Source organism: Carya illinoinensis, chromosome 1, assembly GCF_018687715.1.
Source record: "Carya illinoinensis cultivar Pawnee chromosome 1, C.illinoinensisPawnee_v1, whole genome shotgun sequence".
In the NCBI taxonomy this organism is placed as follows: Eukaryota; Viridiplantae; Streptophyta; class Magnoliopsida; order Fagales; family Juglandaceae; genus Carya; species Carya illinoinensis.
In genome coordinates, this window is record NC_056752.1 from 43,828,457 (window position 1) to 43,956,611 (window position 128,155).

The 128,155-nt window shown below is 36.8% G+C and overlaps 9 protein-coding genes, 1 long non-coding RNA gene and 1 pseudogene across 16 annotated transcripts; 6 read left to right on the forward strand and 5 right to left on the reverse strand.

Moving 5' to 3' along the window:
• Positions 1-27,358: 27,358 nt before the first annotated feature.
• On the reverse strand, positions 27,359-30,864 carry LOC122276404 (28 kDa ribonucleoprotein, chloroplastic-like). Its single transcript, XM_043086096.1, has 4 exons — positions 30,264-30,864; positions 28,144-28,245; positions 27,723-27,995; positions 27,359-27,615 (listed from the first exon to the last, which is right to left on the reverse strand). The coding sequence occupies exons 1-4, from the start codon at positions 30,696-30,698 to the stop codon at positions 27,562-27,564; spliced, it is 864 nt and encodes a 287-aa protein (XP_042942030.1). The 5' UTR covers positions 30,699-30,864; the 3' UTR covers positions 27,359-27,561.
• A 1,816-nt stretch (positions 30,865-32,680) lies between these two features.
• Positions 32,681-36,175, forward strand: LOC122276412 (pentatricopeptide repeat-containing protein At4g02750-like). The gene has a single exon (XM_043086103.1). The coding sequence runs from the start codon at positions 32,947-32,949 to the stop codon at positions 34,972-34,974; it is 2,028 nt and encodes a 675-aa protein (XP_042942037.1). The 5' UTR covers positions 32,681-32,946; the 3' UTR covers positions 34,975-36,175.
• Positions 36,176-41,301: 5,126 nt separating this feature from the next.
• On the forward strand, positions 41,302-42,045 carry LOC122276448 (mitochondrial import receptor subunit TOM9-2-like). Its single transcript, XM_043086175.1, has one exon. The coding sequence runs from the start codon at positions 41,423-41,425 to the stop codon at positions 41,714-41,716; it is 294 nt and encodes a 97-aa protein (XP_042942109.1). The 5' UTR covers positions 41,302-41,422; the 3' UTR covers positions 41,717-42,045.
• On the reverse strand, positions 41,805-49,487 carry LOC122276426 (plasmodesmata-located protein 2-like). 5 transcript variants are annotated; one of them, XM_043086145.1, is made up of 4 exons: positions 48,470-49,485; positions 48,151-48,258; positions 48,000-48,045; positions 41,805-42,954 (listed from the first exon to the last, which is right to left on the reverse strand). In XM_043086145.1, the coding sequence occupies exons 1-3, from the start codon at positions 49,251-49,253 to the stop codon at positions 48,038-48,040; spliced, it is 900 nt and encodes a 299-aa protein (XP_042942079.1). In that variant the 5' UTR covers positions 49,254-49,485; the 3' UTR covers positions 41,805-42,954; positions 48,000-48,037. The 5 variants fall into 5 exon arrangements, with proteins under 5 accessions (XP_042942079.1, XP_042942088.1, XP_042942070.1 ...); XM_043086154.1 differs by lacking the exon at positions 41,805-42,954 and adding an exon at positions 43,362-43,569; XM_043086136.1 differs by lacking the exon at positions 41,805-42,954 and adding an exon at positions 47,253-47,713.
• On the reverse strand, positions 43,790-46,424 carry LOC122276421 (putative pentatricopeptide repeat-containing protein At5g52630). The gene has a single exon (XM_043086115.1). It carries the CDS (start codon positions 46,358-46,360, stop codon positions 44,522-44,524), a length of 1,839 nt encoding a protein of 612 aa, XP_042942049.1. The 5' UTR covers positions 46,361-46,424; the 3' UTR covers positions 43,790-44,521.
• Positions 49,488-49,632: 145 nt separating the features above from the next.
• On the forward strand, positions 49,633-58,740 carry LOC122300178 (annotated as a pseudogene).
• A 21,018-nt stretch (positions 58,741-79,758) lies between these two features.
• On the forward strand, positions 79,759-83,740 carry LOC122276462 (oxidation resistance protein 1-like). The gene is made up of 8 exons (XM_043086209.1): positions 79,759-80,096; positions 81,079-81,506; positions 81,608-81,680; positions 81,809-81,889; positions 82,048-82,111; positions 82,531-82,618; positions 82,728-82,812; positions 83,542-83,740. The coding sequence occupies exons 1-8, from the start codon at positions 80,013-80,015 to the stop codon at positions 83,578-83,580; spliced, it is 942 nt and encodes a 313-aa protein (XP_042942143.1). The 5' UTR covers positions 79,759-80,012; the 3' UTR covers positions 83,581-83,740.
• Positions 81,191-84,245, reverse strand: LOC122276469. The gene is made up of 3 exons (XR_006228858.1): positions 84,089-84,245; positions 83,846-83,981; positions 81,191-81,866 (listed from the first exon to the last, which is right to left on the reverse strand). It is a non-coding gene; the product is annotated as an uncharacterized LOC122276469 (long non-coding RNA).
• A 240-nt stretch (positions 84,246-84,485) lies between these two features.
• On the reverse strand, positions 84,486-105,733 carry LOC122276455 (pre-mRNA-processing factor 19-like). 2 transcript variants are annotated; one of them, XM_043086196.1, is made up of 18 exons: positions 105,572-105,733; positions 105,379-105,464; positions 104,377-104,448; positions 103,959-104,021; positions 93,132-93,218; positions 92,615-92,753; positions 92,393-92,514; positions 91,743-91,859; positions 90,451-90,546; positions 90,311-90,370; positions 89,391-89,465; positions 88,634-88,738; positions 88,224-88,340; positions 88,063-88,140; positions 87,887-87,983; positions 87,713-87,764; positions 85,046-85,116; positions 84,486-84,953 (listed from the first exon to the last, which is right to left on the reverse strand). In XM_043086196.1, the coding sequence occupies exons 1-18, from the start codon at positions 105,717-105,719 to the stop codon at positions 84,838-84,840; spliced, it is 1,701 nt and encodes a 566-aa protein (XP_042942130.1). In that variant the 5' UTR covers positions 105,720-105,733; the 3' UTR covers positions 84,486-84,837. The 2 variants fall into 2 exon arrangements, with proteins under 2 accessions (XP_042942130.1, XP_042942120.1); XM_043086186.1 differs by having other exon boundaries at positions 92,606-92,753.
• Positions 105,734-112,691: 6,958 nt separating this feature from the next.
• LOC122276473 lies at positions 112,692-117,526 on the forward strand. 2 transcript variants are annotated; one of them, XM_043086230.1, is made up of 5 exons: positions 112,692-112,994; positions 115,021-115,800; positions 116,494-116,679; positions 116,804-116,929; positions 117,046-117,526. In XM_043086230.1, exons 1-5 carry the CDS (start codon positions 112,875-112,877, stop codon positions 117,151-117,153), a joined length of 1,320 nt encoding a protein of 439 aa, XP_042942164.1. In that variant the 5' UTR covers positions 112,692-112,874; the 3' UTR covers positions 117,154-117,526. The 2 variants fall into 2 exon arrangements, with proteins under 2 accessions (XP_042942164.1, XP_042942173.1); XM_043086239.1 differs by lacking the exon at positions 112,692-112,994 and adding an exon at positions 113,024-114,927.
• Positions 117,527-122,067: 4,541 nt separating this feature from the next.
• On the forward strand, positions 122,068-127,444 carry LOC122276483. The gene is made up of 3 exons (XM_043086250.1): positions 122,068-122,930; positions 123,766-125,634; positions 126,182-127,444. Exons 2-3 carry the CDS (start codon positions 123,877-123,879, stop codon positions 126,341-126,343), a joined length of 1,920 nt encoding a protein of 639 aa, XP_042942184.1. The 5' UTR covers positions 122,068-122,930; positions 123,766-123,876; the 3' UTR covers positions 126,344-127,444.
• Positions 127,445-128,155: the final 711 nt, after the last annotated feature.

Sequence of the window (128,155 nt, forward strand, 5' to 3'; positions counted from 1 at the left end):
AGACAACTTGAGTTTGAAACTCCTTTATTCTTTGAATTCATTTGTTATCATCAAAATCCATGTATAGATTTATAATTATATGAAACTTGAAACCTTGGGTTCAACAATCTCCCCCTTTTTGATGATGACAAATACTTGATAGAACTTGAAACCTGTATTAATACTTAAACTCCCCTTGAAAATATGCGTTAGTTTTTCAAGCAAATGTATAAATATAATTCCAAACATATATAACAAGTTTAGCAATTTAAACATGTTAATGTTCTAGTCTAAAACTTCTCCCCCTTTTGGCATCATTAAAAAGGATCGGCAGCAAGTAAATGGACTGAAGAAAACGATGCGTTTAATAGTCACTGTAGATAGTTGAAAAAGGACCCGTCCGTGACCCGACAAATGCTGCAAAGTCTCAAGGCCTAACTCTATGAATTTAGTGCGGCTGGAGATTTAAACAATCGTCTGATGTTGTTGACAAACGTGATTGAAAGATCTGAATTTCTATAAAAAAAATGAGCATTTTCATCTATCGGATGCCAAAAAAAATATATCGCTTCTTGACCTGAGTTCTGTTTTTCCATAACGATAGAATGACTGAGCAATTCTCTTCCACTAATATTCCAGACTTGAATCAGGAACTCTTGACGCATCAATTATCAATCTTCTCTCCTGAGGCCGTCAATACCATGATAGGAGCAGAGAACCGTTTTTCTAGTAAGGCTGATTCTGAGATTATTGCAGAATCAAGAATGCTCAGTAGTCAATATGTTGCCTCTGTTACGATTATGTCTCGGAGGTTAATGGCGAGGGTGAGTGAGATTGATCATCTTAACATGCAAATATCTGAGTTACGACAGAAGCTTGCTAATAAGGATAGTGACAATAAAAGGCTAAAGCAAGAAAACCAAGAGTTGAAAAAATTTACAGATTGGTATGCTCATGATCTGCAACCACGAATAGAAGAGCTGGAACGAGAAATGGTTCAGATACAAGGTCAACATCGGCAGATAACAGCAAATGTTCATCGTTTACTAGAAAAATAGGGACAATCTACTGTTAATCTCGCTGGCTTAGTAAGAAAACTTTTGACAATATGTGTCCAGCATATCTTGTATTTTTTTGACTAAATAAGATTTGAAGAGACAATAGTTTGTCTTATTCTTTATGCTATTTCTATAAAATCAGTCCTGAAGTTCATCCAATCCGCATCAAGTTTTCTTCTCATCTCTATAACTCATCTGCATTCTTTCAACATTCTCGTTTTAAGCCTTCTATTCTTTTCTCAATGGCTCATTTTTCTAATATTTCTCTAGATCCATCCATGAGGCATTCTGCATCTCAACCTCCTGTCCTTTCTGCAGCTGCCATTGGTGTCATGTTGCAGCAGGAAAATAATAATCTGACTAATAAGTTAGATTCTGATGCTATTTATGACTTGGTGAGTCTTGGGACTTGCTACTCTTCCTCTATTGTTACTTTTTTTCAGCGGCTACAAGCCAAAAATCATGAAGTTGAAAAGCTCAAAGAACAAATTGTTGTACTTCAACTAATTGTTCAAGAGTCTCACACAAGGGAAGGAATCATTCGGCAGAAGAATAAACAGTTGAAATCTTTATTAGATTCTTCATTCCGCTTGCCGGTTCCCATGAATAAGAATGACATGATATTGTATGAAGAGAATGAGCGTCTCAAACATGAGGCTAAGAATCTCAAGTTTATGTAAAAGTATTTAAAAAATCTATCTCTATTTTTATTGACTCTAGTCTATCTTTTAAGAGATATTCATAGCATGCATCATACCTATTTCTCTTCTGATCATACATAATCTATCTTCTGGTAAAGGCTTTGTGAAAATATCTGCTAACTGATTGTGTGTGTTTGTGAATTCTAGTACTATATCACCTTTCTGCACATGATCTCGAAGAAAATGATATCTTATTTCAATATGCTTAGTTCTAGAATGTTGTATTGGGTTCTTTGAAAGATTTATAGTACTTGTATTATCACATTTGATTGGAATGTGATTATACATGAGTTTAAAATCTTCAAGTTGTTGCTTCATGTAGAGAATTTGAGCACAACAACTACCCGCAGCAACATATTCTGCCTCAGCAGTAGATAGTGCAACAGAATTTTGTTTTTTACTAAACCAAGAAACTAGTGCATGACCTAAGAAATGTCATGCTCCACTAGTGCTTTTTCGATCTATTTTATAGCCAGCATAATCTGCATCTGTGTAGCTGATTAGATCGAAAGATGTGTGCTTAGGGTACCATAACCCTAGGTTAATTGTACCACTAAGATATCTAAGAATGCGCTTAACTGCAATTAAATATGATTCTTTTGGAGATGATTGAAAGCGTGCACATAAGCACATACTAAACATAATATCTGGTCTACTGGCTGTTAAATATAATAAGCTACCAATCATACCTCGATATATCTTCGAGTCAACTGGCTTACCGGATTCATCTTTATCAAGTTTAGTTGATGGGCTCATTGGTGTTCCAATTTCCTTAGCATTTTTCATCTCAAACTTTTTCAGTAATTCCTTAATATATTTTGATTGATTGATGAATGTCCCACTTTTTACTTGCTTAATTTGCAATCCGAGAAAGAATGTAAGTTCTCTCATCATGCTCATCTCAAATTTTTCCTGCATAGTCTTAGCAAAAACTTGACACATATTTTCATTAGTAGCACCGAATATTATATCATCAACATAAATCTGAATCAAAAGAATATCATCATTTTCATATTTAATGAAAAAAGTTGTGTCGATTTTTCCTCTTGAAAAACCTTTTTCAATCAAGAAACCACTGAGTCTCTCGTACCAACCTCTAAGAGCTTGTTTAAGTCCATATAATGCTTTTGTGAGTTTGAAATATGATTTTCAAAACCTGGAAGTTGTTCAACATATACCTCTTCATTTATAAAACCATTTAAGAAAACACTTTTAACATCCATTTGAAAAAGTTTGCAATCTTTATAACAAACATATGCAAGTAGCATTCGAATAGCTTCTAATCTTGGGACAGGTGCATATGTCTCATCATAATCGATTCCTTTTTCTTGATTAAAACCTTGGGCTACAAGTCAAGCTTTATTTCTAGTAATAACTCTGGACTCATTTTTCTTGTTTCTAAAAACTCATTTTGTTCCAATAATAGTATGATTTTTGGGTCTAGCAACAAGTGTCCGAACATCATTTTTTTCAAATTGATTCAACTCTTATTGCATAGCTAGAATCCAAGATTCATCAAGAAGTGCATCATCAATATTTTTAGGTTCAATTTGAGATAGAAAAACAGTATGATTGCAAATATTTCTAAGAGATGATCGAGTACTTACACCTTGTGAAGGTTCTCCCAAAATTTGTTCCACTGGATGATATTTCACAAATTTTCACTATTTGGTTGCATCTTGTATTAAATTTTGATGATCTTTCCTGATGGTTCCATGTTGAACTTCCTCTATTATTTTCTCTTTGTTGAGATTGAGACTTTCCGTGTTATTTATACATCTTGTTTCTTCATCAATAGATTTCTTGAAGACTGGATAATTAGATTCATCAAATACTACATGCATAGATTCTTGTACAGTCAAAGTCTTTTTATTGAATACTCTATAAGCTTTACTATTAGTATAATACCCGAGAAAGATACTTTCATCAGATTTTACATCAAACTTGTCTAAATTATCTAGGCCTGGGCTCCGACTCCGACGGAGTCGGAATTGCCATTTCCGACCTCCGACTCCGACTGGAGTCGGAACCGGAAGTTCACTCCGACTCCGACTCCGACGAGGAGTCGGAGTTCGACTCCGATCGGAGTTCGGAGTTAGGAACTCCGATCGGAATTCCGATGGCTTCCGAAGATCACCGTCCCAAAAATCCCTTGAAGATCACCGTCCCAAAAATCCCTTGAAGATCACCGGTCGTATCCTTCGATTCCGTCGACCTCTCCTTCTTGACGACCGCTACCTTCACTTCCTCTTCCTCACGACGTCGTTTTCTCTCCTTCCGTCGACCTCTCCTTCCGTCGTTTTCTCTCCTTCCGTCGACCTCTCCTTCTTGCATCCGGCTGGTGTTTGGCGTTGCTTTTGCTCGGAAGCGAGATCTCCAGCGAGGGTTGATTGGGAATTTGGGAGGACGAGATCGAAGTAGGGGTGACGTTCTCCTATTAAAAACGGCGTCGTTTAAACTTTAAGGTTTTCCTAAAAAAAATAGTTGCAAAATGTGTAATGGTGCATGAGGGGATTCGAACACAGGATCCGGAGAAACAAAACCGAGCCTCAACCATTGAGCTACCTGACTACATAATATTCATAATACAATATATAATATATAAATAGTCGGAGTTCGGAGTCGGAGTTCGGAGTCAACAAGGCCTCCGGACTCCGATTCCGACTCCGACTATGAGAGTCGGAGTAACTCCGACTCCGACTCCGAATTCTGAGAACTCCGACTCCGTCGGAGTCGAATTCGGAGCGGAGTCGGAAATCTCAGAAATTTGCACAGCCCTAAAATTATCCCTGTCATTTAAAATAAAACATTTGCATCCAAATACATGAAAGTAACCAATGTTGGGCTTTTTCTTATTCTAAAGCTCATAGGGGGTTTTATCTAACTTAGACCTTAGCATAACTCTATTTATAACATAACATGCAGTACTTACATCTTCGGCCCAAAAATAACTAGGCAAATTGTTCTCATTGAGCATTGTTCTTGCCATCTCTTGAAGAGATCTATTTTTTCTCTCTACTACCCCATTTTATTGAGGAATTCGAGGAGCAGAAAAATTATGCACAAAACCATTTTCATCACAAAATATTTCAATATTTTTATTAACAAACTCTTTTCCCCTATCATTTCAAATACTTGAAATAGTATAGTCATTTTCATTTTGAATTCTCTTGCATAACTTGGTAAAAGCATTATGTGCCTCATCTTTATGAGCAAGAAAGATGACCCAAGTATATCTAGAGAAATTATCAACAATAACAAATGAATAATATTTTCCTCCTAGACTTGCAACTCTATTTGGTCCAAAAAGATCCATGTGTATCAGTTGCAATGGTCTAGTAGTGGAAATATGTTTCTTAGTTTTAAAAGAAGTTTTTGTTTGTTTACCAAATTGACATGCATCACAAATTTTGTCTTTAAGAAAATTTGTTTTTGGTAAACCTCTCACAAGATCATTTTTTGAAAGTTTGGAAATAAGTTCCATGTTGGCATGTCCTAATCTTCTATGCCATAACCAACTAGTTTCATTTTGAGCTGAAAAGCAAATAGCATCTTGTGAGGTAATTTCTTTAAAATCAATTGTATAAACATTATTGTTTTTAAAAGCAATAAAACAAATATTACAATCATGATCATTCAAAATAATGCATTTATTTATTTTGAAAGTAACTGTAAATCATTTATTACATAATTGACTTATACTCAAAAGGTTATGTTTTAAACCTTCAACAAGTAGAACATCTTCAATTATGAGAGAAGATTCATTACCAATTTTACCTGTTCTCACTATTTTCCCTTTCGAGTTGTCTCCAAATGTCACGTGTCCTTCTTCTTTAGATCTAAGATCAAAGAACTTAGTATTGTCTCCCGTCATGTGTCTTGAACATCTACTATCTAAAAACCACTTGTTTTTGCTTGTGGATGACTTCATGCATACCTATAAAAATAATTAAAATGATTTTTTTTGGTACCCAAGTTCTTTGGGTCCTTTATTTATTAGTATTAGAATAAACAATATTTTTAGGTATCCATATGGTCCTAACAGTCATTGTATGATTTCTTCTAATAGGACAAGTATGATAATTATGACCATTTCTATTACAGAAATTGCAAATAGCATGTGACATATATGAAGAACTTGAATGATTATAATAATATCTTTTTTTGATAAAATTATTTTTATAAAAAGAATTTTGATTATTGGTCTTTGATATAGAAGGATTATCAAAAATTTTTTTATAAGATTTGTATTTTTATTTTGGCATATATCCCAAGCCTGCCTTGTCAAAAACACATATTTGACTACCAAGAAGTTTTTCAAAATTTCTTTTTCCATTCGTAAAGTTTTCAACAATATTTTCTAAATCGGTTTTCTTCTTATTCAATTCAAGATTTTCATCTTTCAAAATGATATTTTATTTTCTTAAAATATCAATTTCATTTGTTAAAGAAAAATTTTTCTTTTTCAAAGCAATATATTTGATACCTAATTTTTCAAATTCCTCATAAACCTCTTCTAAAACATTTTGCAATTCTTCATATGAAGGATTTTCAATATTATCAAGATTTGTTATCTCAATGTCATCTTTAGCATAAGACAAAGATTTGTTGATTCTCCATTGCTTGCTTCACTATCTGAGCTATTTAAATCATCATCACATGTAGCTTTCATTACTTTTTTACCATTGTTTCGATCTTTCTTTAGCAGAGGACAATCTATCTTGATATGACCAGACTTATTACATTTATAACAAATTAAAGTGTCATTTTTACTTGAATCTTTCTTGGAAAACTTTTTGAAGGATTTCCTCGGAGGAATTTTATTTTTCTTTAAGAACCTTTGAATTCTTCTTGTTATCATCGCAACTTCTTAATCTTTATCTTCATTTTCCTCATCTTTATCACTTTCACTTTCATTTTCATAAGGAACAGCTTTAAGTGTCAAGCTCTTATTTGGCTTTCCTTCTTCTTCTCCTCTTTTTAATGTGTACTCATGGGTGATAAGTGACCCGATGAGTTCATTCACTTCGAACTTCTTGAGGTCTCTAGTTTCAAGAATTGCTGTCACTTTTGATTCCCAACGTTTTGGTAGAGAGTTGAGAATTTTTCTTACTATCTCTACTTATGAATAAACTTTGCCAAGAGCTGTCAAGCTGTTTATGATGTTAGTAAAATGAGTGTGCATACTAGAAATAGATTCATCATCATTCATCTTAAACATTTCATATTCATGAGTAAGAATATAAATTTTTGATTCCTTGACTTGCGAAATTCCTTCATAAGTAACTTCCAAGTTATCCCAAATTTCTTTTGCCGTAGCACAAGTCATTATTCTATTAAACTTATTTCCATTGAGAGCATTAAATAATAAATTCATAGCAGTTAAATTCAAAGTATAAAGTCTATCGTCTTCACAATCAAACTCTTCTTCTTCCTTTTTGACCTTTACTCCATCAACCACTTTTGTTGGAATATAAGGTCCATTTACAATACATTTCCAGATTTCTCGACCTTGAGCCTGAATGAATATTCTCATTCTAACTTTCCAGAATGAGTAATTATCTCCACAAAAGAGTGGAGGCCGACTGCTAGATTGACCTTCACCAAATGAAGCTGAAATGTTAGCCATAAGATCTTAACTCAAAAGATAGTTAATCTTATAATAGAGTTCTTAACTCTGATACCAATTATTGCCCAGATGACTAACACAAGAGGGAGGGTGAATTGAGTTGTATTAAAAAAAAATAACAATTATAAATCAAATATATAATATAAAATATAAACAAAATATGAAATAACAATAAATATAAAGAGTAAGGGTAAGAGAGAAGCAAACTCGGTATGTTAACGAGGTTCGGCCCCACTGCCTACGTCCTCACCTCAAGCTACCCCTTGAAAATTCCCAAATTCATTATTCAACCTCCTTTAGGTAGAGATAGAAACCTATTATACCTTTGAACAACACCGCTACAAGGGATCTGTGTAGAACACCCTCTACACTTGCAATCACCTTACACGTAGTGATTCAACTATTCCCTGTGTAGAATATTTTCTACACGCACAAGGGTTATACACACTATTTTTCTGATACAAAAGCTGATAGTAGGTAGGTTATCAGAAAACACTCCTCAATGAGTGAAATAAGAACAATACAGCGCAAACTATATCTCTCAAAATGAACAATGATTAAGGTTCAATGCTTAGAGAAGAGAGAATGAAAGCTTTGAATGAATGTTGTATGCTCTTAGTGTTGTAAATGTGAAGCTCTCAAATAATCTATTTATAGGCATATGAGACTTCATATTCAAATTTAAAAAGATTCATATGTCAAAGACAACATCATTCACTTTTTCAAAAAAATTAAACCTAATCTTTTACTTTTGACATATGACAAAAGGAGCACACTTTCCTTTTCAAAAAATTCAAACTTAATCTTTTACTTTTTGCATATGACAAAAGGAGCACACTTTCTTTTTCAAAAAATTCAAACCTAATTTTTTACTTTTTGTATATGACAAAAGGAGCACACTTTACTTTTCAAAAAATTCAAACAAAATCATCTACCTTTTGTATAAGTCTAAAAAAGCATCAATCACTTTTGAAAATATTCAAATAAAACATACACATGTGAAAGATGACAATCAATTATCTTTAATATTTTCAAAGTTCAACCCTTTAATCAAGGCATGCACATGTAAAAGATGACAATCAATCATCTTTAATATTTTCAAAGTTCAACCCTTTAATCAAGGCATGCACATGTAAAAGATGACAATCAATCATCTTTTAAAATTTTAAAATTTAATTTTCAAAAATATTCATGCATATGTGGAAAATGTATTTTAATGTTTTATAATAAAATATTAATTTTGAGCATTAATCATAATTTCAAATTTTAAGAGATTTACAACATTACTCTATGACTTTAATGTGAACTTGTTTCCTTCTTGCTCATACTTGGTTCTTTGATGTGCTTGACTCCATTGTGTAGATAACTTGAGTTTGAAACTTCTTTATTCTTTGAATTCATTTGTTATCATCAAAATCCATGTGTAGATTTATAATCACATGAAACTTGAAACCTTGGATTCAACAATAATTATTTTATATTTAAAAAAATAATACAGTTAATCATATTAATATAATACGAAAAAAAATATAAAAATAATTATATATAAAATTTTTAATTTTAAATATCTCATGCTTTTATTTTATTTTATTTTTATATCTACGATTAAAAGTTAATTATTATTACATCATATGATTAGACATTGTGTGTCTGGAATGTGTATGGGTATCAAAACAGCCAAAATAATAGTTTGAATGATAGATTAATTAGGATTAAAAAAATACAATATTTTTTATAATTATATTTTAAATAAGAGAATTTTATAAAATAATTTATTTTAGAACAGTAGTAAAAATAATTATGCGAGAATCATTCCTCTTTCTTCTCTGTTAATGGGATTAGGCATTGACCTTGACAGTGCAGCGGTGAAATGCATGAAGTGGTTGATGTCCATGACGCCATGATTAGGCCTGTAATCTGTGTAGGTCTAATGTCAATGCCAACAACACCAACGGTAAGAGAGACGTGTTGTCTCTCAAATTTTTGATAAAATTCAAAGCAGTATCATTATTTTCATGAAAGATTCAATCAGTCGAGCACCAATTTTCCAAGCAATATTGCAATTGTAGCCCACTTCATATTGGCATATGACTCTTGCACGACATCCATAAAACTTTTCAAACATCATTCAGTATTTATTATTGTATTGTGTCTGCTTCATGCACAACAACATTAAACATCCACAATAGTCACTGAGACATTGTTGTTTTCTTCCCCTCTTCCGACTTGGTTGAAGAGGATTAAGCTTTATTTAAAGTTGAACATGCTCTTGCTGCTAAATAGTATATACTCCAGTAGTTCATAAAGCATATCTATACTAATATATAAAGTGCGAATCGCTTAAGAACAGTATTTTCGTCTAACATTTTTATTTCCAATTTTGCCCTTAGTTTTATTTGTCAATTACGGTTATTTGCATTCTACTTTTATTCTACCGATAGTTCTTTTGATCTTTCTCCATTCCCACAAACTTATTTAGTTTTTCCTTTTTTATTTCCTATTTTACCCCTTAATTTTATTGTCCAGTTTGTTGTCTTTGGTGTCGTTTTGATTCGCCGACTTGATTTTAATGTCTTTTTACAGTTAAAACTTATCACTTTGTCTGATAAAATGCAATCAGATTGAAATTTAAATGTCAATATTTCTTTCATTCCGTATCTTCAGCTATCTTTTCTCCGTATTCTAACCTTTTAAAAAAAATATCCTGGACAAAGTTAATCGTGAATCTCAGCAATTCTAGGTATGTTCTTGTTGTTTCTCTCAGTATTGCAAAGATGAATTGTATTGTATGAATGTTGTTACAGTGTGTAATTAGATGATTTGTATATGCATATGTCGTGATTTCTTCGTATGTTATGAGAACACAAAAAAAAAAACATAGTTAAGAGTGAAAAAAGAAAGCCCAGTTGTTCCTCACCTTGAGAGCCAATAAACAATAGATCCAACCGAAAAACCGAAAAATAACCATAAGAAATAAAAGTTCCTCCACCAAATAACAGATCCAACCGAGAAACCCAATAATATGCCATAAAAAAAAAAAAAAAAACACCCAGAGTTCCTTAATACACACGAGATGGTGAAATAAACCCACCCAAACAACAAATGCAACCAAGTAAAAAAAAAAAAAACTCCTTTGAAAATAAAATTTCAAAAATAATCCTATGCCCATCTGGTCTTATCTGGTCTCTTCCACCACCAAGTGCTTCCTCCTCCCCAAGCCCGAGGCCTGTAGTCTCTTTCTCTTCCCTCGCACGGATGGTCTCTCTCTTTACATCTCTTTCTTCTCATTTGTCCCTCAGATCTGCCATCGACGGCAGCTCGCAGTCATGCACGGGCACACCCACTACGTTACTATTTTAGATAAAATATTATATAATATATATTATCATCATCTCACCCACTCCGTTACTATTTTAGATAAAATGTTATATAATATATATTATTATCATCTCACTCACTCCGTTACTATTTTAAATAAAATGTTATATAATATATATTATTATCATCTCACAAACTCCGTTACTATTTTAGATAAAATATTATATAATATATATTATCATCTCACCCACTCCAACTCTCACCCACCAACTTCCACTCCTGTCGGGAAAGAATCCAAAATTAATTGCCTTGCACACCCACTCAGTTACTATTTTAGATAAAATGTTATATAATATATATTATTATCATCTCACCCACCCACTCCATTACTATTTTAGATAAAATATTATATAATATATATTATCATCATCTCACCCACTCCTATCTATAATAAATAAATATATAGATAGTGAATACACAAACTCCAGCGACTCTCACCCACCAACTCCCACTCATGTCGGGAAAGAATCCAAAATTGATTACCGTGCTGTCTAACCACGATGCACCCAACCATACGGTGATGCCGTGTGACCTTGACATGGTGGCAGCAAGGGGGCCACTGGGTCACTACCCAACAAAAGAAACAGAACCTAAAGGCAAACAACAGAGAAAAAAAACACATACCCAACAAACAACAGAAACCCCAACTGCGATGCATCCCAACTAGACGCTTACATTGTTTAGTGTCGGCGTCCTCGCTGCATGTGGGCGTCAATAGCCCTAGGTGGTCCAATCACGATGCAATCCAAGCACATGGCAACACCGTTTGGCCTTGATGTGCTTGCAGCATAGCAGATCCCAACGATCAGTTGCTGCAACAACTACAAAAAAAAAATTAGAAATCCACTTTAATCCCATTGAGAGAAAGAGGGAGAGGGACGATTGTCCGCTAGAACCCACGGTGTGGCCGTGGGTTAGGGGAGAACCCATGGTGAGTAAACCGATGATGATTTTGTTGTGGGTGTGGCCATGGTGAGAAAGAATCCACGGTGACTAAAAGAGAAGAGGGGAAGAAGAAAAATGGAGAAGGGTTGTGGACGGTGGCTCCACAGAAGCACGAAGGTGGTGGAAAAGTCGTGAGGGAGAGAGCATGTGAGGGTGAGGTACATGGAACAAAGACTGCTCTAGGCTGAAGATCAGAAGGAAAAAAAATTTTGCTATGCAGATCTGAAAAAGACAACTAATATACATCAAACACCGAACAAGAAAAAAAAATAGTAGGAATGAAAGGCAAGAAAAAAAAAAACTTGAATTGAAAACAGATGAACCCTAGGAACATAGATCGAAAGAAAAAAAAATTGTTGTGCAGATCTGAAGAATACGAATCTAATTTACATCAAACGCCAAACAACAAGAAATAAAAATAGAAGAAATCAAACGGAAGGAAAAAAGAAAAAAAAAACTTGAATAAAAAATACAAAAACTCTAGGAACACAAATCGCAAGAAATTTTTTTTTTTTTTCTACATATGTGAAGAATACAAAGCCAATATACATCAAACGCAACAAAAACGAATTTCCTTCTACATATGTGAACATATCAAAAGTGAGTATACATGAAACGCAAGGAAAAAAATTCATTCTCCAGATATGAAACTATATCAACTCAGACAAGGAAAAAAAACTTCTACACAAATGAGACGTGTAGAAGCGAATATAAATGTAACGCAAAAAGAAAAAAAATATTCTACAGATCTGGAAAGAAGATCAATTGATACGGCAGGAAAAAAAATATCCAGCATACGAAAAGTAGACCAACTCAAGCCGCAAGAAAAAACAAAAAATTCTACAGATCTGAAAACTAGATCAAATCAGAGGCAAGGAAAAAAAAATTTGTACGAACAAAAAACACAAAGCCAATATAGATGAAAGGGAACAATTATTATTATTTTTTTTTGTGCAGATCTTAAAACCACAACCTCAAATTTGTATGTTTAAAAAAAAATTGCGGCAAACTTATAAGGATTAAAAGACTAAAACAGAGAGAGAGAGAGAGAGAGAGAGAGAGAGAGAGAGAGAGAGAGAGAGAGAGAGATAAAAGAAGCGGGAGGTAGAATGAGGAGAGGAGCTGAAGGCTGAACCGTAGGATGAGAGAGAGAGAGGCAAAGCTGAAAAATCTGGAAGAAGACCAAGTGGGGCGCGGACTGTATAAGGATGGTTTTATAGTGTACCACTAGGGTTTTTCTTTTTTTTTTTTTTTTTTGGTTAAAAGGGTGTCGTTTTGCGTTTGGGAGGGGGCGGGCTGGCTTGGGGCCGACTGTGTGATAGGGGAAATGGGGAAAAAAATTATAAATGGGCTAAATTGAAAAGTAGAAAAAAATTAAAAAAAAAAATTAAACATTAGATATTGTTGCAAATAATTAAAAGATACAAAAATGTTTGATGAAAATATTGTTCCTCTAATATTCGTATTTATATATATAGTAGAAGTTTTTTTATATTTTTTTATATAATAAAAATATAAAAAAGATAAAATTAAATAAAATTTTGAACATTAGTTTATACCAATTAGTAAGATGACATCATTATTGTATTTTTTTTTATAAATATTGTATTTTCTTTTATGTTAGTGTCATTTGGACTAGCTTGGTTATTAACACTACAGTTTTCATCATTTCTAAACAGAGTGGGAGGTTTTTAGAAATTAGCTACAAATTAAAAACAATATTTGGTGTTTATTTCATAGGAATGTTTTTTACTGATATGAATATCATTTTTTTTTTTTTTGGTGTCATTATCATTTCCTTTTCGTTGGTTATTAACACTACGGTCTCCATTATTTTTAAACAAAATGGAAAGTTTCTACAATTGACTACAAACTAAAAATAATAAGCATCTTTCTAAAAATAAAACAATCGCAAATACTGTATTTACACTTGTTCGACTAAATATTCTCAAATAGGATAGTAAATTCAAGTTTGTTGCAGAGTGGTGAATTAACTATGAATAAATTCTTTTTCCCATTGTAGGTTTTTCTCCTGCAAATTTATGATTTACTGCATCCTATCAATTACTTCTCTATTCAATTAAAAAAACCAATTGATCATATTCATTTGCATTAAAGAAACTAATTAACAAGATGATGGTTGGTAGAAATACGGCAAACAATTGGGGATCAACATATATTTTTAATTGGTAGAAATCAATGGGGGCAAATCAACAATAGCTACAAAAATTTAGAAAACTAATCAGCATGGGGCTGCTTGAAATAATTAGGATTTAGTTTGTGATTCAGGAATGAGTACAGAGATTAAAACTAATATTAGAGACTGTTCTATGCGGCCAACCAAATATTGCTGGTAGGAGTTACACATCTAGCTAAAATTGGTCAAAAGATGTAGTATTTAAAATAATTATATACTTGCTGATCACTTCAAACTTATGGTTATTGAGTTTTTATACATAAATATAGTATTTAGTCTTGTTATTTTCAAAATTTGTTTGATAACTTTTAAAAATTTGATAAACATTAACTTATTAACACAAACATTATAATAAAAAAATAAAAAAAATAGCATTTCCATTTATTTGTGGTTTTTTATAGCCTTTTATTTGTTTTTATTTTTTTTGTTTTATATATTTTATTAAAAATATGTTTGATAATAAATTCCATTCAATATATTAATTCTTTGCTTGTAAGTTTTTTTTTTCCAGTAAATAGTGAAATTATTTATATCATCTTTTTTATTTATCATAAGAATAATTTTTTTTTATGTATGTTTTCTTTGTCAGATTTGTTGCTTTTGCTTTTGTTTGGCTCTTCATCAATCTGGTTGGTATTAATTTGCTGTGTCCACTTTATTTCTCTGTTTGTGCTCCACTTCCTGGTACGTTCTTTTCTATCTCATTTGAAAAAATATTATTCAATTTTTTTATGTTTATATAAGTGCGCTTATAATTAGGATAAATTGATGATATTATATTATTGTTATGTTAATATTTACTTTTTTCATTTTTTTATGTTCAATTTTTTTTTAGATTACGCACCAAAATCGATACAGAATTTACAATTTTTCATAACTTTATGCCGATCGGTAAGGCAATATTATTAAATGCAAAAATATACTTAAACATTATTAACACCGTTTTTTTTTTTTTTATCTAACTTCTTTTATGAATAAATCCAGAAAAGAGTGAAAACAATCCACGAAGAAAAAATTGGTATAGTATCCAATCAAACCAAAAAAAAGAAGAAATCCGTCAAAAAAGAAGAGAGAGATGCTGAGTTGAAAAATCTTCGACATAATGAAATGCAAAGGCAAAGACAGTATCAGAATGTCCTATCTCTTTCTTCAAACAACAATGAAAGAATTTGTATAAGAGAAATTGGATCGTCTTCGAATATCAACTTTTCTGGAATTAACATCGATAACAATACGTCAACTTCAGTATTGACCAATCAGGTTTATTCATAACAATTTCTTACTAAAAGAAATATTTCCTTCAATTCCTTTCTCATTCTATTCAATAAATATTAAAAAATGCTTTTATAGGTTAATTATCTAAATGAAGATGAATTCAATTTTTAAAGAACGTCAAATTCCAATTTAGGTAATGTACAAGCTAACACATTTTTTCGTTAATTTTTACATTAATATTTAATATCTTATCTTTAATAATATTATTTTTTATTTTTTTAATATAGGAAAACGACAAAGAAGATCTCCTTGTTTTAGACAAATATTACACACTATAATTCTTGAACCAAGTTATTTACCATTAGTACCGTCATGTAAATATTGTGGAGCAAAAAATTTTTATCATGAACCAAACAGTTTTTGTTGTGCAGATGGAACAATATCGTTAGCGTTTAGTCAAATTCCTAATGAACTATATCAGTTATTTACTTCTAATTCAAACAAATCTGAAAATTTTCGTACATACGTGCGTACATATGTGACGCCCCCAAATCCCCACGCCCGAACACGGGAAAATTGAGACGTCCGGATGGTGACAACCCGGGTCACCATCCCATCGACGGGTGCCGAGTGTGTGCAAGGCAACAGATGTGTACAGAGAAACACGCAGCGGATAACGGAAGTCATAACTAAGTACCAGAATTTTCTTAACGTAATACAAGCTGTTTAAGACGTACATAGATAAAATATTACAAAACACAAATACAGTTTTAAACAAATATAAAAGATAGCATCAGCAACCCGGCGGAGCCGCATCCTCGGGCTCAGCCTCCTCCTCTTCGTCCTCTAACTCTGCACCAAAAGCTACGAAACTACGAATGGTACTGCAGGTAAGTAAAACCCAAACACTACCAGATAAAAACACATAAAACTCAAACAAGATGCATGAACCATGCCCAATGCACAAAGCCCATAAAACACCAGTTTTCCACACACGCCAAAAACCCATTTGGCCCATAAACACATCCTATCCGAAAAACACGCCAAAAGTCACATTTGGCCGCCAAGAGTCCATTTGGCCCAATATCTCGCCAGAAGTCCATCTGGCCCAATATCTCGCCAGAAGTCCATCTGGCCCACGCCAAAAGTCCCATTTGGCCTCATAAACCATTATCCAATTTTAACCGTATGCACCATGACCTCCCCTAGGGGTCATCCGCACACCCTGGCTCCAGTGTCACACCGTAGAGTACCACCACGCATGTGACACCTAACAAGCGATGCCCAGTTCCGCGCCCCGCGCGTGCGTAGCCAAGCATCCTCTAGCCCTCGCCAGCGAAGGGCCATGGAGTCGGTGAGTAGGGCGATGCCCGGTTCCGGGCCCGGAGCGTTCGTAGCCAAGCATCCCCTAACCCCGCTCCCGTCATCGCTCTCGACAACTCAAGGGACATCACTCAGTTTATTCCGCTCCCGAGTGACCAGAGGAGCTCCACCGAGATAATAACCCATCCCGGCTTGGGCTCGTGATACACACGCACCCGCAATACACTTACGCCAATACACAGGCTTTTCACATAAATCCACAAACACACGTGCATGCACCATGTAATGCCATAACAATGCATAATAAAATAATCCAACAATCATAAATCAAATAAACAGGCAACTCCGTCCTCCATCCATCCGACCCCCGAAACTCCTCGGACTCAGTCCGGAATCAACAACCAACAACAGTAAATAATTGAATGAGCAATATATATTAAAATCTGAAAATAGCGTTTGGAAAATACTTACAGCGCTATATGGCAATTTTAGAAAACAAGTGGCGTTGCAAACGGCAGAAAAACAGCAACGTCACAGTGAAAATTCACTGTGGCCGTGGGTTTGAAAAACCCACTTTTGAACGGGGAAAAATTAGGACACGAAATTGATAGAGAATGGTCTAGGGATGGTTGTGAAGCTATTGGAAGTGGTGGTTGGCCGTGGGTGGCGGCGGAATCGCCGGAAAATGGCCGGATTATCCAAAACGGAAACTAAGCTCGTAGGAGCTGTTCCGGTGGTCGTTGGAGGCCGGAAATGGGTGGGTTAGGACGGCAAGGGACCGGTGATGAATTGGTGAAGAAATGGTAGCCGGAGGTGGAGCGACGGCGGCGGATCGGAGGAAAAACCGTGGAGGCTTTGGAGGACTTTTCCGGCCAAACGGCCGGCCGGATGGGGGTGGTTTTCGGTGGGGAGGTGCGCCGGAGGTGGACGAACCGAACGCCGGTGGCTGTGTCGGCCACGCTGGTCGGCGGCGGCGGTCTGGGCTGAAAACAGCTCCGGCCGTGGGTGAGGAGAGAGAAGAGAGAGAAACCGGGGGGGCTCGAGCGGGAAGAGGGAAGAAAAAAAAAAAGAAAAAAAAAAAGAAAAAGGAAGGAAAAGAAAAGAAGGGAAAAAGAAAAAAAGGAAAAAGATGTGAAAAGAAATGAGGTTCAATCCTCACTCCGGGAAAACAAAACAAACCGCCGAAAAAGATTAAAAACCACAAAACAACTAAAAGAAATAAAACACAACATCAAATAAATTAAATTAAATTAAAAACCAATTTAAAATACATTAATTTAAAATAAATAAACCAATATATTAATTAAATTAAAAACCACCCTTCAGTGAAAATACACATAAAAACAGGTCATCACAACATATAATAATAAATTTGCCTTCACATCATTTGGAGTTAAGTTTGATACAAATTTATGTAAAAGAAACAGAGGAATTTACACATTTAGAGTTCAAGGACAAATCTATCATTACATTAATGATTTAATTCCCGAAGATGGATATCCTTCGTACTTGCAACTATACTTCTATGATACTGAATATGAATTAGAAAATCGTGTTAATGATGCAGAAAGATTAGATCCTTCCATTATTAGTCAATTGATGGATATACTCAGAATTAATCTATATAGTCATTTCTTTTGAAACTTGAGTAACATTCCAAATCTCGAAAATCATGTAATTCACATAAGATCAGACGTTGGATTAGATCAACGTGTTTATAATACCCCATCAGTATCGCAAGTTGCAGCTATTTGGACTGAATCTGACAATTATGCAAAAGAAACAAATCGAAATATTATCGTTTTTAGTCATACAGGTCAAAATCATATTGTTCAATATTATTTTGGTTGTTACGATCCACTTCAATATCCATTATTATTTCCTCTTGGTGATTCTGGTTGGCATGAAGGAATCGAAAAAATAAAAAAATGAACAATATTGCTAAACAATCAAACATCAACATTAAATGATTTACACAAATCAAGTAATGCAGAGGAATTATTTCAAACTGAAGAAGAAGGTAATAATAATTTTAAGGGTTAGACTTTATCCCCTCCAACTATTACTTAATTTACAAGGTACCCCTAAAATTATTGATTGCATCAAAATATCACCTCTTATTTTCAAAACGTCCCAATCGCCCTCTTCCATCTACAACAAGCATTAAATCGAACGAAAATGTCATTTGTGTGCTTTTCACGTGTATTTCCTTTAATGCAAAGACAAAATTACCCTTCACTTCATCAACAACATTGTCGTTTGCATTTCCCTCGAAAACAAAAGGGGTTGGTTGATCTGCTTTCCTATTTTTTTATCCCCACAAAAATTTCTTTTTTCACATCGTTTTCAAATTTTTTCCATACATCTCGCAAGTCCAATGAAAGCAGGTCCGGTGTACATGATTGTGAATTAAATGATAGTCGGAGGGGGCAAAATATATTTAACTCTAATTTTAATTCTTCTAATTTTCTTATCTTAAACTTTTATATATTTATATTTCTAAATTTTCTTCCATAATTTTTGTAGTTTTAAAGAAGAAGAAGAAACAACCAACAATTTCATGCCGTGAATATTATTGTTTCAAATTACAAATAAGACAACATAACAAATCAATTTTATTATTATCTGGTCGTTTATTACAACAATTTGTTGTTGACATGTATATTAAAATTGAAACATCAAAATTAAATTATTTTCGTTCGAAACAACAAGAAATTAGATCAGATATATATCAAGGTATTGTTGATAGTATTTCAATTGGAGAAACTAATGCCTCCAAAATTGGAAGACGAATTATCTTACCTTCATCTTTTATTGGAGGTCCAAGAGATATGCGCAAGAGATATATGGAAGCAATGACATTAGTTCAACGTTTTGGCAAACCTGATATTTTCTTAACTATGACATGTAATCCAAGTTGGAAAGAAATTTTAGATGAATTAAAACCACATGAAGAAGTTCAAAATCGTCCTGATTTAATTGCACGAATATTTAAAGCAAAATTAGAAGATTTAAAAAATGAATTATTTAAACGAGAAATTTTTGGTAAAGTTGCAGCATATGTTTACACAATTGAACATAAAAAAAAAGGTTTACCACATATTCATTTTTTAATAATACTACAAAAAGATTGGCGAATTTATGCACCTGAATCTTTCGATGAAATTGTTTCAGCAGAAATACCTGATAAAACAAAAAATGTACACTTATATAAAAGTGTTGTTAAACATATGATGCATGGTCCTTGCGGAATATTGAATCTAATTAATATATGTATGAAAAAAAATAGAATTTGCAAAAATCAATATCCCAAAAAATTTACATCTAAAACAACTGTTGGAATTGATTGTTTTCCGTTATACAAACGTTCTAATGACTGAACAATTGTGAAAGTTAGAGGACAAAATTTAGATAATCGTTGGGTTGTACCATATAATCCATATCTTCTTTCAAAATTTAATTGTCATATAAATGTTGAAATTTGTTCTACAGTTAAAGCTGTCAAGTATTTGTATAAATATATTTACAAAGGACATGATTGTATCGCTTTCAATTTAATCAACGACGAAAATAATCAACAAATTGATGAAATTGAACAATTTCAATCAGGTAGATGGATTACACCACCCGAAGCTACATGGAGAATATATGGTTTTGCACTTAACGAAATGTATCCATCAGTTTATAGTTTACATCTGCACCTTGAAAATCAACATTTAGTAGCTTTTCGTGCACATGAAAATTTAAACAGCATTTTAAATTCAGATTTGTCAACAAAATCAATGTTAACTTAATTCTTTTTAACAAATCAAATTGATCATAATGCACACAATTTATTGTACAAAGAATTTCCTGAAAAATTCGTTTGGAATCAACAATATAAAATTTGGACTCCAAGAAAGAAAGGAAATGTTATAGGGCGAATTGTTAGTGCAAATCCAATTGAAAGTGAAAGATATTACTTGCGAATATTACTGAACCACATTAGAGGGCCAAAATCATTTGAAGATTTAAAAACAATTAATGGTATTGTTGTGCCCACATTTCGTGAAGCAGCTAATTTACATGGTCTATTGAACAAAGATAGTAGTTTAGAAGAATGTTTAGAAGAAGCTTGTTTATACCGAATGCCAAATAGTTTAAGACGTCTTTTTGCAACAATTTTAGTATATTGTAATCCTACAAATCCAAAAGAACTTTGGGAACGATTTGAAAAAGAAATGTCTGCAGATTTTTATTCAACAAATACAACAGCAAAAAATATTAAAAAAATGGTACTACAAAACATCTCTTTTACGCTTGAATCAATGGGAAAGAATATAAATATGTATCATCTTGCTCCAATTGATATATTCTCTGACGATGAAGAATTTAGACATCAAGAAATTGATGATGAATTAACTGTTACAATTCCACAAGAAGATCTGCTTGCATCAAATCATTTAAATTCTGAACAAAAACACGCATATGAATTAATTCTTGAAACTTTACTTCTCAACAAACCTGCTGCATTTTTCATTGATGGTCCTGCTGGCACTGGAAAAACATTTCTATACAAAACACTTCTTGCTGAAGTTAGATCAAAACATATGATAGCACTTGTAACTGCATCATCTGGTGTTGCTGCATCAATTTTACCTGGAGGTCGAACAGCACATTCACGCTTTAAAATTCCATTAAATTTAGAAAAAAATAGTACATGCAATGTTAGCAAACAAGGAAATCTTGCTAAATTATTGCGTCTTGCAAAATTAATTATATGGGACGAAGCACCTATGTGTGGAAAATATTCTATAGAGGCAGTGGATAAGATGTTACAAGATATAAATGATACAAATCTTCCTTTCGATGGAAAAGTCATTGTTTTTGGCGGAGATTTTCGTCAAGTATTACCTGTAATTCAAAAAAGTACAAAAGAACAACAAATTGATGCAAGCTTAGCCCGCTCTCATTTATGGTCTTCTTTAACCAAAATTAAATTAATAGAAAATATGAGATCTAGATTGGATCCTGATTTTTGTCGTTATTTAATTGAAGTTGGTAATGGTAATGAACCAATTACTGTTAAAGATATGATCAAAATTCCAACAGAAATGCTTATTCAATATAACAATGATGCTGAATCTTTAAATTGTTTATTAGAAGCTATTTTTGAAGACATATCAAATTATTCAAACAATTTAATTGAAATGACAAATCGAGCTATATTAACACCAAAAAATCACTCAGTTGATGAAATAAATGCTATAATCATTGAAAAATTTCCAGGTGATATGGTGCGATATTATAGTTTCGATGAAACAATTGATACATCTGAACAAGGTGTAATCGAAGATTTTTTAAACACTTTAACACCAAGTGGATTGTCACCACATGAATTATTGCTTAAAAAGAATTGTCCCATCATGTTGCTTAGAAATATAAATCTTTCAGAAGGTTTATGCAATGGCACACAATTGATTTGTTGTAATTTTAATCGTAATATTATTGATGCAAAAATTTCAGTTGGTCATCACAAAGGGAAAAGAGTTTTTATACCCAGAATTCCATTCTTACCAGATATAAATGAAAATAATGGTTTTCCATTTAAACGCACACAATTTCCCATCAAATTAAGTTTTGCAATGACAATAAATAAATCACAAGGACAAACATTAAATTCTGTCGGAATATATTTACCCGAACCAGTATTTTCTCATGGACAATTATATGTAGCATTATCAAGAGCCAAAACTGTCAATTCAGTAAAAATTCTTATAAAACCAACTACAATTGATAACTATGAAAAAAATTGTACAAAAAATATTGTGTATAAAGATTTTTTGAAAATAAAAAACTCATTATAATGCTATATAAATAGTCATATTTAATATATTCTTTAGTCTGCTCAGTTAATGTTTTTCAAATATTGTTATCATTTATACATTCTATTGTTTTTTTTAATTATATTATACAATTTATAATATATATATAGTAATACTTCTCTATCTTCTAATTTGTAAAAACAGCAAATATGCGAACTGTTTATGCATCAATCAAAGACATTATTCCAGTTACCAAAAACTGGAAAGTAAAAATGCTCGTTGCAGAAAAATCTCCAAAAAGGATTGCACGAAAATCAATAACAAAATATCAGAACCTCACATTGATAGATCCTCAGGTATGAACCATTTTGTATTTATTATATTTTATACATTTCAATTTATAAACATATTTTCTTATTGTATTTATTATATTGTATTTACTATTCATATATAAATATTTATTTCTTTAAATCCAATTGATTAATTCTTCAATTTTTTTATAGGGAAATCGTTTACAAGCAGTCATATTTGGTAAAGATATCGATTTGCGCGATGATACATTGCAGGTTTTTCAATCTTATTATATAGGCAATGCATATGTCAAAACAATAGACCCAAGACACAAAATCGAATCGCATGAATATCAATGGATCATCAATTCGAGGACAATTATTGAAAATGTTGAAGATGACGAACCAGTGCTAAAGGCTCCAGAGTACAATATCATCCCTTTTAATGAGCTTGATGCTTATAAGGATACAGATTTTGAAATAGGTAATAACTATATAAATAATTATTAGATATATTTATATGCTTTTGTTTCATTATGAACTAACAAAAAATATTTTGGTGTAATAGAGATTCTAGCTATTGCAATCTAAATGATGCCACCCAGAGAAGTCAACACTGTTAATGGAAAGGCAACAGTTCAAGATATACAACTTATTGATGAGAGGTTTAAATACATCTCTAATTACATTTATAGCATTTTTTATTTAACGCATTATAATATTTTTATTATTACAAACTTAATTCTATTTCTAATTTGTATAGCCTGAAGCCTTTAACTTTAACAATGTGGGCTCAATTTGTTCATGACGAATGCCAACAAATTTCAAACATCATTGCAACAAAACCAAAAATTCTTGGAATGCGAATTAAAGTTGGTTCTTATGATGGTACTTTTCATTCAAAATAATACTTTTGTTAATTATTTATCATGTATTTATATATTTGCTAACACATATTTATAATACAGGTCTATCTTTATCATCACAAGTGACAAGCGTGTTTATCATCGATCCTCTTTTAGCAGCTGCGGTTTCATTACGTACATGGTAAATTGTCTTTTTTAAAAAATTATTTCAATAATTAATTTTATAAAATCTAAATTATTTATTGTTTCATTCATTATAAAATAATATCGTATAATTTTAACACATATTATTGTTTTTTTTATTACAACCATCGTTTTAATTATTAATGTAACTTTTTTTTACTACATACATTGTTTTAATTATTAATATAATTTTTTAGGGCAACCCAAAATGATGCATTACTAGAAGAAATCATTGCCAAGGGTTTCAATACATCAACAGGATCGAGTTCAAGCGATGCCATGCAGACAATAACAAAAATTTCTGAAATTGTTGAAATTTTAGATTTTACAGAGGCAATGACGGTATAACTTTCTTTTTTAAAACTAAATTATTTCTTTCTATTTAAATTCACTTTATTGCTACATTCATATTAGAAATTTATTTTTTCATTTTTAATGCAGAAATCAACATTCACAGTTAAAGCAAAATTTTTATTACTCGATTTGCATCAGCCGTTCTACTATATGTCCTGTGTCAACTGCAATAAAGCGACTGGATATGATTATAATGAAAAGTTCTCGTGTTACAATTGCAAAAATATGAGCATCGGACAGCCACGGTAAAAAATTTATTCCAATACTTTAAGTTATCATTTTTTACATAATAAATATAAAATAATAATTATAAAAATTATGCAATAATGATATTCTCATTAATTATAGTTCTCGAGTATATTTGGAAATAGAAGATGACACAGGATGCATAGCAGTTGTTGCCTTTGGATTGGTGGCAGAAGAAATTCTGAATTTTACAGCAGTTCATCTATTAGAGCACACAGGCAAGGTAATAAATCTCTTTATAAATTTATTCAAAAAAACATATTACATTATGTTCTATATTTTTTCAATATTACAGGAACACCTACCATATTTAGCAAACATTGCAAGTGCAATTTTAGAAAAAGAATGGATTATACACTTGCGTGCAGAGATGAATCAGTATGGACAATTATGACAGAACAAGCTCAATGTTCTCTCTGTCAAATCTATAAATTAAGCTACGCTATAGATACTCTAAATATCTTTTTGTTAAACTTATCACTTTTATTATTATACCTTTAAATAGAACAGTGACATGTATGTATAGTTCATATATGTATAATTATATACTTAAATGGGACACTGTCTTGTATATAAACTTTAAGTTTGCTTCTTTACTTATAAACTCTGTTATAATTATATACATAAATAGGATACTAACTTGTATGTAAAGGAATTTGTGGAATTGGACATGTAATGACCCATGAATTTGTTGGATTTTATTGTTGGGTTATTAATTTCAATATGGTAGTTACGTTTGGTTTTGGTATTATATTGTTCTGGATATTTAGAAGTTTAGAATTGTTTACTCACAATGTGCTTTGTGTGGTTATTTTCTAACCTATATTTTACTTTTCCAATGATCTAACCGAGAGTTTGGATATGCATGATTAAATGCATATTTATATAAGTCATTGGATCATGTCATATATATGAAAATCCCTGAAAGAAAAAAAATTAAGCACATAAAATATCTACCAGAAGATAAAAACACAAATATGAATATTTGTTAAATATTATTTTATTATCTCAAAGCAAAATTACAGAAATTTGAGGCTTTTTGCCTCAATCTTTAAACGCTCTTGCTCTTCAAAAATCTGCATGCCTTTCCTATCTAAAGGAGTAGCCACTCGAAAAGAAGATTTAAGCAAAGATTTTAAATCTCTATTATCTCGCTTTAGTGCTTCTATCTTCATGTTGGACTCCAGAAGAAGCCGTTGAAGGATAGAAATATTCTCGTGGAGTTTGTCAACCCCACCAGTCTTAGATTGTAGTCGCTGAGAATATGCGACAATGGTTGATGAGTATCGGGTGCCGAGACTCACAAGCTCGTAGATAATTTCATTATCTGACTTATTAATCATATCATTATTGGATTGCATTATAGCACCTACGGAAGAAGCAGAAACAACTGGTGAATGAGGTGCAGAATCCCTCATATATTGGTAATGAGAAGATTGCTGAGCCATTGCAAAATAAGAAAGCAGAAAGAGATTGCAGAATAAGAATGTAGACTGATTTCAGAAAAGTGGAGAAGATGAGATGTAAAAGAAAATGAACTGAATAATTCTTTTATAGAGAAAATTATGACGAATCATCTCTCGTGAAGCATTTCTCTACAAGAGACAAGAGTGATGTAGTATCATAGCTGCGGCGCCTGACAGCTACAGAAGAACAATGTAGTATCGTAGCGTAGCTGCGGCGCCTGACAACTACAGAAGAGCAATGTAGTGTCATAGCTATGCGGCGCCTGATAGCTACAGAAGACCTGTAAAAATCCTACGTATCAAAGTTGTTTGGTCTAAAACAGAGAGTCACCGCTTTTGTTAAGAGAGAGAGAGAGAGAGAGAGAGAGAGAGAGAGAGAGAGAGAGAGAGAGAGAGAGAGAGAGAGAGAGAGAGAGAGAGAGAGAGAGAGGTTAACGGCTTAATTTTGATAAATTCTCTACTAACTATGATATTTACAATAACACTTAAAGAATACTGCCTATGTTTTTCTAAGAAAGAGTTTTGGAAGATTATTTACTTGAAGTTTAGGTTTGGAAAGTATGTTGATACAACTTGGCCAACCTTGTGGAAAGAAGTATAATATAATTGTTGGTTAAAGTAAGAGAGTTAAAAAAATGACATAATCTCAAAGGTAGATATATACGGAATAGACAACAGGTTGGTAAGCAACACCTATTCCTTAATTTGTTATTTCTTACTTACTTCGATTTCGAGGATGAAATCTTTTTTTTAGGAGGAGAGATTGTAACAGTCCGCTAGAAATTCAATTGTGAAATTTCTATTACCTTTAGGAACCTCGTAAAAACTCCATAAGTTTTCACGAATCCATTAATCGTATAGGCTTTAGTCTAACTACATAGTTAGTGTTATTATTTACTATAGTATCAGAAGTGTATTTTTGATTATTGGAAATAGTTAGAAGTGTCAAAATGTATTATGGTTTGTGCCATTATATATATTTCCAGTGTTGAGTTTTTTAAAATTTTTTTTACGTGTTAAAAAAAAAACTCAAATGGATATCTATAAAAATTTATATACCAATATTATAGTAGTACTTGTCATACTCTGCAAAACGATATAGCAGGTTGTCTAACCAAAATACTTTAAACTTCTATTGCATATCTCCACAGCATTTAACACTTATGATTTTTTGGTCCAACAAAAATTCTTAGATTTTTTTTATTAATATTTATTTTATTAACATAATGTCAAAGGTTATATAATTTTTTATTTTCATCATTTTCTTTGATTAACACCCAAATTTATATTCCCCACTAGGCAAACGTCCAAAGGACGTTGTGTTTCCTAGTATATATATATATATCGATTTCCTTTTTGAATGAGACCCAGTTCTCCCTCATAATAGTTATCGGGAAAGGCCTTATAGGAGTGTTCTTTTTAGTTAGTTTCAACCACTTGGAACTTGGTTCCAAAGACACGTAAGAGGGTTTTGACCTGTGTTCAGAGCTCAAGATGATGATGGATTGTTTCTTGCTGTGCCAAATTGGCCGCTAATGAAAGATTGGGGCAGATAAAGGAAAAATAAGTGAAGATAGGTACAACCTACCCAGTACTAGGACTACGACAAGTTCTCCAATTTCCTGGAAACCATATTTTTTCGGCCAGGATAAGGAACTTTTATGCCTGTCTTAGGTACTGATTGCTTATAGCAGATGTTAATATACAGCATCAGGCATGTATGATTCGTTCATAATGAGATTTCTTAGTGTTTGTTATTAGCTACAGAAAACAAAATCACGATTAGCATTAGCAAAGACAATCATTCAATTTTCACAATGACAGTTTCTGATAGCCAAATGGCATATCCTTTTTGTTGCTTAAGAGCCACTGACTTGGGGAAGTTTGATCGTTAACCCCGCCTTATATTTATCCCCTGCTGTTCATGTTATGATCGTTTTCCTTGAGCCAGGCTTACACGCATTGCGCGCCCTTCTAGTTCCTGTAATGCCAATAAATAATAAGATGCAATTAGTAAGACCTAAATATTCATCTGTGATGTGTTAAGAGATTCAGGAATGAGGGAAGAGGGAGGGAAGGACAAGTTACCACTCCGTTAAGAGATTCAAGGGCAGTTTCCATCTCTGCTTTTGTGGAGTAGCACACAAAACCATAACCACGTGACCTGCCTGTCTCCCCATCGTACAGAACCCTAGCACCAACCACATTTCCATACTCCTGAAATGCTTGTGTCAAACTCTCAGACGTGACTGACCAGGATAAATTCCCAACGAAAAGCTTGTGTTCAGTTTCTGGATATAGAGGATCTTTAGGTTTAGGTTTGTCTGAGAAGTTCACCCTCAAGGTCCGGCCCATATATTCCTGCCATAACCAAATTTTTCTAGAGTTGAGGAAATGGAAAGAGGAAAGAAGCAAAGAACTGAAACTACCAAATTACTTGTGCCTGTTATGCAGTCATCATTGAGTTAATGATATTGATATGTGCATGCATAAAGAATTAGTTTCTTACCTTTCCATCCAGATTTTGAATAACTAAGTTACAGTCTTCAATACTGCTCATTGTCACAAATGCAAAACCTCTGCTTCTCCCAGAGTCCCTATCATAGAGCACCTATCACAATTTGATCAATTAAGGACATAGTGAAACTCATAGATAAGTATCCCGGTGATGGTGTGTGTTATCAAATATAATTGTATGCCAAAGAAAAAACAGGGGAAACAGAACTTCAAATATGAGTTGAGAACCCCCAAAAGGCATTCGATTTTGATGAAGACTTGCAACATTAAATTTCCATTTTGATAAGGTTGAACCCCGAAAGAGAAATGCTTTGGCCACAGAGGAATTGCACATAAGTAAACCCACAAACAGACGTGAATTGATGTGATACGTCAGATTGTAAAGTTATTTTTATTGTGAAGTAGATCTAAAGTATCACATAAAGTCATGTCAATTTGTGAGTTTGTTCTTGTAAAATCTCTTTGTGGGTGTAGCACTCATCACTTCGAAAATATCGTAAAACGAATTGATTAATAGAGAGAGCTATCCTTCTCCTATCCTCGTTGAATATTCATAAGAACTTCACTCATTTCACTTCACAACCAAAAGTATTGTAAATGTTAGCGGGACATTTGAATTGCAACAAGACAAAATTATCACGCTTTATTCAACACATTATGGTGTTTATCATACAACCACCCTTCCTTGAGTTTTTTGGGATCTCGTACCGAACTTATTAATTAGCAAGATCCAAATTCACCTAACTCAGAGTATCTCACTCGCACATTACTGATCAAGATCGGGGGACCCATTACATTTACAAACTAGTTGTTGGCCTCCCAAACACGATCACACACATGCCACTAGAGTAATAGCACTTGTTCGAGACTACAGTCCTTAAGAAATTACCACAGCAACACAGCATCTATTTCGCGTTTTCAAATCTCATTAAGATTGCTCCAGCATGGCTAATCAAGCAATCAAACTAGATGTTCACACTGGGGAATTATCTGATTAGGTTAGTGAATGGGAAAAGCTCGTTACCAAATCCAAATCCAATTCCAATACATTAATTAATGGATAGAGCTTGTTGATTCATCAGCCCGGCAAAAACCAATGATTTTGCAAGTGAAATGATGCTCCCAGCAGAGTTTTTTCACTCTATAAAGAATGCATCATTCTCAAATTAAATATTGATGACATTTCTAAAGGCAACCTAGGCCCCTCTGACTGCGGGGATATATTTAGGTCATCTAATTGCTCCATTATTGCTGGATTTCATTATTTTTTGGGCGTTGATACAAATACTCTTGCAGAATCATCAGCTCTGAAGTTTGTCTTAGTATGTGATATCGGTTAAGCATTTCTGAGCTCATTGTTGAATCAGATTCTCTTGTTGCGGTTAACTGGTTTAATACTGAAACCCAAACCCCTTGGCAATATTTTGATATTTAGGATGATATTTTTATAGTTCAAGCATCATTTTCCTTTTACTCTCAAACATGTCTACAGGGAAGATAAGGCTTTAGCGGATATCCTCACCTCTTTTGGAGCCTTGAAAACATGGTAAATTTCTCCTCTAGTTCAACTTCCTAAACATATGTTTGGTCTATTTTCTCTGGATCACGTAGGTGCTCCTAACCTTTGTCATTAACTTTAATCTCTTTATTTTTTTTATGGACTACTTGTAAATCTTTTATTATAAATTAATTTCCGCTCTTAATTTTCTTTAGGAGCTTGGTTTTGAAATTTTGATTGTAATCTCTTGCTCCCTTTATATAAGATATTTCTCAGTCATAAGTGAAAGTTATCAATAAGACTGGTTACCATCCTTATCTTAAAAAAAAAAAAATCTCAAGTGCTTTACCAGTTTTAAGAAACACAGAAACACTCCTTCCTATGTTGTCTTAAAAATGAGAAGAACAAAAAATAAATAAAAAAAGAACAGAATAAATAACTGCCAATTATGCCTACTATGAAGATCTGCTCCTGATCTTCCCATGTAGTCCAGGTAGAACCTCATCAACTTACCCAGCCATCATTACTAACAACATAAACTGTACAAACAAATAAGAAAGACGAGAAAAGAAAAAAGGAACAGCTTGCCGAAGAAAACAGTGCATGCTAGTTACCTCAATCAGCTCTGGGCTTCGAAAGTCCTGAATTATGCCAGCAAGCTGAGCACTGTCCACGCTGTAAGGTAGATTCCCGAAGTAAAGCTTAGTGTTCACGACACTCTCGGCCTCTTCATCCAACAGTACTTCCTCTCCTCCCTTATCTTCTTGATGATCCTCAACCAATGTCGCCGCGTCCAACTCAGCCGTTACTGCCACCTCTTCCTGGGCAACAGCAGCGGATATCCTCAGGAGCCGCCACTTGCTGGAGATGGCATTAAGTGAAAGCTGTTCGATCCTGGAAGAAAGAGATGTCGATGCTAACATGCGGGTTGATGAAATCCTAAGGAGAGGGACGTCGGATGGGCAGTGCTTAGAGCGGATACAATATTTGAGGGTGTGGATGGATGAAGAGAAAGATGAGCCAACAGCCGCGGCTGCAGTGGCTGCCATGGCTCAGGAACTCGATTCTATTGGTAGTGGTGGCGGTGGTTTTCTTATATTATGGTGGTTGGAGGAGCGGAAAGTTTGGTTATGTGCGAGAAAAAGAGTGAGGAATGGTGAGTGTGTAAAGCTCCGCAAGCTATCTAAGCTGACGTGGGAAGATTGTGTCCAGTGACAATTGGAAGGGATACTGTGGGGGATGGATAAGGTGAGTCCAAAATAGATCAGACTTTTGTACATCATGGATGAGCTTTTTCTGTCAAGGTCTGGCTCAGTTCTACTGTCTAGCCATTTAATTTCTTTCAATTTAGGTAGAAAAGAATAACGACTAGTTAAGATAAACTACACCAAACAAAAATTATGGTGATAAACATTTTCATTATTATTTTTTAACGTGGTATTAATAATTGACAGATATAAAATGATATCTATAGTGGTGAGGTATACAAATATTATATAATTCTTTTTAAAAAATAAATAAATATAAAATTTATATAAAAAAATTAACTTTTTAATAATAAATTACACTCTTTTTAAAAAAAAAAACATATAAAGGACTTTTGTACACTTTAAGATTATAAAATTACCTTATCTTAAATTACATTACTTTAGAGCACGAAAAGAATAACATTATTTAAAAAAAATTTAAACCACACGTCATCCATTATGGTAGAGTATTGATAGTAGTTTATGTATCTTTATATATAAAATCACATCTTTTAAAAATTGATTTTGCATGTAAAAAAAAAATTCTCACATTAGTTTATGTATTTTTTAACTAAATAATAATAAAATATTAATTATTTTATAAATTGTTTTCACTATAAATCTGAATGGTCTATTTTATACATATGGATGGTCTAATAAATTCAAGTCAAATTCCACTACCAACTCAAATAAATTCAATAGACCATCCAACTCAAATAAATTCAACCCCAAGTCCAATAAATTTCATACACATTCATAATTTAATACAATATAATCCTATACAAATTCAACTGCCGACCAAAATAAATTCCATACAAGGCTACCGTTTCAGGCTTTAAGCCAAGTTGTGTGTAGCGTTTTTGAAATGTTGGTATTGAAGAGAGCAGAGAGTGCAATGAGATAAAACTTTCGAGAGAGCTCCATCGGATAGAGAGAAAAAATATATTAAAAATAATATTTAGAAAGTGAAAAATAATTGTTTAAACTTAAAGAATCACTATTCATAACTCTTCAAAAATTTTGAAATGCATAAATTAATATAGATGAATTTAAAGATATATTATTTAAATTTTTATGTGTTTCTGGGTTAAGATTTCAATAATTTTACAGAAATGAGAAATTTATTAGAAGAGATTCGTTGTTGTCATCATCTCGAATTTTATCACATAGAGATTGAGTCTGATTCTCAACTTCTTGTCAACTGGATCACTAAAGAGAATTTTAATATTTGGTATTCAGAAGATTTCTAGGATGAACTTTATGGCTATCTTTCTTGTATAAAGTATACGATGAAACATGTTTTTCGAGAAGACAATGTTGTGACTGATTTTCTTGCCAAGCAGGAAGCGGGGGGTCCTAACTCGGAGTGGTCTGATGCTCATAATCTTTTGCCCAGCAAGCTTCGAGGCCTTCTTCGCATAGATAGACTTGATCTTCCTTATTTGTGAACTATGTAGGGTTATCAGATATGTCTTATTTAGCTCTAATTGATTAATCATTTAGTTTTTTGTGCTCTTTCTTGCAGGTGCTTTTTCTTGACTCTCTTCGGATAGTGTTTTGGTCTGTCCTGTATTGTTTATTTATTGTTTGGTTATTTTAGTTTTTTGATGCCTGAGTTTTGGTCTTATTGTGTATTTGTAACTTCTAAGTGTCGAATTGTAACCACGATTTTCTTCCATAAAAAATAATAGCTATTAATAAAATTGAGCTACCGTCATTTTTAAAAAATAAAAAAATCAATATTAGTGCTCTTAGTTACTAAGGTATGTATTGAGATTTTCCTTCGAAATGTGAGGGAAACGATCGATCCAATTACAAAGAAAAGAAAACTAACGTTGCAGTTCACAGGCGGTGATCCTATCGACCTTTCTCTCACACTGACGGGACTTTGACCTGAAAGAGGTCGAAGACAAGATAAAAGTAAACTTATTGCCTCCCTAATAAAAAAACCATGAAACCACCAACGGTGGTGGATCCATGCATTTACGCTTAACAATTGTTTCTGCTTCGGTTTACTTCCCTCCCATTAGGTCGTTGAAACTGATGGGGTATGTTCCTCTTCTTCTTCTCTCGCGCCGCACAAGCCCTCAAAGTCACCCAAAATCCCTCTCTGAACCTCGCCAAAACACTCTCTCTCGCAAACCCAGAATTATTTACACAAAACCGTACCAAAGCAACGCTCCCCAACCTAAAGCCTCTCAACTCCAAGATCTCGAGCTACGTAAAAAATGGCCTTGTCGAGGAAGCTCGGAAACTGTTCGATAAAATGCCTCAGAAAAACACGGTCACATGGAACGCGATGATTCGTGGGCACTTTTTAGATGGGAATTCTTGTGAAGCTCTCCAATTATTCTATAGAATGCCTGATAGGGATATTGTTTCGTATAATACAGTGATTGCTGGGTTGATGCAGTGTGGGGACGTGGATGGTGCGAGGTGCGTTTTTTATGGGATGCCATCCAGAGATATTGTGACTTGGAATTCAATGGTTGCAGGGTATATTCGTAACGGAATGATAGACACGGCGCTACATTTATTTGATGGGATGCCGTTGAAAGATGTGATTTCATGGAACTTGATCGTCGGTGGGCTGGTGAATTGTGGGGATTTGGATTTAGCAGAAGAGTATTTTGGACGATCATGTGCTCAGGATGTTGTGTCTTGGACTATAATGATTTCGGGGCTTTCTAAGTCAGGACGGATTGTTGAAGCTTGTAAGCTCTTTGAAAACATGCCCTCTAGGGATGTTCGAGCTTGTAATGCAATGATGGTTGGATATATAGAAAATGGCCATATTGAAACTGCGAAAGATTTGTTTCGGAAAATGCCTGAACGGGATTTTGAGTCTTGGAATGAATTGGTAAGCGGGTTGGTCAGGAGCAAAAAAGCTAATGATGCTATAAGGCTTTTCATGGAGATGCCACAAAAATGTCAGAAAACGTGGAACTCAATCCTGTTGGAACTGATAAGAAATGGGCTCATCAAAGAAGCTCATGCATTTCTTGAGAAATCCCCATACAGTGACGTTGTGTCATGGACGAATTTGCTTGTTGGATATTTTGGATTAGGTGAGGTTGGGGGTGCAATTAAGATTTTTGATCTGATGCCAAGCCGAGATACAACTGCATGGAATGCCACAATTTTTGGATTAGGAGAAAATGATCAAGGAGAGGAAGGTTTAAAGCTTTTCATTAGAATGAAAGAATCAGGTCCATCCCTAGACAAGGCTACATTCACTAGTGTTTTGACAATATGTTCAGACTTGCCGACCTTACACTTCGGAAAGCAAACTCATGCAGATGTTATAAAAGCTGGTTTTAATAGTTACATTGAAGTTTCCAATGCAATGGTTACCATGTACGCGAGATGTGGAAACATGCATTCTGCTCTGCTACAATTTTCTTCCATGCCAAGCCATGATGTTATTTCTTGGAATTCTCTAATCTGTGGTTTTGCTCATCATGGCGATGGCACAAAGGCCCTAGAGATGTTTGAAAGAATGATATTAACTGATGTTATGCCCAATCATATAACCTTTGTTGGTGTTCTAGCTGCGTGTAGCCATGCAGGGTTGGTAGACCAAGGTAAGTACTACTTCGATTTCATGAAATCCAAGTGTTCTCTTCGGCCAGCAAGTGAGCATTACACATGTATCATGGATTTGTTGGGTAGGTTTGGACTAATAGATGAGGCGATGACTTTTTTAGATCAAATGAGAGCAGATGGAGTTGAAGTTCCTGTAAGTGTTTGGGGAGCACTGCTAGGAGCCTGTAGAATTTACAAAAACATTGAGGTGGGCAAGATTGCTGGCGAGAGAATTTTGGAAGTAGACCCTTGCAATTCTGGTGTTTATTTGATTTTGGTTGAATTATTATTGAGCGGTGGAAGGAGAGAAGATGCAAGTACAATTATGGCCCGGATGAAAGAGAAGGGAGTCAAGAAGCAACCGGGGTGTAGTTGGATTGAGGTAAACAACAGCGCACGTATATTTCTTTCAGGAGATAGTTCGCACCCTGATTTTTGTAGAATCTGTTGTATTCTAGACTTGATATACATGGAGATGGAGATTAAATCATAAAATCAGATGCTGCTTAATTTCCGCAAATACACGTTGCATTCAATGGACATTACTGGCGACATTTTCTTTTTCACTCACGATTTATGTACCAAATTGTTCAAATCCATGACTTAGAAACAAGGAACATGTGGATACGAGTAAAAGGGATAATGAGGATTTGATAATTATGGATCGGGGCCTTTAGTTGCTGCCTTTGCGGATTGGAGTTGCCAATCAGAGGATATATCAAATAGTCCTTCCCTGCAGCAGAAGTGGGAAATATTGGGTTGATGTACTCATATTGAAATACAGATGGGAATCACGACTGTGCTATTTTTTTTTAACCAGTCAACAGATCGATAGAAAGCATGCAAAGGTGTAGGTAGAGGCGTACCAACAGAGATAGAAATATGCCTACTAATGTATTGGAATATAATATTGAGGATGTGTAACAAGAGCAGCGGTATGAGGCATGGTTACCCATAATTTAACAAAAGAGACCGGTGACAAAAGATTTGCATTTACCCAGATATTAATTTAGTCCATCTACTGTGTGCTTGCATTTACCCAAGGTTTGAATTGCTAGACCCAGTAAATTAAACAAGAGCAATCCCACATGGATAGAAGATCCCATTTTTGACACGTCTATGAAAGCTCTAATGTACATTTCGTAGGATTATCTAGAAAATTACAATCTTATGCCAACCCGGAAGACACGCCTTCTATATTATTATGTCAGATTGAAAATTTTATGCCATACAAATTGTGTGGAGTATGCATGCTTTACACTAATTTGAATTCTTGATCGGCTATGTCTATTTTGAGGGGATTTTTGTCACAAGGCTCAAATGAGTTCTCAAAGCCCAGCCCATCAAAGGGGCCTTCAGAATAGGACAAAAGAGAAGGGAGAGGATACTTAGAAGTGAGGGATATAAGGTGTGGTAGGAATAAGGTAGAAAACATAAAGGAGGGTGATGTAACATAAAGCAAGGCAATGGAAGAGAGGAGACTTATGGCTTGAAAGGAGTCTCGGGCAGACTTTTGGCTAGGCTGGCTTCAAAAGCAAGGCTTCTCGAAAAGACTTCTTCAACCCCCATACTCGGATTCCAGCTATGGAGTCGAGATCAGGAAGAGAGATCTATAAAATTTATTGTACAATGAGGATAAGAGATCATGAGAGACTGTAAATTCAGTTTATTATAGTGGATTCTTCCCTTCCCAAGTTCCTGTGGACGTAGGCCTAGTGTCGAATCACGTAAATTTGCGTGTCTATCTGTCTCTATTTTCCTGAATTTATCTATTGTTTACCACCATGAGCAAACACACATACTCCGTACAATTGCACTGGATTAGCAGAGGGCCCACATAGCACCGATTCAAGCCTAGCATACCAAGGACCCACACAACATCCTTCCCCCAATGCCACCTCAGTAAGCCAGGGAGGGATCTTTCTCTCCTTTTGTATCTATGATAAAAACCGACGTCAACAATATAAATAGTTAGAACCATCACTTGGCACAAATTGGTTGACCTGCAGTTTAAATCCATGCAAACCAGTTAATTTATCTATGAAGGTAAGAGTAATACTATATATAAGTTTTAAAAAAGTGAGCTCTATTAAGAAAAAATTAATTTTTTACACAATTTTTTATGGTGTGATTCACTAAATTTATATATTTAATACTCGTATATATTATTATTATTCACGAATGTAAATATATATGTATATATCTTTCTATAATAATAAGTATCTATCTTATTGCAATAGAAATAAACAGTAAATTTCTTATTCCATTTATTTTATCCGTGTATTGTGTAATCTCTGTTTTAACCTTCGTATTGTACTTTTGTGTCCGTGTAACTTTTGTGTCCGTGTAAAAATAGATATTTTAATCTTTTATTACAGCTATGTCAAATAGTAGGCTTCTTTACCCTTTTTTTTTTTCTTTTATCTTTTTACTTTCCTGATTTCGTATCTTTTCAAGACGTCCTTTCGTATTGCTTTTTGCTTTTTTCCAAGACGTTGGCATGGGGTTTTGGTTCAAGAGGGCATAGGTTTTGATCCTAGTTAGCTGTCTACCACCCCCTGTCATACGAAAACAAGACACGTAAGAAATTTTATCCTAGATGCAGTACATTTGATCTCATCTGATTAAATCTACGGAAGTGCCATCTGAGAAGAACATGGAGAATAGATTTGCACGGCGTAACTTCAACTTGTGAATAACCATACAACTGTCATACAAAACCAGACCACCACCGCACCAAAACAGGTCCGTCATCGCCACAATCAGACAACGTTGTCGCTCCACCAAGCTTCATCGCCCCCCACTAACATTTTTCCTCCGTTCCACACCCCCCCCCCCCCCCCCCCCCCCCCCGCGGACCCTCAAGCAACACCCTGATTTTGAAAGCTCTGCTATTTCCAGCATGATCAATCCATCTCTTTCCCAATATTTTTCGCCCTTTATATTCTGACTACATGACAAATTAAAACTTAGTGAATAAGTAAAACTAAGAGTAATTAGAAATAGAGAAGTGAGAAAGAAAGAGTGGTGGCATAAAAGAATATTAATTGTATTTGGGCTGAATCACCACTGCAATCAATTTCAAAAGTGAAATAGTAAGCTTCCTCTTTTTATGAAAAGTTTCAAGAATCAAGACACCTCTGATCTCAAGTCTCGTGTGCTAAGAGGCTTTTTCAAGGGCAATTGCATGCATGTTCTGTCTTTTGTAATACCTAGAAGAGAAAATCTTCCCACCAGTTTATCCTACCAACCTTTATTATCGGAAACCAATAGAAGAGTGACACGTAAGGACTACATCACTGAATTTCCAAACCGCAATGCAGGGGAACTCTCTCGCTCTCTCACGCAGCACGAAACCAGAACACTTATCTCTCTCTACTTCCTCTCTCTCTCTCTCTCTCTCTCTCTCTCTCTCTCTCTCTCTATGTTGAACCCAACCGAAGACCTCTCTCTCTGCTTCACTTCTCTCTCTCTGCCTCGAACCCACTTGTGGATGCAAAAAATCTCATTTCTCGCCCAACATGTCAGCGACGATGTTATGCCAATGACCACAGCGAGCAGTAGGCTGAAGGTACATTCACTGTAACTCTTAGGCGTAGCTCGAAAATCTTCTTGGCGTAATCAATATTCCAGACACAGATCTTTTTTTTTTTCCACTTAAATTATGGGATCTGTTATTTTTCAAAAAAATATAGGAAAATGGCCACAATTCACACTTTGAGAAGAAGCACCGCCAAATAGGTGATGTAAATCTGGATGATTACCACCCGATTGATCTAGTACCAAGTTCAAAGGCTTCCTTTAAACCTAGACCTATCGAACACAGGACTCCTCTCATGCCACATATTCCAAGACCTTCGCCTCCTACCCATCTTGAAAATGGAGGATTTGCATAGCCTACTCATGATGTAAATTTGTTCTTCGTTTTTGCAGTTTTTCTTGAATTTGATGATCTGTGTTTGCTTTGAAGTCTGACGAATTTCTACACATTTGGAAGTTGTTTCTTGAAAATTTTGAGGCCGCCTAACTCAGTCTTAGTGCTATTTGGTTGCTAAGAAAATCTGGGAAATGGAAAAAAAAAAAATCGTGATTTTTTCTCCCACATGTTTTTGGCTAACATTCGAGATATGGATATGAAAAAAATTAATGGGAATAAAATTTCAACTTTGTAACATAACCAAATCGTCGTGATTGTGAGTTCGTGGTTGCAGTAGATAGTTAGAGCGCTACAATTAGAGTTATGGCTTAAATTCTTTTTTCTTTGGAGTAACGTCTATGGCGTCATTCACTGATTACCAGCGCCCTACAACCTCAGTGGGTGCTTGCGTATGAGTCAACACCCATAGTTGTTCCTATATCAACATACACGGACCAGAATAAGATTGAAAACAATGGTTGACCTGGATAAACTTAGCGTCCCAGGAATTCGGTCCTCTTACATATTGCTTGCTCGCAGTACTCTATGGCCCAGAAGATTCGGATTTGTGAGGTCACGTTAGGATTCATGAAGGAGAGGTTTTCGGTTCGACAGAGAGAGGTTTTCGGTGGGTGAGAGAGAGAGAGAGAGAGAGAGAGAGAGAGAGAGAGAGAGAGAGAGTGGGGGTTGGGGTGAGGGGCTCAACAGAAATAGAGAAACATTCATCTTCAACGCGGCACACCAGGCTAGTTGAGGAGCACTTACGTGTCACTATTTCATTCATCTCCGTTGTTCTCCACTTATAGGATTATCCGGTCTGAAGCATTTCTCTACCTAGAAACACATCAGTTTTGCAGGCAAGTTAATTGGTGAGAGTAAGCATTGGAGAAGGTGGCCGGACAAACCTTGAACTAGGTGCGCAGATCGGCAGTGGACGTGTGAGGCTTCCTCACCGATGAGCAAATCGGCAGTATTGGATGTGTGAGACTTCATTTCTGGAGAGAAGGAATCTTCAGTATAAGAGGAGGGAGGAAGGTTTTTGGGGGATTCTTTCACAACTATCAGCTGTAAACATGTACATTGAATGTAAAATGGAAGAGGTATGTGGCAAGATTCTATTGGAGGGCTGTTATTTAAGTGACAGCAGATCGACCGGTGGAAAGATTTCCTCATTACGTATTTTCTTTTCTTTTTGTTTTTCTAAGGAGGGAAACAATAAAGTCTACCATGAATTTGGATAGTAAAATAGTCTATTTTTATTTTATTTTATTTTAATATTTATATATTATCAATATAAATAATTTTTAATTTTTAATTTTGTTATCTAATCATTATAATTTTTTTCAAACTTTTTAAGTAAAATTAATATTAAAAAATTATATTTTAACATTATGATTTTGTTTTCAAATTTTTCTCTCATATTTTTTAAAATATCATAAATATCTTAACTCAAATTATTTTACTATTATTTATAAATTATTTAATTTTACCTTATTTCACTATCCAAACTAAGTCTAAAATAACTCTTGAGATGTGACAATGGCAAAGCTCTATCATGGATAATTCTTTTCTTGATATCTTTTTTTGATATTTGATTAAGCATCAGTATCAAATCAAATGCCAAGCTATTTGCTCCATTTGGAATTGTGTACCGTGATTTTTGGCTTTTGAAGTGTTTTACCTCTCCGATTGATGCGAAATTAGACTTGACTCTGAGTTACCCTATATTTAATGCTATGGACTAAGTTCAAGAGTCGAGTGTGACAAAGGTAATGCTATATCATGGATAAAGAGAGTTTTAAAATTCTAAAATTATATAAATATAAATTTTTTTTCTTTTATATTTACTTTTTACAATAGCGCTTCTATTTTTATAAATGGTAATACTAACGTTATTCTCGCTTACATTTGAGGAGTATAAACTTGGATGTTTTAGAAATAATTTTTACCTTATTTCATTTTATTTTTTTTATAAAATATAATTTAAATATAAACATAAATATTTTTAAATTAATCATTATAATTTTTTTAAACTTTTAAATAAAAAATAATTCATTTTTTAAATTTTAAAATAAAATTCATATTAAAGGAAAAATACACTAAAGTAATACAAACGTTACTCTTGCCTACGTTTGAGGAGTATAGACTGGGATGTTTTAGAAATAATTTTTAACTTATCTCATTTTATTTTTTTATCAAATATAATTTAAATATAAACATAAATATTTTTAAATTAATCATTATAATTTTCTTAACTTTTAAATAAAAAATAAAAATAATTCATTTTTTAAATTTTAAAATAAAATTCATATTAAAAGAAAAATACACTAAAGCAAAGCCTACCAGAAAATAAAAGTCTAACAAGGTAAAAAAGTATAATAAAAACTAAATAAAAACACTACAGCTCAATTTATTAAAATAAAATAATTAAACCTAATAATAAAATAATTTAAAGTAAAGAGTAATTTAAATGTAAAATAATAATTAATATCAATAAAGAATATTAAAATAAATTTCATAACTTATAAATTATAAAATAATACAATGAAAAAACGTTCAACTTAAAACAACAGAGCTACTAATTATATTAAATAAAATAATTATTTAATTAAAATACACGAAAATATAACTAAATGAAAATAATTTTATTTTGGCATGTATGTTAGTATGATGTGTATGTTATTTTATTTTGACATGTATATTATTTTATTATTAAGTTATTTTCTTACAACTAGAGCAAGGGACGTTTGCTCCACTACTAGTATATATATATATATATATATATTTTAAGAATGAAGTAAATATTACTCATAAATAAAGTAAAAGAAAATGATCCTTTTTTTTTTTTCTTTTTTTTCTTTTTTATTCCTCGGCCAAGGAAGAAACTCGTGTTAAATATTGGAGCCGAGACCCGAGAGAGCGAAGGAAGCTTCAAAACCCTTGAGCCTGCTTGGGAGTGCCCTATATAGCGACTTCACAACGATCCCCAAAACCGTTCCCTTCAGTACACCATCAGACCCTGAAAATGGCGTCGTCCCAGGGAAAAAAGCGAGTCTCTGCCACGAGCAACGACCAGTCCCTTATCTCGAGGGTTTCACGCAGCGTGTCCCAGTCCCCCATCCTCAACCAGACGAAGCGCGCCGCTTCCGACGCCGCCACCGTGTCCAAGAAGCTGATGCGCAGCACGGGCAGGGCCGCCTGGATTGCCGGCACCACCTTCTTGATCCTGGTGGTTCCACTCATCATCGAAATGGACCGCGAGCAGCAGCTCAACGACCTTGAACTCCAGCAGGCCAGTCTCCTCGGCACCCCCAAGTGACTCAGCTCCTCTCCTTTCCTCTCCTCTCGCCTCAGGTCATCTCAGCTCAGCTCGGAGAGAGGTTTTTACTTGGGGTTTAAGGTTTTTCCATCACAGATTGGTACATTAGAGCAATTTTAATTGGGTTTTTCTTAATAGCTTGGGATCTGTTTTGCAAATGGATACCGTCATTAGGGTTCTTCATTATCTCCTATTTTCTTCTGCTTTCTTTTGGGCTTGTTTGATATGTTTTTGAGATTATCTATGATATGCCGTTTGGTTGGTGAGAAAACAGAAAAAACAAAGTCTTTCCAAGAAGTTAGCTTAATAAAGCAAATCTGCTTCTGATACCAAGTCCCAAATGAGGGACGAACTCAAGTCTCCCCAAGTTTCTTGATTTTGCGTTAAGAATTGTTTCGAAATAATGCCTCCGTCGTTCACGTATGGTGTCAACTCGATAAACGTGTTCATTGCAGTATGATGGAGACCATAAGAGTGCCCCCCCTTTTGAGGTCTTTTAATAACCATTGACTGTAGATTGGATTCATCGAAGTATTTGATTTGCAATTCAGGAGTTGTACTTGAAATTCTGTAAACGATTTCTTCTTTGTGGTGCTTTGTGATTGGAAGACATTGAAATTCTCTCTAGGCTTTGGCTCATCCGCCAATTCCATAAAGAGTTCCATCTTAGTCAGTCCCCGTCTTGTGCACCTTAGCTAGAAAAACATGCCAACAATTTGTTTAAATCTATTAAGAATTTTGCTTGATTGCTTAGAGATACAGAAGTCGCAACTCTGAAAGGACTTGAGTAGTGCCTCTATGTTTTGCCGTATAGACTATAGAGAGTTATCGTTCTTTCAGATTCCATTCATATTATTAAGGGCTATATTTCATTTTGTTTAGGCATTCAAATTCATGGCTTAAGACGCTTTAGAAATATTTCGCAGTTTAGCCGAGACAATAGTCTGAAGCTTAGAGAAGATTGTAGATGGAGTTGGAATGAAAAGATTGGTCTTGACTTTGAGTACTTCCATTTTATGTTTATGGAAGATAAATACCGTAACCTGGTCCATTTCTTTTTTTTATTCATGATCGTCTCTTGAAAAGCCTGTTTGCTGATTATCTGGGATCCAGTTCTCTCTTTAACACAACTTCCACTGCCAAATTGTCTCTGAGCTGAAATGCGAAGAGTTCTTTCAGGTAGATCGATTTAGCACTGATCTTTCGCCCAGGTTTTCTTAGCTTTTTGGCACCTCCCCCTGCATATCAAGAAAAGCTTTTCTGCTTAACCCATGAACGAGGGAGGGGATTTATCATCCACCATTCGAGCAGAAAAAAATCGCGGATCATAAAAAATGCTCCTTAATGACTTCCTGAAGGGATACTTATGTTTTAGAGCATTGGTCATTGCCAAGTCTGAAGTTTAGCTAGAATGGTAACTTTTGGCTATAGCATCAAGTTTTAGTTAGATAAGTCCACGTTAGATTAGCCATCTTAAATGTAAAATAATAATATAAAATATTTTAATAATATTGAATTTTTTTTAATATTTTATAAATACACTTCATATATTAATTAATAATTTTATTATTATTATTTAACTATGTTTTCTCTCAACCTAATTATTTAACAAACATATTTTGCCAACCATCCACCCAAAACATAGTTGATACAAACTAAACTTACTTTCAAAATAAGAAGTCATGGAAGCCATTAAATTCCAAGAAACAAAAGAAAATCTCCAATCAAACATTTATCAGAAAGCCACAGCAATGCGATGTCAATAAACCAGTCTGAAGTCTAAAACCAAAAATTTGAGCCGAAGATCCACAGCAACAAAAGCAACGGTCATACGTAGATCTAATCAAACTAACCTGGGAAAAAGATATTCGAAGACTTGTGAAGCAATAAAATATATATATATATATAAGTGCAAGAGTCAAGACAAAGGAAGAAACAGATATATACGAGAAAACTCAAGAAAAAAATAGGGAGATCCGAATGCCCTTTTTGGGTTTATAACAAAAACGAAATAAGGATTCTTTACGACAACATATAACAACCCAAAACTCCAACCTCCTAACAAACAAAGAGTTGCAAGAACAAAGAAAACTACAAATTTTCCATTACACAAACACGAGTTCAAACTGATAGATCCAGTCTGTACAAAAACGAGCTAAAATCAGAGAGAGAGAGAGAGAGAGAGAGTACCAGTTTGCGTTCCTTGGATCTCATGGTGTGAAAGGAAAAGCTTCAATGAAAGATGGTTTGAATGGTTGGACGTGTTTTTTATTAGGCTGAACGAAAATGTGTGAGAGAATGAGGCTTGCGGGTTGAAGAAGAAAAGAACGACAGAGAGAAGAGGGGATTGCCTGAGTCGAAGAAGAGAAGGGAGTTTCGAGAGAAAGAAAGAAAAGAAATATCAAATGAGGGGTTTCGGGATGAAGACAGAGAAAAACCCAAGGAAAGAGTTAGCGAGCGGGGAGGTAGATAAATGATAAGATATCAGTTTGGTCCGTGAATAGTACCTCGCCAGACATAGAGATGAGCTAAGAAATACCATAGGACAAATGTCAAAGTTTGGAAGTTTAGCTAGGCCAATGTAGATATTTTTTCTTGCATTTAGTTAAAATTTGGACTTATATTGGCAAGCTCTTAAAATTTGAAAAAACATTTTAACAAGAAAAGGAACTCATCAGACGCTACATAAAAACAATCTTTATAAGCGAACGTCGAATGTTGACAAAAGGTGCAACACCCCTAACATTTGAAGGGTGTGCAAGTCTCTCTCCCTTGGGTAGCATTAGATGCCTCATCTCCTACAAGTTACCAGATATCTCCGCATGAGCAACTACCATATGAAAATCTATGATACCTGTTTACATCCCTCACAATAATCTCCTTCTCCAAAATTCTACTAAAATACTTGAATGCCTCGTGACAATCCCTACAAATCCTCAAATTCTTCACAATCCTTAGTGCCTTACCGGGTGGGGCAGCTCCACTCACCACTCCAAAAGCCACTGCCAATTTCTCACTGTGATACCAAAGAGCTTCCCTTTTCTCCCCTTCTCCTACCTCACGAAGCATCTCTTTCCAAACCGGCACATACCCTAATTTCTCAATCTCTTCCATTAACTCTGCCAACTTCTCGTATATTTCCTCCGTCCTCTCATGCCTTCTATCCCCGGCCAAAAACACGTGTACTTTCCCTTGCACTTCTACCCAGCTCCTCCCACCTTCCTTCTTCACCCCCCTATCTTTCATCATCTTCCGCACTTCTGCCACCTCGTCCCACCTACCTGCAACTGATAACACATTGGTAGCAATCACATAAGCCGAGTCATCATGAGGGTTAAGTTCCAATAACTTTCTAGCCATGGTCCAAGCCATATCTGCTGCACCGTGATATGCACAACTGGATAGCAATGACCGCCACACTGCAGCATCCGGCACAAAAGGTATAGTCATTGCAAGCCTCTCAGCTTCTTTTAATCGACCAGCTCGTCCCAATGCACCCACCAAACACGTATAATGCTCTAGTCCCGGTTCCAAACCGTAATCCACTTTCATCCTATTCATCCACTGCTCACTCTCAACAGCCAAACCTGCATTGCAAAACGATGTTAGGACTGCTAGAAAGCTATATTCATCCGGCACAAGCCCTCGAGCTTCCATTGAGTTGAAAAGCCGGAGGGTCATGTTGTTATCTCCGTGCTGTGCATAGCCAGCCATCAATGCATTCCAACCCACGATATTCATCACCGGAAAATTCTCATCAAAAACCTCCCGAGCATCTGAAATAAAACCTGCTCTTCCATACCCATCAATTAGAGCACTACCCACAATCACGTTGGAATCTAGCCCCGTAACAACCGCATGGGCATGGATTATCCTACACTGCTCCCATGCAGCAATCTCTGCGACCGCACGAAGCGAGCCGGAGACACTATAGATCGTGGACGCCACATCGCAAGCTCTCATTTCAGCAAACATCGATAACGCATCGATGGGCCGTGAATTCTGCGCAAGTCCCACGATAATGGCGGAATAACAAACCTCATCTCTGTGAGTGATATCGTCGAGCGCCTTACGAGCTTCATTGGGTAAACGATATTTAGAGTAGAAATTAACGAGTGCGGACCCAGAAAAGGGCTCGCTAGAGACCGAGAGTTTTAGCGCGAGAGAGTGGAGGCCAAGGCCGAAAGAGAAGGAAGGGAGCGCAGTGCAGGTTTTGAAGAGAGAGGCAAAGGTGCGCTGGTTGGGGAAGGTGGGGTGGCGGAGCATAGAAACGAAGTGGTGGAGGGAGAGGATGGAGTTGGCGTGGGCGGAGATGAGGGCGGTCCATGAGACGACGTTGGGAGAAGGGATTTGGTGGAAGAGGCGGAGGGAGTAGGACAAGAGGTCGGATTTGGAATAGAGAGTGATTAGGTTGTTGTAGACAGAGCGGTCGGTGTTGGCGGCAACGATGGCTTGAGCGTGGACAACGCGTGGGTCGGTGACGTTGCTTCGGCTCTGGCTTGGGTGGGACTGGGACTCTAATATTAGGTGGTCGTTCATGTTATGTTGTTGACGTTGAATCTTGATAGAGGATGCAAGAGTTTTGGCGTCATATGCGAGCTTGTCAAAGAAACTGATACGGGGGCTGGGTATCCTTTTCAACATTTCTTCTTTTAAAAAATTTATGCTAATATGTTATTTATAGCCAAGAGCCTTGAGTTGGATGGCATGAAACTCAACTTCTCTTAAGGTTTTGGATTTGATCCCCCTCCCCAAATACTCCAATATATTAAAAAATAAAAAATAAAAAGTTATTTATAGGATTCATTTCGTTAGTCTTTTTTTTTTTTTTAATTTTCAACCTATCAATAAGTATTATTATAAAATTTTAATTACATTTAACATTTTTCTTTGAGCAAAACATTGTTGGTCTAAAATGCTCTGCTGAACATTTGTAGTGTGCTTGTTTTGCCGTCTTCGGTGTCTTTGTTGGTTTAGCAAATGCTTGTGTATTTGGATGATGTTTTTCTTTTCTTTTTTTTCAGTTTTGGGCCGTTCCCACTTTCCACAAACCGAAGTACGCGGTGGGCTTTTAGCAATCTCGACCCAATTTTAAACCAGAAATAAATAGAAATAGGAAATAGGACCGACAGCCACTCTGTCTACGGGAGTCGCGCAGCTTTGACTTTTGACCCATCATTGCAACATCCTAGCTGTCCGATTGCGTTTCCGTGTGGAATTTCTCCTCAACAACACCACCGCCACCACAATCGTCTTGTACGAACGAGATGTATCTCATGAGCGAGAGAGAGAACAAAGAGAGGCAAAGCCATTTTAATTACTCGTTCGGTGAATGCGGGTCTCTTCTTAGAAAATCTCGTACTACTTATTAAATGCCATTCGCTGAACTCATCTCATCGATACTGAAATTTTAACATCCCATAACCTAACGATAACTTAAAACGTAAAAATCCATTTTTAAGATATGTGCACTTGTTGAGTTCTAAGGCTTTTAAAAGTGTGGAGTCAGAAAGAAAGAAAGAAAGAAAGATAGATATATGAAATGTATTCTATAGTATTAAACATGATTTGATATACAATAAATGTTATTAGACATTTTTATACATATTAACACTCCTTTAAGTTCCACACCCAAAAAAAAAAAAAAATACCTCAAAGGGGAGCCTAGGGAGAACCAAAATTTCTCTCCCTCGCTTTTGAGTAGTGAGACACTCAAATTAAGGTGGTGCATGGAATGGAAACTGGAAGGCCAAAGCTAGTGAAAGTGACTGACTAATTTCCTTTACCCGCTAGTCTATATATAATGACATTGATCTAAAACAAAATTGTCAGTGTAATTGTCAGCAGGAGTTAAGAAATAGACAAAATGCGTGTGGGAGAGCGTGAAGAGAGAGAGAGCAACTTTCTAAAAAGCATAAAGCTTGTGAAGAAAATAGAGAAGCATTAATCTAGAGAAGTGCGAAAGAGGCAAACACCCCACATGGCTTTAGAGGGATCCTGCAAACACAGCCATTAATTAGTCCACTGAAAATTGTTTTCTTCGTCCAACCCAAAATGACAGACATTCATTCCCACAACTTTCACTTTTGTGAAAATTTCTTCTAGCTTTCATTCATGCCTTAAAACTTACTTCCCTTCTTAAGAATTTTTTACCAAACTGTAAGAACATGAATGTCATGAAGCCCTCCTCACACATACACTCTCTCTTGGCACTTATCTTGGCCACAAAATCCCATATTGTTTAACCGAAAAAACAAAAAATAATATTGTAGAAAGAATCTACCTCAAAAGTACTTTGCCTCTTTGCAAAACCATCGCCTATCAAAGATCTGCACAAAATAACACATTCCAGCCGTATCAGCATTAGGACCAGGAAAAGCAGAACAAGAAAAAAAAAAGGGAAGATCCATCTCATGTTTCACATATGTACGTACCATCATGTTTCTTCATCAAACTTCTAGCAAACAGTAGGCAAATTACTAGAAACCCCACTCCTGCTGCCCCTCCTAATATTATAGCCACTGTCTTTCCTGTATTTCCTTCTGTCCCAATATTGATTAAAACACATCTCACGTTATTATACTCACAGATTACACCAGTAAAACAATGCTCAAACGGTAGAAAGCCACTAATCTGACTCAGCACTAAAAGCTAAAAAGCCCGATGCACTCATAAATTTATGCAGTGTCGGAGAGATCTACACTAATTTAATCGTGCTAACTTTAAATTTGCGGTTGAGCAGAAATTACATACCTGAAGAAGATAAAGAAGAAGAAGAAGAAGAAGAGGATGAAGATGATCTCCTGGGAACCCCATTAGGATAGTAACTATAGCTAATAAAGCATTTGTGTAGATAAACTTGGCCTGAAATGGAGCTCCCACATTCAACCTGCGCTCTCTGCACAGCGCTCTTCACACAATCCCCACAATCTGAGTCCCCCAAATCCCCCTCACACTGGGCCAACAAATAAACGGCTTCATAGTTCGTGGTGTAGAACCCGTGGCCGCTAACCACGCCGGTTTCCAACACCTGTAACGCAGCGTCCCTCCTTTCCTCAAACCCACTTCCGGCCACGTTTGTGGTTCCACAGGTCTTGTAGAGCAACTCCATGCCTGAAACCTGAGTAAACCCCGAAACCTCATAGAGTACGTAACAGCCATATAGCTGGACTCTGGCGGCTATGGCTTTGCCACACAGACTGTCAGCCATTTGAGGAAGTTTGCCCACACAGTTGTAGCAGTCAGCATTGCTAAGGTCGCCTCTGCATTGGAAGAGACCAGAGATGGTGGTTTGGCCACTGCCAGAGGTCGTCTTGAAGAACCTGGCCTTTGTAGACTGCGAAACCAGAGAGCCAAAGAGGGCTGAGAGAGCCTGGGAGTAAACCCCTGTCGGATCTGAAAAGGCCTGCTTTGCACAGCCCTTGTAGACCAAGGCTGTGTAGTCAGAAGCAGATTCAACAAGTGGGATGAGCTCAAGATTGGTAAAGAAAATTAGAGAGAACAGAAAAAAGGAGAAGGGGTTTGTAGAGAAACCCATTTGGGGTCGTGTTGATGGCTCAAATCATGGCATGTTTTCGGGAAGCTTTGGTTAAAACTGAGAGAGAAAGATCGTCTCTATGGGTTGCTGCTACTTGCTGAAAAGTTTTTGGATTTCGGTATTGTTGATGGGGTGCTTGGGATTTTTTCTTTTTCTTTTCGTTTCTTTTTTTTTTTTTCGTCTAAGCGGTGCTTGGTATTTACTTTTCTTTTTGGCAGCCCTATCTCTTTAGATGTGCAGAAAGAGAGGGTGCAGAGGGAACAGGGAAGTATACAATAATAAGAGTAAACTTTTTTGAAACAGTGAACTCTTTTTTTTTTTCAATTTAATAATGTAATATTTCTTAAATATTTAAGAGAACGAGAAAAAAATGGTTTAAATGGACGAATGGTTACATTTACAAGAGATATTCTCAATGCAAGGAAGGAAGAAGGTGAGGAGGGTGTGAACTGTGAAGGGAAAGGAATCTGACTTTGTGGGAAGAAATTGCATGAAGTTTGACTGAAGTACAAAATACTTGAGCTATGATTTGAAATTATTGTTTTTTTTTTTAATCAATTGGGTAAGTGAAGCTTGAATCTCAATTTAAAAGTTTTCATTTTTGTAAAAGTTTTGTGCACGAGGCCTTGGGAATTTGGGGTTGGGGAGGAGTCCAGAAACAGTTGAGGCTATTAAGATTTGGAGCCTTACAGCATCTGCACAAGAATTTATGGGTTGGAGAAAAACCTCACGACAAATACATGATTTATACATAGCCGGCGCATTTGGTTATGATGGACATTAAAGAAAGCTAGGCGAGGTGAGGTAGGTCTATTATTTCTGTTGCATAAATCTTTACTGGTTCACTTCTGGCAAAGATCAATATTTCAACTTTGACTTAGGCCATAAGAAAGGTTCAAATTTGAATAGAGCCTAATTTCTTTTTTCAAGGTTCATTTTAAGGTACCGTTTGAATAGTAAATTGAGATTAAATAAATTAAAATAAAAATTAAATAAAAATTATTTTTTAATATTATTATTAATCTAAAATTTAAAAAAGTTGAATTGTTTATTATATTTTATATAAAAATTAAAAAAAATTATAATAATAATATGAGAAGAAATTAAAAACTTCTTCTATCTAAACAGGACCTTAATCAATATATTTTAATGGGTGTAAAAAGTGGCATAACATAATTTTGACCGTCGAATTCTACACAACGAAACATTTATATAGATTAGGCTGCAAAATTTAATTTTTATTAATTTAAATTATACATTACAAAATGAGAGTAATTAACTAAATGTAATCATTTTCTTTTTTTTTGGTTTGCAAAATCTTACTTTTTTTTTTTATGATTTTTTTTTTTTTTTGGATGAAATTGCAAAATCTTACTTGGTTGTCCTTTCAATGGTAAAGAAGGCATTCTGGAATGGCAAGTGGACAACAAAAACCAGTTAATTTCTTTCGTTTTACTTTACAGATATATGTCGTTTTATATCAATGGTGGTGTTAGCCATTCTGACAGTGAGATTCTCTTTGCTTCTTTTTTTGTATTTTGTTTTGTTTTTGTCATCATTTGGATTTTTAAAACGTTTTATCTTATTTTATTATTATAATTTTTTTAAATTTTTACATTAAATATAATAAATAATTTAATTTTTTAAATCTTAAAATAATAATAATATTAAAAAATAATATTTTATTCAACTTATATCTTTCATATAAAACTATATTATCTCATAATATAAATTAACCCTTTTATCTCATTCTTCTCAATTTTGGGGCATTGAAATTAATGGATTGGAAGAATAAATTAGGTGTGGAGACAATGACCGGCATTGGATATTATTCTGTTGGCATTGCTTTTTTGTTTTTTGTTTTTATTTCTTTGTTTGTTTCAAACATTCCGCGTGGCTGCCTAAGAGGAAATTATTGAATAAAAACAAGATCTTGCTTAACATCATTGGATATGCATCAAGTTGTCAGTATCTTCAAATATTGTTTGTGTACATATACCACCAAACCTTAGTATATAAGCAGTATCAGGTTACTTTTATTTTAAAAATTTTATATACAGTCACTTTTATATATTTTTTTACACACTATAAATAGTTCCTCATTAAAAAAAATTAATAGCTAACTACATCAATAAAATACAAAAAAAAAATATAAAAATAACTACATATAATATTACTCTTTTTATTTTTTATAAAGAGAGATGCTAGGTAGACCATCGAGAATTTATATCGATTGGTGCATTTTATCGGTAGACCATCTATCCCTGTAAAAGAACACTTTTGTAAATGGTACACTAAATAAAAATATACACAAGATCTCAAAAGTTTGTGTCACAACTTTAAATTTTGGTGAGAATGATAGACATCTTTATAATATTTATTATTATAGAATTTTTATTATCAAGCAATGTCTAGAGCATGCCTATTAAAATTCTTCCATGATATAATTTAATTTAAAATTTAAATTTTAAAATTTAAATTTTACCGTTTAAGCGATCTAAATGATATGCTTTGTATATGTTTGAGAATAAAATAACCCTCTTTTTATAATTTTAAATCTTATCATTGGGATGAAATATGAAGCTAATCCATCAAAGAAAGTGCCTGACTCTGGACTTGGTACTTGGTAGACAAGTTTCAGACCGTGCTAAGCCTAGAGGAAGATGATTGGAAACTTGTAGAGGGGGTGTTACGTACAAGTCTTGATAATAAATTTCTTTAAGAAAAAAATAAAAAAGAAATGAAAAATCATAGAAAGAGAGGACTGCGTGAGCATCAAGTAAAGTAATAATTCGTTACAAAAGGACGTTAAAAACTGAAGAAACCATGGATTGACCATACAAGTCAGTGCCACTTTTCTCAAACTCCTTTTCCTCCTGAAAGCAGATGAACTGAGACTATAATGTACCTTTGAATATGCAAATTTTTTGTTTTATTTTTATTTAATTTTCTATTAAAAATAAATAGAAAGTTCTTTCCCAAATTTGTAATATATTTAATTATCATAATTTCTGTCATGGTATGCAATCGGATTAGACTCTTTTTCAATCTAGTTTAGAATTCGAAAATTCGGATAAATCCAAACTATTATATTAGACTTGGACGGATAAGGTGAAGCCGGATCAAATATGGACCTGATTATGGATCCTGTTATATAACTAGTTATCTGTAACCATATCTCATTTTTCATAACAAAAAAAAAAAAACATAAAATTTAAAAATTGTATTAACTAACAGTAACCTCATCTCTTTCACAAGTATATAACAAAAAAGATAAATAAAAGTTTGCAGAATTATTGAACCTATAATTCAATAATTAATAAAGCTGGTTATAACTTATGCCATCGCATCAACAAAGAAAACCACCATTTTCCCTATCTAATAACCAAACAGTTGGGTACTGTTAGAACAAATAGAAGTGCTTTGGGCCAATGTCTCCTACAAATGCTTTTTATCGGAGTTAAATGGGAACGTGCCATATAAGGTGTTGATGAAAAACCCAAGTCTCTATGCTGCATGAGATCTCTCTCTCTCTCTCTCTCTCTCTCTCTCTCTCCCTTCAACTTCTGGGCTTCACTCCCTAACTGAGTCACCATTCATACTTGTCTCAATCCCTTTACCCAAATCCAATTACTTGGCTGCTTATTCCAAGATTGGAGCTTTAATCCAAGTCTCCTCAAGCCCACTAGTTTGCAGCAGCGGCAATGAAAAAATGCTAACAGTTGAGCTCCTACTCTGAAGTTCCTTCAAAACCCGCAACGCTGAGACAATGCTCTTCATGTATAATCTCTTCATATACACAATCTCAACAATTCCTTTGGCATTCTGAGCATGTCATCATTCTTGGTAATATCTAAAGTTACCGTTGGATCGCATCACCCTATTGGTTGGCGAGGTCGTCGTCGAAGCTAGGAGATCATTCATGGGGTTAGAAAAATAAAACCCTAATCGTTAGGAAAAGAAAAGACAAAAGTTAAAATCTAAAAGATGAAAATATTACAATTGACGAAGTTGACGTATATCTTGTAGGTATCGTGATCCCCTCGACGTGAAACTACCCGAGTACAAAACGTCAGAGAGAGAGATGATTTTGGGTTAGGAATTTTGTGAAGGAGAGAAAATGAGCAAAACAGAAGGAGAGAGAGGGAAGGAGAGAGTAGAGATAAAGGGGCGTTAGAAGGGGGGGTTATGCCCTGAAGCGCAGAGAATTGGATTTTTCATCAACCCCTTATGTGGCACGTTCCCATTTGTCTCCAATAAAAAGCACTTGTAGAAGACATCGGCTATAAGTTATTCTCTAAAACAAATAGAGGCTCCGTTGAAATTGAAGAAGGATACAACATTTTTTTTTTTGGAGTTATTCTAGGAAGGTGCCACTGTAACAGTGCACACATTGCACACCCTACGTGGCAAGTTTTTTTTATTTTTTTGTCCTCCTAAAGCCAGTCCTCGCATAGCCCCTCTCCCTCTCTTTCCCATTTCTCTCTTCTCACGCGTGTCCCCGTCGCAGCCCAAATTTGCTGCCTCTGTCAACTGGGCCTCCCATCGCAGCCACCAAACACCACCACCTAGCCCCTTCCTCCTCCCCTAGCCTAAGGCCTGTAGCTCTTCCCTCGCACTCATGCCCTCTCTTTTTGCACAGTTTCGCCAAGTCGCAGCTCAGATCCGCCACCTATAGCTGCGTGTCACCGCCCACAAGCACGTCGGACCTCCTCCCATCTACCATACCCTCCTTCCCCAACCCACGCTGATCTTCCTCTCTCCCTCACATGCCCTCTCCCTCACGGGTCCTCTTTCCCTCGTGGCCAGATCTGCACCATCATATGTCTGTACCGCCACCTCGACAGGTGACGGCACCACCAGCTCTACTGTAGCCTCCCCATGACCACCCCTTTCAGATTCCGCAAAGGATGGGCAACGATGGGGGGATGGGGGAGAGAATAGTGATGCCGGTGCCCGAGAGAGAGAGAGAGAGAGAGAGAGAGAGAGAGAGAGAGAGAGAGAGAGAGAGAGAGAGAGAGAGAGAGAGAGAGAGAGAGAGAGAGAGAGAGAGAGAGAGAGAGAGAGAGAGAGAGAGAGAGAGAGAGAGAGAGAGAGAGTAAAAATAATTTGAAATGGGTGAAATGAGAGGGAACATGCGGAACATGGATTTTGTTGTATGGAGTTTTTGGTCATTTCACTTAAACCACGTCATGTGTGATTCGGCTGCTCCCCAAACATTTTTTATTTTATTTTTTTTATATAGTTGTTAGAAGTTTTTGTGTTATTTTTACATAAATATTTTAGTTACAAATGAATTACAAAAAAATAAACACACAAAATGATGTACCTTGACGTGATACGTCAAATTGTAAAATTAATTTTATCGTAAATTAAATCTAACGAGCCACATAAAATTACATTAGTTTATGAGTCTACTTTTATATAATTTTTTTCTATATATAACACTTTTTGTTTGTAAGTCTCGATCTCTCAGCCCAATGGTCAAGAAAACTAGATTCAATAACTTCCCCATTCATTAAACGGTGTTGGAGTGAATAGCTTAACTCGGATTAAGAAACACTCTCAATTCATCTCATCTCATTATTAAAATTTTTATAAATTTTCACATAAAATACAATAAATAATTCAACTCTTTTTAAATTTCAAAATAATAATAATATTAAAAAATAATATTCTAATAATAGTTTATTCAATTTTTAACTTTTATTTAGTGCATGTTTGGGATTGTGGTGAAAAATATATCTTATAACTTTAAGGCTTATAACTTCTAACTTAAGTAATAAGTTTTACTATTAAAATTTTATTTATTATTTGATAACCATATGTTTAAACCACTTTCAAACATGTTACATTTGTTTGGAAACAAATTAAAAAAGTGTTTTCTCAAGTAGAAATGACAATAATTTGAGTTTTTAAAAATTATGACCTTATCCTTAAAAGTTTGAAAGTAGTAATTATCTAAAAATTGTATGAATATTTTTATCAATTGACAATCTTTTTAAAATTTAAACTATATTCCAGATTATACGAAAAAATACGTTTAAAGAAAAACACCAAAACGATACTTTTTTTCAAACTTTTTAACTTATTTGAGATTAAAAAATATTTTAATACGTAACACCAAAACAATATAATTTTTTCATTAAAGAGCTTTTAAGGTTATTTAAGATTCTGAACGCAATCCCAAGCAGGTCATTTATCTCAATTCACTTTCCAAACTTAACCTAAATCATCTAATAGCCAACCAATTACGGCAACAATCTCACATTTATAAGTGATCAATCCCAAATTATTTCTTTCACTATGATATAAATGCCACAAGACTGCATAACAAGATCAATTAGAAGGAGATATATTTGTAAATAAAAATTATACTCACCATATATCCACTACAAATTATATATAATTTATAAAGAATTTAATTAGTTTTAAAAAATAAAATAATAAAATAAAAATAAGTATAATATGTAATATATAGGATAATGATTAGCAAAGTTCGTTTGTATTAAAAAGAAAAAAAGCAAAAAATCAACTATGAAAAAAGCCTGAAGGCTACAACATAAGCTGTGAAGGGACAAGGTCTACCTATGTATGTTTGACTCTTTGAGGTATCATTGGTAAAAACCTTTTGTACCAATTAATGAAGCACACCAATCAAAAGCATCCAGGAGACACTTTATGGGCTCCAGCAACTGACAATGCCTGCTATTGCTCAAATCTTATTATTTTGCACCCTCGAGAGTCAAAATTACCATTAATTCAAATTGATTTTTTTATTTATAATTTTAATTTTTTGAAATATTTAATAAAAAATACACAAATGCACTGATAATAATATTTTTAACTATTTTAAAAAATTAAGAGAATAATGATTTGATGATAGATAACCTAATTTTGTAAATAAAAAATAAGAATTCAAAAAAACAAACTACTTAAGAAAAAAAACTTCAAAGGGACAAAATGATGGGACTAGTTGCTTTATTCGACTGTCAATATACTCCCCAATGTAAAATGTAATTATAACGGATAAAATCATTGATAATGTGACCGATGCACTGTCACATCCAGTGCTCCTCGAGTTTTTATAATTTTACATTTAGTTATTTTATTTAAAATTTATTTTTACATTAAATTATCTATTTATTAATTAAAAAAATAATAAAATATTATAAATTTAATAATTTTTTAAAGTTCTTTTCTATTAATTTTTTTTCTAAATTAAGAGTTTATATGAAAATATATTATTATTTTTTATTAAATAATATGAAAAAATCATGTAAGAGAAAGAATGAGAATGAGGAAAGAGAAAAGAGGAAAGAGAGTATATAGAAATATTATTTTTTTATTCATTTAAATGTGAAATAGGAACAATCAAATTTGATTGTAAACCTTAATTTTACTGTAACTAAAAATCAAAAATTTTGAAGTTAGATAATCCAATATTGAGTATTTTCAAGTCCTATTAACTAAATTTTTCATTAAATTTGCATTTGCATAATCCAATGAGATTGCTCTATTCCTTAGTTTTCTCTTATGTGAGGGCTGGAAGGAATGAGCGAATCTCTCCATTAATCTACTGAAAACATTAACAAACCAAAGTATACACCACTCTAGTTGGCTATAGTTTTCAATTAGGGGTGTAAACCTATCAGTCCGGATCGGAAACATCAATTGGACTGTGGTCCAGACCGGACCAATAGTCTTAGACCGGACCGATAGTCTTAGACCTCGTTCATTTTTATAATTCTTCTCAACTTATCTTATTTAATCATTACAATTTTATTAAATTTTTATACAAAATAAAATAAACAATTCAACTTTTTCAAATCTCAAAATAAAAATAATATTTTATTCAACATTCATCTTATCTTATATTTTATTAATCCGGGGTGTAATTTTTTTAGACCAAAATCAACCGAATGTATATATATATTTAAATATTCTTTATATATAGTATATTATTTTATACAATAGTTGTATAAATTACTTATATAATTTTCATCCAAATGATCATTATGGACTATATATACAATGAAAGTGTTTAATATTCAATAACCATCTATAGAGATCACTTCATTTTAATTTAATTATTTTTTGTATTAATATTTTTGTCAAAAAACAAAAAAGAGGAAAAAAATATTCATAGATAGATAGCTAACAGTTTGGTTTAATAAAAATGATAAATTAAAAATTTCAATTCGTGACCTCCCTCGGACTGAACTAGACCAATTACGCCCATATTTTCAATCATAAAATCTCAATGCATGTGTAATTTATCTTCTCGTATTCTATTTGAATTTTGAATGTGTAATTTACTTTCTTGATGATTTGAGGTTTTTGAATGTGTAGGCCAGGCCTTGTTCTAAAGGGAAGAAATCTTTATCTTCATATTTTTCTTACATTATTCCTTCAGCCGGCTTTGGATCTAGATCAAATGAGCATCAACATGGTCTCAAACCAATTCAAGCATATCCTGCTCAACATAGAAATGTGAACTTTAAAGCTTTAGATCAATCCTTGGACGACTATGTAAAATATAGTCCAACATATGACAAGAAGGTAACACCAATTAATCAAGAAGATTATGAAGAGCCGACTTCAGGAAGGAGCACTAGTGGGTCTGAAGGGTTTGAAGATGCAACCGATCATCACAGTCCCCAGAAGCCTTTACCCTATCTCATGGATGAATCTGCATTTATTTCCACAGATTTGTACGAGTTCTTGTTGTCGTCCCTTCCTAATATTGTCAAAGGATGCCAATGGGTGTTGTTGTACAGGTCAGTTTTGATGAAAACCTCATACAGTCTACAGTAAATGCAGTCATGTATCCTTGTATTCACATCTTGATTTGATATCGGTTCTTTCAACTGAAGGGCAGTACGTTGAAACATGGTATATCACTGCGTACACTTATTCGCAAGAGTGCCGACCTTTCTGGCCCTTGTTTGCTGGTACGCTAATATCTAAGCTTCAATGAGATCTCTTGAGTGGTGATACAATTTGGAGATTACCCATCTTCCATATATACATTCACTTTTTAGTAATGGTAGCTGATGTAATTGTGATGTACAACTTCTAGATTGCTGGTGATAGCTGTGTTTGGTGGGTTGCTGGAATGTCCCTTGAAACCTACAACACAGAGAAAATACCTAGTAAGTTAACATGTTATATTCTTTATTGATATTAATCTTTCATAGATGTCTTCTCGATGAAGTGGCTATCTCCTTGATATTTCATATATCTGGGTCTGTATCTCTAATTTTCTCTTTCAATATTTGAAGCATGATTTTTTTTTCTTTTTTGGTGATAGGGAACAAACCAAACATTTGTGTTTACAACCATATATGGCGAACCAAGACTATTTAGACCAACTGGTACGGACCTTGATTCAATCACATGTGTAATGCTTGCTCTCTTGTGTTGCATCAGGCATGTGAATAGGTGGTAGAGTCAAGTATTTGGCTGCCTATTTGGATACCTCGATGTTTGATAATAGGAAGACAGGATACCCAATTTACTAAGATGTCAATTGGGACATTTATTCAAGCCTGGATTTGGTTGGCAGTTTTCAACTGTTACATTAAGTGGGCCATTCCTTTAAGAGTTGGCAGTTTTCAAAACGTCAGAGAGAGAGATGATTTTGGGTTAGGAATTTCGTGAAGGAGAGAAAATGAGCAAAACAGAATGAGAGAGAGGGAAGGAGAGAGCAGAGATAGAGGGGGGGTTAGAAGGGGGGTTATGCCCTGTAGCGCAGAGAATTGGATTTTTCATCAACCCCTTATGTGGCACGTTTCCATTTGTCTCTAATAAAAAGCACTTGTAGAAGACATCGGCCATAAGTTATTCTCTAAAACAAATAGAGGCTTAGTTGAAATGAGAGAAGGATACAATAATTTTTTTTTTTTTGGAGTTATTATAGGGAGTAGCCACTGTAGCAGTGCACACATTGCACACCCTACGTGGCACGCTTTTATTTTTTTATTTTTCCTAAAGCTAGTCCTCACATAGCCCCTCTCCCTCTCCTTCCCATTTCTCTCTTCTCATGCGTGTCCCTGTCGCAGCCCAAATTTTTTGCCTTTGTCAACTGGGCCTCCCATCGCAGCCACCAAACACCACCACCGAGCCCCTTCCTCCTCCCCCAGCCTGAGGCCCGTAGCTCTTCCCTTGCACTCACGCCTTCTCTCTCTGCACAATTTCCCCAAACCGCGGCTCAGATCCGCCACCTACAGTCATGTGTTGCCGCCCACAAGCACTCCGGACCTCCTCCCATCTACCATACCCTCCTTTCCCAACCCACGCCGATCTTCCTCTCTCCCTCACATACCCTCTCCCTCACAGGTCCTCTTTCCCTCATGGCCAGATCTGCACCACCATATGTCTGTACCGCCACCTCGACAGTCGACGGCACCACCAGCTCTACTGTAGCCTCCCCATGACCACCCCTTTTAGATCCCATAAAGGATGGGCGACGAGGGGGGGATGGGGGAGAGAATGTAGACTCCGGTGCCCGAGGGGGAGAGGAAGTAAAAATAATTTGAAATTGGTGAAATGAGAGGAACATGCGGAACATGGATTTTGTTGTAAAGAGTTTTTGGTCATTTCACTTAAGCCACGTCATGTGTGATCCGGCTGCTCCCCAATTAGTGGTTGCTACACAGACTTTTTTTTTTTAATTTTATATAGTTGTTAGAAGTTTTTATGTTATTTTTACATAAATATTTTAGTTACAAATGAATTACAAAAAAATAAACACACAAAGTGATGTACCTTGACGCGGTACGTCAAATTGTAAAATTATTTTTATTGTAAATTAAATCTAACGAACCACATAAAATCACGTTAGTTTATAAGTCTACTTTTACATAATTTTTTTCTATCTATAACACTTTTTGTTTGTAAGTCTCAATCTCTCAGCCCAATGGTCAAGAAAACTAGATTCAATAACTTCCCCAATCATTAAACCATGTTGGAGTGAATAGCTCAACTTGGATTGAGAACCACTCTCAATTCATCTCATCTCATTATTAAAATTTTTATAAAATTTCACATAAAATACAATAAACAATTCATTTTTTTTTAATTTTAAAACAATAATAATATTAACAAATAATATTCTAATAATATTTTATTCAACTTTTAACTTTTATTTAGTGCATGTTTGAGATTGTGGTAAAAAATATAACTTATAACTTATAACTTAAGTAATAAGTTTTACTATTAAAAATTTATTTATTGTTTGATAACCATATGTTTAAAGCACTTTCAAATATGTTACATTTATTTGGAAACAAATTAAAAAAGTACTTTCTGAAGTAGAAATGACAATAATTTGAGTTTTTAAAAATTATGACCTTATCCTTAAAAGTTTGAAAGTAATAATTATTTGAAAATTATATGAATATTTTTGTCAATTGACAATCTTTTTAAAATTTAAACTATATTCCAGATTATACAAAAAAATACGTTTGAAGAAAAGCATCAAAACGATATTTTTTCTCAAACATACTTTTTAACTTATTTAAAATTAAAAAATACTTTAATATGTAATACTAAAACAACATAATTTTTTTTGTTAAAGAGCTTTTAAGGCTATTTAAACACTTTTTAAGACTCCGAATGCAATCCCAAATAGCCCTTCATCTCAATTCACTTTCCAAACTTAACCTAAATCATCTAATAGCCAACCAATTCTGGCAACAATCTCACATTTATAAGTAATCAATCCCAAATTATTTCTTTTACGAAGATATAAATGCCACAAAACCATAACAAGATCAATTAGAACGAGATATATTTGTAAAGAAAAATTATACTTATCATCCATACACCACACATTATACATAATTTGTAAAGAATTTTATTAGTTTTAAAAAAATAAAATAACAAAATAAAAATAAGTATAATATGTAATATATAGGATAATGATTAGCAAAATTCGTCTGTATTAAAAAAAAAAATTTAACTATGAAGGAAGCCTGAAGGCTACAACATCAGCTGCGAAGGGACAAGGTCTTCGAGAGTTGCTATACAGCAGTCTCACACCCAATACACCATTATTTTTAAAATGTAAAATAGAAAAAGGTAAAATAATAAATTCATATTTTTCAATGATATAAAAAAGTGTGAGGTTACTTAGTATATTTTTTCAATTGATCAAAACTTTTTGTAACAATTAATGATGCACACCAATCACAAGCATCCAGGAGACACTTTATGGGCTCCAGCAACTGACAATGCCTGCTATTACTCAATCTTATTATTTTGCATCCTAGAGAGTCAAAATTAGCATTAATTCACCTTGATTTTTTTAATAATTTTTAATTTTTTTAAATATTTAATAAAAAAATACACAAATGCACTGATAATAATATTTTTAAATATTTAAAAAAAATTAAGAGTATAATGATTTGATGGTATATAACCTAATTTTGTAAATAAAAAATAAAAATTAAAAAAAAAAACTATTTAAAAAAAAAACTTCAAAGGGACAAAATGATGGGACTAGTGGCTTTATTCGACTGTCAATATACTGCCCAATGTAAAATATAATTATAACGGATAAAATCATTGATAATGTGACATGAGATAAAATGATAAAATAACATAAAATCAATTTAATCCTTAGATTTTAATAATAAAATAACATGAGATAAAATGATTTGTGAATAATAATAAAATAATTTATGAATAGTAATGAATTGATTTGAATAAATATATTTTATAGAATTTTAAAACACAAAAAAGAAAAAATTGAATAAAATTATTATAAAATTAAAATATTATTACAATATAATTTTTAAATGATAAATAATGTGATGACCCGCTTTTGAGTGTATTTTCGCTGAAATAATTGTTTTTATTTTAATTAATATATCAGTTATTTATTTTAATTTATTTACGTTTTAAAATTGGTTTTTAATTTAATTTAATTTAATTGATGTTGTGTTTTATTTCTTTTAGTTGTTTTGTGGTTTTAATCTCTTTCTGGCGGTTTAGTTTTGTTTTCCGGATGAGGATTAGATCTCCTCTTTTCCCTACACTTCTGTTCTTTTTTCCTTTCTTTTTTCTTTTTCCTCTTTCTTTTTCCTTCTTCTTTTCTTTTTCATTTCTTTTTCTTTTTTTCTTTTTTCTTTTTCTCTCTTCTCTCTCCCCGCGTTCGGACCCCCCTAGCTCTCTCTCTCCTCCCTCTCCCTCACGCCGGCGTCCCTTCAACAGCCAAACCCATCGCCGTCCGGCCACCGTTCGGCCCCCCACTGGTCCCATTCTCTTCCCCTCCCTCCGATGCACCACCCCACCCAAGCTCACCCCCAACCGGCCGGCCATTTGGCCGGAAAAAGCCCAACAAAGCCGCACGGTTTTGGCTCCGATCCGCCGCCGTCGCTCCACCTCCGGCCACCATTTCTTCACCACTTCATCACCGGTCCCTTGCCGTCCTAACCCACCAATTTCCGGCCTCCAACGACCACCGGAGCAGCTCCTACGAGCTTGTTTTCCGATTTGGGTATTTCGGCCATTTTCCGGCGATTCCGCCGCCACCCACGGCCAACCACCACTTCCAATAGCTTCACAACCATCCCTAGACCATTCCCTATCAATCTCGTGTCCTAGTTTGTCCCCGTTCAAAAGTGGGTTTTTCAAACCCACGGCCACAGTGAATTTTCACTGTGACGTTGCTTTTCCGGCGCCGTTTGCGACGCCGCTTGTTTTCTAAAATTGCCATATAGCACTGTAAGTATTTTCCAAACCCTATTTTCAGATTTTAATATATATTGCTCATTCAATTATTTACTGTTGTTGGTTGCTGATTCCGGACTGAGTCCGAGGAGTTTCGGGGGTCGGATGGATGGAGGACGGAGTTGCCTGTTTATTTGATTTATGATTGTTGGTTTATTTTATTATGCATTGTTATGGCATTGCATGGTGCATGCACGTGGGTTTGTGGAATTGTGTGAAAAGCCTGTGTATTGGCGTGAGTGGTTTTACGGGTGCGTGTGTATCACGAGCCCAAGCCGGGATGGGTTATTATCTCGGTGGAGCTCCTCTGGTCACTCGGGAGCGGAATAAACTGAGTGATGTCCCCTGAGTTGTCGAGAGCGATGATGGGAGCGGGGCTAGGGGATGCTTGGCTACGAACGTGCCGGGCGCGGAACCGGGTATCGCCCTACTCACCGACTCCGTGGCCCTTCGCTGGCGAGGGCTAGAGGATGCTTGGCTACGCACGCGCGGGGCACGAAACTGGGCATCGCTTGTTAGGTGTCACATGCGTAGTGGTACTCTACGGTGTGACACTGGAGCCAGGGTGTGCGGATGACCCCTAGGGGAAGTCATGGTGCATACGGTTAAAATTGGATAATGGTTTGTGAGGCCAAATGAGACTTTTGGCATGGGCCAGATGGACTTATAGCGAGATATTGGGCCGGATGGACTTCTGGCGAGATATTGGGCCAAATGGACTTTTGGCGGCCAAATGTGACTTTTGGCGTGTTTTTTTGGAAAGGATATGTTTTTGGGCCAAATGGGTTTTTGGCGTGTGTGGAAAACTGGTGTTTTACGGGCTTTGTGCATTGGGCATGTTTCATGCATCTTGTTTGAGTTTTATGTGTTTTTATCTGGTAGTGTTTGGGTTTTACTTACCTGCGGTACCATTTGTGGTTCCGTAGCTTTTGGTGTAGAGTTAGAGGACGAAGAGGAGGAGGCTGAGCCCGAGGATGCGGCTCCGCCGGGTTGCTGATGCTATCTTTTATATTTGTTAAAACTGTATTTGTGTTTTGTAATATTTTATCTATATACGTTTTAAACAGCTTGTATTATGTTAAGAAAAATTCTGATACTTAGTTATGACTTTCGTTATCCGCTGCGTGTTTCTCTGTACACATCTGTTGCCTTGCACACACTCGGCACCCGTCGATGGGATGGTGACCCAGGTTGTCACCATCCGGACGTCTCAATTTCCCCGTGTTCGGGCGTGGGGATTTGGGGGCGTCACAGGTGGTATCAGAGCGGTTTGGCTCTGGGTAAAACCACATGTCCCGTAGGTAGTACCAGAATGTTTTTAAAGTTGTGTTTTAAAAATTATGTTAAGTACAGTTGTTTTGTTTGTTTTAAATTGTTTGAGCTTGTTTGTTTGTTTGTATTTATTTGGTTATGTTGCAAGCTGATTTCTTTTGTTTCTTGCTGTGTGGTGTTGGTTTTTGTTTTTGTTGGTTTTATGATGGTTTTATTTGTTTTCTTAAATGAGGGTCAAGAGTGGTGTTGTGACAGAAATATGGGGAGACCAGGGAGACCAAGGAAAAATACTCAGGAACCACAGGACAATACCTCCAGGGATGACTCCATAGCCGAAGCAATTTGGCAGATGACGGAGTTTATGCAACAGAGTGCGAGGTCTCAACAGGCAGGGCCTTGGCCACCACAAGGACCTTGGCCACCACAAGGGGGTCCTTGGCCACCATCAGGAGGGCCTTATCCACCGTCAGGAGAGCCTTGTCCGCAACAAGGAGGGTATTGGCCACAACCAGGAGGTCCCTGGCCATATCAGGGAGGGCCTTGGATGTATCCAGGAGGGTCCAGTAGCATGGTGCAAGCCGGATGCACCTATGAGCGCTTCCTAGCGCATCGGACTCCACACTTCACTGGAAATGAGGATCCACTTCAGGTTGGAAAATGGATCAAAGATCTGGAGAAGACTTTTGAGGTGTGTGGGTGCACTGAGGCGCAGCAAGTACTTTACGCCAGCTATCTCTTGCAAGGTACCGCTTCTGATTGGTGGGATACCAAGAGGGTGTTGTTGGAATCGGAACTGGGATCTTTCGCTGCGGTGACCTGGCAGCGTTTCAAGAAGGAGTTCAATGACCGCTTCTTTCCCGCATCGATAAGGAAGCAGAAGGCAAGAGAGTTCTCCAATCTGGTCCAAGGGGGCGCGACAGTGGAGCTGTACGCCCGGAGGTTCATAGAACTTGAGCGGTTTGCTCCTCACCTTGTCGCCACTGAGGAGATGCGAGCAGATCGTTTCCAGGAGGGGCTGCGTCATGACATACGCCGTATGGTGGTCAGCCATCGGATATCCACTTTTCAGGAGTTAGTGGATGTGGCCACCCTTATAGAGCGGGAAAATAATCTGAGTATGGGCTCCCCTCCAGGGCAAAAGAGGCGGAGTTTTTCTGGTGAAGGAAGCAGCTCGGGTTCGCCTCAGAAGTTTGTTCAGCGGACCGGAACTCGACCTCAAGTATCCTCAAGTGTTCGCATGAGAGGACGTATGCCTGTTTGTGGAGCTTGTAATAGAGCTCATGAGGGCGAGTGTCGGACGAGTAGCGGACCCCAGTGTTATCGGTGCGGCCAAGTGGGACATATTGCTCGGGATTGCCCCGTCAGAGTTCAAGGAAGCCGTGGAGGTAGACACGGTGGAAGAACCAACCCGAGACAAGCAGTGCAAGCCCGGGTTTATGCTGTCACACCCGGAGAGGTGGATGATGAGGCACCAGCGACCCATGATGCTGGAGTAATCACAGGTATGGATTAATTTAATTTTTAAGTTGGATTTAATTTTTGGTGCATTTGGTTTCTTCGTTGTTTTTTTTGGATTTCATGGGTTGTGTGTTTGGTTCAGGAAGAGTCTGTTTGTATGAGTTTTATACTTGTACTTTGTTTGATTCCGGTGCTTCACGGTCGTTTGTATCTTCCACGTTTGCTCGGGTGTGTAACTTGGTCACGGAACCGTTGCCGAAGGCTATGGTAATGGCTCTACCCGATGGTGAGATGGTGTGGTGTTCCAAGATTGCTTTGGGATGCCCGTTAAATTTTGAGGGAAGATTCTTGGATGCTGATTTGGTGGTGTTCAAGCTGTTGGGTTTTGATATCATCCTCGGGATGGATTGGCTATACCGATATTCTGCGAGTATTAATTGCAGAAGTCGGATAATTAGCTTTCAGCTTCCAGATGGTGATTGTCTGGAATTTGCAGGGAGTAGATTAAAAGAAAAGCCAATGATTATATCGGCGATTCAGGCAAGACGGGAGATTGCATGGGGAGCGGATGCATTCTTGGTGCAGATGGTGTCCACGCCGTCTGAGAAGAAGTCTTTGGCAGACATTCCAGTTGTGGAAGAATTCCCCGATGTGTTTGTGGATGACTTGCCCGGACTACCCCCTGTTCGGGAGATGGAGTTTGTTATAGACTTGGAACCTGGAGCGGCTCCTGTGCATAAAGCTCCTTATCACATGGCACCGGCTGAATTGAAAGAGTTGAAGACTCAGTTGCAAGAACTGGTAGAGAAGGGATTTATTCAGCCTAGTACGTCGCCGTGGGGTGCACCAGTTTTATTTGTTAAGAAGAAAGATGGAACCCTCCGTATGTGCATTGACTATCGGGAATTGAATAAGGTGACCATAAAAAATAAATACCCTCTCCCGCGGATTGATGATTTGTTTGACCAGCTTCAAGGAGCAGCCGTGTTCTCTAAGATTGATCTGAGGTCGGGATACTACCAGCTGAGAATCAGAGACCAGGATGTGCCTAAAACTGCTTTCAGGTCGAGGTATGGGCATTATGAATTTAAGGTGATGCCGTTTGGGTTAGCTAATGCCCCTGCAGCGTTCATAGATTTAATGAATAGGGTGTTTCAGCCTTACCTGGATTCCTTTGTGGTAGTATTTATTGATGATATACTGATTTATTTCCGAGATGTTGAAGAGCATGTGTATCATCTTAGTCTGGTACTTGAGAGATTGAGAGAATACCAGCTATACGCCAAGCTCAGCAAGTGTGAGTTCTGGTTGGAAGAAGTTAAATTTCTTGGGCATGTAATTTCCCGGGGCGGAGTGGCAGTTGATCCTAGTAAGGTAGAAGCCATTTTGTCATGGCCACGCCCAACTACAGTGTGCGAGATCCGGAGTTTCTTGGGGCTCGCCGGATACTACCGAAGATTTGTAGAGGGTTTTGCTCGCCTATCCGGACCTCTCACAGCTTTGACTCGGAAGAATACAGAATTTGTTTAGTCAGAGAAATGTGAGAGAAGCTTCCAGGAATTGAAGAACAGGTTGACAACGGCACCAGTGTTAGCACTCCCAGAACCGCATAAGCCTTTCGTAGTCTTCAGCGATGCGTCTAAGTTTGGCTTGGGTTGTGTCCTTATGCAGGAAGGACGGGTTGTAGCCTATGCATCTCGACAGCTAAAGGACCATGAAAAGAATTATCCGACGCATGATCTAGAATTGGCTGCGATTGTTTTTGCCCTTAAGATCTGGCGGCACTTCTTGTATGGGGAAGCTTGTGAGGTATTTACTGATCATAAGAGCTTGAAGCATTTGTTTTCCCAGAAAAATCTGAATATGAGGCAGAGGCGTTGGCTGGAGCTAATCAGTGACTATCAGTGTGAGATCAAGTACCACCCGGGGAAGGCTAATATAGTTGCTGATGCTTTGAGCCGGAAGTCTCATTTGGAAGATGAAGCCGAGCCGTCAGAATTGGAATCGTTGCTTTGTGGGATGAGGAGGCTTCTTATAGAGAGTTCGCAGCAAGTAGAGATTTTGTCTTCAGTTCTTGATATTCGGGTAACGGATTTTGAAGAATTGAAAGCTCTCCAAAGAATGGATCCGAAGCTGCTGAACATCAGGAAAAGAGTCCGAAAATCTCGAGGGCCGTTGCACTATAGCATGGATAGTGACGGGATACTTCGGTTCCGAGATCACAGAGTGGTCCCAAAGGACTCAGGTTTCAAAAAACGGATCATGGCGGAAGCTCATGCGGCCCCGTATTCAGTTCATCCCGGCAGTACAAAGATGTATCGAGACTTGAAGAAAAATTACTGGTGGGATGGAATGAAGAAGGACGTTGCCTTATATGTGGAGAAATGCCACACGTGCCGTCAGGTAAAGGCCGAGCATCAGAGACCTGCAGGTATGCTCCAACCCCTCCCAATTCCTGAGTGGAAATGGGATGATATCACGATGGACTTCGTAGTGGGTTTGCCGAGAACGCCTAGTGGGAAGAATTCTGTTTGGGTGATCGTGGACCGGTTAACGAAGAGTGCTCATTTTCTGCCTGTTAACAACACCGACTCTTTGGGTAAGTTGACCCGTTTGTATGTCAAAGAGATAGTGCGACTACACGGCGTACCAAAGAGTATAGTGTCGGATCGAGACCCGAGGTTTACGTCGCAGTTCTGGAAGAGTTTGCAGGCAGCTTTGGGTACTAAGTTGAAGTTCAGTACTGCTTATCACCCGCAGACAGACGGCCAGTCAGAGCGTACCATTCAGACCCTGGAAGACATGTTGCGAGCATGTGTCCTGGAATTCCAAGGGAGTTGGGAAAATCATTTGCCGCTCATTGAGTTTGCCTACAATAACAGCTACCATGCGACCATTCAGATGGCTCCCTATGAAGCTCTTTATGGGAGAAAGTGTAGGTCGCCCTTGTGTTGGGATGAAATTGGGGAGAGTAGGGTAATTGGACCCGAAATAATTCAAGAAATGCAAAACCAAGTCCGGATCATTAGAGAGAAAATGGTGGCAGCTCAGAGTCGCCAGAAAAGCTACGCTGATACCAGGAGGAGAGAATTGTCATTTGAAGTTGGTGATTGGGTTTATCTTAAAGTCTCTCCCATGAGAGGTGTTAAGCGTTTTGGTAAGAAAAGGAAACTAGATCCGAGGTACGTTGGCCCTTTTCAGATTCTGGAGAGAGTAGGGTCCGTCTCCTATAGGGTTGCTTTGCCAGATTATTTTGGAGATGTTCATGATGTCTTCCACATATCATCCCTGAAGAAGAGCTTTGGACAGCAAGAGCCTCGCTTCGTCGACCCAGCAGGTATTCAGTTGCAACCGGATCTCACTTACGAAGTTGTTCCGTCGCAGATTTTGGATTGGAAGGAGCAACAGTTGAGGTCCAAGACGATACCTTTAGTTAAAGTGGCTTGGGGAGATCCGTTAGCTCAAGACTTCTCTTGGGAGCGAGCAGCGGACATAAGGGAGCAGTACCCGTATCTGTTCGAATGATGAAGGTATGTATTTTAATCTTGATCTCAGTTGGTTTATGAGCATTTATGTGGCTTGCTTTAAGTTGGTGGTTGATTTGCAATTTCGAGGACGAAATTGTTTTTAAGGAGGGGAGGATGTGATGACCCGCTTTTGGGTGTCTTTTCGCTGAAATAATTGTTTTTATTTTAATTAATATATCAGTTATTTATTTTAATTTATTTGCGTTTTAAAATTGATTTTTAATTTAATTTAATTTAATTGATGTTGTGTTTTATTTCTTTTAGTTGTTTTGTGGTTTTAATCTCTTTCTGGTGGTTTAGTTTTGTTTTCCGGATGAGGATTAGATCTCCTCTTTTCCCTACACTTCTTTTCTTTTTTCCTTTCTTTTTTCTTTTTCCTCTTTCTTTTTCCTTCTTCTTTTCTTTTTCCTTTCTTTTTCTTTTTTTCTTTTTTCTTTTTCTCTCTTCTCTCTCCCCGCGTTCGGACCCCCCCGAGCTCTCTCTCTCCTCCCTCTCCCTCACGCCGGCGTCCCTTCTGTGACGCCCCCAAATCCCCACGCCCGAACACGGGGAAATTGAGACGTCCGGATGGTGACAACCCGGGTCACCATCCCATCGACGGGTGCCGAGTGTGTGCAAGGCAACAGATGTGTACAGAGAAACACGCAGCGGATAAAGAAAGTCATAACTAAGTACCAGAATTTTTCTTAACGTAATACAAGCTGTTTAAAACGTACATAGATAAATATTACAAAACACGAATACAGTTTTAAACAAATATAAAGATAGCATCAGCAACCCGGCGGAGCCACATCCTCGGGCTCAGCCTCCTCCTCTTCGTCCTCTAACTCTGCACCAAAAGCTACGGAACCACGAATGGTACCGCAGGTAAGTAAAACCCAAATACTACCAGATAAAAACACATAAAACTCATACAAGATGCATGAAACATGCCCAATGCACAAAGCCCACAAAAACCCAAGTTTTCCACACACGCCAAAAAACCCATTTGGCCCAAAAGCATATCCTTTCCAAAAAAAAAAACACGCCAAAAGTCACATTTGGCCGCCAAAAGTCCATTTGGCCCAATATCTCGCCGGAAGTCCATCCGGCCCAATATCTCGCCAGAAGTCCATCTGGCCCACGCCAAAAGTCCCATTTGGCCTCATAAACCATTATCCAATTTTAACCGTATGCACCATGACCTCCCATAGGGGTCATCCGCACACCCTGGCTCCAGTGCCACACCGCAGAGTACCACTACGCATGTGACACCTAACGAGTGATGCCCAGTTCCGCGCTCCGCGCGTTCGTAGCCAAGCATCCTCTAGCCCTCGCCAGCGAAGGGCCACGGAGTCGGTGAGTAGGGCGATGCCCGGTTCCGCGCCCGGCGCGTTCGTAGCCAAGCATCCCCTAGCCCCGCTCTCGTCATCGCTCTCGACAACTCAGGGGACATCACTCAGTTTATTCCGCTCCCGAGTGACCAGAGGAGCTCCACCGAGATAATAACCCATCCCGGCTTGGGCTCGTGATACACACGCACCCGCAATACACTTACGCCAATACACAGGCTTTTCACATAAATCCACAAACACGCGTGCATGCACCATGTAATGCCATAACAATGCATAATAAAATAATCCAACAACATAAAACAAACAAACAGGCAACTCCGTCCTCCATCCATCCGACCCCCGAAACTCCTCGGACTCAGTCCGGAATCAACAACCAACAACAATAAATAAATTGAATGAGCGATATATATATTTAAATCTGAAAATAGGGTTTAGAAAATACTTACAGCGCTATATGGTATTTTTAGAAAGCTTGCGGCGTTGCAAACGTCGGAAGAAAAGCAACGTAACAGTGTATTTTACACTGTGTCCGTGGGTAATAAATTACCCACTTTTGAACGGGGACAAACTAGAGCTTAGGATTGATAGGGAATGGTCTAGGGATGATTGTGAAGCTATTGGAAGTGGTGGTTGGCCGTGGGTGGCGGCGAAAACGCCGGAAATAGGCCGGAAAACTCAAATCGGAAAGCAAGCTCGTAGGAGCTGTTCCGGTGGTCATTGGAGGCCGGAAATAGGTGGGTTAGGACGGCAAGGAGTCGGTGATGAAGTGGTGAAGAAATGGTGGCCGGAGGTGGAGCGACGGCGGCGGATCGAGCCAAAAACCGTGGGGCTTCAAATGGCTTTTCCGGCCAAACGGCCTGCCGGATGGGGGAGATATTTGGTGGGAAGGTGCGCCGGAGGGAGGGGGTTCGAACAAGACCGGCGGCGAGCCAAACGGTGGCCGAACGGCGGCGGTCTGGGCTGAAGAAGATTCCGGCGACAGGGGTGAAAACAGAGCAGGTGCAGCAACTTCCGGCAGCTCTCGAAAGCTAACGGCTGGTCCGATGGCTCTGAAAATTGGTGGGGATGATCTATAGTGGAAGGGGAAGAGAATGGTGGTGACGGCGCACCAAAAGGTGGCCGGACGGCGGAGAACCGGCCGGTCAAAGTGGAGGCAACGGGAATGAGAAAAAGAGGGAGGACGCACGGGGAGAGGGAAACCGGAAAGGAAAAGAGAAAGAAAAAGAAGAAAAGAAGAAAAGAAGAAAAAGAAAAAGGAAAAAGGGAAAAGAAAAAGAGAAAAGAAAAGAAATGAGGTCCAGTCCTCACTCCGGAAACCAAAACTGATCCGCCGAAAACGATTTTAAAAACCGTAAAACGACTAAATAAAATAAACACCACATCAAATAAATTAAAAACCAATTTAAAACACATTAATTTAAAATAAATAAACTAATATATTAATTAAATTAAAAACAACCCTTCAGTGAAAATACACGCAAAAGCGGGTCATCACATTCTCCCCTCCTTAAAAACAAATTTCGTCCTCGAAATTTTGCAAGATCAACTACCAGTGCCAAAAAGATACCATAAACAACTCCGATTATACTTGAGAAAATCATACCATCAACCATTTCCACACAAGTATGAAGAATGCACTTCCCAAAAATACTCCTATAAGCAACTCCATCATATTCGCACTAATCTCCCAGAAATGCATCACGTCTAGAACTCTTAAAGCGGCCACGTAAACCGAAATCACCATATCTTGGTAATCTAATAGTCACTTCCAAAATAAATCATCAATAATCATCATTTGCACAACTAAAATATTACTCTCCAATTACAAGTACCTGCTCGAAATTTCGAGTCGTCACTAATTACCCAAATTCAGCACAAAATTTAAATACCTAACTATCTCCAAAAATCACGTTTCCGTGCGCACTCTGATAACCCGCCAAAATGCAAAAAGACTATATCCTCATAAATTAACACCCTTGAATACAAGCTAACTCTTAACACCTGAAAGCAATAAAATCCTTTATCACATTTTGATAGAAAATATAGTCTCCCAAAATCATGAATTTTCACTCCTATCCTTCAATTATCTCTAGCTACCCTAATCAAATCAAAATTCCGCAATGACACCCATGATCATCAACAAAAAGACAATATCAATCAATTGCAACTTCCAAATTAAAAACAAGCAACATTATCACCAATACGCCAATCTCATCTAAGATTGAGAACAAAAGGCTCGGATCCGTCCCGACCAACTAATAAAGCACCTATAACTCCTACCTAACAACTTACACTTTCAAGATCATCATCTAAATTCTGAATATCGTCTAATTTAGAGATAACTAAATTAACTACGAACCACGATTAAATTCACGATAACCTTAATAAACCCTTCTTATAAACTCACTTACCTACTCCTATTCTCATAACCCTAATATTAGCACGACTATTTCCTTCAATTGCATACAAAATTAAATCTCAAGATAGGCCATGCTATTCAAACCTCCAATCCATCAAAACTATGGCACTACTCTCCTGACTTCTACTGCTTATTACCTTACGTACCTGTTTAGGCTAATCACCGTTGATTCCCAAACTTCCACTTTCAAGATTTTATTAACCACTACACATGGCGACTCAACAATCTCTCTTCTAGTTAAATAAAATGTATATAATTCTCCCAATTGGACACTCAAACTCCAAAAGAAAGTATAGCCTCAAAATTTAAATTCCTGTGTGACCTCAAGTCACAATTAATTCTCTAAGATAGTCTCCACAATAAATGCCAACTATCACTCCAATTGGTAACCCACTTCAACTGTACACTCCGATCAACTCACTAAGAACTCGAAGTTAAAATCTATTGAATTTAATACTATCACATCTAATCCATTTCAGTACTCACCAAAGCCACTTCTCTCAAGCCAAAAAGAGACTAGGATTTGTACTCTCCGAAATCCATACACTCTCACCACCACTATAAATGGATCTCATGTACCCTTAGCTAAGATCAATAATCATTCTAACGTATAAGTGATCCATCACTTCCATTTCCAACATCCGTACCTTATCCTCAAAATAAACAAAATTTCATTTCCCAAAACCTGCATCATCTATTATCCTCAACTCGGTATGAATCAATCCTAAAACTTGTCACTATAACCTCGAGCTATAACAATTATTGCCAACCCACATTCCACTGAGTAACACGCTTCGACTGAACGCTCCAATCGATTTACCACTATCATGTGTCAATCTCATACGTCCTTAGCCGAAACCAATAGTCATTCCAACGTACAAGTAATCCATTACTACTATTTCTATCATCTGGACTTATATCTGCAAATCAACATGAATCATTCCTATATCTGCTTAACTTATACCCTTAATATAAGCAAATAGTTAACGCTTAAAACTTTGTACAGAAAATGACCTTAAACCTGCTAATAATCCGTTCCCAAAAGTCTCTAGAACATAAGGTCTCAACTTCAATCGAATTCAATACCAACAATTAAGCTATTGCTTCCAAAACCTCAATGGGTCCATATCTTCCGAACCGACAAAAATCATTTCCTAAAATCGGTTACCACAACCTCGAGTTAACAATAGTCATTTTCTGAACTAAGTCAATATCTACAATCCTCAAAGAAGTATATGAGCTATATCATTACCTTCCATTCTCAAAGAAATGTATCCCAGAAAAATTTCATATTATTAACTAAACTCTGATCAACCCCATTTTAATGGTTGCAAACTAATCACTCTCTATAGTGGATCAAGCTAACACCCCAAGTCTGTAAAATTAAGAAGTCAACTCTTAATTGGTCCTTCAACTCTGTAATTTTAAAACCTTAAATCAAATAAGAATAATTTCTAAAATTTCTAAGATCAATGAGCTTACACCCCATAATAGGACAATCGGCTCCCAAAACTTTTAAAATCTAATACATTAACGGATAATAAATCATTTTCTGAAGTCCTCGAGATTGATAGCTTTAATCCAAAACATTCACCTTAAAACTTGTAAATTTTAAAACCCCAATTGCCACCAAAATGTTCATCCGAATCAGCGAAATTTAAAACTTGAAATTTAATTATTTCCCCCAAAGCTTGTCGAACCTAAAACCTTAATTACCAAAATCTTATTTCCTAAAATCTATAAGGCCTCAAACCTTAGATAAAATTATCTTAAACCAATCCTTAAAGTTCGTTGAACCTACACTCTCCTATTCTATAGCTTCATTACATAAATTCTACAAAACCTAAGACCTCAACCATCTTAAGCGACTTAAAGCTAACTCCCCTCCTTAGTTGCAACTTACATTCCTACTCCCAAGAAATTGCATAATCCATGTCGTTCCCTTCTAGCCACAATATTATGAAAGTAACCCACCTTTATAAAATTCAACCCTACTTCACTAAGAATTTTTTTTTTTTTTTTTTTTCAACGACATTCTCAATAGTACCGTCCTCCTGCCATAGCACAATCCTCAATCCCACTTTAACTCCGGACAAAACAAAACAAAACAACTTAAAACAAAATAAACAAAACAAATAAACAACATACTTGCAATTCAAATAAAATCAAATCAAGTTAAAGAAAAACAAATAAAACCATCATAAAACCAAAAACCAAAACCAACATCACACAGCAAGAAACAAAAGAAACCAGCATGCAAAAACATAACCAAATAAATAAAAACAAGCAAACAAGCTCAAACAGATAAACAAATAAAACAAATCAAATAACAACTTTACTTAACATAATTTTAAAACACAAACTTTAAAAAGCATTCTGGTACTGCCTACGGGACATGTGGTTTTCCCCAGAGCCAAACCGCTCTGATACCACCTGTGACGCCCCCAAATCCCCACGCCCGAACACGGGGAAATTGAGACGTCCGGATGGTGACAACCCGGGTCACCATCCCATCGACGGGTGCCGAGTGTGTGCAAGGCAACAGATGTGTACAGAGAAACACGCAGCGGATAAAGAAAGTCATAACTAAGTACCAGAATTTTTCTTAACGTAATACAAGCTGTTTAAAACGTACATAGATAAATATTACAAAACACGAATACAGTTTTAAACAAATATAAAGATAGCATCAGCAACCCGGCGGAGCCGCATCCTCGGGCTCAGCCTCCTCCTCTTCGTCCTCTAACTCTGCACCAAAAGCTACGGAACCACGAATGGTACCGCAGGTAAGTAAAACCCAAACACTACCAGATAAAAACACATAAAACTCATATAAGATGCATGAAACATGCCCAATGCACAAAGCCCACAAAAACCCAAGTTTTCCACACACGCCAAAAAATCCATTTGGCCCAAAAGCATATCCTTTCCACAAAAAAACACGCCAAGAGTCACATTTGGCCGCCAAAAGTCCATTTGACCCAATATCTCGCCGGAAGTCCATCCGGCCCAATATCTCGCCAGAAGTCCATCTGGCCCACGCCAAAAGTCCCATTTGGCCTCATAAACCATTATCCAATTTTAACCGTATGCACCATGACCTCCCCTAGGGGTCATCCGCACACCCTGGCTCCAGTGCCACACCGCAGAGTACCACTACGCATGTGACACCTAACGAGCGATGCCCAGTTCCGCGCTCCGCGCGTTCGTGGCCAAGCATCCTCTAGCCCTCGCCAGCGAAGGGCCACGGAGTCGGTGAGTAGGGCGATGCCCGGTTCCGCGCCCGGCGCGTTCGTAGCCAAGCATCCCCTAGCTCTGCTCCCGTCATCGCTCTCGACAACTCAGGGGACATCACTCAGTTTATTCCGCTCCCGAGTGACCAGAGGAGCTCCACCGAGATAATAACCCATCCCGGCTTGGGCTCGTGATACACACGCACCCGCAATACACTTACGCCAATACACAGGCTTTTCACATAAATCCACAAACACGCGTGCATGCACCATGTAATGCCATAACGATGCATAATAAAATAATCCAACAACATAAAACAAACAAACAGGCAACTTCGTCCTCCATCCATCCGACCCCCGAAACTCCTCGGACTCAGTCCGGAATCAACAACCAACAACAATAAATAAATTGAATGAGCGATATATATTTAAATCTGAAAATAGGGTTTGGAAAATACTTACAGCGCTATATGGTATTTTTAGAAAGCTTGCGGCGTTGCAAACGGCGGAAGAAAAGCAACGTAACAGTGTATTTTACACTGTGTCCGTGGGTAATAAATTATCCACTTTTGAACGGGGACAAACTAGAGCTTAGGATTGATAGGGAATGGTCTAGGGATGATTGTGAAGCTATTGGAAGTGGTGGTTGGCCGTGGGTGGCGGCGAAAACGCTGGAAATAGGCCGGAAAACTCAAATCGGAAAGCAAGCTCGTAGGAGCTGTTCCGGTGGTCGTTGGAGGCCTAAAATAGGTGGGTTAGGACGGCAAGGAGTCGGTGATGAAGTGGTGAAGAAATGGTGGCCGCAGGTGGAGCGACGGCGGCGGATCGAGCCAAAAACCGTGGGGCTTCAAATGGCTTTTCCGGCCAAACGGCCGGCCGGATGGGGGAGATATTTGGTGGGAAGGTGCGCCGGAGGGAGGGGGTTCGAACAAGACTGGCGGCGAGCCAAACGGTGGCCGAACGGCGGCGGTCTGGGCTGAAGAAGATTCCGGCGACAGGGGTGAAAACAGAGCAGGTGCAGCAACTTCCGGCAGCTCTTGAAAGCTAACGGCTGGTCCGATGGCTCTGAAAATTGGTGGGGATGATCTATGGTGGAAGGGGAAGAGAATGGTGGTGACGGCGCACCAAACGGTGGCCGGACGGCGGAGAACCGGCCGGTCAAAGTGGAGGCAACGGGAATGAGAAAAAGAGGGAGGACGCACGGGGAGAGGGAAACCGGAAAGGAAAAGAGAAATAAAAAGAAGAAAAGAAGAAAAGAAGAAAAATAAAAAGGAAAAAGGGAAAAGAAAAAGAGAAAAGAAAAGAAATGAGGTCCAGTCCTCACTCCGGAAACCAAAACTGATCCGTCGAAAACGATTTTAAAAACCGTAAAACGACTAAATAAAATAAACACCACATCAAATAAATTAAAAACCAATTTAAAACACATTAATTTAAAATAAATAAACTAATATATTAATTAAATTAAAAACAACCCTTCAGTGAAAATACACGCAAAAGCGGGTCATCACACCTTCAACAGCCCAACCCATCGCCGTCCGGCCACCGTTCGGCCCCCCACCGGTCCCATTCTCTTCCCCTCCCTCCGGTGCACCACCCCACCCAAGCTCACCCCCAACCGGTCGGCGATTTGGCCGGAAAAAGCCCAACAAAGCCGCACGGTTTTGGCTCCGATCCGCCGCCGTCGCTCCACCTCCGGCCACCATTTCTTCACCACTTCATCACCGGTCTCTTGCCGTCCTAACCCACCCATTTCCGGCCTCCAACGACCACCGGAGCAGCTCCTACGAGCTTGTTTTCCGATTTGGGTATTTCGGCCATTTTCCGGCGATTCCGCCGCCACCCACGGCCAACCACCACTTCCAATAGCTTCACAACCATCCCTAGACCATTCCCTATCAATCTCGTATCCTAGTTTGTCCCTGTTCAAAAGTGGGTTTTTCAAACCCACGGCCACAGTGAATTTTCACTGTGACGTTGCTTTTCCGGCGCCGTTTGCGACGCCGCTTGTTTTCTAAAATTGCCATATAGCGCTGTAAGTATTTTCCAAACCCTATTTTCAGATTTTAATATATATTGCTCATTCAATTATTTACTGTTGTTGGTTGCTGATTCCGGACTGAGTCCGAGAAGTTTCGGGGGTCGGATGGATGGAGGACGGAGTTGCCTGTTTATTTGATTTATGATTGTTGGTTTATTTTATTATGCATTGTTATGGCATTGCATGGTGCATGCACGTGGGTTTGTGGAATTGTGTGAAAAGCCTGTGTATTGGCGTGAGTGGTTTTACGGGTGCGTGCGTATCACGAGCCCAAGCCGGGATGAGTTATTATCTCGGTGGAGCTCCTCTGGTCACTCGGGAGTGGAATAAACTGAGTGATGTCCCCTGAGTTGTCGAGAGCGATGACGGGAGCGGGGCTAGGGGATGCTTGGCTACGAACGTGCCGGGCGCGGAACCGGGCATCGCCCTACTCACCGACTCCGTGGCCCTTCGCTAGCGAGGGCTAGAGGATGCTTGGCTACGCACGCGCGGGGCGCGGAACTGGGCATCGCTTGTTAGGTGTCACATGCGTGGTGGTACTCTACGGTGTGACACTGGAGCCAGGGTGTGCGGATGACCCCTAGGGGAGGTCATGGTGCATACGGTTAAAATTGGATAATGGTTTGTGAGGCCAAATGGGACTTTTGGCGTGAGCCAGATGGACTTCTGGCGAGATATTGGGCCGGATGGACTTCTGGCGAGATATTGGGCCAAATGGACTTTTGGCGGCCAAATGTGACTTTTGGCGTGTTTTTTTGGAAATGATATGTTTTTGGGCCAAATGGGTTTTTGGCGTGTGTGGAAAACTGGTGTTTTACGGGGTTTGTGCATTAGGCATGTTTCATGCATCTTGTTTGAGTGTTATGTGTTTTTATCTGGTAGTGTTTGGGTTTTACTTACCTGCGGTACCATTTGTGGTTCCGTAGCTTTTGGTGCAGAGTTAGAGGACGAAGAGGAGGAGGCTGAGCCCGAGGATGCGGCTCCGCCGGGTTGCTGATGCTATCTTTTATATTTGTTAAAACTGTATTTGTGTTTTGTAATATTTTATCTATGTACATTTTAAACAGCTTGTATTATGTTAAGAAAAATTCTGATACTTAGTTATGACTTTCGTTATCCGCTGCGTGTTTTTCTGTACACATCTGTTGCCTTGCACACACTCGGCACCCGTCGATGGGATGGTGACCCAGGTTGTCACCATCCGGACGTCTCAATTTCTCCGTATTCGGGCGTGGGGATTTGGGGGCGTCCCAAATAATATTTGTAGTCGTGAGTGTATAAATATCGTATAATCACTTAAAAAATAAATAAATATAAAATTTATATGAAAAGAAAATTAAATTTTTAATAATAATATTACTTTTTTTTCAAAGCCATTACATGAAATTTACAAAATATACGAATGTAGGCGAGATTACTATGTGTTTGTTTAGAAGAAGAAGGGCATAGGATGCCTCAGCCCACGGGCTATAGCAGTGTCGGAAGTCAAAATCCCATTAGAGGCGCGCGCACAAACGAACAACATAAAAAAGCACCCAACTTTCCAAATTTCCGTTGATTGCTGCCATTACTACCACTCGTCCCTCTCCCTCCACCGACATTTCCCTGTTTGCTTTCCCTTCCTTTCCCATTCCCCAATGCAAAAGCGATAACGTTAAAACACATCAAAACTCAAATGTCTTGAAGAAAAACACCCCAAGACCGATTCACTTTCATCGTCTAAATCACGACACTCATTATGTACGCGTTGAAAGAGAAAGTGACGGATAGGCTCTCCCGTTTCTTCGCCGATTCGCCCAACTCCTCTTCTTCCTCCCCTCTGGTATTCTCTCGTCTTTATTTTTTGTTCTTTGACACGTAAATAGTTGAGCCTGATTGTAAGGTTGGCTCTCTGTAAAAGTTAGATCTGGGTGTCTGAAAGAATTGGAGTTCCTTCTATTGAAATTGAATTTGGGTGGACTAGCTATTGATTGATTGAGATTCAATGTGGATACGAATTATTTATTTATTTATTTGTCAACTAGTGTTTGTTGAATTGTTGTTAATTTTAGCTTCTTTTTTACCCCCCCTCCCCCAAAAAAAAAGTCTTCTTAATTTTCAAGATAACTGCCAAAACTGGGTATTTTGGTTGTTGGAGTCATTCCTACTATTAAAAAACCAGGCGTGTAATTTTTGTTGTCGGAGTTATTCCTAGGCACACACTAGAAGGAAATGAGGTTTGTATGATCTTCAAACGGATGTGGTTTTTAGGCTGTAGACGAAGTTAGCTTCTTAATTAGTACTACACTGTTTTCTATTGTTTTAATGGATTCTTTTAAAAATTTTCTGAAAGTTTTCTTCATTAAAACATTGTTCTTATGGGTGGGGGCCATTGTTTGTCATGGACATTTACATGTCCATGACTTTTTACTGTCAGTTGTAAACTCTAGTTAGGTACTTCTCATGTATGTACTTGGGCTTTGCCTATTTTTATGAATAAAACTTCTTGATTACCAATCCAAAAAAAAAAAAAAAATTCTTTTGGGTTTTGATTGCAGGGTATGTGAAACTTTTATTTCTTTAAGAGAGAGATAGAGATGAGGTGTATGACTACAAACCAAAGTTTCAACTCAAATATGCCTTTTAAAACTATATGGAGTAGTCAAGTTGATTCTTTCGCTTGTTTGGAAACAATTCAAGAAAAAAGCATCTTCCTCCCTGTTTACTGTATAATCCAATTAGAAGTGGTTGATTTTCTCGTATTCTATTTGAATTTTGAATGTGTTATTTACTTTCTTGATGATTTGAGGTTTTTGAATGTGTAGGCCAGGCCTTGTTCTAAAGGGGAGAAATCTTTATCTTCATATTTTTCTTACATTATTCCTTCAGCCGGCTTTGGATCGAGATCAAATGAGCATCAACATGGTCTCAAACCAATTCAAGCATATCCTGCTCAACATAGAAATGTGAACTTTAAAGCTTTAGATGAATCCTTGGACGACTATGTAAAATATAGTCCAACATATGACAAGAAGGTAACACCAATTAATCAAGAAGATTATGAAGAGCCAACTTCAGGAAGGAGCACTAGTGGGTCTGAAGGGTTTGAAGATGCAACCGATCATCACAGTCCCCAGAAGCCTTTACCCTATCTCATGGATGAATCTGCATTTATTTCCACTGATTTGTACGAGTTATTGTTGTCGTCCCTTCCTAATATTGTCAAAGGATGCCAATGGGTGTTGTTGTACAGGTCAGTTTTGATGAAAAGCTTATACAGTCTACAGTAAATGCAGTCATGTATCCTTGTATTCACATCTTGATTTGATATCGGTTCTTTCAACTGAAGGGCAGTACGTTGAAACATGGTATATCACTGCGTACACTTATTCGCAAGAGTGCCGACCTTTCTGGCCCTTGTTTGCTGGTACGCTAATATCTAAGCTTCAATGAGATCTCTTGAGTGGTGATACAATTTGGAGATTACCCATCTTCCATATATACATTCACTTTTTAGTAATGGTAGCTGATGTAATTGTGATGTACAACTTCTAGATTGCTGGTGATAGGCAAGGTGCTGTGTTTGGTGGGTTGCTGGAATGTCCCTTGAAACCTACAACACAGAGAAAATACCTAGTAAGTTAACATGTTATAATCTTTATTGATATTAATCTTTCATAGATGTCTTCTCGATGAAGTGGCTATCTCCTTGATATTTCATATATCTGGGTCTGTATCTCTAATTTTCTCTTTCAATATTTGAAGCATGATTTTTTTTTCTTTTTTGGTGATAGGGAACAAACCAAACATTTGTGTTTACAACCATATATGGCGAACCAAGACTATTTAGACCAACTGGTACGGACCTTGATTCAATCACATGTATAATGCTTGCTCTCTTGTGTTGCATCATGCATGTGAATAGGTGGTAGAGTCAAGTATTTGGCTGCCTATTTGGATACCTCAATGTTTGATAATAGGAAGACAAGATACCCAATTTACTAAGATGTCAATTGGGACATTTATTCAAGCCTGGATTTGGTTGGCAGTTTTCAACTGTTACATTAAGTGGGCCATTCCTTTAAGAGTTGCCCATATCAATGCTCATTATCATATCGATGTCATGGAATTTATGAACATTGATTGGGAAGAAAGATCAAAGTCTTAAATGAACTCTAGTACACCTTAAAATCAAAGAAAAACATATTACAATGCCTGAGAAGCCTTTAATGGGCTTTCTTTTGCCTAAACTGACATCATGTCAAAATTTTGTGTAGGAGCCAATCGATATTATTACTTGTGTTTGAATGACTTACTAGCATTTGGTGGTGGTGGTAACTTTGCCTTGTGCTTGGATGGAGATCTGTAAGTTGTTTCTTTGAATATTCTTCTTTGAAATTGTCAAATTCAAAATTTTAATTTGAACCAGAGGTTAAGTAGCTTCTCTTCTCATGCTTGTGAACTCTGTGAAAAGGTTAAGTGGAACCAGTGGACCGTGTGAAACATTTGGGAGCTTGTGCTTGGCTCATAACCAAGAGTTTGATTTAAAGAATGTTGAGGTAATGCCTGCTATTTAACCACTCTGTCTTGTACATTCACTTTGTTAACCTCCAGTGACTGTTTTACATTGTTACTTTTGCTTCCTTGTCTGGTAAGTAGGACCCTTTTTTCTTTGGCTTGTCCTTTATATTGGTCGATGATCTTGTTAGTTATATGTAGTTCATAAGAAAGATTGAGTATTGGCTGCTGCCTCCCACTTCAACCCCCTTCATACTCCTTACTTATCTTGTTAAACTCACCAACCTGCTCCAAGTCAGGTTATCCTATAATACAGTTACTTTGTCATGTTATGCATATTTTGTATCCATTCCAGCCATTAAATTATACAGGCTCTCTGTCTATTAAACCGTTTGTAGTGGCTGGTGTGCGCTGAATAGAAACACAACTTTAGGATCCCTAAAATCAGACAACCGGTAACAAGGGTAAGATAAGTATTGTTTTTAGGTGTTCAGATACGATGAATCACAAATGAAGTGGAACGGTAGTACACAGCAGCAATCTGCTAGAATGCCAAATCTGGTTAGCTCTAGTAAAATGGATTTACTTCTCAAAACCATGTGGAATTTCATTTTGATGAAAGAAATGTAGAAACCATACCTACGTTATCTCTTTCGAATTGTTGTTCCATTTACAAAAGCAGTCATGTTCTCAACTGCAAATAAAATTTTACTCCCGTTTCAATTTATACCCGATGATATTTTAATGCAAGTCTTGTTGTCTCTTTGCAGCTTTGGGGTTTTACGCATACATCGCATTACCTTACCTAAGATGAGGCTCCCAGATCTTTGTTAATCTATTATGATCCTATTCTTTATTCATTTACGTTAAATTTGCCTCCTTTTTTATTTAAGGAGAGGTATGATGATATCTCAGATGAGGGATTTTCCATTTGGTGAATTGAACTAATTAAAAATTGCTTTCTGGCCACATGATCGATTTGGCAGTAGATGGTGGTTGATCACTCGCCCAAATTAATAATCTTTTTCCATTAAAAATAGAAATTTACAGAGCTATTAGTGTTGTAGAAGTTACCGGATACGAAGTGGCAGATCATTTGAGTTTAAACAATATTTTCTTTCGAACGAAACGACTGAGACTGGTAACAACAATGCTCCAAACTGGTGACTGACGCAAGTCGTGAAAGAAATTGGTTGAGTACGAATAACACCTGTAATCAAATTAGTGTCTTGTTTCACTTACGCTTCAGTTCAAACATTCAGCACTAATTGTTATACAACAGCACAAAGCCACCAACTGATGGTTAGTAGGGCTGACCTGAAGTGGCAAATTTTATACAGCCCGCATCTCTTGATGTTACTGACGGAAAACATACCGTGGGATTGCGATTTGGGCATAAATCTCTGCATCCAATGCCATTATAAGTTTGATCGATTAACAAGGTTGTCTCGATTGAAAAACTTAAAAAGATAACTTTTTTAAACATACGGTGGCATTAAATTTCATGTTCCATGTGCTCAACTTTGGAATGCCCATTCCACATCGTTAATAATGACTACCATGCATTGCAAGCATGCCACACTTGGTCTAGAAGCTGTTCTAAATTGCTTGCTTAACCTTGTTAGTGCACCAATTTATAACAAAAAAGCATCACCTGTGAACAGCTTGGAAAACAATGTCGAATCAGCTGCCCCACATTTGAACACAAAGATAGTAATGTTGGCCAACTCAAACGCTAATGTAAAATCTCATTAACAAAAGTTATAGAAAAAAAATGATAATACAGGAGATTAGACGCGCTTAGAAAGTTTATGATGACATGGGATTATGGGCCGACAGATGTTGACTATTTTCAGCTCAGTTTGACACCGCACCTCACAAGAACGATGCAGGATGCTCAAGGGTACTCTTTGCTCAATGGAGAGGAATGCGAGAATAGCGCCTACACTATATAATTAATGAAATCTCTACCGTTCAGTTCAGCCAATGAATTACAAGTAGCAGTAACAGGAACTGCAGGAAATACCAAGATTCCACTTCCCGCATAGGGCAACTTGAAGGGTGCTCTATGATTCTAATGGACCATCCTCACCAGGCAGGCCAAAAATGCGGAGGTTTCTATCCATTGATCCAACTGCCATATATTTTGCATCCGGCCCAAATCTAGCACAAGTTGCTTTACCTGAAATAAGGGTAGAACAGACTGAACATCAAGGATATTGACAGGGTAAGAGCCACCGATAATAATAAAAATAGGGCCCATATTTAGAGAACCTGTGCCAGATAAATCAGGTATGGTCTTGATACAATTCCATTCTGATTTAACATTTGCAACTTGGTAAACTCTGCAGAAGCATAATCCCCAAATTAGTTTCCATGGCTGCAGAAATCACAAAACTACAGAAGCAAAACAGCATTTAGCACTGAAAGATGGCTAGGGCTTGTCAGTAGTCAGCAGTTCAAGTGGTTGCCAAGAAAAGGTGGTTGAAGGGTTGCTAAGGTCAAGGCTAGAAACTGAATCTTAAGATTCAGGTTAGAATAAAGATGTCAGGTTTCTCACATGAACCTGCTAACCGATCGGATAGGTTGGGATTAATTCGTGAAAATGCTGTGATGTGGGCCCAACTACCCTTCCAACATCTAGTTGCAATAGATGGAGTTAGGGGTGAATTCGGTCCGGTCCGGGGAGGTTTTGTGGACCGGACCGGACCATTCGGTCCAGGGTTTTCCCACCCTGGACTGGACCGAACTCCCTCAGGACCGGTTCGGTCCGGTCCGGTCCGGTCCGGTCGGTCAACAGTTGACTTTTTTTTTTTTTTTTTTTTAATCTAATGACATTTTGTTTAATACTTATGTAATTATATTGTGATATATTTAATATATATACATATAGTATACTATTATATATATATATTAGTAATACGCTAATACTATTAGTCTATTAGTAATAATACTATAACTAATAACTATATGTAATAATAGTAATAGTGATAACTATATATGTAACTATATGTAATACTAATAACTAAAACTAGTAGTCTATTAGTACTAATAACTATACTAGTACTAATACTATAACTAATAACTATATGTAATGATAGTAATACTATATGTAATACTATATTAAATAATAGTAATACTCTTATTACTAATACTCTATGTAGTTATAGTGATTTAATACTAACATATTACATATTAAGCTAACTATACTAATACTATTATAAATTTACAAATATATGATATATTATAATTTATACTATAACTTTTATAATATGTTAATACATTAATATATATTTTTTTTGATAGGTTACATTAATATATATACTAGTACTATATATATTTTTTTGATCAGTTATACTAGTACTATATATTATAGTTAATAGTTATACATTAAAGACTATAGTAATACATTGATACTAAATATATATAGTTATAGACTTATAATGATTTAGTTATTATGAATTTATGATTAGTATAACTATAAAATTGTATTAGTATTAGACTATTAGTAATTCAATTTGGCTATATTATATTAGTAATATTAGTTATGTTGAATCAATTAGTTAGTATAACTATATTTTACATTATTAGTATTAATATAAATATTAGTATTAGTTATAACTATATAGCCTATATTAGAATTGAGTCTTAGACTATATAATAGACTAATAGTATTAATACAACTATATAAGTATATTGTATATCTATATATTAGTTTTAATTATAGTGATTAGTATAACTATATAATAGTAGACTATTTAACTATATATTAGTATTAGTTATATTGTTATGGTGATTTAATATATTATAATTTATATATTATATTTATACTATAACTCTTATAATATATTAATATATACTAGTACTATATATTATAGTTATATATTAAATAATATAATAATACATTCATACTAAATATATATAGTTATATTTCTAGTGATTTAGTTATTAACTTATTATGATTAGTATAACTATATAAATTATAATAGTATTAGACCATTAATATAGTTATAAATTAGTAATATTAGTTATGGTGAATCAGTGCTTTAGAATAACTATATAAGTATTAACTATAATGATTTATATATATTAATTAAATATAAGTATAGTGATAATTAAATTATATTAATTAAAGTGATAAATATATTATATAGCTATACATAGTATTAATTATAATGATTAGTATAACTATATAAATTATATAATAGTATATTAGTATTAATAGTAGACTATTAGTATAGGTCACTATAGCTATTGTTGAAGTATTAGTTATAGTGATTTAGTATAGCTATATTAGTATAAGTATAACTATAGTCTATATTAGACTATTAATATTTTTTATACCATATATAATTATATAATTAATTAAATACAACTATTATATAAATAATATATATAAATATATTTTTTTTAATTTTCTATTCGGTCCGGTCCAAGGTGAAAAACCCCCAGACCAGGACCGGACCGAACCCTTTCGGTCCCTTAAAAATTGGACCGGACCAGACCAGTCCCAATTCGGTCCGGTCCGGTCAGTTTATCCGGTCCGGACCGTCCGATTCTTAGCCCTAGATGGAGTGCTGGTTCATACATGATGGTATTGCAACTAATTTTCTCTTCCCACCATGGAAGAATAAAGGGGGCAAATAAGGCCAGATAGAGGGAAAATATGAGAGTGAAACTGTGAATGTGGCTAAAGGAGCTCCTGGCATGCCATTAATTTCCTTCCAGTTACTTACTAGAGGCCGTCTGTAGAAATGACTGAAAGCATATGTCAAAATAGGCCAAGCCATTTCAATTTTCAATATTAGAGATGATTCGTTTAAAAAAAAAAACACACACACACACACATCTTCAAGACTCAGCGAAATTGGATTTGAAATTGATTTGATAAGTTTAAATATTATCAAAGCCCAGTAGTTGTGGAGTTCTTTTAACACCCACCTTATATCTGATCCAGCGATTGCAAGGTAACATCCACTATTGTCAAACTCCACTGCAAGCAGAAACGAGCTTCCATTACCAAATACATTTTTCAAACACTAGTATCATGTCAGTAAACAGGTAGAGTTACATGGAGCCATCTATTTTGGGCATGGAGATATTAGAATTTTGTACCCGAGTTTGTTGGGGTATCTGAATCATATGGTGCAAATGTACGGAAGTTCCTTAATTTACGTAGATCCCACAGCTTAACACCATCATGAGCTGCAGTCTGTCCATTTCATACATGAAATCAAACAAGATATGTCCAACCCTCTATACAAGGAATAATTTATTTGCAGAAAACTTACTGCTAGGAAGTAGCCATTTTCAGAGAAAGATATGGAAGTTACAGCCCCAACATGTCCATCAAATCTGGCAACATTTGCCTGTAAAACAATCAAAGAAAATTTAATCAGAAAAAATTTGAAAAATCTTCACGATAGAAAGCCACACAAGGAGCAAGTTCCACCTGACTTTTCACATCCCAAATTTTAACAACAGCTTCTGAAGTGCCTGTTCCAAGAATTAGGCCATCAGGATGAAATGCTGCAGATGTATAGCCGTTAGAATCTGAGGCATCCACTACCTGCAGAACTAATTATCATTAACTTAACTTCACCAGAAAAGACAGAGCAAAACGGATACATATACAAATGCTTGCAAGGTTTCCTACGATTGTTGAAAGCATTTCAAATTCTTTGTTTCTTCTGCAACCTCTATTGAGTTATTTTATGCTCGGCATACATAGGATTGTGTACTGACTTCATTGGTGGCAACTTATAGATACATATCATTCCTGCTATTCATGGTTTTAGAGGTACTAGATAAGAGTGTACGTGGGTGCATGTGAGAGAGACACAGAGATGGAGAGAGACAGACCTGTGTGAGACATAATCCAGAAGAAAGCTCGTAAAAGCACCATGTGCTATCAAGAGAAGCAGTCACAAAGTAGTTATTCGTCGCATGGACGGTAATAGCTTGCACCTTAGAAAAATAAATGGCATTTCATTATTGAATCGCATGAGAGTACATGAATCATAATTAAATAGTAGTCAAAAGACATAAATATGAAATCCTAGGAGTGAGAAAAAACTAAGCAGGGCATGCCATCCTTCTTCAGTTGCGAACACCTCTCGACATTGTTGTCAACGGTATTCAAGATTTCATTGCATATAATGCCACACTTTTATTCGTGATCACAAAATATCTAAACAATGCTAGATCAACTGGGAAGTTAATAAAGAGAGAAATAATGCATCATGTTGCCTTCAGTGAGATGAACAAGAACATGACTAACACGGTATAAATAGGGGAGAGACAGTTGAGTTCCGCAACATTAACAGCTCAATTGTTACCACTCTTAACGTAGCATGTCCACATAAAAACTGACGACCAAATACAGGTATCATGTTCTAGTGACAGTTTAAAGCAGCAGACTAGATTGTGTAGCCAAACTTTAAGAACAATTTTTTTGTACAACTTTAAGAACAAAATTCAGAGAAGCAAGGATGGAATGAGAAAATTCCACTTCCGATTCCCAAAGGACAGGTAAAAGAAAGAAGCATAGGAAGGCATGTTACACCCAATGTTGAAATTGGTGAAGGAACACGATCAAGAGAATCATAAGCTTACTTACCTCGGCAGTATGATCCTTCAAGATGTGCCTACAGTTATAGTTCCCATCATCAGACTCTTGCCACACACGCACAGTCTTGAGCCAAAAAAAGAAAAAGGACATTTTAGAAAACAATGCAAGAATAGAAGTGCATAAACTTTTTGATAAGTTAATAGAAGTGCATATACTGTTAAAATAATTCTTAAAAACTCATCAAAAATTGATTCTTAAACACTCATGGCATGGAGTTACATCAAGACAGCTGGAAGCACTCTAGTTTTGTAATATACAAGTCAAAAGAAACTCGAGGGAAAGCAGTCTTTATTAACTACAGACCTGACCTTTAGTATTTGGTACATGGAAAGTCTATAATCAATCAAAGCTCCTAAGAAAATGTGCACTTAAAAAATCTGATCAACACCACCAAAAATACCCACCACACAGAGTCATCACAAATTACAAAATGGAATCAAGGAAAACACCTAATAATTCAGCTGCAAAATCACCTGTTCAAGAAATAATCTGGGTGTTCTTTTCTTTTTGATCAGTAATCTGGGTGTTGTTTTTATTTTTATTTTTTTTCTTCTTATCAAAGCTATTCAATGTCACTTGTTCAGACATTCAAACTTAAAAGGCAAAAGCCAATGCCAGTAAAGCTTAAACCTTCACTGGCAGCTTTCCATTCCAGTACCTACCGATTTCCTCTGGGTGGCACCCAGGTCATTATTTGCAATTCAGACTCTCTACATACATTTAATCTAATGGTCAAGAAGATTTACAAAATCACCCATACACACTTAATATAATGGTCAGGCAAACATTACTGTTCAAAAAACCCATAATTAAACAATAAATTTCAGGAAAAAAATCCTTTTGTTAATAACCAGTGCATGTCAACATTCATCATTCATAACTACAAAACTTGGAAACCAAATACTTACCTTGTCTGCTGAGGCAGTTAAGAATAAATCACCCCGAGCAACAAATTTTAGACTGGTAACCTATCAAATGCAATGTCTAATCAACAGATTTTTCAAGACGGGACAACTGCAGCAATTGAATAATAGAATAAAAGTCAAACCTTTTTGGAATGACCACTGAGCGTAGATAAGATCTGTCCTGATGGTCGATCAAAAAGTACAGCATTTGTGTCCAGCCCTCCAGTTGCAATTATGTCCTAAGATAGCAGGGGGAAAATGCTTTAGCCAGAACCATATTTGAGTCAATGTCAGCACCATCTAGAATGAAAATCATTGTTGCACCAAACGAGTGTAGAATGAAAAATAGCACAGAACTTAAAAAGTAAAATGATCCAATCGCATGCCGCAATGGAACTCCACTAAAGCTCCAAATACCTAATTCAGACATAATAGTTACAGCAATCATACAGATGCACACGTGAAGCAAACTCTTATTCACATCCAGGTCAGCCCCAGTTTGAATTACATTAGGATGTCTTTCACTTTTGCCAGATCTAGAGAAATACTTCGAGCCCTCTGTAGCAGATTCCACCACTGCGGCCATCTGGTACACCAGTACTACCAAAAAGTCTCGTGCTCACATTACCTAATTATTACAATTTTTCCAAACTTCCAAACAAAACACAAAAAACAATTCAACTTTTTCAAATCCCAAAACAAAAATTATATTATAACAATATTTTAATTTTATAATATTTTTATTCAACATTTTCTCTCTCATTTCCCAAAACCTTATAAAACATTTTAACTCAAATCATCTTAACTTATCTCGTCTCAACTCACCAAACCCGGCCTTAATCAATTGGAAACTTTTGGAGTAAACTGTCAAAATAAGAAAGAAAACAATATGGCAAGCTAGTGACCAAGCTCCAATGTCCATAGGGAAATCCTCCATATGACTTGTATTATAAGAGCTTCTAAGCCCCACTCGTATAGTATGACATATTTGTCCAATAAGCCAACAACAACATAAACATAAAGAAGCTCATAGTTTCCTAACCAAAGTGTGTGAATCCTATCTTAATAGAGTCCCAAAGAACACACTGAACTGTATTCTCCATGAGAATATCTGATGATCTGCCCGCACAAAAGGTGGTAATAGCCTGATCAAACCATGTTTTTTTACTGTAACACTCTGTACTCTTATTTTGTATTTTTTCCACTGGTAGCACTTTTGGCAACAGGATCATACCTGACAGCAGTACGACCACAACACCAAAAACATAGAAGGTAACGCGTGCAAAGAAATCAAAGCAGAAGATTGGAGCAACCATTAGTCAAGGCACTTGCCAATACATTTCAGGCCACTACTTGGCACAGTACCAATGACAACTTACTCCAATGAAATACCTAACAATAAGATATGCATGAAAAAGAAAATAGATCATAGTACCTTTTCATAAAGGATATCAAGAGATGCAATGCCTGGTTTGCTAGTTTTGTGAAGTGGATGACTAGAAATCTGAGTATAACTCTCTAGAGCATCAATGGTAGCCACTGTTGGAGGTATCTGAAAAGAAACCAAATGGGAAAGGGGGGGAGAAAGAGGAAATTCAAAGTGATTAGTAATTGATATATATGATTAAAGTAAAATATACATCATTAATACTCTTCCTCATTGTCATTATAAACAAATGAAACAAAAACATATTAAACATACATTTGGCAAAATGGAGGGATAGGGAAAGAAAAAGTAAAGTATGTTCGTTGTCCCTTTAGGTGTTTAGTTGCTTTGGTAAAACTGGAGAGGAGAAATGATTTGTGGGCCCCGAAACTAAAAACATTGAAACACACTCCCCCCTTCTTCCTCCCATTTCCCCCCAATTTTGGGAGGATGTAAAATGGTGGGCTAGAGGGAAATGGAAAAGGAATCTCTGTGCTCCCTTACTTCTTCTTCCCCTCCCCCTTCCCCCTAACCAAGCAATGAAAAGGAATGTACGACAGACAAAATAGATAATGAGTAAAAGAGAATATCCTTTTAACAAATCAGCTAGTGCAGCAATCAAAACAATCTCTGTAATACTAAATCAAAACAAGCAATACCTGCCGTTTTTTACGCTGTTGTGAGAGAGACGCATTACAGTCAGTTAGCTCAGCAATTATACCAGCAGATATTCCAGGACGCATTCTCTTTCCACCAGGGCCCAACTTTTCATCCTCAGCAGCTATAATGGCATTAACAGAACCCCAATTAGCTATGATTTAAATTAATACAAAAATAATACAAACCAAGAATCACATAGTGGAACTATCTACCTCTTTTACCATTGCTAATTGAAGGAGTATTTGCTGTAACTGCCACTGATGTTGACATGGGTATCTGCCGATCAGCCTGAGCAAGTAATGACCTTGCTTCATCCCTTTCTTTTTTAAGTCTAGCAATCACGCGGCAAGCAGCATCATGCTGCCCATAAATGACAGGTTGAACCAACCAAATTTTAGATGAAACCATGGAAGTGATAGATGCATTAAATCTATAAGATATAAGCATAACATGGCAATGAAGCGTCATCAGAAATTTTAAAAAGCAAATTGGGAATGTGCAAGATAAGGAACTGGGCATGAGACATCGCGAAAAGAGTTAAGAAATTATTTTTCCAAAAGCATTGAAAAATGAAGCGAGCTGGAGTGATTGCATCCTACAATCAAGGATATCTGCCAAACTAGCTACATTCTCCACTCTCCTAACCGGAAGCAATTCCAACTTAGTCAAGTTCACCTCAAAGCCTCAAAAACAAACTCTAGTAATAAACCAACTCCAGAAGAATTTTTTTGCTAATACCTGGTACAGTGCATGACTTAGCTCTTGTCTTGCTGTATGCAGTTGTTGTTCCAAAGCAAAATTGGACAGCATCAGACCATCCCATTCCTGAAAGCACAGAGGTATACCTTATGACTTAACAATAAAGAGAAACTCAATTATTTCTTAATTGATAGAATCAAGGTGCAAAACATTAGCTATTATAAGTAATGCTACATACAGTCACTTTTACGTATTCCATGTGCAACCTATTGATATGATTGGTTGTATCAATTTTTTTTTAATACACAACCAATCACATCAGTGGAGTACACAAAAGAGTATGCAAAAGTGACTGCACATAGAATTTTTGTTATCCAATAAAGCTTCCAATTACTTATCAAAAATTTTTGATAGATGATTAACTCATTAAAAAACACAAGGGGATGTTGCCGCCTGCAGGGCAGACTGTGTTTCACATGATATCCAACCCAATATAAGAAATCCCTTGTACTTGATGACTCAGTTTGTGCTTATGATCATTTTTTTTTTAATGATGGTTTTTTTAACGACGGGGGAACCACGCCACTCTTAGGACTCACCCATGGAACCTAAACCCCGAGTGAGATTATCACAGCAACCCACCGCCATGGCCTCCCACTTAAATCGCAGTTTGATCCCAGGGGGAATCAAACTTGTGACATGGGGCTCATGCACACATGTTCACCCTCACCACTAGGGCTACCCGCGGGTAGGTCAGCTTATGACCATTGCAAGGAATAAAATAAATCTATACAATGATTGCCTACTTCAGGTATATGAAAACCGATAACCTTATACAGCTCAAGCATACTTGACATATACAAAAACTGAAAACCCATATTACATGTATAACTAGTTCAGACCCATGTTACGTGTATTACTAGTTCTGTGGCAAGAAGAGTTCATCGGAAGTAATACAGTTTTTATCCTTCTTCTAGATCTAGTTTTCCAATGCAATTATTTAAACTTGTGACTAACCAGCACTAAAAAGGCCATTTCAACGAAACATACTAATACATGAATTATTAATCAACATTTCCACAAGACTCGGAATTTAGGCTATGATTTGAAATGCTTGTCACAAATATGGTTTTGTGACGGTGATGACAGCATGTCTGTCAGGACCCCAACAAAAATCGCCCTAGGACAAAGTCCTAGACATGCATGGACAACCAAGATCGAGCCATTTATGGGGTCAATCCTAGCTTTGGACGACTTCTCTAGGGGTCTAGTGCAAACTTTAGGAAGATTGCGGGAATGGCATGGGTCAATTGGAAGATGGCTCATGTCTTTCCATTTGATTAGGCCATGGCTCAGCCCTAACAGCCTATTGACACAGCTGTTGGCATGCCCTGACAGTCCCATAGGTCCTGCCTTGACATGCCTTGACAGCCCCACAAGCCCTGCCTTGACACTGTCACTGACATGCCCTAATAGCCCCATGGGCCATCAGCATGGCCAGCACCATCAACATGCCTAGCAGCCCATCAACACGCCCACAGGCATGCCATGGCCCCAGCCATGGCACACCCCTGACAGCTCCACAGGCATGCCATGGCCCCCGTCATGGCACGCACTTGACAGCACCACCATCATGCCATGGCACATGCATGACAGCCCCATAGATAGGCCATGGCCCTCACCATGGCATGCACTTGATAGCATCGCTACCATGGCATGGCCCCTTGCCATGGCACTCTCATGTCAGCTGCACAGACATGCGGGGGCATGCCATGGCTCCTGCAATGGCACGCCTAGGACATCCTAGTTGGCATGCCATGGCACGCCTATGTCAACACGACAGACATGCCATGGCACTCACTTGATAGCACCCAGCAGGCATGCCATGGCTTCAACCATGACATGCCCTTGATAGCCCATGGCTTGGCCATCAGCATGTCAAGGCCATGGCTTGACATGCTCAGCATGCATTGCGACTACAGTGAGGTTAGTGGCATGCCCCATCCAGCACACGGCTCCAACCTGTGCCTTAGAGCACCAACGCCCGGGTCACCTACCTAGGCCATGCAGGCCAGTGCAAGGCACCATGTCGTGTCCACCGCCTGGTCATGCATGCTGCCGACCAGCCATGCAGCCTAGCCAGTCAACGCCCATGGCCCATGCCATGGGCCATTTCAGCACATGGCCAGCACCAAAGTAAGCCATGGGCCCCCATGGATCCCACGGCCAGATTTATTTATTTTATTTATTATTTCAATTTATTTATTTATTTTAAGTGGTTTACTATTTATGGGACCTATTTAGGGTTTCCACCTTGTAAGCCTATAAATAGAACCCTTAGCTTTTATTTTTACATCTTTTGGCAAATTCCCTAGAGGACGGTTTGGTTTGTTCTTGTAAACACTTTCAATGCTTGGCACTTGGGCTACTTGGGCGCAATTCGTGAATCTCAATGAGAGGATCATCACTTTGCAATTTGTGAATAGGTGCTGATTCATTTATCTTTTTCATCACCGTGCAATTCGTGAATTGGTGGTGAATTATTTATCAATCTTACGAGTATTTTCCTTTTTCCATTCAATTACCTATATCTTTGTTCTTGTTTATTTCCTAGTTTGTTTATCTATATTTTCTTGCCTATCAAAAATAGTCTAAGCGTTATTCTTACTTTTCTTTGATTTCTCAAAATATCCATATATACCAAAAAGAGAGTCATCATCTTTCCTTTGTTGAGTCATTTATTCTTTGTTCATATATATTTTCCTACTTGCCCATAAATTTCTTTTGATCTTATAAAATCTTGCATCATCTCATATTCCAAACACATATCACGTCCATCATAGTTCAGATCTATATTTTCCATATCCTTCATTCATATAACATCCTAGAGCTAACATTCCCAAGAGATATAGCTAAAATATCCATTATCTCATACTTTCCATACACTTTCATACCTACCAAGCACTTCATAAGCCTCCATAGATCCAAATCTCATCATAAATCTATTCCATAAAACTATAAAACTCTAGATCTATCATAGATCTATTCCATAAAGCCCTAAAACCCTAGATCTATCTTAGATCTAGTGCCTCCATAATTCCTAGCCATAAACCCTAATTCTCATAAGGATTTCCTATATTTTAGGAAACCCTAACCTAGCCTCCAATTCCTAAATCTTAGGATCTTTCTTAAACCCACTTAAACCCAAAAGATTCTATCTCTTCTTACCCTAGCCAAATTCTCATAAACCCTAAAACACTTCCTACACTTTTGGATCTCATCCTACACATCACCAACCTTAAGATCCATTTCATCTTTGACCTAACCAAAACCATAGATTATCCAAAACAACTCTTCCAAAATTTGCAGCCCTATCCATTCACCATTCAAACCCTAACCTTACTTCACCATACCAATCCTAAACATCACCCCAAGTGTTGCCAACACCAAGGGTCATCATCAAGCCGTCCTACATCGAATCAAACACACAAATTCATCACTTAGATCGCCCGAAATCATTATCATCATCAAATCCATCACTAAACACCATACCTTCATTACCCTAGGAACCCTTCATTGCCATAAATTGTTCGAGACCAAGCAAGACGACGAGGAGTGTTCGGTCATCATAAGGTGACGCGAGACCAAAAGGCCATAATGTTTAGGGACTAGACCGAGGTCCCTAACAAAGTCACTATTGTGGCGATGGTGATATTGATAACAATCATGTCAGCATTGTTGTATATGAGTGTTACCTAAATTGGCGCGAGTAGCTGATTGTTAAAACTTTTCTCTCCGTACACATGCAACTTTTCACGTCGGTGAAGATGTCACGGTGAAGGTTTTGTAGTATCACGGTGGTTGTTAATGGCAGGTTCACGTGAGTTAGTAGTAGAGTCCAAGTTGATTATCCTTGCAAAGGAAGGAACTAATCTACATATTTCAGAGTAGGGTTGGAAGGAGAGGCATGAGCTGCTAGTGGGTCGAAACACAACGTTGTGGATAGCAAATGTGTTGGAGGAGTGCTTGAAGGGAGGAAAGGAGGAGTTGGATTCGGTAATCAGGGAGGGCTACCATAGCTTTGTTGCTCAACGTTGCTCAAATAGACGTGGGCGTTATCTATCGATTGCAAAATATGGTCAGGCGAGAAGAACCCATTTGCTTTGCTTTCCAGAAGGTGAAGATGGTTGGGGATGGAGAAAACTAAAGAATCTGGTTCTGGAGATGGCCCAGCCTAGGGGAAATAGGTCTGGAATAGTCGTAGGAGCGTAGAGTAACAGAGTGGAAAGGGGGTCAAACACCTCGGCTAGATCCTTCAAGGAGGTTCTCACGACGGGACCAAGGTACATGCAGAGGAGGGCCAACGGAGGTGCACGTTACTTTGCTAGGGAAAAACGTCGAGTTCCACGCCATGTATGCAATGCAGAGGATGGCAGGCTCGTGGGACAGGAGACATGGGTGTCCAATAGGTGTCTGTTGGAGCTGCAGGGCCAGTTGAAGAAATTGCATAAAGAAATGGATGAAGTACAAAGGCATGTCAGGTTGTTTAAGGAAAGAGGTTGGAGATGGGAGGAAGCTAGGGGAAGGAGTGAAACAAGAGCATTTTTAATAGAAGAGTTGGGCCTGTTTGGCCCAATTTAGGGCTGGATACCGGGTTCTTAACAGAACCAAGGCTCCTCAAGTGGAGGGCCTGGAGACGGGCTTGGGCCCCCATAGCCTAGGTTCTTTTCAAAGGGCCCATCCCTCCTTAACTAACGGAAATAAGGCCTCCATGAGTGGAGGGCCTGGAGTCAGGCTTGGGCCTCCACAGCCCAGGTCCATTTCAAAGGACCCAGAACCTTTACTGGGTTTTCTCAACCTGGTTCTGTGCGACTTCACAAAGGACCCAAAGCCAACACTGCGGCAGCCGTCGATGGAGTACGTAACGGCGACGTCATAGACCTTGCCGACAGTGGTAGTGGAGATCACCAATGAGGTCCCGGCAGCCCTGAGTGAACAGAATACGTTTTCAAAGCTTGCAATGAGTTTGAGCTCGTATCGGGAAGGGTGTTCTCTGATGTAGGGAGGATAGATGGTGCCGATATGCTCAGAACCTATGTTTTTGGGTCCATTGGAAGCTCCTATCAAACCATTTCTAGATCTCGAGGTTGTGGATAAAGAGGGGGAGGAATCTGAGGATCTAATGCACTCGGTGGATGATGATATTGAAGATGTCAGTTTCCCTAATGTTTGTGGACAGCTGGGGTTGGATGATATACCATCAAAAGGAAAATCTCTTGGTTTTCAGATCAAAGGGTGGAGGAACCTGTGCCATTGAATTTTTCTTACCGGCGCAACCAAATGTTTTGGATTGGGTCTTTCATAAGGTGAGGGTGATTCAAAAACTTTTGGGGATTGAGTGTGATGGATATGAGGAGCAATTTATGGCTCTGTTCACAGCAATTGAACCGGGACATAAACAAAAAACTAAAGGCGAATTGAAAAGGCATTGGGAACTCAAAAGATTGAACTGGTCGATGAATATGGAGAGTAGCGCCAATAGGGGTAGGGTGAAAGTGAAGGGGCTGTCTGTTCCTCAGCGAAGGGTGGTAATGTGGGATAGACGGGTGGTCGAGATGATGAAGGATTGTATTGGGCAATACTCAGTAGCATGCTCGTTTAAGTGTCTCCGATAACTTCTTATGGGCTTTTGCAAGTGTTTACAATCCCAACCTAGACACGGCAAAAAAAAATTTGTGGGAAGAATTAGTAGGGATTCATTACTGGTGGGGACTCCCATGGTGTATAAGGGAAGACTTTAATGTTGTAAGATTCTCGAGTGAAGTCTCAGGTACTAGAAAACTGAGACTAGCTATGGAGGAGTTCTCGAAGTTTATTTTTGACCTTAACTTGGTGGATTTGCCACTTGCCGGGGGCAATGCGACTTGGTCTAACAATCAATCTTGGTCTAGACTGGATCGTTTCTTAATTTCACCAGAATGGGAAAGCCATTTCCCGGATGTATGGCAAAAGTGTATGCCCCGTATTGGTTCAGAACATTGGCCTGTTCTGATCGACTGCGGAGGAGTTCATAATGGTCATTGGCCGTTTAAATTTGAGAATATGTGGTTAAAATCGGAAGGGTTTGTGGAGAGGGTCAAACAGTGGTAGTCTTCCGATCAGTTCCAAGGTACTCCCAACTTCATTTTTGTAGATAAATTGAAAGCTCTAAAGAGAGACCTAAAAGTGTGGAACTTGGAGTCTTTTGGCAATGTAGGGGCAAACAGGAAAGTAAAGTTGCTAGAACTTCAGGAGATTGAGAGGCTACAAGAGGTACAACCACTTACTCATGAAGAACAAGATAGGAGATCAGAGCTGGTCACAGAGATCGGGAAGTTGATACTGCTAGAAGAGATGTCTTGGCGGAAAAAGTCTAAGGCATTGTGGTTGCGGGAAGGAGATCGAAGTATGAGTTTCTTCCATAGAATTGCAAATTCTCATAGGAGAAATAATAATATTGAGAAGCTGATAGTTGACGGTGTGGAGTGTAGTGATGAACAGGTACTTCACAACCATGTAGTTGATTTCTATGAGAACTTACTAACAGAGCAGGTGGGTTGGCGGCCTCCCCTGAATGGGATGGAATTTGATACCATTGGGTCAAGAGATGTCTCTTGGTTGGAAAGGGTTTTGAGGAGCTAGAGGTTTTTGAAGTAGCGAGGAAAATGGCCAGGGATAAGGCTTCAGGACCGGATGGATTCTCTATGGGCTTTTTTCAAGATTGTTGGGAAGTATTAAAGGAGGACCTTATGAAGGTTTTTCTGGAGTTTTTCTTGGCTGGAGAATTTGAGAAAAGTCTAAATACTACATTCCTTGCTCTGATACCCAATAAGGTGGGGGCTATGGATTAAAAGGAGTTCTGGCCTATCAGTCTAGTGAATGGGATGTATAAGATAATCTCGAAAGTACTTACAAACAGATTGAGCGAGGTGATGGGGAAGCTTATTACGAAACCCCAAAATGACTTTGTAAAAGGCAAACATATACTGAATGCGGTGTTAACTGCCAATGAATGCCTCGATAGTAGACTGAAGGCCGGGAACTCAGTGATCATGTGTAAATTAGACATGGAAAAGGGTTATGACCATGTTAACTGGGATTTCCATCTACACTTGCTCAGGAATTGCGGATTTGGGGAACGATGGAGGGCGTGGATACACTAGTGTATATCTACAGTAAAGTATTCTGTGTTGATAAATGGAGTTTCACTGGCTTTTTTCAGAGTTCCCGTGGATTGTGACAAGGGGATCCGTTGTCACCTTTATTGTTCGTGATGGTTATGGAGGCCCTAAGTAGGATGCTCTCGGCTATGGTTGAAAATGGATTCCTAAAAGGGTTTCCGATCGGCACCCTGGATAGGGGCACTATTATTATTTCTCATTTACTGTTTGCAAATGACACACTTATTATGTGTGAAGCCGAGCAAAATTAGATGCAAGTGTTGAAGACCCTACTCTTTTGTTTTGAGGCTGTTTTTGGTTTGAAGGTGAATTTGGAAAATTAGAGTTGGTGCCAATTGGGGAAGTTTCTAACATTCACCAGGTAGTGAGAAAGATGGGGTGTAAGATAACCTCATTCCCTATGACTTACTTGGGACTTCCTTTAGGGAGTGACTCGAGGGCACCCTAGGTCTAGGATTCAATGATCGAAAAAATAGAGCGGAGATTGGCGGCATGGAAGAGAATGTATTTTTCAAAAGATGGAAGGATTACATTGATAAAGAGTACACTCTCTATCCTACCTTCATATTTCTTATCTCTCTTCCCAATACCAACAAGTGTGGTGACTCATATCAAGAAGCTCCAACGTGATTTCTTGTGGGGAAGCTTGGGGGAGGAGTTCAAGTTTCGCTTGGTTAAGTGGGAGCAGGTTTGTCGTCCTATTTCAGGGGAAGGTTTGGGGGTTAGAAATCTAAAGGTCTTCAATCGTACGCTATTAGGCAAATGGCTATGGAGATTTGCCAAGAAACATGACTCTCTATGGAAATTGGTGATTGAGAAGAAATATGGTGGTTTATAGGGGGAGTGGTGTACTCGAGAAGTAAGGGGGCTTATAGAGTGGGATTATGAAAACATATAAGAAGAGGATGGGGGGTTTTTAATCGTCATGTCAAGCTTTGTGTGGGTATGGGATCAAGGATCAAATTTTGGAGAGATGTTCGGTGTGCTAGAAGGGCATTGAAAGACTCGTATCCTCTTCTTTTCCAGTTGGCTAGTGATAAGGACGTTTCAATGGCAGAAGTTATGGAGTTAGCGGGGGGTCAAATTCTTTGGAATATTAATTTTAGTAGGACAGCACAAGATTGGGAATTAAGCAACTTTGTAAACTTCTACAGCCTCTTATATTCCATAAGACCAAATATGCAACAAGAGAATGTTCTGTGGTGGACTCTAGCAGGCAAAGGTAATTTTTCAGTTCATTCTTTCTATAAGGCCCTCACCCAAGAGCCCAATTCTTTGTGTCCTTGGAGAAAAATATAGAGACATAAGGCTCCTCCTAAAGTTTCATTCTTTGTATGGACTGCTTCCCTGGAAAAGATACTTACCACAGATAATTTGAGGAAAAGGATGATCATTATTGCAAACTAGTGTTACATGTGCAGAAGAGGGGGAGAGTCGGTAGACCACCTCCTTTTGCATTGTGATACGGCAAGGGCTCTCTGGAATGAGGTATTCTTGCGACTGGATATGGCTTGGGTGATGCCTAAAAATGCGGAGGCGGCATTGGCTAGCTGGTCAAACATAAGGGGTAGACAACTAATTAAAGCTATCTGGAAGATGATTCCCCTATGCATTATGTGATGCGTGTGGCAGAAGCAAAATAAGAGGACCTTCGAAGACTAGGAAAGATCAATGGAGGAGCTTAAACTTATATTTTTTAGAACACTTTGTAACTAGGCTATTGCTGTGGATTTTAATGGCATGGCCCTACATGATTTTCTTGTCTCTAATGTGCCTACCTAGTTAGGGCGTTAGAGTTGTATTACTGGCTTTGCTATTGATCAATATAATTTGTTTATTTATCAAAAAAAAAAAATATATGAGAACTTTTAATCAGGCGTTACTTAGTAAATGGTTGTGAAGGTATCATACGGAACTTGAAGCCCTCTGGAAGATGGTGATTGAGAGCAAATATGGGAGCCAATGGGGAGGTTGGTGTACAAAAGAAGTGAGAGGTGCATATGGAGTAGGTTTGTGGAAACATATAAGAAGAGGGTGGTAGGTATTCTCTCGATATGCTCGACTTTGTTTAGGAGAGGAAACCCGAATAAAGTTCTAGTACGACACTTGGTGTGATCATGTTGCTCTAAAGGACTCTTTTCCTTCATTAGGACTGCACAAGACTAGGAGATGAGCAGTTTTGAATCTTTTTACAGCCTTTTGTATGCTAGTAAACTGTGTAACTCACAGGATAGGCTAAGTTGGACACCTGCAGGTAAAGGTACTTTTTTGGTGCGCTCTTTTTATAAGACCCTTACCCAAGAGTCATCTATCCAATTTCCATGGAGAAAGCTCTGGAGAAATAAGGCGCCACCCAAAGCAGCGTTCTTTGTGTGGACTGCTTCTTTGGGTAAGATTCTCACAACTGATAATTTGAGAAAACGTACGGTGATCATCTCAGATTGGTGTTGCATGTGTAGGAGGGGGGGTGAATCTATGGACCATCTCTTAATACATTGTGAGATCGCAAGAGGGTTATGGAATGAAGTCCTTGGTAGAGTTGACTTAGCTTGGGTTATGCCTGAGACTATGGTAGCGGTTTTGGCTAGTTGGACAAATTTGAGCGGCATTCAATAGATAAAAGCAATGTGGAAGATGATCCCTATATGAAAGCTTTCTTTACTAGAACTCTTTGTACTTGGCCATTGCGGTTGATTTCAATGGCTTAGACTTTCATGATTTTCTTATTTCAATGGCTCCTAATTAGATAGGACAACTATACATTTTTTTTATAAGTATAGGACAACTATACATTGTACTAGGACTTTGCCAATTCTTTGATTAATATATTATATTTTACTTATAAAAAAAGGTGGGGTTGAGGTATCATTCAACCAAAGGGCATTCAGAAAACCTCTCTCTTCTTGCTCACAAAGCAATCTTTTCTACAATTTTCTCTCTTACTGCAAGTTTACATCAGTGAACTCAATCCATGAAACACTTAAAACCCTAGCAAGATTCATGAGTTTTGGTTCTACCTTCTCCCATACCATATAAGCCAACATGATAGCCCATTGATTTTAATAGCAGATAACCATGTTTTTAATTTTGAAATTGTCCCACACCATGTGAACTCCACAAGTATCTTCAATATATAATAGTTTGACATTAGGTCAAAATTGTACGTGTGAGAAAAAGGGACAAGAATTGTAAAATCTCCAAATTTCAAATTTTTTGTTTTTCTTTGTATTGAATGATGTAATTGCTACTTTCCATCATGTCTAACCACAGCTATAGAGTTTCAACAAGAGGAATTGACGATGAAGATTACGATGATGATATCAATACATGCACTAGTTGCCTGTCTAAAAACTACCGACCATAAAAAACAAACTAGAGTCCAAATTTCATGGCCATGACAAACTAATGACAATGAAGAACCACAATCTAATGAACAGTACTGTATTTCATACTGAGAAAAATGGACAAGAGTCTGCAGCATGTAAAGCTATCTAAAGAATCTATACAATTTCTCTTATCTTGTATACTCCCTTTGTACTGGGGCTACGCCTAATTATGTGGATTAATAAATTTCTTACTTGTATATATATAAAGAATCTATACAACACAAATACGAAAAATATGGTCATAGATCGAATCCCCATACATTTTGGAACATTCCAAGCATGCCGGGTATGCTTGCAGCCTGTAGAGGCCTGGGCTTCACTATCTGCATGGCAAAACACCAAGAATGCATCAGTGCACGATAAATTCAATTAACAGCAAGTCTCTTAACCACCTTAGCTTATACAATATCTTTGTCGGTGTAAAAGATGACTAGGTTCAAATTCAACTGCGCAAACTTCCTATAAAATTTTTTATAAGTAATAAATATTTATTGATAAACACAAAAGGCATAGGAGGTATATAAGAGAGACACCTATCTAGAAGTTGAAAAAGATACTAAAAATTCATCCAGGTTGAATCCAACAAAGTTTATTGATAGGAAGGTCCCCCATACAAAAAATTCATGCGAGCTTCCTACAACGTTAAAAACAGAAAACATACAAATTTTCTAAGCATACCTTGCCTGTATTGATTGAAACAATATCATCCAGCGTCAGTGGTTCCCCCGTAATTGGGCATTTTCCATAATCCTATTCAAAATAAAGATGCAGTTTTTCATCAAAATAGCACTGTTAAAAAAAGGGAAAAAAAAATAAAAAGACAAATTAATCACTGAAAGTTAGAAAGACACTATTGAGAAGACATATATCAAGGTTTTTTTGGCATGAACAAGTAAATTGCGGAAAAATTAACTAAGAAAATACTGAACCAAAGGAATGAAAAAAAATAAAAGCAGCCCTCCATTCAACTTATAAAAAGAGTAGAAAAGTATGAACCAAAGGTAATAATGATCTGAAAGGAAGAAAAAAAATTAAGAAATTTTTTCTCATTCATCCTAAATCCCAAGTTGTTTTCGCAACAGAATAGAAAGTCGAAACATTCCAAAATGCCGTGATGAACAGGAGTAAAAAGTTACGAGTATTTCTCCATTTAGATTAATTAGATTTATTGAATGAGAATAAACAAAGGGAAATCACATTTTGGCACCAAACTACCTCCCCAAACCGCACTGTTTAGGGCTGATAAATTGATCATTCTGGTCGGCATCCCGGAAATCATTAAGCTCTGTGAATAAGCAAATAAATCCACAACCCCATCTTGAATCTCAAAACCAATTAAAGGAGAAATGAAGCATTGAAATCACGCTTGTGCTGAAATATTTGCTCTCCAAGTGGGAAAAAAAATCAGAAACAATTAACCTAACGATTAAAAATTACACTTTCAAGCCCTTATCAGCTTCTAAGTATGAGCAAACACTCAGTTTACTAGCCAGGAAAACATAATCTGCCATAGAATTAAAAAATTCTCTTTTTTTTTATTTTTATGATTTTTAGGTCCCAAAATCCTGAAACCTCAATTTAACTCTAGACATTACGCCCCGAACTTTTCTGAGCAACCAAGCAACTAACAACAAGAGAGCAAAAGACAACCCTAGAACAAACAAAGTGAAACAAACATACGGAGATGTGCCTCTCGATTAACCGCTTCTCGTAGAGCAGCCCAGATTTCTTGGAAACCACGGGCTCTTCCGGCACTTCGCCGGAGACTGTACAGGCACAGTAAAACAAACATGGAACAGAGATCAGAAAATAATAACCAAAATGCAACTGAATACTAGAAGGAAAAAGAGAAAGTGAGAGAAGATAGAGTTACTTGAGCAGTTCATTGTAGGTGAGAGAGCTAGGGTTTCGCTCCGAGCCTGTCCTGCCCGAAATGAGAGGAGTGAACAAGAAAGAGAGAAGAAATTGAAAGAGAAGTGGTTTTTGTAGACTAGGAATAGCCAAGAAACAGAAAAAACCATGTAATAAATAAATAAATAAAATCAGACACCAGAATTTTTGGGCCTGTATCAAGCTCCGACCTGACGAGTCCAGAACGAAATTACGGTCTAATTGTAATTTATGGATATATAATAATTTTTAAAAAATAAAATAAAAAATATGTCAATATTATAGTTTAAGATGAAAAATTAAAATATTATTAATATCTTTATAACAGTTAGTAATTTGTCTACTTGCATTAATCTTCAAGGACTATTCTAAAACTTATTTATTAAATATAATATTTTATTCTTAAAATTATTCTAAAAAACTTATTTAATCTAAAACTTAATAATAATATTTTATTATTTAAAAATTATTGGAGAAAAATTATCTTGAGAATTTTCTTCTACATCCAATTTTAGCATTATCTTGTCAAAAATATATCGCGAACGAAGACATGCAAACAGAGAACTGTAGTTCTATTGAGAATATCTAAGAGATGATCAAACCAAACATTAATATATTGTAAATGAATTTAGGGTAATGGTAATTTCTCGATTATAAGTTATTCAAAATTGATTTGTTTGCTTTTCAAACTTTCAATTTTCAAACCCAAGAGAAATTATCGGAGAAAGTCCGTGCTGAGGAGTACCTTAAGTTTGAGGTGTGTAAAAACAATTAAGCAATTGGATCTCAGATAGGCTCTTTGACAATTGGTTAATTGGAAGGGAGCTAGTAGAGCCATTTTGATACTTTCTTTTTCCTTCTGTATATTAAGATGAGACGAAATAAAAAATTAACAAATAATAGTAAGATGTGTTGATGACATGTTTTATATCCATCACGTTTTCCTCTTATTGCGGTGGTGTTCAGCAAAACAATAGAAGTTAAGAACTCGAAGTGTATGTACAACACTTCTGATACCAAAGTTAATGTTGATTGTGGTGATAGGAAAAATAAATAAGGAAGCATAAGAAGAAGAAAGTTCCAAATAAATCCCTCATACCTAAGCATAAAGATAAGTTTATATACTCACTTGAGGTGATCCCCTCTTTACCATTGCCAAGTTTTATGCATGCCATATTGAACATCGTGTTCTTAGTAAGGCGACTACATGTCTCCTAAATGGCCACACCATCACATTAAATGCTGGTGTCATTCTTCACATCTGCACTTCGTGATGAGTGGAGGAAGTGCACCCAGTACTATCCAAATTCCTAGGCTAGGGTAATGATACATGTGGTCACTCTAATTGCCCTTTGTTCCTAGATGCTTACCCTGCGGGTTAGGCCCAAGTCTTCTCTTATTATCCATATAGAGTCGGGTGGCTCACGCCTCCTCCTACGCGTTCACTCATCCCATCAAGGGGAATTACTCATGATTTGTAAATAATAAATGAAATAATTTGAGTTAAAATTTTTATTAAATTTTGAAAAATAAGGGAGATAAAATTAAATAAAAATATTATAAATTTAAAATATTATTATAATATAATTTTTTAATATAATTTTTATTTTAATATTTGAAAAATGTTGAATTATTTTTTATATTTTATATAGAAATTTAAGAAATTTGTAATGATTAAGTGAAAAAGTATGTAAGAGAAAATAAAAAATATTTATATTTGAGTAACATTTAGACGTTGAGATGAAATGAGACCAATTGTTTATCCAAATAGGGCTTTAGAATATCTTAATATATCTATAAATAGTAGTTAAATAGTTTGAGTTAAGATATTTTATTAGATTTTAAAAAATGTTAGAACAAATTGAATAAAAGTATTATAAAGTTAAAAAATTATTTAAATGTAATTTGTTAATATTATTTTTATTTTAAAATTTAAAAAAGTAGTATTATTTTTTGCGTTTTGTTTGAAAGAGTTGAAAAAATTATAATAACTAGATAATAATTAGATGAAAAAAATTGAAGATTTAAAATTAAAAAATATTATATTTGAATGGTATTTAAAAACAAAATATCTAAGCTGAATACTTAAGATATTATTATATCGTATTGCCAAGCGTTGCGAGTTTGAACGTCTTTGAGCTCCTTTCCTGGTGTACGTACGTACGTATAATTCCAACCGCGTACGTTTGCAATGGGAAATGCATATATCGTGGATCGTGGCCCCAGCTCTGGCCGTAGAATCAAAGCCTCCACTAGATCGATCCCGTGCATGCGTAGTGGCAGTAGAAGGAAGGAATAATTAAATCCGATGAGGAGCATGCGCGCCAAGCTGCATGGAATATCGTAGATTCGTAGGGATCGATGTTCTTTCACGAAAGATAAAAGCACATATATGCAAAAGTAATTGATAGAGTCCTAATTGATCGGTTCGATCCGCAGGGAAAAATAATTAAAAAAAGGAGTCAAACTAGGTATCTAATCGGGGATTTCCGCAAAGCAGATTGATTATTTGAGTACTGAACATCAAGATAGAACCATGCTTGCAGTTGAGAGAGAGTGGGTATCAAATCAGAAGTTTTGGCTAAGGTGCTGTTTGGATAATACGTTGATATGAAATAAGTTTATTATTATTGCTGCAAAGCAGATTGATTGTTTGGCTGAAAAAGATATGTCATGATAATTATACATATATTCTTCGACAAGATGTATGATTCTCAATTCAAACATGAACTGTGTGTGCGTAGAAAACTAAGCAAGCATGTTTGACATCTTCGGATCTGATGCCACTTTCCTATCACTACTTTTTGAACGGTAGCTTATAACTAGTATTAATGTTATAGAATATGTGCTGTGATTTATATTGTTTTACACTTTTTTCATTTTTTATCCCAAATTTATTTCGACCAATCACGCTCTGCCATTGTCAATCAATTACAGAGAAATGAGATTTGAGACTTTTATCAACAAATGATATTTAAATATTGTTCGGAATTTGAATTGAATTGAGATCAATTCAGTTTAATCTAATTTTAAGTTAAGTCTGTTATCTAAATATTCAATGTTTAAATCATTAAACTAATTGAGTAATTTCAACTCAAAACCTCTTTATATGTGAGACTTATAATATTTTTTAAATTTTTATAAATATATCTAAACCCATCTTAACATCTAAATACTTATAAATTTATCTTAATTGAGTCTAAAAAAGATTACTCTACCATTTTAATTTATTATTATTATAAAAAATTTAACTATCTCAACTCAATTCAATATTCAAACGAGACTTTACAGTCATATGATGGCAATAAACACAATGCACTCCCTTTAATAAATAAATAAATAAATATAAAAAAATTAAGTAAAAATTTTAATTTTTTAATAATGAATTCTATTTTTTTTAAAATATATAAAAAAATTTACACCAATTACAACTATATTTGAGGTTGGTCATGCAAGCAAGTCCTCGTCAACTTTTAAATACATGGTCAATCTCTCTCTAAATTTGCAGCGATTGAGATAATGTTAAATCCACAAATCCCATAAAAACAATATTTTAAATCTGTTTAATTTACCTAAAGAAAAAGTAAATAATAATAATAATAATAATGGTATACTCATTAATGGACATGAAATTCTTAAGTCTAGATTGATTACACAAAATCAAAAAATTCATCTCATCTCGTCTCAACTCATCATTATAATTTTTTTAAATCCACATATAAAATATAATAAATAATTTTTTTTTTTAAATTTTAATACAAAATTAATATCACAGAATTATATTATAACAATATTTTATTTATTACTATTTAAAACTTCTCTTCTTATCTTATTTCATTAATGTAACTAAACATGGCCTTAAAATTTAAATCCACTCGAAATTTTATAGAGTACACTGTACACATTTGTTTCACTCTCATTTTATTATAATGAAGTGATATTATCTATTTATTTATCATTTTTTTAAAATAAAATAAAAGATAATTTAAAAATGATGAAACTGTCACATTTTATATAATATAACGAGAGTAAGATGAGAGTTTATTTGTAACGCTACTCACTCAAAAATGGATTACTATTAAAAACCCTTGAAAAAAAAAAAAAAAAAACTTTCGAATGATAACATATGTTGACCATTCCTCTGTCCTCTTTAATTTATAAAAAATCGATGATGCTACAATCGCGTCATTATTTGGACGAGTACAAATGCATACGTGTTACACAGATAGCCAATCCTAGTCTACATCGCCTGTCTAACAAAAAATAAATTAATCATTTAATTATTTATATTATATTTTTAATACTTTTTAATAAGTTCATCTAATATAAATTTAATAAAAATTTTATGTATATTCATTTTTATGGACTTATTTGTGTACTCTAATAATATAATTAGTTGTGTATTAAAAAAAATTAATCTAATCAATCATATCAAAAAATACACAAAAAATACACAAAAATAACTATATGTAACATTACTCTAAATTTAATACCTCACTTTGAAGTTAATTGAAATTACTGCTAATCCAAAAAATATAAATTAATAAAAAAACATATTTAATTATTTATATTGTATACTCAAAATTACACCGCAATAGTAGAGTGACGAATCGATGCCCCTCTGTGAATGGAGACTGCCATTTGCTGGCCGGTCATCCATTTTCCTCTCGATGCTAGAATCTGTTTTTGGCAACAGAGCAGACCAGGGCATGCAGACAGATGCAAAATTCAGCGAAACATTATCTTGGAGCCCAAGCAAGCATATCTCGCAGGACTGCTGGGGGAGATTTTTCATGGAGCACGCGAACCAGTTGATGATCATGCAATCGAATTTTGCCAGAACAGGCAAAATGGAAGCTCTTTGGGAGAGAATTTATAATCTGCATTGCCATATTCGGTAACAAAAGAATTGAGTAGAGTTGCAGCTAGAATCTGAATATAGAATGCATGCAGCACCAAGCATATATATATATATATATGTGTGTGTGTGTGCGCGCGCGCCCAAGCTGAGAAAAGTGGATGGGGAATTTAACCATCTTTTGCCGAACAAATGCACGGGGTATGTTTTGATCGGCAATCAAGCAGATGACGAATGGGCTCGAGCTACAGGTCGTGTGGCAAATTAGAAAAGAGAGGGATTTGATTCCTGTGACATGTACGAAAGGAGCATCTGAAGATTGCCGAAGATGGGTAGGTTGTGCACGTAAGGGAAGCAAAGCAGAGCAGGCAATGAGATAAGACTGCATTTTCGTAGGCTAGGTGGTACTGCATGCATGTGGTTCTGTCCTTTGCATTGTAATGGGAATCATGATTGAGTGCTGCATGGAATCTCCCATCAGTTCGAGCATTGTTCTGTTTAGTGTTTAGCGTAAAAACTATTTTGCTGTCTTCTGGACGGATGGAGATTAAATCTCATTTTTGTGTTGCATTCGATCGATCGAGTGCAGAAAATAGCAAGCTAGCATATTTAATTACGTATATATGGTGGTGGACTAGAAGCTGGCTTCGACTCTCCACGTGTCGAACAAAACGAAGTTGTGCAACCTGTTTTTTGTTTTTTGTTTTTGGGTTATCTTTGATCGATCATGCATGTAATTTACGTACCTGTCTATGCATAAGCAATTTTATTTATTCAGGACGCTTATGGAGATATTGTAGCCAGGCAAATTAAAGCATGTAAATTGGCTGTGTTTGGTTGTTGAAATAATATATCTCAAATTACTTCATTATTATTCACAAATATTAGATTATTGTTCATAAATTATTTTTCTATTATTTACAGATAATCCGATATGCACTTAACATCCAAACATTCCATTTGAGTACAATGCTCGAGCAAGTATTCATGTGTCAACCTTCTTCAGAGTTCCAACCACCCTAACCCTAATTAACAATAATAAATTACAGGTCAAAATGCCTATGTTCTAAATTAAATTTGCCAACACAAATATTAACATTGTCACTATCGTTCCCTTCACACACCCGCAAACATAAATTCATGCTTGTATAACAATTAAGAACCTGCATCAATTAGTTTTGTGACCTTAAATTTTGTTGACATGCTCATGGCATTAGAAATAGATAATAACAATTAAGTGAAATGTTTTAGGCATAAAAAGATTTTATAAAACCAAATTTACAAACTGATGACATTGATTTGATCACGTGCTCTTACGTCAAATTATAAAATTATATTTATTGTAAAATAGAATTAACATATCACATGAAATTGCATCAAATTGTGATTTTATTTTTGTAAAAGCTCTTTGTGAATATAGCTAGCACTACTTGACTATAAAATATAAAACACAATATGTATATGTATATATATTAAGAGAAATTATATTCGTAATCGTAAGTGTGAAAGCGCTACACAATTATTTAAAAAAATAAATAAATACGGAATCTACATGAAAATAAAATTAAGTTTTTAATAATAAACTTTATTTTTATTTAAAATGACTTTATAACATTTGCACACTTTACGATTATATATAACATTATTCATGTATTAATCTGTGACTTTAAGAGCATATGATTCCATCTATAATACCAATTATTTCTCTCTTTGGCCACTTTGCCATACTTTTTTAAACTCAAAAGGCCGAATAATTCCTTAATAATCCGAGAGAACTTTCAAAGTTACTATCAAAAAGCTGGTCCTCCATGAAGTAAGCCGCAAACAAGCCAAATCCCAGATATATATGTTGAAATATATATGATTTACTAAAAAAAAAAACAGTCAAAGAGGAGAAAGAAGAGGTTCTTACCATTCAAACTCGGCCAGGGCCCCAGGAATAGTAAAGGCTTGGTCAAAGGAATTTCAGCTAGACCGTTACATGCCACGTGTCACGAGGTATACCCTCATGCAAGTCCAGGGAGACTGATGTCGCACATACAGAGTGGAGCAGGGAATAGTTTCTCTACCCCAGTGAGGAAGTGCCACGCGTGAGCGAGTAGCCAGGGAGGCAATTGGCGGACCCCCGCGACCCTCGGGTTGACCCTCCCAACATTGTGCTAAGTAAGGACTCTCCTTTACAACCCTCAGGCTCTATATATATCTGTAACTTCTGCCACCCCATAACTTCCATTTTCCAAGCTAATTATTAATTAGCTCTAACTTCTTCTCTCAAAACAAGAAAAACCAAAACTCATACCGAAATCACTCTCTCTAGAGCTCTCTTTTCTGTTATTCAGTTTGTTTGTGATCTGTTTAAGAGTGTATTCTTGTTTCGGATAAGCTTTTATAGTCCGAGGTTTGGGGCGTCCGAGGTCGACTCTATTACATGCTTTCCATTGCTCATGTTTTAGGAGGTAGACAGGGAACCTCGGGTTTCGCGGCCTTGCGTAAAGGTGGTAAGATGTTGCCGGACGTGGTTGATCAGCCACCGGAGCAGCTTCCCCTTGTAATGTTTCCTGACCGTAAACAAAGTGTGCATTTGTTACGTTCGTGCATACATTTGTTTGTTCTTTTGTCTAAATGCATGCTTGTTTCCTTCATGTTTTTCCAGAGCCGATTTGCGTTAACTTGTGGCTTATATGATTATGTTTTGCAAGTTGATCGGTTCGTTACTGCTTTCTGTTCTTTTTTTTTTCCACGAGATTTTCTGTGTTTTGAAGCCCGAATTTGGGGTGTGAGCTCGATTCGTCAAACAAATTCGTGTGGATTAGATATCTTAGATTTTTTTAACATGTTCATTGGCGATTTTCCTCTTTCAACTTCTCAAAATTCATATATATTGTTGAAGTTGTTTTAATGTAATGTTATTTTCCAGAAAACTCTTCATATTATGTCTAAGTTTTCCATGTTTAGTCTTTACTATTATTAGCTTGTGTTGCAAGTTGTATTTCTGTTTTAATGAAGTTTGTAAGTCTCAATGTAAGCATATATAAACATGTTCAATGGAAGATGAATGGCAGAACATCAGAATCAGTCCATGATGAGGGATGGAGATTTCTCAAGAATATTACCCTGTTTTTCCTCTGTTTTCCATTGTTCTTAACACCAACATATATTCTTAAGTGGCATCAATATTTTTCCCCTCCATTATCTTCTTTTGCAATTTCTGATCTTAAGTCATCTTTTGCTCGATCTTCCCCACATCTCCTCGTTTGAATTTGTCATTGAACGTCTAGATCAACGATATTTACATTCTCAAAAACACATGTATACTTGCAATTGAAATAGAAAAGAAAAAAGGAGAAAGGAAACTTTCCAGTAATTCCTATGTTTTGAAGAGATATAAGCTCCAAAATCGTTCTGCTTAAGGTGTATCGATCAAGCTTTACACTTGTTTTGTAAATCTAGTGGCCATTTGAGCTATGTTAACGGTGCTCAGCTTCCTGGAGAATCTGCAGCGCTAATGACTTTTTCTCTTTTTCTTTTTCCATTTTCTCCCTTTCTATGACAATGATATATTGACTCGGGTCGGGGGGGAAAAAAGTATAAGGAACGCCTGTTTCATCGAGTCAGTCACAGCTCGCTTGAACATTCACTGAAACATTATTTCAATCGTGTGTTCAAGCACGCCCACCAAACTGTCATTGTCCAGGGCACCATCGGGATTCGTAGTTGCAGTAATTTAATCCTGAATTTCCCTGTAGCTAGTAAATTTCAGCTTTTCTTTTGGTGGTTGTGGAATATGTAGCTTTTACGCTTCTCTTTTGAACTTATCTAATTACGATTCTTTGCCCAGATCGAATGAAAGGGCATTGTGACAAGCATCGCAAATGGATAACATTAGGCGTTCTTTTAGTGCCTTTCAATTCCCAGTGTTTGTTCAAACTGGTCTATCTCTATATCTTGAACAAAATCAACATACCATTAGCTTCCTTCTTTGTTTATGATGTTGATTTCTTGCTAATATTGGATACTTTTTTTCCTGCATGTCACATGGAGCATAAATGCGCATCCTTTTCATTTAGCAAAAAAATCCACCATTAGGCCATCCACTTTTGTGGAACTTGTATGTTTGTTTATCTCATATTGGACAAAGAACATTGGTCCATGGCTACCACTCATGAACTAATTATAACATTGCCTTGAGTTTTGGTACATGCGTACAGAGAGGGGGATGTCATGTGAAATACGTATGCTTCAGTCGAATTAAGGTCGGCTTAAAAGCGATATGTTGCACGCTCTAAAAGGCTCGTCTTTGATGACTTGCAAACTAAAAATCAGCATCATTAGAGAATATTAGCTTTCAGTTTTGACTTTCTTTCTCAAATCATGGCCTACGTGAATAGATGCATCGTGTCTATTAGTAAATAGAAACTTGATCGAAGCCCCTAAGGATGAATATGAAGAAGGATGCGTCAAATACTTCCCTTAAAGAGAAGGTTCACCGTAATCTTAGGATTAATATTAAGGTTTGCATATGCTGCAGTTATTTATTGTCATGATGTTAATGTTGCCTTTTCAATGTTTTGCAGGATGAAATTTTTGATTTTTGTGACCTAGAGCTTTTCCCTGATCAGAACTTGCAGAATTCTGAGGGTGCTTCTAGCTCCAATTGTTGTTATGAAGAAAACTCCTATACCACGAATCTTTCCTTACCGCCAGATATAGACACTAAGTTGAACGGCTACCAAGATAATAATGGCAATTCTAACACAACGTACAACCCTGCCCCCACAACCACCAACACCAGCACTGCCACCACAGCCACCACCACCTCAAACATTACTGCCAACAACAGTAGCAACCTGTCTATAATCTTTGGTTCCCAGGAGGAAATTGACAATGATATATCTGCTTCCATAGACTTTTCTCCATCCCCTCCCTTCTCTGTTCCACCTTATCTTACAATCCAACATGATCAATTTGGTTTCTCTTCAGTGCAGCCTCAAATTCCTATATCAGATACTGTTGTTGAGGGGTTCTCACAGTATCCTGCTGACCCAGTTGCACCTCTTATGGGGGCTTCCTTACCAGCCGTTTACAAAGAGGATTGTTTGTCCTCAGTGCCATCTTATGTGCCTTTGAACCCTTCATCTCCTTCTTGTTCTTTTCTTGGCCCTGCTTTGGGAACATACATGCCTGCAGGGGCCATGAATGCTGCAGCATTATCTGCTGATAGCTCTGGGATTTTCGGTGGAACCATTCTTATGGGTTCTGACCTGCAGCCACAAGAACTGGATTATCAAGGAGACAACGGTGGAATTTACTATTCAGATTCCATGCAGCGGGTTTTCAACTCTGGAGACCTTCAGGTACAAGGATTTCTGTTGAACCGGTTTGGTGCTTATGAAATGCTTATAGATTTGTTATCTTCTGCCCCATAGGAACCGTATATAACAGTTTGCTCTGAATATATCAGCATTAAAAGGTTCCAATTTATAGGGAGAATAACAGAATTCAAAGTACAAAAATAACTTCTTTTATTTATTTATTTATTGCTGCTCTAGATAGATGGCTATCAGGTTTAGTGCCCTTCGTTAACCGGTATGATGAACAGCATTTAGGATTGAAAATTTCTCAATATTTAAACAACGGCATTCTTGCCAAAAGATCTTTAGTTTATGGCATTGAGAATGTTTCCCCTATTCTGGGACTAAAGGTTGAAACTTCTAATTAATAAAAAAGAAAGTGAGGGTAACTGGGTTTGCATTTACTTCCCTGTCTCTTACTTGGGGCATCCGAACTGTGTTAAATCCCACAGAAACGAGATAAATAGACTTAAGAGGACCTTTGTGAAGGACTTTTGGTCTATCACCCTCATGAAGCCCCACATCAACATACGTATCAAATTACTGACTAGGTAATCTATCAATTTTGAGATTTATAAAATGGGAAATATCAGTACGTGTTTACCATAACATGGCTTAAGAAACAGAAATTTAGCTGTAGTTTTTTCCATCAAAAAGGGACTCTTGTTTATTTTCCTTCTCAATTTTTCTATTAAGGCACTTACTACTGAGAGTCAGCAACTCGTGGGTAAGGCTGGGAATTCTACTCCATTAGCATCGGAGATTTCAAGTCTGGAAGACTCAACTTACAAAGTAGGAAAACTCTCTGTCGAACAGAGGAAAGAGAAGATTCATAGGTACCTGAAGAAGAGGAATGAGAGGAACTTCAGCAAGAAAATAAAGGTGCTCTCTCTCTCTCTGTGCATCATGCTCAAAACAAGAATTTATGCATTCACTACCATCAGAATCTTATATGCAGGCAGATTGTTTTAAGTTTAGTTACTAATGATTGTAAGCATATGTGCAGTATGCCTGCCGCAAAACACTAGCAGACAGCCGACCCCGAGTCAGAGGAAGATTTGCAAAGAATGATGACTTTGGAGAGGTGCATAGGCCTGCTTGTAGCAATCATGAAGAGGATGACGAGGATGAAGTAAGATCTACTGAGCATGAAACATTAAAATTAGCAACTGTATTTACAAATTCCCAAAAACTTCAAAATGTCGGATCAAGCAGTTATCTCATCCCAAATGTTCATCTTTTGTACAGGTAGTTGTGAAAGAAGAAGATGATCTAGTTGATTCTTCGGATATCTTTTCTCATATTAGTGGAGTGAACTCCTTTAAATGCAGCTATCCAATACAATCCTGGATTTGACAAAGGTTCTGGTACATCAAATATTACTGCAATTTTGGGGGACCCTATTTTGGCCAGGATGTATCCATCCCGGTTTATTAAACAAAACAAGAAGTGAATAATTGGGTCATTATTTATAATAGGTAATGGAGTCAGGATCATATAGTGAGTAAATAACATTGTAATTTTTGTATATACTATGCCTTTTGTACACACTTCAAAAACTCAAAAGTTGTGCAAATCCAGAAGGCAAGCTCAATTGCTGGAAATAGTACTATAGGAGAGATCATATGTTCGTAGTTCTGTTTTAAACTCTTAGACTACTTATATTCATGAAAAGTTTTACCAGATGTATAGAGTGCGATCTCATGCTTCAATTCAAAGGCATTTTACATTCCGCAGTGTATTTTTCTTCGTGAATATGAACACATGAATCTCGAGGCCACCTAGTGCCAACCAAACCACATATAAATAAGTTCAGGGTGATTGGGGAAATTCATTGATTCAATCACAGTGGGTCACAGGCTTGAAGCCCACAATCTGCTCAGCACAAACCCAGCCCAACAAAAGTGCAAATCGGCATCATTTTTATTTTATTTTTGTTAATTATGATTCATTCAGGGAAACGAGTCTCTCTCTCAGTTATATTACATGTCTGTTTGTTTATTTACAAGACAAGACACCATGTGTATTAAAAGCAATATGATGTTACAGTCAACTAAGAACAGCGGTCTTCCGAAGCTAATTATTGGAGTGCCAGAAGCTTGATTGTAACACATCTGAAGAAAGAAATAATGGAGCTTATCAGGGTCAGGTAAACTTGATATGGACACCACGTTTTGCTTTATTCGCGAGTCTAAAATTTGGTACATTTCATTGTCATTCGAACAGTCAAAGTTTACTAGAATTGCGCATACTTTTTAGGATTCTATGACTTTGTGCTCTTCCTTCTGCTAGCAGTTGGAGTACGGCTTCTTTTATTCTTAACCAATACTTAACGCAAATAACCAACCCAAATCCATCAGTAGAGGGGAGAGAGAGAGAGAGAGAGAGAGAGAGAGAGTTGGTTTGTCCTTGGGGCAATGTGTTGACAAATGCACCCAAGAGAGTTAGGTGACATTAAAAATGTAGAATGCCGAGGAGCCAAACAACAGAAAGTTATAATTTTTCAATAGGTTGTTGGTCGGACGGCTCCTATAAAAACAGAGCTTTCCTTTCCAATCAAAATTTAAATCTTGGTTCACCCTATTGAGCCTCCGATAGACCAATTCAAGATTCAGTTTTTGTCCTATTTCCATAACTTTAATCTTTTAGAACATGCAAAGAAGACGGGAAATTTGAGATTTGAAAGGGAATTCTAAAATATCGGCGTAGTTAACCACCATTCTTCGAGTGGCCGAAAGCAACCCATATGTTAAAAGTATTTATCTTTTTCTTTGTTTTTTTCTTTTGCCCTTTTCAGTTGTGTTAAGCGAAAAAGCGAAACAAAGTCATGTTTCTACTGATGGCCATAATAAGTAACAGTTGCTAGTCTTGAAAAAATCCCAAAACGATGTACATGACTTGTAGTTGATAATTATTGGGCACTAAAGGATCAGTGCCAAGACTCAAAATCGTGAGTTTTTGGGTCTAGAATTCACTTAAGCCTTATAAAAACTCCACATAAAGTATGCACTGCCGGAGTCGAATCATCAGCATGACGTACGTGTAGGCCGATGCCGCACATGCACATGCACGTGGTTGCGGAGATTCCATAAGGATTGCCTATCTAATCAGAGTAAAGGGTTCCAACTTACAATTCCATTTTGTGGAGGGGGCATAAAGTTTCCCTTCCGACGGCCCCAACTTCTACCCAATTGGAATTCACTTTCTCACTTTCCTCTTTCTGCACAGCATGATTTCATACTAGGGGCATATTCTGCATGTATAGCATGTGTTACCATCCTGGAACGTGGAATATATATATATATATATGAGTCTTGGGAACATATTTGATTCTTTTTTGCTCGGTAGGTGCGAAATCGGTTCTGTTCTCACCCAAGTTCTTTCTTTGATCTGGTGTGAGGATCAACCTTCTATGCTTCAAACTCGGTGCCTAATCCCTCACTTCTTTCTCCTTCACTGCAACAAAAAATCCCTTTTCCACTTCCTTTTCGATTGAACTCAACAGTATTGATACGAACTTCAAAACAAGACACGTACCAAATATTTATTTAAGAAGATGATAGGCTTACAATTCATTTACAACTTATCAATAAAATAATATTATTTTAAATTTCAAACACATCAAATTAAAATTAAAATTAAAATAAATATTTAAAAAAATATTATTTTTTTAAAAAGTTGTAGAGAAATCGTAAATGGGTAGTTATTTTTTTCTATTTATTTAATCATGTTTTCTTGTTTTCGGTTTACAAGCAGGCCGGGCATGGGTTTTCATCCGACATTTTCTTTAAAGTTTTGTTGTGTATGTGTCTTTGAGTACTGTACTAGTGTAAGGTTGATATTTATCTCTCGATCTCTGGTGCTTTCGTGCTAAAGTCGAATCGTTGGTATTCGTGTTGACTATTCTGCAGCTTGTTTAATAGTCTTTAAGATAAGGTAGTCATAATTACACATTCAAGGTGCGTGTGCGTTACAAATTGGTATGAGCACGAACATGCATGATAGTGGATATACATTGCCAAAGCAGAAAAAGTCAAGATTTCTCGACTGTACCTTATTGTAAAGTATTCTATTGTCTCCCAGCTAGGGATGGGCAGCGGGTGCCCGCCACCTGCTGCACCGCACCGTTCGCCCCGCCCCGTAAGAAGGGGAACTGCGGAGGCGGGGGACGGAGGGGGCTCAACCCCACTCTGTAAATCCCCCGCCCCGCCCCTGCATATATAAGGCCCCCTCCGTTCCCCTCCATCCCCCTGCATAGATATGCTGTAGTTGGGCGAGACCGCCCACGCCGAGGTCCTCTGCTTCTTTTGGGACTCGATTGCGCGCTCATCCGCTATGGAAGACGAGGACGCTCCAGAAGTACCCTTAATATTCTCCTCCAAATTGAGCTCGAGCTCCAGCGCGTCGAAGTCACGGTCCACGTCGCCAGCACCGTCGTCATAAGTCCACAAAAGCCCCTCGTAGGTCAAGCCCTTCTCGCCGTCGATGAACTCGCCGTATGTCCTAAAAACCTCGTCGAGAATGGCGTTGATTTGCTCTTCGCTGAACTTAACCCTAGGGTTCACCGCCACGACAAGAGCCTCCATTTCGTCCCTGTTGAGACCTCCGTCTCGATTCGCATCGAATTGCTGGAAAATCCTCTTCACCTTCTCTGATCTGCTACCCCTCGTCGCCATTTCTCCTCTCCTTTTCCTTTTAGGGTTTGGATCAACTTTGAGAAAGACGACACTCTCTGGAAGATAGAAAAAATTGGCGGAGGGCGGACGGCTAGAGGTCCACCCCCGCACCCCCGTCAGCGGACGGGGTACCCCGCCCCCGCATGGACGGGGGCGGAGTCCGGAGAAAAAATCCCATCCCCCGTTCATGTGGGGGCGGGGGGCGGAGAAGGGGTGGCCCCGCCCCGTAGGGGGCGGGTAGCACCCCTACTCCCAGCGGCGGCAGAGGCTGCTGTCGCTGCTGTCTGCCTCCACGCACACAACAACGAAGTCATGTGCTTTGCAGACTCCAAACGGCCATGGCATACATGATATGCGCGCACGGTTCGAAACTCTTTGTTCGATGAGAGCAAAGCAGTCACAACAAGCAAAACCTTTGGAGAGAGGAGTTCAAATACTGAGCATGAAATGGGGGCGGCCGAGAGGGTTAAGTGGAAGAGCAGAGAAAATTGGAAATGAATAGATGAAATACTTTTTATTTATTTTATTTATTTTTTGACATCAATGTCTAGTAAGTCTTGACTAATTTTGAGAGTACACAAACCTTGATAAGAAATTTCCTACAAATGTATTTTGAATAATTGAAAAAAAAGTCCCTCCAATCCTATGATTCTAAACAATATTTACACTCGAGTGAGTTTAAACATTTCACATTAAAGCATTCATATCAGATGCCTTAAAGCACAGAATTCTCCATAATTTGAGATTTATTATAAGGTTTTGATCAAAATATTATCCACATCCAGATCTTTATTTTAGAAAAAGATTTAAAAAATTTCATATCTTAAATCATTTTTTATCAATATTTTATTCTAATATATAAAATAAATATTTTTTCAATCATCTGTACTTTCTCTTGTACTTATATTTATTATAGTTTTAAATAATAATTTTAAAAATAATTTAATTAATTATGAAAATATAAAAAAATTAATTTTAAAAATATTATCATATACACAAAAAAAATAATTTAAATTTTTGTTTAAAATATTCACTAGAGTAATAATTCAAAACATAAGGAAAAATATTGAATAGTTAAGTTTGTAAATAGAAGTGAAAGAAAAAAATAGTAAAGAAATAATAGAGAAATATTATTTTAATAAAATAAAGAAAGAATATGGAATAAGATGTAGGAAGTTTTTAAAAAATAAATAAAATTTAAAAAATATATTTTTTAACTAAATTATAAGAAATTTGACAGAGAATATGGGGTGAATGCTCTTACTAAACTCTGATGAAATCCCTGGTAAGAGATCGGGTAGAGAGCTATACAGTACACACTCTGTAGCGACGCGTTCATAAAAAATGTGCCCATCATAAACAACACACTTTTGTTTTTTTTAATCGAGCATAATTCTTGGAATAATCAAATAAAAGTTTACAGGAGAATTCAAACCGGGGGCCGAGGCCCGCTGTCCTCGGTTATTTTGATATTTTCCAATTTCCACCGAAAAAAGTACTAGAATACGACAACCAGGATTGTTAAATTTCACGCCGCCCTACAATAAAGAAGTGGTGGAGCAGAATATGAGCGCATTAAAACAAGACAGAATGTAATGTGAGTAGGGGATGTAGGTACTTCAAGAACACTTCACTTCCTACGTTATTCCCGTTTTCTATGTTTTCTGTTTCTGGATATCTCTCTTTCCCATGATCGGGGGAAATTAAGAAATTCTTGGTTGGTGAGAACAAGGACACAATATATCAGAACAGAGAAAAATGTTTCAATTTTCCAGGAGTCGCCATAGATAACAAAACAATTTGCTTTCTCCCACTTGGTACCCGAGTGGCCCTCCTCCTTTGGCTTTAGTGGAGACCCGTAGCTATCGTGCGCACCAGCTCACTCGCCAAAATTCCATTATTTTTTCTTTATTTTTGCTTCTTATGTTTTGGGACGAAGGTTTGTATTAGCCCAGAAACTGCCAGAATATGTAAATGAAGTGGGGTCCTACACAAAGACATGAATTTGGGGGCCGAGGAGGCACTAAGATTACAATTGATAGACGTGGCTTACACCCCATTTCGCCCCCACTGTGCCACTCGTTCAGGTAGCTTCACACACAAATACACAGGCTTTCTGGACCGGTGTCCAAAAACAGTTACAATTTTTTTTTCTTGAAATCTTAAAAAACAGAGAGAACAGTGAGTTTTAGAACATAGCATCAGAGCTTATGCTTTTTTTCTTGTCCAAAGTATAGGTTTCCATTCTTTCCTTTTTCCTTTCTGTTTTTCCAATGTTTCGACTTTTCAGTCTTTCTTTTCTTGCCTGGGAGATAACGATAACGAGCTCGAAGTTTAAGGATTAAGTCTTGGTTTATCGGGAATCGGCTACTTCTAGTCAGCTTGCACCTGGGTATGTTCCTGTGCGAGTCTATTTGACTGGGGTGGTATTGGTTCTTCTTGGATCCAATTCCTGAGGTAAGAAAAGTTTTATCTTTTTAATAATTTTTTCTTTGTCTGCAACTTTTTGTTGGGTTTTTGTTTATTATTTTCTGTCAGCAACTTTGTGGCTTTATTGCATTTTCTACGGTTTTGTTTTGTGGGTTGCTGAGTAAATATATATTTCTCTGTTTTTTGGGGTTTTGTTTATAGTTTATTTATTTTTATTTGAGGGACTTTGTGGGTCTATTGCATTTTCAACTGATTTCCCTCATGGGTTTCTATTTCTTTTTCTTCGATGGGTTTCAAAGTCGGGAGGATGTTGATAAATTGAATCTTTTTCCTCTGTTTCATGTTTATCGGTTCATGCAAAGATATATCACGGTTTGGGAGGGGTTACAGTGTTGGGCTGAGCTTCGTCGGTACCAACTAGCGTTGAGGAATTCTTTCAATTTAATTTCAGCGACCTACCATTTTTTCATTTGAAGGCGAATAATTTTCCGGCAATTTGCTCTCTGTATGTCTGTGTTATGAAATTGTGTTTCGGATGCATAGTTGAGGTTTCTGCATATGTGTATATTTCAACCAATGAGTCTTCATCTTTTCTTGAGCCTTATGTTTAGAGGTATCCTATTGATATAATAGCATGAAATGATAAGGGTTCCTCATTTACTCCTTTCGAATTAGAAACAAATTTCGTTAATACAAGAAAGGGAAAGTTGGGAGTTGCTTCTTATTTATTGTATGACGATGCTCATAAATAAACTGTCCGTGATTTGCTGTAGTTTCTGTTGGTTTCTGACTTTTATTATATCTTATTCTTTGTTTCGCAAATATTTTATGGCTTTATACTAACTATTGCTTTTGCATTCAGATTCCTTGTTAGGAATAACATGGAGAGAGAGGTTTGTATAGTGCAGTATGCTGTCAAATTCGTAATATCTTGTTGGATCTGGAAGATGGAAACTAGAGTTTTCTGCCATTGATGTGCTTTAGTTCACTGGATCAGAGGATGGAAGAAACATTTATCAATGCTCGTGAAGATTTCCATGCAAAAGAAGATTCAGTGCATAGCTTGAGTGAGGACAGAGAATTATCCAGAGAAGATTGTCTGGAATTTTCTGAGTCAAAATCAAAAGAGTTGGTGAGAAGGATAAATTCACCTCACGCAATTATTTTAAATGTTAAGCAACCACAATTGTGCACAGGATGCAATCTGCATAATTGTGTCTTGGAGAGTAGAATTCCAAAGCATATGGTAAGTGTGGACGAGAAATATCTTCGTCATTGCCTGGAATTGATTAATATCAATGCATCAAAAGCAGCACTATGCAATGGATCTACAAATTTGAGGTCTCTGAAGATGGGCATTTTGTCCGACAGCTTAAATCCGGCTAAAATCAGAAGCCAAGATGCAAATGACACAGCCAGTTTCATTTTTGAATGTCCATGGGATTCTGGGGCTGGGGGTGTAGTTGTAAGCCCTGCAGGACAGTGGATTGTCGGTACGATCATGGGTAGCAAGAGTATGATGAACATATTGAAGAGCCCTTTGTTTCACCACTTTGGTGCCTTAGATGGCAATGATAACGTCAGAAGATCGAACTTGAATGATGTCAAAGGCTCAATATGCTATAATATCGTGGAATCACCCAGTGGTTTATCTTCCCCACAAAAACTTAAAACGGAACCTCTGGTTACTGGAAGCCATAAAAGGGGATCTGATAGTGTGAATAAAAGGCTCGTTCCTATGTCTAGCACAATCCCTACATGTTCTGATCAGCCTTCTTCTTCTGCCTCTGCCTGTGTGTCTCAGGGGATGCTGCAATGCACATGGAAGGGAGGGCTTCCTCATTTTGTATTTTCTGCAGATGATCATGGGGAGGCCTACATGGCCAACTTGTGGAAGGTTGGGTCAACTGATGACAAGGCTGTGGACTATATATACTCATTCTATTCAAGAAAGGCTGGCCAGAAGAATCATAGGAGCTGTGATAATGAGTCACACTTAGTTGGTAAGATGAAGGTCTCGGCTTCTTTCACCCTCTGTCCGGACAATTCTAAAATCATGGAGACCGAGTTTATCTTATACAGTAGTGATGCAAATTGTGGCACGGAGACGCACACTTCAAACCTTAGTCTGAGAAAGAATAAGGGTTTGTCAAAGGTGGTTGAAGTTTTCAGAGCAAGTCACTCATCCAAATCCAAACTGAGAACTTTCTCTAAGTTTGATGGATCTGGTACCATGCTAGAAAATTGTTCTTTGGAGTCGTCTGTAGATACGAGTAACAACCACGATGCAACAGGTGGGGCCCATAAGTTTGAAAATCCTTTTCTGCCAAATTTTGAATTGGCTGCCATTATTGTGAAAGGCCATCTCCATGATGATCATCGAGAAGAAACTGGGGGTTGGGGCTTGAAATTTCTCAAAAAAAAGGGGCCTAAGCAGAAGATTGATTCTCTAGAATCTTCAGTACATTGTGAAAGTTGTGCTCGGAATACCGGTGATTGCTCTACGAGTATGGACATTCTAATCCCAGCAGGTCTTCATGGTGGGCCAAGAACAGAAAACTGTGGCCCTTCTAGTCTCATTGAAAGATGGAGATCTGGTGGGCACTGTGACTGTGGGGGTTGGGACATTGGGTGTCCTTTGACAATACTTAAAACTAAATTGAGCAAAGAAGAAAATTTTCCCAAATTGGAGACGCAGGATGAGTGCAAGTTGGTTGATGTATTCAAACAGGTCTGCTACTCTTCTCGTATTCTATTTCTCCGAAAAGATTCAGAATGTACCCTATGAAAAAAAAGGATTCAGAATTGCGGGTGAATGATTGTGACTACTATAGAGTTTGCTTTTGCCTCTCATCTTCATAAGAACTGTGTTTTCTGTTCTTCTCCACATAAGAAGCTATTTAATACTCCTTCTGTCATGATATTTTTTGTGATTAGGGTTGGGAATGATTTGGAATTAGTGAGCACTTAATTTTATCGTAATCCTGCCGTTTTCTACTGTGTCTTATAAAAAATGATGGCATACTCTGCTGACTAGATATGATGTCCACTGTGTTGATACTAAAACCTTTTATTTGATCGATCCTTTATCTTTTTGTGTCTTTTAATTCTTTGCACTTCCAAACTATGGTATTTTGCTTGTTATAGCGAAATTTCTGGGAACAAATTTTGCTGTTCCTATCTGTTCACACTGTATATGTGTCATATTTGCTGAAGTTTTAATCAACCTTTCCTTCGACATGTAATGATATAACTATGACCAATCTTCAAATTTTCAGGGCTCACAACATGCTGCTCCCCCCTTGAGGATGGTAAATGTTCATGATGGTTTGTATTTTGTTCATTTTCAACCACTTCTATCAGTTCTGCAGTCTTTCTCGATTGCAGTAGCAATTATCCACACACAGAATCCAATTCTTCGGCCCAAAAATGCACAATAAAGGAAGTAGCAAGATACAGGGTTGGTGGTTATGTAATAGTTGTAACCTTTCGGCATTACAGCAGTAAGCCAAAATTTTAGCATTTATTCATGATTTGGGATATGGGTTTTCATGTTTTACAGTGTTGACTGCCTAGATTCAGATTGTTTTTATACTTTCTCCTGTAATCTGATCCTTTACATCAAAAGTACAAGCCTTGGACATAGTGAATTTTGTTTGAAATCCTTTTGATGGCAAGTTGTGTGCTGTGAACCCCCCACCTTGAAGATGGAAAATGTTCATGATGGTTTGTATTTTAGTCATTTTCAACCACTTCTATTGGCTCTGCTGTCTTTCTCGATTGCAGTAGCGAGTATCCCCACGTGGATTCCAACTCTCTAGCCGAAAATTGCACACGAAAGGAAGTAGCAAGATCCTGGGGTGGTGGTTATGTAATAGTTGTAACCATTCAGTATTACAGCAGTAAGTCAAAATTTTAGCACTTATTCATGAATTGAGATATTGGCTCTAGTGTTTTACACTTGTTGATTACTTGAGTGTTTGATACTGCATGGTTTGTTTAATGTTTTGATTCTTTGACCAAAACTCCTGTAACCTGCACCTTTCTTTCAAATGTACAAGCCCTTGGTATAGTGAATTTGGTTTGAAATCCCCTTGATGACAATTTGCATGCTGTGAAACCCCACCTCTAGGATGGTTAATGTTCATGATAGTTTGTATTTTAGGCGTTTTCGACAACTTCTGTCAGTTCTGCAGTCTTTTTCGATTGCAGTAGAGATTATCCACATGTGGTGTCCAACTCGCTAGCCCAGAAATGTACAAGAAATGAAGTAGCAAGATCCAGGGTTGGCGGTTATGTAATAATTGTAACCTTTCAGTATAACTGCAGCAAGTTAGGATTTTGGTATTTATACGTGAACTGAGATATTGGTTTTCATGTTTTATAATTGCTAACCACGCAATATTCAGAGTGTTTTCATACTTTAGGTTTTGGTCCTGCAGGGTTTATTTTATGTTCTGGTTCTTAGACCAAAAACTCCTGTAATATGCTCCTTTATGTCAAATGTACAAGTCTTTGGTACAGTGAATTTGGTTCTGCAATCCTCTTACTGCCTTGTTTATGTTATACCACTTTTCCTTTCTTGTAACAGTATCCTGTTGCACATTTAAAGCCATAATTGGTAAGACAGTAAAATGGAAGGTCAACCTGCCTATATTGCTAGAGCTGTAGATTTGATGTTGTTGTCCTGAATTTCGTATCCATTTATTGTTCATTCTTGAAGCACTCTTGTTTGAAATGCATATTTTGGATTGGAATAAGTATATATTTCATTCTGCTGAAATTAAAAATTGTTCATTTAGAAATTAAAATGAATTTATCTTTGCAACTATAGACCACTCATGATGCATGCATCATTGAAAAATAAGAATATACTGTGGTACAAAAAATAGGTGAAATATGCATGGAAATAATGCAACGATGTAGATGTGACTTGTGAGCCTGGTGCATGTTTTCATTTTCATTTTCATTTTCATTTCGTATTTGAAGAGACTTTTTAGCTACATACATTTACTTTGTTTAGGGAAAAGTGTTGAGTTTTTCTTACTCTATTTTCTTTTCAAGAAACAGGACAGAGGAAGCTCCAAAATTATTAGTTTCGGAGTAAAACATGGTTAGCTTATGACTGCTTAGGAAAATCCAAAATAATAATAATAGCTTGATCAGTTTTCAGCGGAGTATTTTTGAAGCTATGCACCTCAGCCATAGGAGCCGAGTAAGGTGGTTTCCATGAAGAGAAACTTCCCTAAGCA

Excerpts from the sequence above, each read along its gene's own strand:
- LOC122276404 (XM_043086096.1), bottom strand. The coding sequence starts at position 30,698 with ATGGCAGCCACTGCAGCCGCGGCTGTTGGCTCATCTTTCTCTTCATCC. Across the intron at positions 28,246-30,263 it reads GAAGCCCAGAGCTGATTGAG|GTGCTCTATGATAGGGACTC; the intron begins GTAACTAGCATG and ends AAATTGTGATAG. Across the intron at positions 27,616-27,722 it reads TTGAATCTCTTAACGGAGTG|GAACTAGAAGGGCGCGCAAT; the intron begins GTAACTTGTCCT and ends TTGGCATTACAG.
- LOC122276412 (XM_043086103.1), top strand. The coding sequence starts at position 32,947 with ATGTTCCTCTTCTTCTTCTCTCGCGCCGCACAAGCCCTCAAAGTCACC.
- LOC122276448 (XM_043086175.1), top strand. The coding sequence starts at position 41,423 with ATGGCGTCGTCCCAGGGAAAAAAGCGAGTCTCTGCCACGAGCAACGAC.
- LOC122276421 (XM_043086115.1), bottom strand. The coding sequence starts at position 46,360 with ATGTTGAAAAGGATACCCAGCCCCCGTATCAGTTTCTTTGACAAGCTC.
- LOC122276426 (XM_043086145.1), bottom strand. The coding sequence starts at position 49,253 with ATGGGTTTCTCTACAAACCCCTTCTCCTTTTTTCTGTTCTCTCTAATT. Across the intron at positions 48,259-48,469 it reads TTCTTCTTTATCTTCTTCAG|AAGGAAATACAGGAAAGACA; the intron begins GTATGTAATTTC and ends ATATTGGGACAG.
- LOC122276462 (XM_043086209.1), top strand. The coding sequence starts at position 80,013 with ATGTACGCGTTGAAAGAGAAAGTGACGGATAGGCTCTCCCGTTTCTTC. Across the intron at positions 81,507-81,607 it reads CAATGGGTGTTGTTGTACAG|TACGTTGAAACATGGTATAT; the intron begins GTCAGTTTTGAT and ends ACTGAAGGGCAG. Across the intron at positions 82,619-82,727 it reads TTGTGCTTGGATGGAGATCT|GTTAAGTGGAACCAGTGGAC; the intron begins GTAAGTTGTTTC and ends CTCTGTGAAAAG.
- LOC122276455 (XM_043086186.1), bottom strand. The coding sequence starts at position 105,719 with ATGGTTTTTTCTGTTTCTTGGCTATTCCTAGTCTACAAAAACCACTTC. Across the intron at positions 90,547-91,742 it reads TTGATATCCTTTATGAAAAG|GACATAATTGCAACTGGAGG; the intron begins GTACTATGATCT and ends CTGCTATCTTAG. Across the intron at positions 90,371-90,450 it reads TCAGTGGTCATTCCAAAAAG|GTTACCAGTCTAAAATTTGT; the intron begins GTTTGACTTTTA and ends TGCATTTGATAG.
- LOC122276473 (XM_043086230.1), top strand. The coding sequence starts at position 112,875 with ATGCTTTCCATTGCTCATGTTTTAGGAGGTAGACAGGGAACCTCGGGT. Across the intron at positions 112,995-115,020 it reads CACCGGAGCAGCTTCCCCTT|GATGAAATTTTTGATTTTTG; the intron begins GTAATGTTTCCT and ends AATGTTTTGCAG. Across the intron at positions 115,801-116,493 it reads TCAACTCTGGAGACCTTCAG|GCACTTACTACTGAGAGTCA; the intron begins GTACAAGGATTT and ends TTTTCTATTAAG.
- LOC122276483 (XM_043086250.1), top strand. The coding sequence starts at position 123,877 with ATGTGCTTTAGTTCACTGGATCAGAGGATGGAAGAAACATTTATCAAT. Across the intron at positions 125,635-126,181 it reads TGGTTGATGTATTCAAACAG|GGCTCACAACATGCTGCTCC; the intron begins GTCTGCTACTCT and ends TCAAATTTTCAG.